General features: G+C 42.7%; 1 protein-coding gene across 2 annotated transcripts; it reads left to right on the plus strand.

Annotated features, from left to right (window-relative positions):
- The first annotated feature begins 9,205 nt into the window (after positions 1–9,205).
- Positions 9,206–108,810, plus strand: MYOCD (myocardin). Of its 2 annotated transcripts, XM_021928181.2 has the most exons (15): positions 9,207–9,703; positions 47,438–47,503; positions 52,813–52,856; positions 57,931–57,986; positions 60,044–60,119; positions 63,685–63,846; positions 77,021–77,196; positions 80,072–80,197; positions 85,078–85,328; positions 86,475–86,628; positions 91,889–92,818; positions 96,188–96,331; positions 97,867–97,995; positions 100,447–100,504; positions 102,890–108,806. In XM_021928181.2, the coding sequence occupies exons 5-15, from the start codon at positions 60,104–60,106 to the stop codon at positions 103,459–103,461; spliced, it is 2,718 nt and encodes a 905-aa protein (XP_021783873.2). In that variant the 5' UTR covers positions 9,207–9,703; positions 47,438–47,503; positions 52,813–52,856; positions 57,931–57,986; positions 60,044–60,103; the 3' UTR covers positions 103,462–108,806. The 2 variants fall into 2 exon arrangements, with proteins under 2 accessions (XP_021783872.2, XP_021783873.2); XM_021928180.2 differs by lacking the exon at positions 52,813–52,856 and having other exon boundaries at positions 9,206–9,703; positions 102,890–108,810.
- Positions 108,811–126,704: the final 17,894 nt, after the last annotated feature.

A 126,704-nucleotide genomic window follows, 5' to 3' on the forward strand; every position in this document is an offset into this window, starting at 1 on the left:
AAAGCTCTTGAGGAATTTCTGTCCACTAAATAGTACTGCCGGACTTCCTCCGCCCCCTCCTCAGTCCCGTTGCATACAGGGTGGTGCTTCACCATTCCTTAGCCATAATAGGCATCCTGAGTTAATGAGATGAGGCATGCATGATTTGTAAGGTCACCTGAAGCAGGTCAGGGATTTATGGGCCTCCATTCTGTTTTCTGCAAAGCGGGGGAGATAGTAAGCAAACTGAGAGAAGGGAGGAGTTAGGAAACAGAATGCAACCAGTTGCAAAAAAAGAAAGAAAGAAAAGAAAAACATTTAGAAGAGAAAGTAAACTCCCAGATCACACTTTACGAACCAGAAGAGGTTTAAGTGTATAGCGTTGTATTAGGCCCTGAACAGAGTGAATCAGGACAAAACAGTTGCTACACCCGAGCATCACACAACAAACCCCTGTTGGGCAGCTGCTTTTTGAAAGCCTCAATATATCATGCCTTGGTAGAATCAAAGGATACAGGACCAGCCAAAGCTCTCAAGAAGTGTGTAATCTATTCGCGGAAGAAAAGACAAAAGACAACAAACACTATTCTGTATATAATAATTCAAATACAAATTATGTCAAAGGGCAGTTTATTATGGAAAGAATAATAGAAAATTAGCAAAATAGTAATAAAAGGAAAAATAGATAATGGGTTATAAACATAAAGGAAAACTATATTCCTATGCTCCAGGAGCCTTCAAACCAGTGGAGGAATTTTTATGCTAAAAAATAGTAGATGTCCCAGGCACGTGGCTCATGACTACAATCCCAACACTTTGGGAAGCTGAGGCACTCAGATTGCTTGAGCCCAAGAGTTTGAGACCAGCTTGGGCAACATGACAAAATCCCTTCTCTACAAAAAATACAAAAATTAGCAGGGTATGGGGATGAGGTGGGAGGATCCCTTGAGCCTAGGAGGCGGAAGCTGCAGTGAGCCAAGATCACACCATTGCACTCCAACCTGGGCAACAGAGTAAGAGCCTGTCTCAAATAAAATAAAATAATAAAATAAAATAAAAAGTAAAGTTAAAAATAAAAATAATTGATGATACTTTGAAAATGCAATAACAGGCCGGGCACGGTGGCTCACACCTGTAATCCCAGCACTTTGGGAGGCCAAGGCAGGTGGAGTTCAGGAGCTCACTTGAGTTCAGGAGTTCGAGACCAGCCTGGCCAACATGGTGAAAGCCCATCTCTACTAAAAATAAAAAACATTAGCTGGCATGCTGGCAGGTGCCTGTAATCCCTGCTGCTCAGGAGGCTAAGGCAGGAGCATCGCGGGAGATGGAGGTTCCAATGAGCTGAGATCGCACCACTGCACTGCAGCCTGGGTGACAAGAGCAAAACTTCATAGAACGAAGGAAGGAAGGAAGGAAGGAAGGAAGGAAGGAAGGAAGGAAGGAAGGAAGGAAGGAAGGAAGGAAGGGAGGGAGGGAGGGAGGGAGGGAGGGAAAGAACAAGGTTGGGAAGAAAGGGGAGGAAATAAAGTAGGAGAAATAGACAAGGGCCATAGTATGTGGAGCTTTCTATGTCACACTTAGGAGCATGGACATAATTCTTTGGCACAAGAGAGCCAAAAAGGAGTTTAGGCAGGAAGCAACATGATCCGCCTTATGATTTAGGATTATCCCTTTAGTGACAATGTGGAAGATGGACTGGAGCAGGGAAAGCCTAAGAGGAAGAAGACCACTCAAGAGACATATGTAATAAACCAGAGGAAAAAATCAACAAGAGCTTGAAATAAGGAAGAGGCATTAGCGATAAATAAAGGAGGTACATTCCATAGATATTTTGGGAGGAGAATGGATATGGCATGGTGATCGATTGAGGATAGAGAGAATGCAGAAACACAGATTGTGGCCATTGTCCCCAAACTAGTAATTATGTGGACACTTTTTCCGATTCATTGGAATGAGCAGGAAAGTTCAAGAAAGAAAGTGTGGGGAAAAGGATTAGGTCTGCAGGGAAGCTTGATGAGAAGAAGTGGTTAAACTTGGTTTTGCACCTGTTATTGTCAAAGAGCTTTTGGGAAATCAAGTGGAGAAAGCATTCGGATATATGGGTCTAGAGCAAAAGAGAAGAATTTCAGAAAGATATACAGCTTTGGAAGGAGTTCTAAGAGGAAGAAAAGAAGCAGCAATGATCAATTTTAATAGAACCTGGAAAAACAAAGATGGATAAGTGTCTACTGGAAGACTGGGTGGTCATTACTCACATTGACACTGTTAAAATAGAGGGAAAAAAAAAAACAAGTAAAGTTGAAGAATTTGCACCCTGAAAATTGCACCTACCCAGTAATGAATGACAACTATGAGTTCATCTCCATGCAACACACTTCTCCATTGTCCCTATTCTCTATGACAAACAAGTCACAGCAGTGAGACAGTCCTCTCAGATATAACTTGGAGCCCAAGGACACTATCATTACATGGGTCCAATGCAAACAAGCTGGGCAATATCTCTGTGTCATATAATCTAAAGGCAAGAACGGAGCTGGAATCACGAATGGTTTGCGTTTACACACTGCCAGAATGCTCACCGTTTCTATTCTACACTCCTCTTCAACCCTCTTAAAATGAGAGTAGCAAGGAACCAAGAAGACGAAGAAGAGGCCACACAGGGGTGAATGACTTTCAGCACGGTGACCCTGCTATCTAGTAAATGTGGCCCGACCCAGTGGCTCCAAATCGGGATGAGCAAATTGTATTCCCTTTTCTTGGGCAGCAACTAGGATGGAGAAGTGCAAAGAGAGAGAGGAAGGGTGAAAAGCATTGCTGACTGTCAGGCAGACTCAGAAGGGGCTGTGACCGATCCTGCAACAGAGACTGCTTTCTTTACGTTGTTTAAATCTTTGTTTAAATTAGGTAAAAATCCTTTTACATTCACTTTTATGAAAGAAAGCAAGTTATGTTAATAGTGTGGCTGACACGAGTTCCATCTGTGCTTTTGTGACATTAACTCATAGAATAATGACACCGGATTTCTAGTTTGTTGAGAGTTTGTGGATGACCCCTACCACGATATTCTTAGCCCCTAGAGGTTCCGGACCATATCTGCTTTATCTTTATATTCCTTAGAGTGCTAGAACACAGTCCGTGCTTAATAAATATTTCTGGAATGGAAAGAAATTGAAAGGCTGAGGCTGCATTTCTTAAATAGGTAATTCTTCAAGTAGGTAACTTGATGGTACATACTTCATTCTCCCTACTGCAGTCAAGCTCTTGGAAAGCAGAGGATAAATTTCAGAACAGAGTTCACCAAGAAGGTTCATAAGGGTCTGACTCAGTGTGCAGACCTGCTCTATTGGCTCCAGAGCTGGACTGACCCTTCCTCCCCACCGCCCCCCCCACACACACACAGACACACACTCTCTTGCATGGGCCTTGTGGGTGCTGGGAGTAACTGGGAGTTTTAGAGAGTTCAAGGTGGAAAGGAGAGAAAGCAGGATGCAATTAGAAAGCATCTCTACATTACCATTTCTGGTCAAATTGACTAAAGAATCTTAGAAATCAAAAAATACTAAATCTTCCATGCTACTGTTAGGTTGTGATTTCATTTCTTTTTCTATGTAAAAAGTCAACCTTGCACTTAAAATCACATTTATAATTTTGCATTCATTTTTTAAAGAACCCTCAAATTTTATGAGACTCCTGGCTGACCTATAGTGTTTTAATACATTTTTTAAAATTACAGATAGTTCTTTTTTTTTTTTTTTTTTTAGAGACAGAATCTGGCTTTGTCATCCAGGCTGGAGTGCAGTGGCATGATCTCGACTCACTGCAACCTCTACCTCCCAGGTTCAAGCAATTCTCCTGCCTCAGCCTCCCAAGTGATTTTTATATTTTTAGTAGAGACCGGATTTCACCATATTGGTCAGGCTGGTCTCGAACTCCTGACCTTGTGATCCACCCGCCTCAGCCTCCCAAAGTGCTGGTATTACAGGCATGAGCCACCGTGCCCGGCCTAGTTGTTCATATTTTTAAAAGCCAATACCTTTAACATTACCACCTGGATTTCCAGTGTCTTTGAACAGTAAAGGAGTATAGCACTGAGGGCCTGTGTTCCTTCCCTCATGGCTACCTAGAGCTAGATCATGGCTGCCCTCCTTGGATGAGCCATCTGCTGTCCAGTTGGTTTCAGGAAACCCCCTTCTGCCTACATTTTCTCTTACCTCTGGGTCACTCGACTCATTTGAGTTTGCAAACCTGTCTCTCTATGCATGCCTGCCAGGCACTTGCCACAGTGACTTGCTCACAACCCTAAATGCATTTCCTTTTCCTTTTTCTTTTTTTGAGACAAGGTCTCACTCTGTCACCCAGGCTGGAGTGCAGTGACACAATCATGGCTCACTGCAGCCTCAACTTCCTGGGCTCAGGTGATTCTGTGATTCTCCCACCTCAGCTTCCCATGTAGCTGGGACTACAGGCATGTGCCACCACGCCTGACTTTTGTGTGTGTGTGTGTGTGTGTGTGTGTGTGTGTTTAGTAGAGATGGGGTTTCATCATGTTTCCCAGGCTGCTCTCAAACTCCTGGGCTCAAGTGATCCACCTGCCTTGATCTCCCAAAGTGCTGGGATTACAGGTGTGAGCCACCATGCCTGGCCCCCTAAACGCATCTTAAATGAACTAATGAAAGATGAACAAATGCTTCCCTGAAGTTACTTATTCACCGATGTGTGAGAGAGAAAAAGAGAAAATAGACAAGAGGTGATACTGGAGAGAGGTCCTAAGAACTGTTCATGAGATCCATTCACACAATAATGACCTTGGTGGGGGAAGGGGATTTGCTAAGAGAGGACCACAGGGAGAATTCGAGGTCCTGAGGCCAACATAGGTGAGCTGTCCCTCTGCTCACCACACTGTCCCCTGTCTGTGACCCAGCCGCTGACCTCATGGTGCTCCTAGGAAAGGAGATGTGTAAGGGGTCAAGATTTAAGCTAATGACTCTGCACTGTACTTTGGACTCACACCAATGGACATAATCACTTCCATTGTGGCTGAAGGCTGAGGACGGCAGAATTGAAAGGTGACCTCTCAATGAGCTATCCCCTTGGATAATCTTCTCCTCTTCAATATGGGAGAGATCAGTGACTGTGATGGAGGCACTGTTATGATTAGTTACATTATTTGGCAAAGATGAAGAGGTTTTTCAGACATAGTTAAAGTTCCTAATTACTATGACTTTGAATTAAAAGAAAGATTATCCTGGGTGAGCCTGACCTAATCAGGTGAACCCTTTAAAAGAAGACATTCTCAGCCAGGCGTGGTGGCTAACACCTGTAATCCCAACACTCTGGGAGGCCAAGGAGGGCAGATCACCTGAGGTCGGGAGTTCGAGACCAGCCTGACCAACATGGAGAAACCCCTTCTCTACTAAAAATGCAAAAATTAGCCAGGGGTGGTGGCACATGCCTGTAATCTCAGCTACTCAGGAGGCTGAGGCAGGAGAATCGCTTGAGCTAGGGTGGCGGAGGTTGCAGTGAGCCGAGATTGCGCCATTACACTCCAGCCTGGGCAACAAGAGTGAAACTCCGGCTCAGAAAAGGAAAAAAAAAAAAAAAAAAAAAAAAAAAAAGACATTCTCCTGCTGGCCTTGGAAAAAAAGCCAGCCATTGTGAGTTCTAACACTGCAAAGACCTGAATTCTATCAACAACCAGTAAGCTCAGAAGGGGACACGGAGCTTCTCATGGGACTACCACCCCAGCCAGCGCCTTGAGTGCAGCATTGTTAGACCCTAAGCAGAGGTCCCAGATAATCCATGCCTGGACTCCTGACCATGAAAACTGTGAGACAGTAAATATGTACATTGCTTTAAGCTGCTGAATGTGTAGCAACTTATTACACAGGTAACTAACAGCAAAGGAGAAAAAGATAAAATGAAGGGGAAGGAGACAGAATTGCTTGGAATCTTCATGAGTGATCGGAGGTGGTTGGGGCAACGGAAGTAAAAAGAAGGGTCCAAAACACACCAGGTCCAGGCACGGTGCCTTATACCTGTAATCCCAGTGCTTTGGGAGGCCAAGGCAGGTGGATCACCTGAGCTCAGGAGTTCAAGACCAGCTTGGTTGGTCTTGATGGAGTGAAGTCCCATCTCTACTAAATATACAAAATTATCTGGGCTCAGTGGCACGCATCTGTAATCCCAGCTACTTGGGAGGCTGAGGCAGGGAGAATCTCTTGAACCCTGGAGGCAAGGTTGCAGTGAGCCCAGATCGCACCACTGTACTCCAGCCTGTGTAACAGAGCAAGACTCTGTCTCAAAATAATAAAAAAATAAAACACACCAAGAAGAATTGTTCTGGGCACCCCACATGTATTGTTTCATTTAAACATCCCAACTCTTCCCGGAAGTCAATATTTCTAACTCCATTTTATAGATAAGACGTTGAGCATCCCAGAGAACCCGAATACTTCACTCCGAAGTACAGGGTTATCCTGATTCAAAGATCTTTCTCACACTGGAGGCTCATGTCTTGCCTCTGCGTCACACCACGGGCTTACTCCAGGCCCCAGGAAAGAAGGCCATGGAGTAGCCTGGCAAGGGGAACACACTCCAAGGTGGTGACATTGCAGGACAGAGCCTGGCGGCATGCCACTGCTGCGTTAGCCCTGCTGCTTCTGAGCACAGCAGCTTAGGAGTTTCGTTTTCCTTGGGAACATCTTCTCCAGATTCCATCCCTCTCCATTTTTTTTTTTTTTTTTTTTTTTTAAGCCAAAAGTGCTTGGCTAGAGAGGAGAAATGATGAACTTCTATATGAGCATATTTATAACCATAGATGTTCCAAGCCATAGGGGGTGTAAATTTCAGGACCTATGTCAGTAACTCCACACTGTGGTGGGAAAATTGAGGGGGTCTGTGGTACTGGCATTTCCCAAACTCACTGAAAAAAAGAAACTGTGCTTCCCTACACACGCACATACACGTGCACACACACACACACTCCACACATACACACGCACACTCCCAGGCCTGCAGAGAGAAAAAACAACCTACTCCTGGCCAACTCATCTAGGTCATGCAGACCCTACATTCAATGCTGGCTTCAGCTAATTTCACCCCAACTTGCACTGAAAAAATAATTCTCTGCCAAGTTGCCATGTATCTCTTCTCAGCCCCAAAGCCTTCGGGATAAAAATCTGTTTGGCGTTTTCTTTTTTCTTTTTTTAATGTTGCTCAAAATAGTTTTCCCTGCTCAGATAATTTTGCAATATTCCTTATCCCACCAATCTCTTCCCCGCAGAGTACCTCCCTGCCACACACATCTCAAAGCCGGTTCGGAGCCCTTCCAGACTCCTGTGTGTACCCGTTCCCAAACCTCCCTCCACTTTTCTTCTTCTCATTGAAGACCAGGGGGCTGGGGGTTGACTGAACACCAGGAGAGGTAGAAGAGAAAGAAAGAGCTCAGGTGGAATCACGCCCTCTCCCCCCATGTTCATGTCTTAATCCCAGGAATCTGTGAATAGGTTACATTACACGGCAAAGGGAATCCAGGCGGTAGATGAGATTAGGAAGGATAATAAACTGACTTTATGATAGAGTTTATTTTTGCAGTAAGGTGAATGTAGAAGAGGGAAGCAGAAGGTGGGGAAGGGAGCGTTCAAGCGATAAGATGCATTAAGAACTTGACCCATGATTGCTGGCTTCAAAAATGGAGGAAGGGGCCACGAGCCAAGAATTTGGGCAGCCTCTAGAAGCTGGAAAAAGTGAGGAAATCGATTTTCCCCTAGAGCCTCCAGAAACGGATGCAGCCCTGCCGACACCTTGATTTTGACCCACTGAGACCCACTTTGGACTTCTGACCTCCATAACGGCGAGATAATAAATGTGTGTTGTTTTAAGCCACTAAATTCGTGGTAATTTGTTATAGCAGGAATGGGAAAATGACGTTACATAACCGCTGAGATGCTCCTGCACCCCAAATCAGCCTAGAGTCAGGCGCCTAGGCCAGGACTAGATCCCCAAAGGGAACATGGATGGATTGTTCTTCCTCGTCTCTGACACGTCAGCAAGAAGGTGTCTATCCCTGAAGACCTTATTTACGAAAACGACCCACTCAGATCCAGAGAGTAAGCTCAAGGGTTAACCCCTCTAATGTGTTTTCAGCAACAGGGCATGGGGCAGAGGCCGGGACTCAGGACATTAGAGGTTGTCCCCATGAGCTATTGTCACCTCGGGTCTCCATCTGTCACCGACTGATTTTTTAAGGACTCACAGTAGAGACATAGGCAGGCTTGTGTGTAATAGACGACGCCCGGGGCCCACGTGCATATGAAGTTGCAAATAAACCCTAATTATATACGTATATAGAGCGGTTTTTATGTTCTGAGCCACCAACTATTAAACCAGCTTCTTGAGAGATGGGTCTTTGTTTTATTTCATTGATCCATGTGCCTATAACACCCCGGCCAGATGCACAAGTAACTCTGGGTCGGTTACGGAATGGATTTTCCCCTAAAGACAGATTCATTCGTAGGCAGAGTTCTTGAGCCTTCCCAAGCTAAGCCCAATCCGAGGTCTGACTTGCCCCCTTCTCCGGAGCCCCTCCCTATTTAGAGCCCGGTAAGTTTTTCACTCCGACCCAGGTATCTTTTCCCATTCCCTCGGGGTTGTGAGGTGTGAGCGCTGTGTCGCAGCTGGATCTCCAGATGCACCGAGTCACATTTGTCTCCCAAAAAAGCATATCCTAGAAAAATGAAAGTCTTTCCATTTTCCCCGTGGAAAGTCATCTAAGTCCCGTATTGGAGCTGCGAGATACAGAATCGTCTCTGCCAGTGCCCTGAGCCTCCTCCAACCCAGGGGAATGCGTGGGCTCCGGTCCGTCGGAAGCTTTTCTTCTGACGGGTCCAGCTTATTTCCAAATTGCCCCGAGCGAGCCGTCCCGCGGGCGCGCACGCCCTTTCGCGCAGCCTTTGAAGCCGGCTGGCGGGAGATTCCGGCCGCTTCCCTTTCGCAGGCAGAAGCCCGGCCGGGGAAGCCCCGGCTGCGCACGCCCATCCCCAGGCCCTCGGAGCTCCCAGCGGCCGCCGCAGCCCCGCGCACCACCTGCAAGCCCCGCGGCGTCGCAGCCCTTCTGTCTTTCCTCTGGGCATCGCTCCTTAGCTCGCGCCCTTCTCCCAGATTCCCGACCCCCGGCCCTGCTCCCGCCCTCTGCGCCTCGGCGGCTGCTGGGCCCGCTGCAAAGAGTTAAGAGCCGGCTCCCGAGACGGCTCCGGCGGCTCCGGGTCCCCAGGCCCCGCTCGCCGCTCCTGATTGGCTGAGCGCCTGTCAGTAGTAAAGAGTATCAGATGGCAAAGTTGGGACCTTCATAAAGGCGTGGTGGCGGTTCTCCGCAATCGCCGGCAGCCTATGACATCAGCCAGGAACGCCTGGGATGCCGCTGCTCCTGGCCAACCTCCGAGGAGGAGGAGGGTCCCGCCGGCTAAGAGTTAATTAGCCCCGCACTGCGAGGGGGGAGGCGCCAGTTTTCTGGGGACACTGGCTGCCACTGTACTCCTACCCAGGGGAGCTCACGGAGAGTTGGATGAATTCTAGGTTGTTAGCTGCGGTCAGCTGGGCTCCCGGGAGCCTGTTGCTGGTGGAGAACAGGGGGCGCCTGGCCAAGGGACCAGCGGCTTGCTGAGACTCAACATGACACTCCTGGGGTCTGAGCATTCCTTGCTGATTAGGAGCAAGTTCAGATCAGGTAGGGCGAAGGCATTTAGCATTCCTTCTTAAACTTTCCTCTTCTGCAATTCTCAACTCTAGAACTGCTTTCCAATAAATGTTTCAAAGCCTGCCAGGTCTCCCGCAACTTTGTTCCCCAAAAGCACACTGTGGAAGCGAAGAATTTTATTTGACTTTGGGGGCCTTTCGTGTCTTCCGTTGTAAGTGCTTTGGGTGGTTGAGTGTGGTGGTTCATCTGTGAAAAGGCCAATCCTTTTATTTTATTTTATCTTATTTTCTCTGCATCTATGAATAGAAATTTTGGAGGGGTACATTCGGAGGGAGCAACTTTGGAAATGAACAAATAAGGGATTTCAAGTTTGGGAGCTGCGTAGTATCAGTTATAATCGCTGAGAAGATGAACCTGATGTTGTGTGTTAGGTACAGGGGTCACTTAAAATGTAGCTAATCCAAACAAATGTATTTCCCAAAAAAAGTCACTTGGGGGAAGTAAAAATAGCAAATTTGGAGCACACCAAGTATTTAAAATGACATCACTGTAGAAAAAAAAAGAAAGCCCAGTGCCACAAATATTTTTTCCCAAACCATCTGATATTTATAAATAGAGAATTTCCCCTAAAATTTCTGTGTTAGTGGCACATGGAGAAACTTCTCAAAGGACGCTGAGTGGAGGTGAGTGGAAGGGAGAGACGGGAGCTCTGACCGCTTCTCCAGAGGGCTGGTACACGCGCCCATGGAAGGTGTCTGTGTGGGTCTCCACGTTTGGACAAAGCAACACTTGACTTCTGAAGTTATTTTTCAGTAGCTCTGTGTATAGTGTTGATTTTAGAAAACTGGTTAACAACACACTCAATAATGTAGGACTTCTACTTAGATTGATTACTTTTATGAGAACTCCGATGTGAGCATTAGACATAACAGGTGTGAGAAAGATGCTGGCATAGTTTGCTAAGCTAAATTTTCCTTAGCCCTTCTACATTGGGGCCAACTCAATTGTTTCACTTGGGATGGATGGTTCAAAAAGGAAAAATGTAGATGCTGGAAGGTAAGGTTCATCTATGACTTTCTTAGATGCCCTTGGTTTTTAGACGCCCGTGGGGTCAGCTGGAGATTTTCTTAGGATCTTCACTGTTGACGCAAGTTGAAAACTCAAGAGCTTAGGCGGTCACAAGCCTCACTGCCCCTGAAGCTCTGGGATGAGTCTGCCAGCCACCAGGGTCGGCAGTGGATTAAGTCCTTCCTTTCCTTTTCATGGTGAGGTGAGGCAGTTGATCTGTTAATTAGCTAGAGACCTCACCACTGCTTTGTATTTGGTCAAAACTGTAAGGCAACACTGCCACCTTTCTGAAGAAGAGAGGATGTAGATTTGTTTTGTATGAAGCTGCATTCAAATGCTTACTGGCCAGTTTAAATGTGGAGGGTCTGGTGGTGCTGGCTTTTCTCTAACAGGATTTGGTGATATACTTGATAGTAGACTTGCGAAATGCTCATCAATCTCTCCTTCAGCTAAAGCGCAGTGGAGAGGGAAGACAATGTTTGCAGCACTCCTGACTTCCATCTCAGTGGATTTGTGGAGTCCTGGTGTCTCCTAAGTAGACCCTGAAGACCCTGATCCTAGAGCTTCAGAGAATTCCAGCCTCACTTTTTTTAAAGTTGTGCAGGCCTTTGTGTCATAAGGAAAGGTAGCTTCGGGAAAACATGATATCAAAGCAGACGCGGGCATCCTTAATCCTCCCGTCGTTGATAAACAGGGAATCTGGAGTCTGAGATGCAAGCATTGTTAGTCTCTTGACAGACAGGAGGAAAAAAAACAAGTGGAATGTAAAACTTAGAAAATGTAATGTTTGAATGGTGGTTATTCTTTCCGGAGGGAATTACCCCTACAGCTGTGCCAGCACTGAGGTGGAGGCATGCTAACGAGAGGGTCTCTCCTTAAAAAAACGCCTTTTATTTTGTCACCAACAATGAACAAGGGCCTTGACTTTATTTTGATTTCTCTCTCTCTTTTGCTGTTTTCCCTTCTCCTTCATCATCTTCTTCTCCTCCTCCTCTTTCAGAAACAGCTCAAACTGTAAACTCATAAAACTGTTCCTATCTCACTGTGAATATTTGCTCTGATAGTAGATCGTGGTATTATGTATTCCGTTAAACATATTTCAAAAAATAAATGCAACAGAATGGTTCTGTGATTACAGCAAGAGACTCGCTGTGACAGGGTTTGTTTATAAGTGAGGAGATAACTGCTTTTACTCTCAAATCATCATCGATATCAACCATGGCCGACCAACTTTCTATAAGCTGTATTTGAGTGACCCCGTGATTAAGGACAAAATTATGCTACAGCAGCAGGAAGCTCTGAAAGTTTACATGTATGAACATGTTTAGTGACATAAACTCATTTGAGAAGCCAAAGGGTGTCCTGGTTGAGTGGGTGGGTCTTGGGGACCAGACTAGCTGGGTTTTTAATAGTCGTCTCTACTTATTAGCTACATGATCCTGAACGTTAGGTAAATTACATAATTCTCTGTGCCTCAACTTGCCTCACCTGAATAATGAGGATGACTATAGGGTCATTGTGAGAATTAAATGTGAAGTAGAGAACTTCGAAAATGCCCAGCCCTCAGAAGGCTCCTACAAAATATTTTTCTATTATTAATATTGAAGTGCAGTTGGACCCCCAGTTGGTCACTTTCTCTAAGTCTCAGTTATCTAATAGGTAAATGCTGAGGTTGGATTAGGCAATGTCTTAGACCCCTTTGGTAACATTTTATCATTCTCTGAAAACATGTAAAAATTGGCTGGGAACAAGTGTAGCTGTGACTGCGCTGTATGGCAATTGTGCATGAAGGAGAGGCAGTTTACATGAATGGAGTCATTTGTGCTGATTTTAAACTAACTGCATTTTTACAGTTTTTAATCTTGTGTTGTTTATTCAATATCTAATCAGTGTCACTATCAGCAGTTCTCTTCAATATCAATCCTTGTGTCCTACAAAACACACAGGGAGGTACGTATGTGTGCCACACACAGACACACACAGCCCTCAGACACATGGAAGTGGAGAGAGAGGTCCGTGAATGGATGTTGCTTCTAAAGAATCGTTGTGTTTCTTTTGCTTCTCTCTCTCTCTCTTTCCCACTTCCCCATCTTAAACCGCCCAAACGGAGGCAAAGTCTGGCAACTGCCATGACCTTGACTCCCACAAATATAAACTTGTTCAGTTTAGCAAATAAAAATACAGAATGCCCAGTTCAGTGTGAATTTCCAAGCAATAATGATTAATTTTTACTATATAGCAGTACTTGGGACATACTTTTCTCTGAAATCCAAATTTCACTGGGCCCTCTGTATTCTTTTTGGCAACCCTACCTACAGTCTGAGTGGTCTTTGATAAACACTTTCTGCTACCCCATCCAATATCCTATCAAGCTCTTGAGATTCTCTGGATTCCCAAGGACTCCTCAAAATGCAAAACTTGTGTTTTAGGCATGAAAGGAGAAAACTCCAAGTGGGGAGGGGGTACCATGAGAATGAACCCTAGGTCCTCTGGAGTACAGCCAGCTTATGGGTGAGGAAGAACGTGGGAGCTTCACCTCCGGTCTCTGGTCGTCTGGGAAGGTGGAAGGTAAGCTCAGCAGGCAGGCCGGTGCACAGGCAGCAGAGTATCCAGGGGTTGTAACTGTAGTTAAAAGAAGGCAAGGAACACGCAAAGCAGGCACTCTTGAGGCTGTGGCTGAACTCAGGTAGTGCGACCCCCCCCACTGTGTTCTTCTACTCCAATAGACCCAGGATCAGGCCTCCGGTGCCTGTAACTGGTTGCTTGTCCTTTCAGAGAGGGACATCTCAGCAGGACCCTGCAGTCATCTCTCTCTGTTGTTTCTCTATTCTCCATCCTTCAGACAACCTAAAATGACGACTGATTCCTACTTTAAGCTAAATCCTCAATACCTCTGGCACTGAATTTTCTCTCTCGGGACTTGAAGTTAGCCTAAGAGGTCGGCCCCCGAGATTTTTATCATTATGGACACTATTGAAGACATTTTCACCATGAGCTTGAGAGAAGCCCAGACTATCTACCTTCATTAGCAATTAGTTTTCTAGTTTAGAACAAATAATTTAACCTACAAGAGTGCCTTTCCCATGATCTGTAATATTTATGTATGTATATATAATTTAATTCACCTTTTTAGATCTCATTTTCACCTTCTACAAAATGGAGGGTTTTGACTGGTTCATATTTCAAGTTGTTTTTAGCCGTAAGATTCAATACTTTTCGAAGGGAGTGGCCATAAATATTTTTGTAAATGCTTGATCAAAGCATTACATATGAGAATACATTTTAATGCACCTTTAAAAATGAACATATTTTAATTTCTACATGGAATTTAAAAGTTAAAGGAACATTTGGGGTCTGGCTCAAGCTACCTGCTTCAGACCATTCCTGGCTCCTCAAGTTCAGCTGTATTCAATTCACTCACAGCCCTCACGCCCTTCCCTCACCATCTTAATCACTATAGCAAGAACCGCAACCCCCACCTTCCCTGCCCTAGTTTTATTCATAGCTCTTATCACCATTGAACAGACTAAACTGTTTTACTTGCTTATTTGCTTATTATTTGTCCATAACGGCAGAAATTATTACTTGTTTGTTTGTGTTTGTTTTTTATTTTTTATTCTCTAGCACCTAACACTGCTGGGCACGGAGAAGGTACCCATTAAATATATGTTGAATAAATATGTTTTATTCTTCCTCCAAAGTCTATTCAAAAACATTAAAAGCAAACAATATAGGTTTACTGTTAGGTGTGTGTTTGTGTGTGCTGAAACTGGAACAAAAAGAGAGGAGTGAATATAAATACAAAAGTCAAAGTCATAGCACAGTGGAAGATGCTAAATGAGGAGGTGGGGTGTAGCCCAAAGGTAAGAACCAGGTTATCCCCATTGTTCTTAGGTTAGTCAGTAGTTGTGTCCATGGGTTGTTAAGCAAATTAATTAAACAAAGGCTCAATGACGATGGTGTGACAGTGTGTCATGAACCAAGGATTGTGATTAATTCAATTCTGTGTACTCAAGGTACTTTAAAAAAAAAAACATATAAATTATTTAAGACCAGGAAGCGTGGCATTTGTCTTTTATCTGCTACAGCATACGACAGAAACAGTTAGCAAGATTGTGTCAAGTTGACTTGAACCAGATTGAATGTGCTCTACTCTAATTGGATTAAATTGAAGAATAACAGAAGTGCAGGGCAGAAGCAAAATGCTCCACCCAGGGTTAGAATTTTACATGCTTCAAAAAAGCCAAACCTGAATAGGAGATGTTGGAACAGACTGTTTTTCGTTTCCTTTATTTTCATCTAATTAGCAAGGCTTCCAGAGCATCTAATGAATGGTGAACGGGTATCCCACATCTCTGTCCAGATCAAGGGGGAGGACCTAGCAGGTGCATTTCACAGGTCTCTGCTTTCCTGGTTCCATTCCTTCTGTCCTGTGGGCCGAGTCACAGTGGGAGCTCATCTGGGACTCTGTGATCTTGGGAACATGTTTATATTCCCAGGGCTCTCTGGGCCTCTGTTTCCATATTGGTAAGATGACTCATGGTCTTCACGTCCTCATACCTCTATGAGGGAAAGATCTTTGTAGAATTATTAAGAGCTTCTTTCTGAAAAGAAAGAAATTAGTGAACCTGTATTCACTATGTGGAAATGGATTACTACTGGATCTGGTGGCATGTGAGTTGCATGAGAGTTCTTGCTTGTGTGTGGAGTAGTTAAAAGTTTTCGATAAACACAAATAGGATTAATAACAACAACCACCACCATTAGCCCAATAATAGTTTGCAGCCTTATGATTTTAGCACTTTGAATTTCTATTTTATTAGGCCGATAATGCTTATATGTTTCAGAATAGCTAGTAAGTCAAGCTTTACTTAACGAGATTTGGATCATTATTCTTAGATAAAACAGAAAGAGGTGTCCAATTTTTGTTAAAATAAAATGTATCATTTATCCCCAGAAATTTAGGATAAATAAAACTGTTTTGTGACTTTTATTTTTCCAGAGCATAGCAAAAGGTTCTCTGGAACCAATGAAGGGAGAATAATGTCCTTCTTTTCTCCTGCTAGTGAGGGAAGATAAGTTCTTTCGTTTCATTATTGGAGTACTTCTCTTATGAGTACAATCCCTCTGACTGATTGATGTTTGCTGTATTCAGCTACCTTAGATCACTAGAGAAGAAGTTGAATTCAAAGTGAATTAAGCCACTGTAATATTGTAAAATGTATGTATTGGGTCCTCCTAGCTCTCAGTTTGTGCAGCAATAATTAATGGATACACGGACCCTCAAATACTTAGTATATGTCTTTATCAGCAATCCCTTCTGACACCTCCATTTGAACTACTGCATTGAGTATCCTCAACTTGTATCTCCTTCCCCGTGGCCTCTTAAGTGGTACAAAAGCATTAATCAATCAGTAGATTCTCATAAAATGTGGTCAAGTAACCCCAGGCAATATCCCCATTTCACAGATGATGTGAAATGACTGGAAAATACTCCATAAACTATTCTGCCTTTTGTATTTCCGGAGACACTCTCTTTAGGAAGCCAATCTTGTTTCCTCCTGACTGCTTGGGCTGGTTTTTCAGTCCTAGGTAAAGTTCCACAAGGAACTTTTTGTTATTTATTGGAGACTTATTGCTCTGTCTGGAGCTTCTAAAAAATGATTCCAAAAAAGTTAAATCCAGAAAATGCTGTTCAACATTAACTGAATGATAGTTCAATTGCTCTCCTCCATACATTTATTTTTATCACTTATGTTCTCTTTCCATCCTTGTCCAGGTGCATAAAGATTTTTACAACGTGATAATCAGAGTATATACATAAGTTTATACTCAGCCTTTTCATCAGTTAGTGTAATAGCATAAATATTTTTCAAGAGGCTACATAGCAGCATAATTTTTGTTTTAAAGACTGTGTAATATTCCCCCAAGTGAGTGTATAGTAATTTACTATACTATAGTGTATAGCAATATAAACCTTTTCCACTTGTATTAGAAAATTAAGCCAGTTATAATCTTTATATTATAAATAACATGACTATGAAAATCTGTATGCATAACACTACTGTGAAATCCTTCATGTAAAGATAGAAAATATTTTCCTTCCTTTGGATTTTTTTGGAAGCTACTCATTATTTAGAGTAAATGCCTAAGTATGGAAATAATGGATTTGAATATTTATAAGCTGTAATGATGGCTAGTGTTTTTGGAGCACTTACAATGTAACAAACTTAACTTTAGGTCTATTTCTATTTGGCGATGAATGCTTGTCCCTACTGTACAACTAACTCAGAGTAACCTTGGGTACTTACCCACTGTTGGCTGGTATCTGATGAGCCTTTCGTACCTTTTCAGTAGAGATTGAACAGGAAAATAAGTAACAGTTGCCTAATGGCTTTGGAAACTTCCATGTGGTCTGCTATTTAGGGACCACCTGTTACCAAATATGACTCATGCCTCATCAAAAGGGAAGAGAAGAGGACTAGGAGTTACTGAACCTATTATCTGTGGGCATGTTTATCATCTCATTTAATCCTTACAAAAATGTGATTATTCCTATCTTAGAGATGAAGAAGCTGAGGCTCAAAAATGTTAGACAACTTGGAGGCCAGGTATAAACATGTTTGTTCCACTGTCCCATGAAGATTATCTTTATTATAACCTACAGCTCCTTTCTTTCTTTCCCCGCCCCACCCCATAACCATACACATGTACTTGACCCAGTAGATTTCATATGCCTCTTTCTGGGCTACAACTCCAGGCATATACCCAATTACTGCTATCGTCTTTGATTTCCTAGTGATGTATCAAGCTAGTTGTTTCTAGTACTTAACCTATAAATTACTCATGCCATTCCTACAAAGTCCCAGGGGTTTTAATAAAACTTGACTTTTTAAACCTCAGTTTATTTGAGAAAAAAAATTAAGAAAATTTTGAAAGGCAACAGCAAGAAGAGATTTGCTCTAAGACATCAAACATAGTTATAAAAGAAATATCTAACAGTTAATACCAGAAGTAAAACAATTATTATCAGTGGATCAGAATTGTGTGTATGTGCATGCATATACATATATACATTTATGGATATATGCATAGATTTAACCTCTGATAACAGTGACTGTTCAAATCTACAACAAAATAGGTAATGGATTTGTTGAGAAAATTGACTATCTCTTTGGAAATAAATACTTTGAGATATTTTATAATATACCTTAAAATAAACTCCATATGGATTAAAGAGCTAAGGAAACCTATAAAATATCTGAAGAAAACAGAGGAGAATAATTTTATCATCTCAGAGCAGGACAAGCCTTCCCAAACTTGTGGCCACGGCCAGGTTAGAAATAAAAATGGACATATTTGGTCACTTAAACATTTATAAACTCCACAGTAAAATATCAAAATAAATTTTAAGTCAAACTGTAAATTGAAAAAAATACTTGAAAATATACATGAGACAAAATTATTAAAAAGGGCTTATATGAACAATAAGATTTAAAGCAAACAACCTAAGGCAACGGCAATTCAAGGGGAAAAATAATCAGTCAGCACATGAAATATACTCAACTCACTAGCATTCAAGAAAATGCAAAGTGAAAGATCTAGATACTTTTTTTTTCTTCTTTTTTTTTTTTTGAGACGGAGTCTCACTCTGTTGCCCAGGCAGTGGTGCAGTGGTGCGATCTGGGCTCACTGCAAGCTCCGCCTCCCGGGTTCACGCCATTCTCCTGCCTCAACCTCCCGAGTAGCTGGGACTACCGGCGCCCGCCAGCATGTCCGGCTAATTTTTTGTGTTTTTAGTAGAGACAGAGTCACTGTGTTAGCCAGATGGTCTCGATCTCCTGACCTCATGATCTGCTGGCCTCAGCCTCCCAAAGTGCTGGGATTACAGGCATCAGTCACCACGCCTGGACTACTATTTTTTAGAAACTTCAAATTAACAAAATTTTAAAATGTTTATAATATTGAGTATTGAATAAGCATGAAGACACAGATACACCTATCATGTTAGTGAGCAATCCATACTGTAAAGTCTTAACAGATACAATTTTATTACAGTTTATAATGCCTAACCTAAAAAAGATGGAAACAGCATAAACGTCATCTGTAAGGGAATGAGTCATTAAATTACAATATATTCACAGTGTAGAATACAATAAAACACAATGCAAAGCAAAAATAAATGATAAAATTCTATATGAACTGGTGTGAAAAGATCTCCAAAACATATACTTAATTTTTTAAAATTCAGGTTATCAAACAATCCGGCAACATATTTTCATTTATGTTTTTTTAAAAGTATTGGCTGGGCGTGGTGGCTCACACCTGTAATCGCAGCACTTTGGGAGGCCAAGGCAGGCGGATCATGAGGTCAGGGGATTGAGACCATCCTCGGTAACACGGTGAAACCCCATCTCTACTAAAAGTACAAAAAATTAGCCCGGCATTGGTGGTGCCAGCCTGTAGTCCCAGCTACTTGGAAGGCTGAGGCAGGAGAATTAGTTGAAACCAGGAGGCGGAGGTTGCAGTGAGCCGAGATCGCACCACTGCACTCCAGCCTGGGTGACAGAGCGAGACTCCATCTCAAAAAATAAATAAATAAATAAATAGTATTTATATATAAGTACACAGAAAAAAAGTTTCAAAGATATAAGTAGAACTGTTGATTATGGTATCCACAGATACAGAGAGCAAGACCTTATCTTTCCTTTGCCATTTGCATCTTTTAAAATAAAACTGTATTCGTGTCTACCTAATTTTTAAATATGCCTAAAACATAAGAAGAAATTGACATCCTAGTAGCGGTGGGGGGAAAAAAAGCATATCTGTAAGTCTTTAATAAAGTAGGCAAAGATTTAAGTGAAGATTTAGAGGATGTGAACACTAAATAATATTTGATGACATATTTTAATCCTCTTACTTGACATAGAATACAATTTTAGACTTAGCACCCTCCCCCTGCACATACACACATGCACACACAGAAAGAAGACCATAAGACAGTAAAAAAAGAAATTTCTTTTAAAAGTTAAAAAACTTTAATCCCAACAAGTTGCGAATTAAAATATACCGAAGGTGCTAAAGCACACGCATGGAAAAAAAAACCCTGGAAAGACTCATTCTCAAAATGATTAGCTCTGGGTGGTGAGATTATGAGTAATTTTTAAATTTTCTTACGTTCTTTCTTATACTCTCGATTATGATTATCCAGTATCTCCTATACTGAGTATTATTTGTTTTTTAAGATATGGAGTGATGGGGAGCGGGTTAAGGATACCATATTTGCGTAGCAGCTCAATCAGGAGTTGGCTGAGTCCCTGAGAGGTTTAAGTTGTTCTTGAATTCTCATTAATCCTGGATCATGCTCACAACTCAAACTATAACAAATGAAACTTGCTTCTCAACTAAGGAACTGAAAACCCACAACTTTGCTATTAATTTTTGTTGGAAAATCTTAATGTATATCTGTGGTATAGGTATGCCATCTGACTGACTTGGTTTCAAATCCTGGCCTCCATCCTTATTGGTCGTATGATATGAACTCGAGTGCATGCCTTCAAGCTCTCAACCATCTATTTTCTATGTGTAAATGTGGAAACAAGAATGCCTCCTTCATTGGAAACTTTGGAGGCTTTAGTGGAAAAGTATATAAAAAGTGCTTGACATAGTGCAGGGATGTGCTGATGTACTCGATAAATGGTAGCAATTTTATCCACACATGAATATTAATTATATTTTAATTCACACTATGCGGCTATAAAAAAGAACAAGATCATGTTCTTTGCAGAGACATGAATGGAGCTGGAGGCCATTATCCTTAGCAAACTAACGCAAGAACAGACAACCAGATACCACATGTTCTCACTTACAAGTGGGAGTTCAATGATGAGAACACACGGACCCACAGAGGGGAACGATACATACTGGGGCCTGTTGGAGGGTGGAGGGTGGGATGAGGGAGAGAATCAGAAAAAATAACTAATGGGTACTAGGCTCAATACCTTGGTGATGAAATAATCTGTACAACGAACCACCATGACACACGTTTACCTATGTAACAAACCTGCACATCCTGCACATGTGCCCCTAAACTTAAAAGTTAAAAAAAGTGTATATTATCATATCAATGTTTATATCAATATGCTATGATATGTTAATTTACAATGTTTTAAAGTGATCTGTTATAATAAGATATCATATTGATTCTAAATTAACAATGAATTTCTCATGAATTTCTCTTAAGATTCGCTGCCCAGTTATTATCATTTCTCTTTTTTTTTTTTTTTTTTTTTTGAGATGGAGTCTCACTCTGTCCCCAGGCTGGAGTACAGTGGCACTATCTCGGCTCACTGCAACCTCTGCCTCGCAGGTTCCAGCGATTCTCCTGCCTCAGCCTCCCGAGTAGCTGGGACTACAGGCGTGCACCACCATGTCCGGCTAATTTTTGTATTTTTAGTAGAGGCGGGGTTTCACCCTGTTGTCCAGGATGGTCTCGATCTCCTGACCTCGTGATTTGCCTGCCTCAGCCTCCCAAAGTGCTGATATTACAGGCGTGTGCCACCGTGCCCAGCCTATCATTTCTTTTTACCCCAGATTGTGCTTGAGAGTTATGAAGCTAATTATTGTCGTTATATAACTTATATTGTATTTTGCAGAGTGTTTTATATATCTATCATCATTTATTTTTTTCCTTTCAAAAAAAAACTGAAAAGGCATAATAATTATACTTATTCTCCAGTGAGGTGTGGTTTTATTCTGGATCTGGTCCTTTGATGCCTCTGAAGACAGTGCCAAGCCTTGTCTGGGTCTCAGCAAGATCACTACATGCTATGAGGACCAGCAAAGGCTCATGGCTGAGCCCAGATCCTCTTCTCTGATAATTGAGAATGCTGTTCTGTCTAAATATAAAACCAAAGAGAGAGAGCTGGAGAGAGCTCTAGAGAACAAAGTTTTGAGGATAGACAGCTGGGGGCAGGCTTCCAAATTATAGCACCTCATCTTTCTTTGATGTATTCAACTCTCTTCCCCACCAAAAAAGATCATATTCATTAATATTTTTATTTATTTATTTATTTTTATTATTATTATTATTATTATTATTATTTGAGACTGAGTCTCACTCTGTCGCCGAGGCTGGAGTGCACTGGCGCGATCTCGGCTCACTGCAAGCTCTGCCTCCCGAATTCACGCCATTCTCCTGCCTCAGGCTCCCGAGTAGCTGGGATTACAGGCATGCGTCGCCATGCCTAGCTAATGTTTGGTTTGTTGTTGTTGTTGTTTTTGTTGTTGTTTGAGATGGAGTCTCTCTCTGTTGCCCAAACTGGAGTGCAGTGGCGCCATCTCGGCTCACTGCAAGCTCCGCTTCCCGGGTTCACGCCATTCTCCTGCCTCAGCCTCCCGAGTAGCTGGGACTACAGGCGCCGCCACCACGCCCGGCTAATTTTTTGTATTTTTTTAGTAGAGACGGGGTTTCACCGTGTTAGCCAAGATGGTTTCGATCTCCTGACCTCGTGATATTTTTCTACCAATTCTGTAAGATGACAAGTTTGATTGTACACATGACGTTACTGAGTTTCCAGAGACATTAAGAAATTGGCCCAAGGTCACCCAGTAGATTCAGACCTAGAACTCTCATTTCAGGGCTTACAAAATCAAATTTACCACATGGTCCCCCAGAGGAATGGGCAGCCCAGGGGAACGCAGGTTTTTCAGATAGGCAGATACCTGGCGTTTAACCCATTTCCTCTCTCAACCTAACAGTCCGTCTGCTTAAAGCTTTTATTTTATTTTATTTTTTATTTTTTTTAAACATGGTAGCCATCTGCACTGGCTTCAAGGTTGAAAGAATGAGATGAGAAGGAGAGATGGAAAATTCAGCAAGTGTAACTCAGGGTTGGCTGGGACAGGAGGAGAGAATGAGGCATAGGGATAGCAAAGGAATCCTTGGCTTAGCAGAAATGCAGCCTTCACAAAGGATTGTGTTCTTAACACATAGATTAGAACCTGGCACTAGAGAACGTCCCAGAGACAGAAAGTATTCTCAAGCGTCATGTTTCGTTGTTTCAAAACCTTGTGTCTAACGGTAGAGCCAGGATTATTTTCTAACATTTAAAGAATGGTTCATAGACCTATATTTAGATATATGTATAAGCATATGTTTGTATATGATATATAACATATATATAGTATGAGAGAGTTAAGGATTTATCTTTGAAGATGCTCTTTGCAATGATATATATGCTACAGTAAAACTGAGGGAAACCTGGAGATGCTTAACAAAAAGAAAATATTTAAATACATCAAAAATGGGATTTACCATGCGCGTTAAATATGGTGTTTTCAAAGGATCATGAGATGCAAAGCTGTTTACAATGCAAGAAGGAGGTTTCAGAGTTGCATGTGATACAATCCCAATTCTTGAGAACTTGTAGGGTAGGTAGGTGCCTTTTTATATCCATGCTCAGGCATATGAATCAGAAGAAAAAAGGCAAAGTATTAGCAGATGCTGCTTATCACTGCAGACTTGAATTCCTATTAATTTTGCCTTTCATCTTGAAACTTTTATACATTTTTCAAATTTTCTATAATGAACATGCACTTGTTTTATAGTCAGAAAAGGTAATATATGCTTTAAACGCTATAATAGAATAGTATATATCACAAGCTTAACTTAGGCTCTCAAAAGAACTTAAACCTATATTCAAGAACCACAGCCCCATGGAATGAAGACTCTTTATTTTAGAAGAACTGCTTTGCCTCATAAAATACACCCTTTCTTCCAAACTCTAATTCCCCTAACTCTTATTCAGCTACTTAGTGGATACCCACGGTTAACCTCGTTAATCTTCATATGGTAATTTACTAGGGCTAAAGGGCTCTTAATTTGACCACTATAATTACCTTAGAGGTGAGTATAATGATGTCCCTCTTACAGGGATGGGAAACTAAGGTACAGAAAGGGGAATGACCTGCCCAAATTTACACGTACAGTATGGTGAAGCAGCACTTGAACTCAGATCTCCTGGCACTAAATCTTGTGGCCTCTCTCGATGAACGAGCGAACACCAGAAGGCATAAATCTGAGTCCCTTTGTCTCAGGCATCTCTGCAGCAATAGCTTTCAAGGAACACGGGTCAAATGGCAGGTCCTTTTCCCGGAGGCCCCTCCCGCCGGCCCCGGGCGTGTGTGCACGCTGTCTGCTTAATTCGCTCATGGCTCTGTGCCACAGAATACATAAACAAGTGGGGAAAGCCTCAGAGAGGAATCTTGGTGCCCAAATGGAGCAATTTGTCTTCTGCAATTATTGTTTGAAATTGTTTATGTCAGTTGCCGAGTTTCTGTTCTGTACTTTAGGGACCTGTTTGTGATGGAAGGAAAATTTCCCCACCGCGGAACAGCCATGCTAGCTGGACACTTGCAGTGACAGTGTTGTCAGCTCCTTCCCAGTCCTCCCTGACTTAGAGAGGGGTTTGATGAGGTTCCCTACACCCCAACAGAGCACCCCAGGAACTCTCTGATGCTCACATGCCTGCTGCATGTGCTAACTAATTTAATCCTTACAACAATCCTGTAAGGAGGTACCGTTGTTCCAGTCCTCCCATCCATGGAAGAAGAAACCAAGCCCCCAGCACTGAAGGAACTGTCACAAAATCCCATGCCTTGTAAATGGAAAAGCTGGGGCTTGGTCTCACGCACCTTTGGTTTGTAAGTCCATGCTTGTGACTGCTACCCTGTACTGCTTCTCACAAGCACCCAAACCAGTCAGAGCTGGCTTGAGCCATCTGACTTTGCCATCCCATCCTCCCGGTGAGCATGTGGACTGTGAATTCTGCCCTCTAAGTGACATCGTAAGCCCCGAGGCATTTCCACTTGAGGTTTTTGTTCCCTATTCCTCTAGTGTCTTATTTTAACATGAAAGCCTGAAGCTCACAAACCTGGCAGCTTTGTGAGTGAGAGAGAATTCCTTTTGAGGCATGAATTAGTCTTCTTCAAATGTTTTGACAAGCTGAGAGTGTGGTGCTTAGGGAAAGAATAGCTTCGCAGTGTTCGTGTGAACAGACACCTTGCTAAAACAACTTGAGCCCATGCATGAGGCTCAATCATTGAAATCACAAATCACTGCATGGTAATTCTGAGACCAAGCATTTTGGCTTTCAGTATTCTCTTGGTTTTGACTCGCCAAATGCCCAGCACTAGATGCTGGCCTGAATTCACGTCTCTTAATCTCCCTAAAGGAAGCAGAGCCAGGACATCCCTTAGGATGAAGAAAGAACAGTGTGTGCCTGGTCTCAGCCCCCCTGCTTGAGTGCTCTCCTGTAAGGGTCACTGAGGCCAGCCCAGCACCCGCCAGAGCACACCTTGTTCCTTGAGACCATCAAGGGCTACCTCAGTGACCTGATCATCATTTTCACCTCCTCCTCTCTGGGTACTCCCTGCAGTAGATGAGCAAACAGTCGGGCCTATGTTATTCTTGGTCAGTGAATACAACAAACAACAGCACGCAGGGCAACATTTGGCTAGGGAACAGTTATCATCGGTACCTGGAATCAGAAGGCAAGGAGCAGAGTGTACTCAGGCATTAGCACTCCACACAAAAATAATCCCTGGCTCTCAGCCTTGTTTGGGAAACGTGGCCAGAATTGGGGCAAGACCGATGCGGATAACCGGGTCTCTCATTTCACCTTCTCCCAGCATTCTGTCAGCCACCCTCTTCATTTTACCGGGAAATTTGATGCTTCTGTATGCCAAGGAGGAACATGTTGGACCCACAGGTGACACGGGCCACTGGTGAGGAAGAGTGGCTTTGTCCTAGAGTCAGATAATGCCAGGCAAAGAAAAGAATTTGGTGGTGAACCACACATAGGAAGAGAACAGGAGAGTTGTATCTATGATATGTGCCACACAGTATCAGCTTCCAGCTCTGGAGGAGACCAGAAGCCTCTGATGGTGGTCCTGCTTGTTACTTTCCAGGAAATCATTCATCAGCCAACAGCTTTCCCAAAGACCTATGCCTGGTAGTGTCCTTGAAGGCAATAATGTCAAGGTCAAAGATTACATATGAAGGTGCGTCCAACTAAACCTGGGGTAGGATTCAACAGAAAAGGGAAGGTAAAAGACTAAATTATAAACAGGTACCACTGTCCTTTTCGTAGAGAGAGTTTTCAGTGGGCTCATGCTCTGTTGTATCCAGGGTTTGTGATCTTGACCTGGCATCTTATGGAGAGGATGCAACATAAATAGCCATTCAAGCTGCTGTTCATCACCTGCTTAACCGAGATCCTAAGTATGATAACTGCCATGTGCATTCTGTCAGGAGTGTACATTCTGCTCACTTTTACAAACACCTGCATCCATATACCCAGAAGTCTTTGATTGGTAGAACAGGATTTATTTATTTATTTATTTATTTTTTTGAGACGGAGTCTCACTCTGTTGCCCAGGCTGGAGTGCAGTGGCCGGATCTCAGCTCACTGCAAGCTCTGCCTCCTGGGTTCACGCCATTCTCCTGCCTCAGCCTCCTGAGTAGCTGGGACTACAGGCGCCCGCCACCACGCCCAGCTAGTTTTTTGTATTTTTTAGTAGAGACGGGGTTTCACCGTGTTAGCCAGGATGGTCTCGATCTCCTGACCTCGTGATCCGCCTGTCTCGGCCTCCCAAAGTGCTGGGATTACAGGCTTGAGCCCCCGCGCCCGACCTGCAGAACAGGATTTAGAAGTAGATCTCAAAGCTTTACCTGGCTGTGCTGACAGCTTTCTGCCACCACAGGTTGCCCCTCTTCAACAATGATCATATGGAGCCTCTTGGTTTGCAAATAATAGAGAATCAAACACTAGAAACCCTGAACAAGCTTAAGCAAAAAGGAACACTTATTATAAACAAACTAGGGTGTCTCATCAAACTGAATGACAGAAATGTGTTTGCGACTTGGGTGGAAATAAGCTGCAATTGGGGATTTGAACACTTTCAGGCCACTTTCTTGGCTGTCTTCTATGCTCCGTCTTCTCCCGCAATATAGGCTGGCTTTGTTTCTCAATTCACGTGGGTGAAAATGGCCACCTCCGACTGCTGTTGAATTTTCTCTTTCAGTCCCATTTCCAAAATTCCTAGGGAGAAGCTCAGCCTGGCTGGGGGGATGCCCATCCTCAGAACAAAAACTGGAACTAGGAAGAGAGGCAAAACCTGTGTGGATGGCAGAGGAGAAAAGCATTTCCTATTAAACGCAGTGGAAAACCATTTCAGACGAGAATGAAAGAGACACTGGCTTCCCCTCCTTTCTTTCTTTCGTCACTGCCACCAACAACTTTACTGTCAGTGCCTGTCTCTCCTTGTCTTCCTCTGTCAGTTTCTCTCTCTCTCTCTCCCCCTCTCTCTCCCCCACCCCGCCCCGCTCCTTCTCTCTCTCTCTCTCTCATTCTTTCTCTCTTTCTTATCAGGCCTGTCAAGTCTTTTGGGAATGAAAATTACTCACACATACACAGACACACACACACATACACACACAAGCTGTTGTTAGGTAGAACTGGAAGGAGGCAAATTAAACGCGATGGGCCTGACGACTCCATTTATTTATTTGTTTAAGTTTTCTGAGAGGCCAGAAAAACCTTCCCTAATTCCCAAACTACACGAAGCTCCTGGCGTGACACTCCCCAAATTGTAATTATTTAACATCTTTCTACCTCCCTAGGCTGTAATCTCTCCATAGGCAAAACTTGTGACAGTTTTATTCATAGCTGGATCCCTCATGTCTAAGAGAGTGTTTGGACATACAGTACGTGATCAGTAAATATTGAATGAATGAAACGAATGAATGGAGAAATGAATGACATTAGCATGTTCACCTTACTGGCAAATTCCCAGATGAAGACATTACTTCAAAGGCTCCTGGCAGCCCTACCAATTTGGCTACCAATAATCATAGTAATAGTGCTTTTGGTTTTTTTCAAAAGTCTGATCAAAGAGTGTGTCATATAAGTGAGTTTAATTCGCATCTCTCTCTTTCTCTCATCCTCTCTCTCTCTCTCTCTCCATTTTTCATTAATTTATTATTAAGACATAGCAATTCTTTTTTCCCACTTGTTTCTCAAAGTTGCCCTCTTTGTTTTATTCCCAAGTGGACTTTCTTGCCTTATCCATGGATCATAATGAGAGTCTGTAAACCAACCCTGTCTCTTCCCATCATCCTTGCATCAGATGAGTCCTCCTAAAATGTCAACCTTACTGAATTACTCTGCTGCTCAAAAAAAAATGCCAGTGTAGCCCGCTTTCTACAGGATAAAGTACGAAGTAGCATCCATGGCTCTCTGTTTCTGAATTCCTAACTCCTGTTACAGTGTTATCTCTTAGCGCTCAGGAATAGAAACATTTTCCTTGAATCAGGCAATGTCTAGAGGAACACTACATATTTTATGGAGCGCTGTGCAAAATGACAGTGCAGGATCCCTTGTTCGAAAATGATTAAGAATTTCACAACGGTGACCGGGCGCGGTGGCTCACGCCTGTAATCCCAGCACTTTGGGAGGCCGAGGTGGGTGGAGGACGAGGTCAGGAATTCAAGACCAGCCTGGCCAACATAGTGAAACCCCGTCTCTACTAAAACATACAAAAATTATCCGGGCATGGTGGCACGTGCCGGTAGTCCCAGCTACTCGGGAGGCTGAGGCAGGAGAATCGCTTGAACTGGGGAGGTGGAGGTTGCAGTGAGCCTAGATGGCACCACTTCACTCCAGCGGGGGAAACAGAGTGAGAATTTGTCTCAAAAAAAAAAAAAAAGAATTTCACAATGATGATAGCACCTCATCAAACCAAACACAGGGTCCTTCTAAAAATGGGACTCAGTCACAGCACAAGTTATATGCTTATGAAGCCAGCCCCGGGTAGGAAGTGCCATGTTTATTTCAGATTTAAGATTTTATTCATTTTGGGCCAGGCATAGTGGCTCATGCCTGTAATCCCGGCACTTTGGGAGGCCGTCAGGTGGATAACTTGAGGTCAGGAGTTCGAGACTAGCCTGGCCAACATGGTGAAACCCCATCTCTACTAAAAATAGAAAAAATATTAGCCAGACATGGTAGCACACGCCTGTAATCCCAGCTACTTGGGAGGCCAAGGCACAAGAAATGCTTAAACCCAAGAGACAGAGGTTGGCAGTGAGCCAGGATCACACTACTGCACTCCAGTCTGGGTGACAGAGTAAGACCCTGTCTCAACAAAAAAAAAAAAAAGCAGGGGGTCTGGGCACGGTGGCTCACGCCTGTAATCCCAGCAATCTGGGAGGCCGAGGTCGGTGGATCACTTGAGGTCAGGAGTTCAAGACCAGCCTGGGCAACAGGGTGAAACCCGGTCTGTACTAAAAATACAAAAGATTAGCCAGGTGTGGTGGTGCATGCCTATAATACCAGCTACTCGGGAGGCTGAGGCAGGAGAATCACTTGAACCCAGGAGGCGGAGGTTGCGGTGAGCCGAGATCATGCCACTGCACTCCATCCTGGGAGACAGATTGAGACTGGCTTAAAAAAAAAAAAGAAAAAGAAGTTTTATTTATTTTATTTTGTTGGTCAAGAATACCCTTTTTGCATCTTACCCATAAATTTCTCACTTGAAGAGTTAAAGGTTCAGTTCTTCTGCCCTTGGTAGCCTTCTACATATATGGATTATTTAAGAACATGTTGCCTAACACTTGGTTTAGTTAACTCAAGCGTGTGTATCTTTTTCTTCATCAGAGTATTTATGACTTAAATTGCTTTGTATAATTCCTGGTGCTTAGAGGTACCTCAACAGTTAGCAAGGAATTATTCAATACTATTTGAGAACTTGAGTTGGAAGATACACACACGAATGCATGAGCACCAGGCTGGCCTTACCTTACCCAAAGCCTTCTGGAGTCACCATAGAAGTAATAGCTGTTCTAGTTGACATTTCCCTCTCAAGCATCACTTTGAGACCCTGCATTTCACCTTAACCTCTTAGACCCCGTGGTGAGATATGCTTTACAATCTTGCAGCCTTTTCCTGTCCTTTGAACATAACACTAAGAACTATTACAAGACATACTGTAATCTCATGGGAAAAACTTGAGATTAAGAGGAATCTCAGAACCGTGAATTTGGAGACTTACAAAAACAGACCTTAGTCAAAAATGAAGCCAAATGTCATGAAATGTTAGCCCTCCAAGGAGCCTTTGACATCATCAACTCATCTCTCTTGCTTTACAGAGGAGGAAACTGAAGCTGCAGAGGTGTCTCGGCCAAGGTCATATGGCTATTTAGTGGGTGGATCAAGGGCTCTTCTCCCAAGTTCTTGTGTGACTTGCAAGACAGCCTGCCGATATATCAGGGCAGATAGAACTTTGGGTCAACTTCTAGTGAACGCTTGTAGGTATTTCACCTCTGTGCAAGGCAGAAATTGAATGTAGGCCCAGTTTTCTTTTTAAGACACTTTAATTTTTCACAAAATTCTGGAATTTGGCATCTAACTGTACAACACTCAAGTTATAAAGAAGGTTTCCATTTAGACACAGGGCTTATCATATCTGCAGAACATGGACACAGTCTAGAGGCATGGGAGTACAAGCAGCATCATGGATCTGATGAAATGATAGCTCTTGTAGTTGCCAAGGGCACTGGTTGCTAGGCAGGGTACAGAAGAGTCTAACAGTAGCCAAGAGTCCATTGTAAGAAAAGGTGCTGCAGAAGTGGCAAAAGCCCACCACCATCTGCTGATGGAAAAGGAAGGCTTCCCTCTCTGCTGTTGCCAAGGGAGCTGGCTCTCTCCTGGATTTGAGAGCTTTCCAGTGCTCTGGAGCCTTCAGTAGCCTGCAAGGAAGCTTCGAAGGACCCAGATGGGTTGGGAGAAACAGCCATGTTGGTGTAATGGCACTGTAATCTACACCCGCTCTTTGCTCCTGAATAAAATCGTTCATCTATTCCCAAGTAATATCTCATAGGAGGTTTGAGATTTTTAGAACCAAATCGTAAAAATAACATACCGAAGTTGGAAGGCGTTTAGGGCACCATGCAAACCGATGATTTGAAAACTCTGCTTCATAGAGTTTTAACATTTTGGGAGAGGTTTTGCTTTTGTTGTTCACCTCCATGCTATTTTTTTTTTCTTTCCATGTAAGATTTTTAGTTAAAAAACACTCCACTTTCGGTAATATGTTTTTAAAAATTTGAAACCACCTAATTCTAACTAAGTCCTTCCCTTCGTGAGTAAAGAGTCTGGAGCCCAGAGAGATGAATTTCTTGCATTATTATTATTTTGATGTGTTGCTAGAAAAAGACACGTGGGTTTACTCAGTAAATTCTGGGGGGTTATTTTCACCTTCCCACATAGTCAAGGCAGAGCCATTCCTAGAGGGACTAGAATTCGTGGAACATTTAGAAGAAATAGAGGAAGATGACTTTGTGGGTGAGGGGTGTATGGCTGGAACAGTGAGTCCTCATCTTTTAATTTTTTTATTGGTCACGCTTTTGAAATAAATGTTTATTTTTTCTTTCCCCTAAAGGATAACTTATTAAGTATACAATAAACAGAAACCATTTTATCATTTCATTAAAAGTTTAAATATAAATTAACTTATGTTCAAAAAAAATATCTGGTCAAACCATGTATTCTGTGTTCTTTTAGAAAACACAACCATTCTTTGGGGCTGAAGAGGTCGTGGAAAGTAGGGGGCACAAGTAGGTCAAGCAAGGCTAGGGGGAATTTACTTAAGATAAATGGAGTAGTTGGGTAGGCAAAAACCAAATAGTCAGTGGAGAGGGGGTAGAAAGAAAATCAATCACATTTGAATAATACAATGGTGTTAAGGAAGCAGTGTATCCATGGTAACATAGGAGAAGAAATGGGTAAGGATGATGCTGTTAGCAAGGATGATTTCTTTGGGTGGATGAAACAGAAGATTAACGCACAGATTCCAGTAACTTCTCTGTGATTCTTTGGATAATAAAACTTCATGGGCCCATATTGTATACTGAATGGAAAATGGACAAGAACTAACAATTCCCAAAGAGTTGAGATGCACTAAGATACCTAGTGTTATTGGTTTGGGACAACAGTGTTGCTGAAAGCATTGGAAAGTCTCCTACACCCAATGGAGGATAAGGCAGCTGTTCTCCACCTTGAATGTCAACAGGAGGCTTCTGGGTTTCAGTTGACCCCCCAGCTTTGTCAGTACAACCTGAACTGAAGCAGGGATGGGCAATTACCCTGCTTATTAGAGCAGAACAGATCACTTATAGGAATGATCCTGGGCCCCGCTTTGCTGCTTCCAAATTATCTAAACAGTTGAGCAGATAGCCAGATTCATTCTGAAACTCTTACAGCAAATCATTTATGTAAAAAAATGTTTAGTTTCTTCCTTCCTTTCCTTCCTTCCATCTCATTCCTTCCTTCCATCTTCTTCCTTCCTTCCTTCCATCTTCTTCTTTCCTTCCTTCCACCTCCTTCCTTCCTTTCATCTCCTTCCTTCCTCCCATCTCCTTCCTTCCTCCCATCTCCTTCCTTCCTCCCATCTCCTTCCTTCCATCTCCTTCCTTCCTTCCATCTCCTTCCTTCTTTCCATCTCCTTCCTTCCTTCCTTCTCTCCTCCCTTCCTTATTTTCTTCCATCTGCTTCCTTTCTTTCTCTCCTTCAGTCCTTCGCTGCCTCCCTCCCTCCCTCCCTCTTTCTGTCTTTCCTTCTTTCCTTCCTTCCTTCCTTTCTTTCCCTTCCTTCCTTCCTTCCTTCCTTCCTTCCTTCCTTCTGGATCATTTCTGTCTTGGGCCCTGGGTGGCAATCCATGATGTGGGCAAAAGTATTGCCTTACAAATCAGAGTTCTGCTAGGACACTTGGCCTATTTCTTGTTTCCCTTCTGGAGCAAGGCCTAGTGTATCCCTGGTTTAACACATCTTTCATTTTCTATTAAATACATGTGAATTAATTAGTTGTTGTCAGTGGAATAGATATTCACACCCATGTACACACACACATGCATACCTTGTTCTTAAAATTATAGAATAAACTTGGTTTTCCTATTCCCATTATCTTTTTTTATTTCTTCTTCTTTCTACCCTTTCCCTTATCCTTGCTTTGTCCTCTTTTGTCTGCTCCTTTCTTCGCTAAAATCCTCAGTACATTTAGAATTGACTCACACTCAGATTTAATCAGATGAAACTTTTCCTACCTGCTGCACATGAACACTTACAGGAATACATAGCACTACTATCAGAATCTCATATATTACTTCTATTACTGGTATAGGTAAAATTTTTGGTCTCTTGAAATCTTGTAACTTCTTGGAAATAATCCTGAAGCCTTGATTTTGGAACTTAGACTCCCACACCCTATAAAGTATATATTTTGTCAGATATAAACCTAGTCTGACACCAAACAAAACAAAATATTTAGGTTGGGATATAAAGAAAAAGTAGAGACAGATTTGATGTTATATAAGCATATATTATATGACAAACAATATATCTAAAATCCATTGGATATAGAAGTGAATGATATTAGAACAACTAATTAACAAGTTGAGGCCAGGCACAGTGGGTCACACCTGTGATCCCAGCACTTTGGGAGTTTGAGGCAGGAGGATCACTTGAGGTCAGGAGGTCAAGACCAGCCTGGCCAACATGGTGAAACCCCATCTCTACCAAAAATACAAAAATTAGCCAGGCATGGTGGCAGGCAACTGTAATCCCAGCTACTCAGGAAGCTGAGGCAGGAGAATCGCTTGAACCCGGGAGGCAAATGTTGCAGTGGGCCGAGATCACACCACTGCACTCCAGCCTGAACAAGACTCAGTCTCAAAAAAAAATTTTTTTAAAAATAATTAGAGCCTTTTGTAACACTATACACTAAAATTAATTCCAGATGCACTGGAAAGTTAAATGCAAATGTAAAAACCAAAATATAAATATATAAGAACATTTCAGTGATACATAATCTGGAGATGGAGAAGGTCTAAGTATACATCAAAGATAGAACTCATAAAAGAATATTCTAAGGGATTGCATATAAAGATGTTAAATGCCAAAAATCATCACAAGATTGAAAGGCAAACTAAAAAAAACCAGTGGAAATTTACAACATCGATGACTGACTATGTTTAATGTACTTCAGATATAAATAGATATCCCAAGTCTATAAGGAAAAAAAAATCCCAGTGGAAAATCTGTCAAAGAATGTTATCAGACAGTTTGCAAAAGAAAAGATACTAATAGTAAAAAAATCTAAGAAAACATGTTTGACTCATTAAAAAGCATGATGAGATACCATTGTTACTTATCAGATTAGCAAAGCTTTTTTCTTCTTCTTCAGTAGCGTCAACTACTGTTAACAAGGTTGTAGTGAAGTTAAGGCACTCCGATAGTCCTGGTAAGAGTACAAAATGACTCATCTTTACTGAAGGAAAGAAAATTAAGTTTACAGTCAAAAGGGATTAACTGGATATTGAAGCATAATGAAATACTATGTGGCCATAAAAAATGAGAGTTCATGTATACATAACCACACAAAAAGTAAAAACATATTGAAAAAAATGGAAAAGCAAGGCACAAAATAGTATAAAAACATGGTCTCACTTTTGCATGTAGCGTATTTGCTTCTTTCTATTTCTCAAACGTACTTTTTTCTCAGAATTTCCTGGAATGTTTGTGAAAATGTATTCCCAGTCTACCCCAGAAGTACTAGGCAATAGTCTCCAGGAAGGGGACCAGGGGAATTTGTGGTTATCAAGTCTCCCCAGGTGGTTCTTATATCAGGTAAATTGGGGAAATCCTGATCAAATCTAAAGTAAACTCTTCAATTAATACTGAGACTGAGCTCCAGCAAGGCTCTGGGAGCTGTCAAAAGCAATAGCTATTTAGCTGCGGAATGGGATCTAGAATCACGTGTGTCCAATCCCAGATGAGCAATCCCTTTTTAAAGCCCCAAGCATATTCACTAATATTCTTAAATTTAACTCCCAACAACTTCCTAATCCCTTTGTAGACAGGTGGCAGGAGTTCTTAGCTCTATTGTTGCACATTCGGTAATGACCTTTCTTTGTTGATAGCAAATGGAAAGTTTTCCATTTTCACCGTTCCCTAGCAATGTGACATTTTCAAACAGTAGCTCAAAACTCTTTAAATAGAAAAGATCCATTTCTACTCTATCGTGACTCAGTAACAGCCACAGGATTCTTCTCAAACTTTCCTAAAAATGTCATCTTTGGGCTGGACTCAAGAGGAACATTTCAGCCAAGGAGACACATTTTCCACTCTGTCAAGAATGAGCGAGCATGGGGTTGGAACATAAAGTGTTTTGCAATCCTCAGAAAAGCAATACTTCTCACCAAAACCATGGCAACGACTCCACGTGATGCCATCAGAGTCTGGGATCATTCAGGAGCCTCATTCTAATTGGAGACTTGGTCGGGGCCATCACCTGTGTTGGTCAGAACAGTCACCTAGCTGCCTGTTGGCTTCAGAAAGAAAACGGTACCCTACCTGACTGTTGCCATGGAGACACTATGGGCAGTGATTCTGAGCTTAGCATCCCTTATGTTGAGTTACTAGGGGGCAGGTAGCATGAAACGTGCCTCATGTTCTAATGGCTTCTGATTCTTCATTGAAAAAGATATGCCCTTCACCGTTGCACCAAATGGAGGAAATACATTAAAACACAAGGTATAACATGGCTAAAGTTACTGTTTTCTCATCCAAATATTAATAGTTCCATTTGGAACTTACACTCGTGAGATAAAAGTTTAGAGTCCAAAATCATGGTTGGAAATTTGCCTGCCTAAGTTTATAACTTCCTGGCCTTGGATGAGCTTTTATATCTTAGGAGCTATGACCGGGGTTAATAATACACACTCCTCAAGGATTATTGGGAGATTTCAATAGATGATTTACGTAAAACACTTCTGTCCCCAAGACTGGCACTTTCCAATTCTGTTAGTAATAAGTCCCCTTCAACTTTCTTACTAGAAATTATCAACACGAGAGGGACAGGGAAAAGGAATAAAAGAAAGGAATAGGAAAGAGCTGATATGTAGTGAATTAATGACTCAACTTCTTCTATTCACCTCATTTTCTGCCTTTTCCATCTCACTCGATGTGATGTGTTACTCCTGTGCCGTCAGTTTTCCCTTCATGTACATGGCATAACTTCTTCTAAGGGACCATCACTCCTGGGCACAGCCAATGTTTAAGGCAGTAATGACTTTTTAAAAGGCAGACGCTTGCATTCCCATCACTCCCTTTTCTTCTTTAGATTCGGTATCCAGAAAATAGGTGGGCTTTCTTGTGAAGCAGCCATTAACAGTACAAAGCATAAAGGTCTTTGATAACCTTGCAGAGTTTAGAAAGTGGTAAACTCATTAATGCTGTCCCAATAATCCTGAAATTGTTAACTATTGTTTGTTGTTAATATTGAGATTACAGCTGTGTACAGATGCTATATATACAGAAGGCTAGGGCTCTTGGACTTTGAGGATTATGAAGCTTGGCAGACTCAAAGTTAAATCTATGTTTTCCATTCCCAATGTCCTTGCCCCATCCTGTTGCCTCTCTTTGGCATCAAGAAAGGCCTGCCTACCACCAGTGGGCATGTGGCAGAGGTGACTGTCTAAGTTATAAGCAAAATGTCACCATGTCCTTCAATCCTATTTCCCTCCTCTTCAACCTGAAACTCTAAGGAGACCTGTACAGCTGCACCTGGTTCTCCCTCTTCTGAGTGCCTCTGCTTTCTCTCCCAGACACGGGTAAGTGAACTCTACTAAGCTTCCTAACCCTCAGCGTCCAAGAGCCCTGGCCCACCTATCTGTACATAACAATAATCTCAATATTAACAACAAATAATAGTTAACAACTTCACAGGATTATTGGGAAGGCATTAGTGAGTTCATCACTTTCTAAACTCTACACTCTCTCTGGTCACAGCCCCCGTGTTGTGCAGGATAGTTTAGCTCCCATTCTTGAGCTGGAACCCAGTCCCAGCCCCGGGCTGCAAGCGTGGAATCTGGTCCCGGTTCTCCACTGTACTCAACCCACAAGTTTCTATGCATTTTAAAATAATTATTAAACAGTGGGCTGCTTCTCTGACTCAATAGGCTTCACACCTATTCTATGATTATAGAATACTAAGGAAACAAATTTTCCCATCTTTGGTAAGGTACGTGCTTGGGGTGGTGGTAGAACTTGCTACTTGTTCCTGAAGTTCATTTTGGAGAAAAATCACAGGGTGGAGCTGTCATGGAACATTTATGTTTTTTAAAAAAATAAAAATAAAAAATAGGCCAGGCGCGGTGGCTCATACCTGTAATCCCAGCACTTTGGGAGGCTGAGGTGGGCGGATCACCTGAGGTCAGGAGTTCCAAACCAGCCTGGCCAACATGGTGAAACCCCGTCTCTACTAAAAATACAAAAATTAGCTGGGCATGAGGGTGGGCGCCTGTAATCCCAGCTACTCAGGAGGCTGAGGCAGGAGATTCGCTTGAACCTGGTAGGCGGAGGTGGCAGTGAGCCAAGATTGTGCCATTGCACTCCAGCCTGGGAGTTGCAGAGAGACTCTGTCTCAAAAAAAATAAATAAATAAAATAAGGTGCTCCCTACCTACCAGACATGAAAATATATATCATTATATATCATTAGTCTAGAATAAAATAAATGGTGTAGCACTGGAACAGAATATTCAAATGAGGAAATCAGAATCCAAAGCCCAGACCTCTGAGTAAAGAGGTGACTTAAACACAAACATAAGACTCCCAATTCTGATACAATGGCCGAAAGAATGCAAGAATAGAAAAAATACTGCTTTGATTCTGGAAGCCTAGAAAGACTGACACCCAAATGTCAGAATCATAAGAGAGATTTCTGCTGTTGATAAAATATATTGGGATGACGCAGAAAAGACACCAAGAACTCACTTCCCGTGACCTTCCAAAGATAAGAATGAGGTCCCTAAAAAGATGAATGAAGAGAAAACTCCATGAATACCTGTCACTTAGAGGTGGGTAGATCTGGGAGTGGAAAGAAGGCATGGGCCAAAAAGTCACCTTCTGTTCAAACAGTATTTTTAGCTATGATGGATCAATGGAGGTTTGCCAAGAGCTCTGGGACACAAATGGGTGCAGCAAGCTGAAAGCAGGGAAGGGAAGGGAGGCTCTGCTCAGCAAAGCACAAAAAGGCATCCAGGAAGGGGCCAAGCAAAAGCTGCAGGTGGCTGTGCTCAGAGAGCAAAGCAGCTTCACCAAGCATAAGGCCACTGGAGCCAGGTTTCTGTCTGAAGTGTCAGGACTCTCCTATCTGCAGTGGGAAGCAGCCGCAGAGAGGGATGGGTTCATTCGAGCTCAACCTCTCGTATCAAAGCTCAGCAGAACCTGGAGAAGAAGACACCCCAGGAACGAATTCCACTGCTAAGATCATCCGGGACTTGGCTGTCTGCCCACTCCCTTTAGAGTTAGACCCTGACCGGGCAGCCAGGCCTCCAGCTTCAGAAGAGAGAAAGATTCTAGTAGCTTCCACGTGATAGGAGCAACAGGGCCAAGGGAAATGGGCAACCTGGTCATACTTTGTGGGCAGATCAGAACAACCTTTTAGGAGAGCTATTGTCATATGTACCAAATGCCTTGAAATTTGACATTTCCTGTGACCAAGTCATTCTACTTCTAGGAGTGTTTCTTAATGTCATATCAAAGACGTGGCCAAAAATCCACTGGAAAGAATGTCCACTGTGATTTTTAATGTTAAAACTTTAAAAAATCTAAACATTCAATAATAGCCAATGGTTCAATGACTTATGGAATAACCAAAAAAAAAAAAAAAAAAAAAAGAAAGAAAGGAAAGAAATACTCTACAGCTACTAAAATAGCATCATTTGATGGGTATTACATGGCATATGAATGTATCTTTGATATATTACTAATAAAAATCAGCTAATGAAGGAACCCTTATAATGTGATCCCACACAAACATATAGGAAAAGGGACCTAAACTTCATGAATGAAATATTAGCAAGAAGTATCCCTAGTTTAGAGATTATCTTAGTCTGTTCAGACTGCCATAACAAAATGCCATAAACTGGGTAATTTATAAGCCACAATAATTTATTTCTCACCATTCCAGAGGCTGGAAAGTTAAAGTTACCGGCGGGTTTGGTGTCTGATGAGGGCCCCTTTCCTAGTTCATAGAAGTCCCTCTCTCACTGCTTCCTCCCATAGTGGAAGGGGCCAGACAGCTCTCTGGGGCCTCCTTTACAAGGGCACCCATCCCAAATATGAGGACTCTGCCCCCATGACCTAGTGACCTCTCAAACTTCTTAACACCATCATCTTGAGGATTAAGATTGCAACGTATAACTTTTGGAGAGACACAAACATTAAGATCAGAGCAGATGAGTATGTTTTCTCCTAGAAGCTTTTCTATATTTTGCAATGTTTCTGCATTAAGCCCATATTGTTTTTGCTTCTTATCCCTTTATTCCTTTGTGCTACATTCTAAGAGGACAGTTTAGTTCAACCTTCTAGTTCACAAATTCATTTTTAGTTGAGTTTATTTTGATGAATGAATTTTTACTTTGCAATTAGTGTTAATAGGAAAGATATTATTTTTTGACTTTTAATTTTTTTAATTGTAGTACAATACACATAAAATATACCCTATTAACCATTTTAACTCTACAATTCAGTGGCATTAAGTACATTCACACTGTTGTGTAATCATCACTAAGATCTTGCAAAGCTGAAATTCTGGTTCCATTAAACTATAACTCCCCATTCTCTCTTCTTCCAGCCCCTAGAACCCCCCTTCTACTTTCTGTCTCTATGAGATTGACTACTCTAGGTACCTTATATAAGTGGATTTATACAGTGTTTCTACTTTTGTAATTGGCTTATCTCACTCAGTATAATGTCTTCAAGTTTCATCCAAGTCATAGCATGTCAGAATTTCCTTCCTTTTAAGGCTGAATAATATTCCTTTTTTGTTTTTGTTTTGTTTTGTTTTGTTTTTTTATGACAGAGTCTCACCCTGTCACCAGGCTGGAGTGCAGTGGTGCAATCTCGGCTCACCGCACTGCAACATCCACCTCCCGGATTCAAGCGATTCTCTTGCCTCAGCCTCCACAGTAGCTGCGACTACAGGTGCACGCCACCATGCCCAGCTAATTTTTGTATTTTTTTTTTAGTAGAGACAGGTTTTCACCATGTTGGCCAGGATGCTCTCGATCTCTTGACCTCGCGATCTGCCCGCCTCAGCCTCCCAAAGTGCTGGGATTACAAGTGTGAGCCACCGCACCCGGCCCCATTTTCTAAATATACCACATTGTGTTTATCCTTCGCCCATTGATGGATGCTTGTGTCACTTCCCCTTTTGGCTATTAAGAATAATGCTGCTATGAGGGTAGACGTTCAAGTATCTCTTCATGTCTCTGCCTTCGATTCTTTTGAGTATATAACCACAGGTGGAATTGACGGATCATACAGTAATACTGTGTTTAATATTTTGAGGAGCTGCCATACTCTTTTCCACAGTAGTTGCCCATTTTGCATTCCCATCAACAGCACACAAGGGTTTTTATCTCTCCATATCCATGTCAACACTTGTTTTCTGTTTTACGGACGGTAGCCATCCCTATGGGTGTGAAGTGATTAATGTATTATTTTTCTGTTGATGAATTCTCTTGCCTGTTTCTGAGAAAGGCCTGTTCCCTTTGTTCATATTGTTCCCTTAAGGGCATGTTCTTTCCTTTGGTTAAGTTTGGAGTCTGTGTTAGCCAGGATGGTCTCGATCTCCTGACCTTGTGATCTGCCCACCTTGGCCTCCCAAAGTGCTGGGATTACAGGCGTGAGCCACCGCGCCCGGCCTAGGTATACATTTTTAAAACTGTCATTTCTGTTATTTATAGGAATCAGGTGTTTGCTGAGTTTGCCATCTTGAAACAGAAAATATTTGGTATTTTTGCTACTAAAAAAATAGAATAGGAAGTATAAATTACTACAGATTAGCACCTAGAACAAGATTGTGACTTATGTTAGAATTTAAGTAAATGAAGAAGTTGACATTATACATCAGTAAGCAAAGGAAATGTTTTAATAAGTGGCAGTTATATATAGTTTCCCAACTATTTGGAATAAATTAGAGTTATAGCCTAGCCTCAAACCATATACCAAATTCCATATGCAGAGATATCATAATCAAAGACAAAGAACGTGAACACATAGGTTAGGCTCAGGAGGGGCAGGATGAACTGGAAAAGAGAGTTTGTGTGGGGAATAATGCGCATATAGGAAAAGACCTCAAAGGCTAGAATAAGCAGTCACCGCAAGATGCTATACCAAGTAATCTTATAAAAAAGGAGTTTGGGGAAATTGATCTGGTAACGCTGTGTAATGTGTATTGCGAGGAGAGCCCACTAATAAAAATAAGAAAAGAAAGACGTGAGATGGTTTAGTCCAGATCTGAACTGACGATTCTTAACTTTTGTAAGTCTCAGAGACTTCCGCAAATCTGATAAAAGTCATAAGCCAGTCCATAGAAATACGCATTGACACACATGCAAGCAACATTTTTGCATACAGAGTCAGAGATTTAACAGGGTCCCTGAAGACCAAGTTCTTGAGGTGGGAGGGAAAGGAATTTATTTTGTATTCAGGGAAAATTGAGTTTATCTCCCCAGCTAGCATGTTACGGTCGTGAGGATAGTAACTGTCCTATTCACCACTGTATGCCAACAGCAAGCAATGCTTTCGCTTAGTAGGCAGTCTAATATGTAATGAATGATTGAATGAATGTAATGAATTAATGCCTTCAATCTTTAGAACTGAAAAATCCGCAAACAATTAAACAAAAAAAAAAGTATGCGAATGGGTGATGTCAAGTAGTCCAGTGATTTCTCCATATCGAAGCAAAGAAATTTTGTCTCCTACCAGACCCTCTTTAGTGTCATTCTTTCACTATTTGTAATGGAATTTTTCTCTCTGTTTTCTTATCTCCCATCTCCTCTGATAATTTTTTTTTTTTTTTTTTTGAGACAGGGTCTCGCTTGTTACCCAGGCTGGAGTGCAGTGGCTCAATCTCGGCTCACTGCAACCTCCGCCTCCCAGGTTCAAGCGATTCTCATGCCTCAGCCTCCCGAGTGGCTGGGATTACAGATGTGCACCACCATGCCCAGCTAAGTTTTGTATTTTTAGTAGAGATGGGATTTTGCCATGTTAACCAGGCCGCTCTTGAGCTCTGACCTCAGGTGATACCCCCGGCCTCTCAAAGTGCTGGGATTACAGGCATGAGCCACCATGCCTAGCCTCCTTTAATAATATATCTCTCTCTTCCTTTAGAAATTCTGCTAAAAGGTTTTGTGGCCACTTGCTTAAAGATGATGCCCCATATCAGTGTTCCAGCCCTGACCTCTCAGCCTTTCTCCAGCCCTATATCTTAATTGTTTATCAGGCACCTTGTTTCTTATTTACCAGGACACCAAAAATTCAGATCATCTAAAACGAAGCTCATCATTTTTTCAGAGTTCTCTGTCAACTTTATTATAGCATAACTCTAACACATGTTTTCAGAACCCTAAATCTTTAAGCTTTAAATTAAAGGAGCTTAAATTTGGAAGCCGTGGCTTTCTTTGGGAATCTAATGTGTGCTATGGACCCATACCCAAGAAAAAAAATGCATATATGCAGATATAGTTGCATACATTAAGTAGCTGTATTTCTTGCAACATATCCAAAGATCCCACACTAACAGCCCCTTGAAAGATAGTAATATGTATTTGTTTCTTTTTTTTTTTGAGACGGAGTCTTGCTCTTGTCACCCGGGCTGGAGTGCAATGGCACAATCTCGGCTCACTGCAACCTCTGCCTCCCAGGTTCAAGCAATTCTCCTGCCGCAGCCTCCCGACTAGCTGGGACTACAGGCACATGCCACCACACTCTGCTAATTTTTTGTATTTTTAGTAGAGACGGGATTTCACCATGTTGGCCAGGCTGGTCTTGGACTCCTGACCTCGTGATCCACCCACCTCGGCCTCCCAAAGTGCTGGGATTATAAACGTGAGCCACCGCACCCAGCCAGTAAGCATATAATTCTATCCTCCTTCACGTCACCAAAATCTTCTAATTCTTTTTGTTCAAAGTGTTTTTAATATTTTCCCCTTTTGTTTCCATTTCCACTGCCTTTGTCCAGTTCAATCTAAGTCAGAATGACTTAATAGCTAGATAACTGAAAGAGTCTTCTAATTGGCTAACTCTAACAATGGGAGATCTTTATAAACTTTTGTCTTCATTTGATTAAGATCTATGATATTGAAAGACAAAATAATTGAGAATTCTTATTTATAATGGTTATAATGTATACAATGTGTTGTTTAATGGAAAACTTGGAAAACAACTTGTTCCTATCACATTTGGATAAAAATTCACCAGTAAAACTGCCTGGGCCTGAATATTTTTGTATGTGTGTGTGGGGGGGAGGGGCTATAATAATCAATAATGATTTAATAAACATATTGCTATTCAGATTTACTGTGTTTTTTTTGGTATCAATTTTGGCAAGCTTTAGTTTTCAAGAAATGTATCCACTTTAAGTGTTTAATTTATTAGCACATATGTGTTAATGATATTTTCTCATTATCTTTAATGTCTAGAATATATGGTTATAACACATTTTTTAGTCCCGTTATTGATAAATTTTATTCTCTACTTTTATAATCAGATACTTTGGGAGACCGAGGCAGGTGGATCACTTGAGGTTAGGAGTTCTAGACCAAACTCACCAACATGGTGAAACCCGTCTCTACTAAAAATACAAAAATTAGCCTGGCATGGTGGCACACGCTTGTAATCCCAGCTACTCAGGAGGCGTTGGCAGGAGAATTGCTTGAACCCGGGAGACAAAGGTTGCAGTGAGCCGAGATCGTACTACTGCACTCCAGCCTGGGTGACAGAGTGAGACTCTGTCTCAAAATAAATAAATAAAATAAAATAAAATAAAATAAAATAAAATAAAATAAAATAAAGTCAGTCTAGTTAGGAGTTTCTCAGTTTTGTTGATCTTTGCAAATAACCAGCTTTGGGCATTGTTAATATTTTCTACTACTTGTCTGTTTTCTATTATAAAGATTTCTGCTTTAATCTTTATTATTTCTTATTTCTACTTACTATGAGCATACTTCTTTTTTATCTTCTTATGGTAGAATCTTAGGTCATTGATTTCAAACCTTTCTCTTTTTCTAATATAAGTATTTAAAACTCTAAATTTCCCTCTAATCACTGCTTTAGCTGTATCTTATAAACTGTAATATGGGTTATGGGAAATTGTAACATGAAAGAGTCATAATATGTTGTATATTTTTTATTATTCAGTTTAAAATATTTTTTATTACTCTTGTGATTCTGTTTTAACTATGAATTATCTAGAAATGTATTACCAAACATTTGTGTTAATAGCATATTGCTTTTGAGTAATAATTAATTCCACTGTGGACAGAAAATGTACTCTACATGATATCAATTATTTCAAATTTATTAAAACGTATTCTATGGCCTAGTATATATTGGTAAATGTACCATGTACACTTGAAAAGAATGTTTATTCTGCAGTTGTTGGCTGTAGTGCTAAACAGCTATTAATTATATCAAGATGTTTGATATTATTGCTCAAATCCTCTCTGTCATTAGTATTTTTTTAAATCTAATTATGTCAGATGTTGACAGAGGAGTCTTAAAATCTCCTACTGTCATTTTGAAATTGTCTATCTAGTCCTTTAATTCTGTCCATTTTTGTTTCATGTATTTTGAGGTTCTGTTCTTAAATGCATATCCATTTATAATTGCTATGTCTTCCTGATGAATTCTCCCTCTTATAATTATAAAATTTCCATTATTTATCGCTAACAATACTCTGTGACTTGATGTCTATTTTATGTGACATTAATATAGTTATTCCAGCTTTCTTATGCTTGCTGTCTGTATGGTATATCTTTTTTCCATCTACTTACTTTCAACCAGTCTGACAGTCTATATATAAAGTGTGTCTCCTGCAGACAACATATAATTGAATATGGCTTTTATAAATTTTTTCTGATAAACTCTGTTTTATTTGAGCTTTTCAACGATTAAAATTTGATGTAATTATTGACATGGTTGGATTTGGATCTACCATTATATTACTTGTTTTTTGTTTGTCCCTATGCTTTCCGTTCCTATATTCCCCCTCTCTTGCCTTCTTTGGATTACTTGACACTTTTAGCATTCCATTTCAATTTATAGGGTGTTTTTAGTTATACCCTTTGTGTTCTTATTATTGGTTACAGTATAATCATTAATTACGACTGTCTATCTATAGTTAGTATTATACCACTGCATGTAAACTATAGAAATTTGGCAATCATAAGAAGTCCTTTACGTTATCACTGTAATCTGTATTACATCTATGTTCCTTAAGAGCATCGCAAGACAAAGGTATAATTTTTCCTTATAAAGTTGTATATGTTTAATTAAGAAGAAAAATAAATATCTTTAATATTTATTAATAGAGTTACCATTTCTGACATTCTTTATTCATTCCTGAATATCTGTGTTATCTTCTGGTATCATTTCCCTTGAGCCTGAAGAATTTACTTCAGCATTTCTTGTAAGAAATTATATTATTTTTTCTTTACCTGAAAATGTCTTTATTTTGCCTTCATTCCTAGAGGACATTTTCTATTCTGAGTTGGTAGATTGGGGGATGGGGTGTTTATTTGTTTCTCTTTTAGTTTTTTATTTTCTAGCTTTCATCGTTTCTGAAGAGAAGTCTGTGGCTATTTAAATCAACACTTTTCTTTATACAATGTGTTGTTTCTCCCCCACCTGTTTTTAAGATTTTTTCTCTTTATCTTTGGCTTCAGTCATTGGATTATTATGTATCCAAGTGTGGTTTTCTGTGTATACATTTGGTGTAGGGTTTATTGAGCCTTTTGAATCTGTACTTTTTTTTTCACCAATTTCAGGAAGCTTTTGTGATTTGGAAATTGTCTATTTATTCTTTTAATTCTGTCCATTTTTGCTTTATGTATTTTGAGGTTCTGTTCTTAAATGCCTATCCATTTATAATTGCTACGTCTTCCCTCTTATAATTATGAAATTTCCATTCTTGATCTCTGACGATACTCTGTGACTTGATGTCCATTTTATGTGACATTAATCTGCTCTACTTCAATTAAATTAAAACTTGCTCTATGGCTCTGCTGTACTTCTGGGACCTCAATTACCTAACATTAAACTTTTAGATATTGTCACACTGGTCCCTGAGGCTAACGTTAGACTTTTAGATATTGTCACATTAGTCCCTGAAGCTCTGCTCATTTTTTTTTTCATCTTTTTTCTCTCTCTTCTCCAGTTTGATCTATCTTCAAGTTTACTGACTCACTCTTTTGATATTCTTCTATTAAGTCCATTCAATAATTTTTTATTCCAGATACCGTATTAAGTTTTAATGTTCTACTTTGTTTCTTTATGTGTTCTGTTTTGCTGCTGAGATTTCCTATTTTTTGTCCATTTCTTTTACTTCATTGAACCTAGTTGGAAATAACTATTTTAAAGTATTTGTCTGATCATTTCAACATCTGACTCATCTCAAGGTTTGCATCTGTTCATCGTCTTTTCCATTTAGAATTGGTCACATTTTCCCAGTTTTTTGTGTTAGAGTATTTTAGATTGTATTCTGGACATTGTGAGCCTTACGTTATACAGACTCCGAGTTCTGTGGCAGTCCTCTGGAAAACATGGTTTTTATTTTAGCGATGATTAATCCAAGTGGATTCAAACTTTAAGATCTCTCGTCAATATATACAGAGAACATGGAATATCCATGAGGAGGAGTCTGAATTTGCAAAGATAGAATGTGTTTGGAGGAGAGGGGCAGTGGGAAGGAGAACACTGTAAATACTGCCCTCAGAAGTTAATAATTCAATATTATTTAACTTTTACCATTACATGTCTATGATACATACAATCTATTTGTGCTATAGATACATAATATTGGGAACATACTTATATTTATTTATAATATATAATTTTGACAATCTTACAGTGTTTTAATTTTTCTAAGAAAAGCACAACCCCAATAGGCCTTTGAATTCCCAGGAGAATTCCAGATTCTCATACTACTACCACTTATCAAAATGTCTTTACATGTGCCACACATTCTGCTAAGCAATGTGCATACACTGTTTTATCAAACTTTATAGCAACACCACCAGGTAGGCGTTGTTTTCATTTACAAATGAGGAAACTGAGCGTAAGAGATGTTAAGCAACTTGCTCAGGGATACACAGCTATTAAGGGGGTAGAGATGAGATTTGAACCTAGGTGGGACTCTGTCTCCCCTCTTGATATCATTGGTTGCCACCCAAGTGGAATTAGATGATATTTATCTTACAAATGACATATCTTACAAATGACAGAATGTGGAGAGAGAGAGTGTGGCACTGCGAAAATAACATGCGCTTCAAAGAGGAGACAAGTATTCTAATTCTAGTTTGGGACAGACTTACTGCAAAACCTTGTAACTTTCTCAGCTTCTCTCCTTCTTCTTCCACTGTGTCTACAACAGAAATTAAAATGTACTTCATAATAATTTTCAGAACCCTTTTAGAAATAAAATGAGATGAGCTATGAATGTATAATGAAAGTATAATGATTGTAATGATATTTAGCCCAACTCACAAACTAACACTTCCTTTTCTAAGTTTTACAGTTAAGACTTCAACAAAGAAGGACTCAGGAACAGCTGGCTAACCAAGGCTTAATACCACGTGAGTACCTGCATCTCTTAATTACTGATGTACGTAGGGCCACACCATTTGGGAGCTGGAAAGTGCCTCAGAGGTCATTTAGTTTAAGCCAATGCCATGGTCTCCCAAGATCTTCAAAGCATTGGTATCAGCAGAAATCCCAGACCTTGGATGCTTTGCCCCAGCTGCTAACTACTCACCTGCAAGGGGCTCCTTTTAATGATACTGGTTATGCCTAAAATTCCAATGTAGTGGATTTGTTCTCAGGGTAAACACAATTCAGTATGGGCACCCCTGACTCATCTACTTTTAAAATTGGATATAATTAATATTCATTCCAGAAGCATCAATTACATCGTCTTTTTCTCACCTCCTCAGTTTCAGTTCTGTTTGGGGTATTTGAGTCCACAAGTAATTGAATATTGGTCAAGTATTTCCTTTCTAGAAGGTGGAGTGGCAATACCATTTTAGCATAAATGATATAATGTTGACTTACTGGCCACGATCTGGGTAAAAGAAGAAGGATTATTGTATATTTTAGAAGATATATTTTAAATTTTCTACCAATTCAGCAATGAAAGCTAATTCCTGGTTATCTGTGGAAACAGAGAAAAGGGTACTGTGGATGAATAAGTCATGGGTGAAGCTGTTCTAGGCCACAGATTCTAACTTCCTCTCCAATAAAATTTAAAAATCAAGATCTATAATGACTTGTGCAGAAATTCAGGTGTCTGTAAAATGCTGTTGTGACTGTTACTTCAGAGTTCAGTACACAACAAGCAAAAGTCTGCCCTTGAAAAACTGTAGTGTAGTTAGTTATATGGAAGCCCTATGTGTAGGTCTGTATAGTGTAGTTAGTTATATTAGTTAGAAAAAATGTTGCGTAGTTAGTTATGTGGAAGCACTGTGACCCATGGCTGAACACTGAAAGTTTAGTCTTTGTTTCAGAGACAGAACAAAACTAAGAATTTTTCAAGCCTCTTGTTTTGTAATTCAAAAGTAATCCTTTGTTCGTGGCTGAGCTCTACAAATAGTAAACAGTATGTGACCTTAAACTGGGACAACTCTTTCAGAGGTTTGTGAAGTACAAAAGAAACAGCTCAGCCTGCTATTTCAAGGCTGTTTAAGCAACGTTGACAACTATGCTGAGAAAGCAAAGGAGCAAGTCCATGTGTGGCCTGTTTCATCTTAGCCTTTCCTTGGAGGTGCTAAAGACAGGGAGAAACCAAAGGTCTGCAGATGTCAGATCAGGTCAAGACAATTTCGCTCAAAGCTGATAATCTATCCCTTCACTGATGTTTCTTTCTCCTTAATTCTGGAAAGCCAAATGGAGCAGATGGACCCAGGACCTTTCCGTAAGCCCAAGTTGTGCACACCTGATTTAAAGTTTGACTCATATGCTTAAATACTCTGGGCCTGGGTCTTGCAGCTGGCATTTGGCTGAGAATAAATATTTTTTGAGGGATACGGGGTTAAATCTGAAAATTAGTAAAAACACCCAATGAAGATGGTAATTCACACTATCATACATTTTTAAATAACACCTGTCATGTAAGTTATATAAGTCAAATGTTCATTTGTATAGTAGAGTCCAATGAAGATATAGTATTTTGTTCTGCAGGAATTCCAGAATCAAATACTATCCATATTAACAAAATACCACTTAACTGAAATTTTGCATCTTTAGTCCATTGCATCATTAAGATAATTTCTAGAAAAAAAAAATCCTACAAACCATGAAATAATAAAGTATTTTAAAATCACACACTATGATGAAGGCTTTCCCCAATCTTCAGCTACCTCCTCTCAACCAGGCTTTCCAAGAGTGTAGATTCTGCTATGGAAAAGTGTCCAAGTCATGACAGGTGCACACCGCAGGCCCCGCCTGTACAGATCTTTTCTACTTAGCTCTTCTCAGGAAGCTAGAGATAGGATGCATCTCTTCACCTGCTGATGGTTAGCCTCTTCAGCCCAATCAGAGATTAAACATGCACTCTATCTACATGCATTTCAGCAGAGCAATGTGTTTCCTCTGGCACCTAAGGAAACATGTCTAAATGCAAACGATTGGGAGAAGGAAAGAGGAACCAAGGGCCTCAGGATGTTTTCAATTCAATTTAATTCAACAAATTTTATTATAAACCAGGCTATATACAGGGGACTGTGACAGGCACTTTAGGGATAACGATAACAAGCAAGATGGCCCCTCAGAGAGAGTCAAGATATTAGGGAGAAAGCTGATAAAAAGCACATAGAAGCAGGCCGTGCACGGTGGCTCAAGCCTGTAATCCCAGCACTTTGGGAGGCTGAGGCGGGCAGATCACGAGGTCAGGAGATCGAGACCATCCTGGCTAACGTGGTGAAACCCCGTCTCTACTAAAAATACACACACAAAAAAAATTAGCCGGGCCTGGTGGCGGGCGCCTGTAGTCCCAGCTACTTGGGAGGCTGAGGCAGGAGAATGGCGTGAACCCAGGAGGTGGAGCTTGCAGTGAGCCGAGATCGCACCACTGCACTCCAGCCTGGGCGACAGCACGAGACTCCGTCCAAAAACAAAACAAACAAACAAAAAAAACCATAATCCAGTGTGCAACTCATTACCTGACACAAGAAGACTTTATGTTTTCATTCTATTATTTACATTTTTTGAAATAGAAAGTGAAAGAAAAGGAGAAAGGAAAGGAGGAAAAAAAAAGTTAATATTCCTTAAAGCCTACCTAATTCTGTGATTTTCTAATTTTTTAATTGTTAAATCGTATGCACTATATATATGTGTGTGTGTGTGTGTGTACATATATACATATATATATGCACTGGCTGAGGCAGTGTCAAGGGTGTCTGCCCCATTTACTAGGCCCCTCCTCATCCCTTCCAGAAGCCCCCTGATCATTCTCTCTGTGGTGCTGGTTCTCCTCAGAATAGAGTTTGAAAACCCCTGACCCATCCCAATCCCTGTTTGTCTTTCTTGTTCATGAAACTGAGGTTGAAGAGGCCTAAGAGATTTTTCCAACGTCGCAAAGCCTAGATCTCATGTGGTCCCATTTTCTACAGTTTCATTTATGAGAATGTAAACCCATGCCAGATAAAATTATTCATAAAATCTCTCACTTTATTCATAAAATTTGAAATAGTTGCAATCTTTTTAAACATGTCGTAAATTGTCAAAACTCAAAGCTGATGGCTAAGTGAACTGTTAATTGTCCTTATAAAATAGCAATACTATTTTTTTTTTTTTTTTTTTGGGACAGAGTCTTGCTCTGTCGCCCAGGCTGGAGTACAATAGCGTGATTTCAACTCACTGCAACCTCCGCCTCCTGGGTTCACACTATTCTCCTGCCTCAGCCTCCCGAGTAGCTGGGACTACAGGCGCCTGCCACCACGCCTGGCTAATTTTTTGTATTTTTAGTAGAGATGGGTTTCACCATGTTAGCCAGGATGGTCTCTATCTCCTGACCTCGTGATCCACCCGCCTCGGCCTCCCAAACTGCTAGGATTACAGGCGTGAGCCACCGCACCTGGCCAGACTTACTATTTTTAACTCATCAACAGAAGCACCTGCCAAGAATTAGTTGTGAGTTTTACATTAGGTTAAATCTTCAGGGCTTATCCACTGGATAACATGCAACTCCCTCCTATTGGGGAGGAGCTGAGGCCAGAACCTGTATCTCCTGATCCCTGCCTAGGCTCCTTTTCTCAAACGTTCAAAATGAATTGCTTGGCCTTTAAAAACACTTACTTATATTGCTATCATAAGGCATTTTACTGCCAAAAAATTCAGTTAGAACTTGGAAAATTTAAAAAGTGTATCATGTGAAAATGCCAAAGATAAACCAATGATTTAAATGCAGTGGCTTCAAGTTCTACATCATAATGTATGCTTCGCTGTGATGAGCATCGAATGAAAGATTTCACTGACTTACCTGTATGGCAGGTCTCCCTTCAATGGCATTCCAAACTGATAATTAAATTATGAGGCTCCTCCCCCATTGACTCTAATGAGGTGAATCATGTGTAATTCTAGTGAAACTAATCCAAATGGAAATTTTCTTCCTTCCCTTTTCCTGGGCATGCATCCTGCAGGTTTGGAGCTTGCTGCAGAGTAATAAACAGTCATTAGCAACCAGCAACAAATTCTTTTTTATAATCCTTGTAAATCAATTCTCTTAAACATTCGCTTTATTCTTATGTGTGGGCATTATGAGTTTAGGCTAATTTCCCTCTTTATGTGCTTTGAATGAATTTAAAGGCACCATCTCTTGATTTTTAATCATGATGGGCAGGGTTCTGAGGCCAGGACAGAATCACCAGAACAACTTTAAATAGCAGGTAAAGGGTTCTCAGTCCAGGTGCATTTACAATGGCAGTTGTGAAATTCACATTTTCAAAATCGGCATGAAACCTTAATGAAATGTCCTCTCAAAGTTAACTTAGAAATATTACTTACAGGACTTATTGTTTAGATTTCTCTCCAAAATCTCACCTCTAAATCTCAATATGGAGATTTCAAATTGCCTACTTCGCCATCATCAACCAGGATTCATAGGAAATGGTTTCACTATCCCTCCCTTTTGGGCTCAAGGTTGCAAGAGGACATCAAGGTTCTCTACATTCTTGTGGCATTAGGACAGAGGCCACCTCCTTCCCTAGACCTGTTGGGCCTGTTCATTATTTCTTATGCAAATTTTCTCTCCTGCAACTCTTCTCCCTGGGTATCACTCTCCTGGGTAAAATTTTAAATAACACCATTTTATTCCAACCACTTCAGAAGACTTGATGTGGAAAGATGACCAGCCATGTAAATCAGACTCAATAAACTGGTCATAGAGCATTTCAATAAATATTTATTAATCCTTTGCTGTGAGAAAGGCTCTGGGGAACACACACAGAGAAGTCGGACTCAACTTCTGTTTCAAAGTGCTTCCAGTCTAGGAGGGGTCCCAAACCACCCCCATTTAATCATCTCATTGAATAATTTTGGACAACTTCACACCACTGCATAAGAATGGGTAGCCAGGAAAATTGAAGGAAAAATCGCTTTTTCCTCTCCCTCTCCCACTAAAGTGAATCTATGGTGTTTCACCCAGGGGAAAGATGTAAGAAGGTTTAATTTATTCTCCTGGAATACAGAAGATGAGATTAGGGAGCTAAAGTGGATTTGAGAGGACACGGGGCCCACAGAGGCTGCTACATGTCCACAGAGTCTCAGAGAAAGCCGCTGCTGGCCAGAATGAAATGTCTGGGCAGCCTAGTTCCATGATCTGATCGATGTAAATGAATTTAAAGATACAATGAGCTGTCTATGAATGGTGCTGCCTTTATTTTTTTTGCAGACTAATCCAAGCTACAGCAGCCACATACTTACTGCAAAACCTTGGTAAATCCCTGAATTTTGTGGTACTTCTGAATAGCAAGAAGAATGACCGGGGCAATTCCCGCACCCCTATCACATGCAGCTTCACGATAGTTTTGAGAAGTTGACCGGACAAAGCCTCTCTTCCTTTTCTCAGTGCATTCATTTGACTTGGCTTTTCCCTACAGCACCCTACCACACACTGTCGGCTGTTTGAGCAGTACACGGCGCAAGGGAATGAATCTGTCTGCCTCTTCCCTTCTTTCTAACATCTCAAATTCAGAGATAGAGAAAGGTGCCCTGGATTTTCATGTCGATCCCATTTGGGTCAAAAATCTTACCTTCCTTCTTTTCCCCCCATCTCTCCTTCAATTTTCCCATTTCCCTGTTCCTTAGAAACTAGAAAACCAGTCATTACAGGCACACTTTGAATTCGTCCTTGTACCCTCCTTCTGAGAAATTCCAAAGCGTTCACAGATGTTGCATCAAATTCTCCAAGTGCGCTAGCCAGGTCTTGAACATTACAAAGCTACACTAGGAAATGCACTGTTTTCAGACCGTTAAGACTATCATTGGGGTAACAGACCCTTAAGACTATCATTGGAGTACTGAACTGGCAATTTTTTTCCAAGCGTAAAAGAAAATATAATCTCCAAAGCATTATCATTATGCATAGTATGTATCCTGTTTGAAAAAAAAAAAAAAGTTCTTATGACCCGATTTGTCTTTAAAAGCAAGACGGAGAGAAGACAAGCATGAATAAGCCCATTTTTATAAGTGGGAAAGAGAGAGCACAGGAAAACTCTCAGGCCTACTCCAAGTTATACCAAAAGTAGATGGTAGAGCAAGAGCAGAGCTCAAATGGATGGTTCCCAAAATTTTAGCCACCCGGGACTTCTTCAATTCTACCCAACACCGCCATAAGTTTTACGTTTAAAATAGCGTTGTCTTCCCTGTCCCCCTAAAGAATCCTACATACATTAATTATTAATCCACGCATTTTTAAATAGTTAATGTTATGTTTTTAAGTTAATTTTCTAATTCATGGTATATAAATTTACCAGCTAGTGCTTGTTGATGAGAACTACCGTAACTAAACCAAGTCTCTATGATTCCGGGCCGGAGCAATGAAAAGTGACAGCTTTGTGAGTCTAAGCAGCCTTTCTCCGGGCAGACATACTCTTTCTGTTCAGCTTTTTGAAATGCTGAAAATCAGTCCTGGTCATTCATTGCTCCCGTTTGGAAGTCCTAGGTTCCCAACACCCCTAGATCTAGATCCACTGGACTTATAAAGCCCATCACAGCGGTTCTGAAGCTTTTGCATCAGACTCACCCAGAAGTCTTGTTAAAACACAGATTCCTGGGTCCTACTGGCAGAGTTTCTGATTCTGTGGGGCTGGGTTGGGGCCCAAGAATTGGGATTTCTTTTTTTCTTTTTTTCTTTTTTTTTTTTTGAGACAGAGTCTCACTCTGTCACCCAGGTTGAAGTGCAGTGGTGCGATTTTGGCTCCCTGCAACCTCTGCCTCCTGGATTCAAGCGATTCTCCTGCCTCACCCTCCCGAATAGCTGGAATTACAGGCTTCTGCCACCGTGCCCACCTAATTTTTGTATTTTTAGTAGAGACAGGGTTTCACCATCTTGGCCAGGCTGGTCTTGGACTCCTGACCTTGTGATCCACCTGCTTTGGCCTCCCAAAGTGCTGGGATTACAGGGGTGAGTCACCACACCCAGCCAAGAATTGGGATTTCTAACACGTTCCCAGTTGCTGAAGATGCTGGTCCGGAGGCTGCACTTTGAGAACGCTGCACTCATTGATGCCCTGAAGTCTCTGGCTCTTTAATTCTGCCTCTTGGTCCTGTTAGTAGCAATGGATCTGGGATTGCTCCAAGCCTGCGGCTGAATGGTCCCATTAAGAGAAGTCAGGGCCTGCACCAGGCACAGCCCAACACCAGGTACCGCCCTGCTTCTGCTGCCAGAGTTGCCCAACTCCAGGGACCCTACCCTGTGCTGAGGAGTGAGGCCCCTGCCTTCACTGAGTTCTCTGTGGCTCCACGGCCTGTTTTCTCCTTTTACTGGGATCCTGCTGGAGGCATGAGGTTACGGCGGAGAGCAGAGGACTGCAGGAAGACTGTTCTTATCTCGGAATCTTTTTTCTAAGTTCTAAGTAAGCAAATGTTTATATGCTCGGCTGACCCAAATTAGCGAGAGCTTTGGGGACAGAAATAGGAATAGCCTGCAACAAAACTCTGAGGCAAGAACACAAATTCCCTCGTGAGGAGCCATTAATCTTCCTCCAGGGGGAATGAGTTAGATGTGTGGCTGATTGAATTTACAACAGTATTTTAACTGAAAATCACATGGAGTTTTTTAAAAATGTAGAATCCAAATTCCTTTTCGATCTTAAATGTCAAAGTTCTTTAAATACAGAATGTTGCCATTTGATACTCCCCAGGCTGGCAGCAGAAGTGGTTTTTTATGTATTTTCCCAAAAGCCAACTGAGAGGTGGGGAGCTCCATTGCTTTTGTTGGCCTTCATGGGAGGTGGCTAAAACCCACGGTCTCTGCGGTCACTGAGAAGGCAAACCTCAAGCCCAGGTCCATGGCAGGATAGTTTTCCATGGTGTGACCTCAAGCCAGTGCCCCATAGAACACCCCTTAACCTCTGAGGAGAAGGGCATGTGGTAAAATACAGCATGTGGACCTCTCTGGCTTTCTTCCCAAGTCCTTGCTAAATGGAGATAGTTTCTTCCACCCTGTGGTAGAAGATTCCAGAAGACCTTTGTGCTCCTGGCATCAGAGAACTGGACCGTGTGAATCATCTCCCAGGGGAGTTATTAACACCAAGAAGTGATGAATTGTAGCTCTATGAAGCTGAGATACAGGAAATACAGTGTTTCTTAGAACAATTAATACGCTTTGCTAATAAGCATTGAACAGCCTCAGAGACATGAGAACCCGTTAAATTCCTCCTAAACCCCAAGCCCAGTTAAAACCAATTGTGTTTGGAATGTCAGAGATATCCCAAGATCTATTCATGCTATTCCCTTCGGGGAGTTTCTAGATGAAAAGGCTATGCTATTCTTTTTAACCACTTAATAAGACTACACGAAGATCGATTCCTTTTTTGGGTTATGTAAGTAATTAAACTACACCAATATGCAATACCTAACTAAATGATTACCAGGAGACAAGACAGAGGAAGGAGCTATTGATAGAGATTGTATAGATCCGCAATGGCCCACGGGACTTCAAGCAGACTTTGTATCATAATCTGGTTGCTTACGGGGAAAGGGAGTTGCTTTGCAGAACTCCCTCGACATAAATTCCACCTGCGATCAAACGCAGGCAAAGGCAAGCCTTGTTAAGGATGATGACCAGACCCAATCAAAGAAAATGCATGAGCAACACAGGACAACTGCATATAAATTTCTCAGAATCACTGAGTTGGGAGAAATGGGAGAAAAGGGTCATCTAAAAAGGGAGGTTTTGCAGAGAAGCTCATTTTAAGAGGACAAAGCAGAAAGCAAAGACAACTGTAAAACAGTTTCCAGATCAATGGTATTCAAGAAGCGTGTTCATTTTTTTTTTTTTCTATAAGAAGGGAAGTCTCTTAATCTTTGGTCAAAGTGAGAAGGATGCCTGTCAACTATTTTTGGCACAAGGAAGCCAGATGGGGTAGTTCTGCAACATTGTTAATGTTGGGGGTGAACAGGGAGATTTATAGAGAGTGTGACTTATTAACTCCCCAAGCAGCATCCTTAAAGAGGATACTATGGCCAACTACCATTATGGTAGCCACCGTGACTACAACTATGTCTGCTTGATCTCCAGCAAACCCTGCTGAGAACTATGTCCAGATTCAGCATGGTCTTAAGGGTTGAATGAGGCATGTGTGCACACACACGCACACGCACACGCACATACACACACTCACACACACACACACACCCTGATCTGGTCAGAAACCTAATTTTTGTGCTGGCCAAGATTTGGAAGAATATTGCATTGCCTGCAGCTTATGGTAAACCACTGTTCGAGTAATATTGGAACTCTGGATCATGTGATTCCTCAAGTTGTCCAGACATACAATTCAGGGGGAGAAAAATCAATGCAAGTCTGTAACTGCTAATCCACCTTATCACTTACCATGAAAAGTGATTATTTGTGGCTCCTGACTGAGATTGTTCTAGATTAGGAAAATCAAGGCAAAATGTAGAATTTTGCAAAATGATGTTCTACTTCTTTGCTCAAAGGAGTTTATTAAACCCCCATAAGAGGTGCTATGAAGTTGTGATGAGGAGGAGGTCATGGGAAGAGAGTGAAGCAGGTTGTTCACAGCTGCCGTGTGTTCTGTACGACTGACCAGTGCCTGTGTCTACTGGTTGTTCATATTTTACATATCACACCTTGAAAGAGGTTAGAGTTGTCACAGGACCTATGTTCCCAGCCCTAATTGATCCTGAGCAAGTCAGTCAATTTCTGTGGACCTCAGTTTCCCCATTCTGTTCACTGTTGGAGTTAACTTCCCTGTCTCCAAGGTTCCTTCCAGCCCTCAAAGTTTGATTCTCTGCTTCTCACTCAACACCCTCAGTTGCATGTTCCTGACCTACCAGCCACACACTTTATCCAGAGTACAGTCCCTTCCTCCAAAGCACCACCCCACCCCACCCCACAGACACAGACCACAGTCATCCCCTGAGCCTTTTGCACTCTAGGACAGAGCAAAGTCAAAGAGGGTGTTAGTTACCCAAGTCTACACCTCTCCCTCAAACCAGAGCATTCTTTCTGTTTTCAGCTATCCACCACCCCTTCTATTTCCTCCAGAACTTGGAATGCCCTGCCTCCATCACTTCTCTTCTTGTTGCACATCCTGCCTCTGCTAATCCCCCGTTTGAGGCTTCGATTCCACTTCCTCTGTCTCCTATGGCTTCAGGGCCGCTGGTGTCCTCCAGGCCTGTCCTCTCTCATTGCTTGTGGCCTAATAAAGGCAATCACCTCCCTACTGTGCATAACTCAGCAAGCACACCGGCAAACTCTGTGATACTGACCGATGCCCATAACCCAGTCTGCACTCATGGTTTTGTGTGTCTGTTTCAGCACTGAAACGTCCAGCTGAATTCCATGAGCAAAGAAAACATTTGGAGAGCGACAAGGTAATTTTTGCACATGTCTTTACCCAAGCTTAGGCTACAGGTTATGACTCTCTGAATGCTAACCCTTGGCGGATGCGTGTAGAATTCCTAAAACAAACTCAGTCAATTTGCCAGTCCCCTGCCCTCATATCATATGGAATTTGACTCCTATTAACCAGTAACTATAGAAATGGGATCAACTATGTTAGCTTTGAAACTCCTATTTTTTAGCTTTTTTTTAAAAAGTCCCCCATTTTTCTAATGTTGGAAGAAATTACAGTAAGGATGCACTAGAGTCAAAAACACTTTAGAGGCTGGGCGTGGTGGCTCAAGCCTGTAATCCCAGCACTTTGGGAGGCCGAGACGGGCAGATCACGAGGTCAGGAGATTGAGACCATCCTGGCTAACACGGTGAAACCCCGTCTCTACTAAAAAAAAAAACAAAAAACTAGCCGGGCGAGGTGGCAGGCGCTTGTAGTCCCAGCTACTTGGGAGGGTGAGGCAGGAGAATGGCGTGAACCCGGGAGGCGGAGCTTGCAGTGAGCTGAGATCCGGCCACTGCACTCCAGCCTGGGCAACAGAGTGAGACTCCGTCTCAAAAAAAAAAAAACAAAAAAAACACTTTAGAGAGGGAAGTGGAGTCGGCTTTCAAGCAGCCTTACCTTTTATTCCTGTCATTTTTTAACAACAACTAGATTTTTAAAAATCCAATTCAATGCTAAGGCATGGTTTATGCATACAGAACTTATCTGTGGCTACTGAAAGGCAAAAGGTTATTTGCTTTTTTCCCTTCTTTTTTTGTAGCATTCGAGGGTGAGATTCGGCATATATTCTGTACCTTCATAACAAATCTCTGCAACCTGAGTTTGTCAATAACATGTTAATGGATACTATTTAGCAAGTATCAACACTTAGAGTGAGAAGGAAAGGCAAAGAGAGTATCTGCCTGCCGATGTTTCCTTGCCTGAGAGCGCTAGCTTTGCAACTTGTCTGTGGGTAGAGAGGAAGAGGAGGGATCTGCTACTCTTCAAAGTAGCTCACAGGTGGCTGTGATTCCTATTACCTGGAGAATAGCAAAGAACAGCCGACTCTTATCAGAATGGGAGTGATTCTCAGACCCCTCTCAGGGGGCCACTGGGAGATCCACTACAGTGAGATTAAAAATCCAGAACTAGACATCAGAAACCTGGGGTCCAGTGTTGGCCCTCCCACAGCCTGCAACAGCCCTACCGACAGTCCCATCAAGAAGATCATGAGACTGGGTAAATAACCTATCTCTTCATGCCCGTCCATCTCCTGGTGGGCCTGAATCTGTAGGCTTTACATGTTCACATGTCCTAAAAGAGAAGTCAGGTGAATAATGGGAAAGAGGCATACGTCGTCCTGTTATTTTAGATTTAGGCAATGTTTTAGCTCTGATCTTGGTTAATTTTGTGACTGTTTTCAGAGGAAATGGAGGCTGGGTGCTGTGGCTCACGGCTGTCCCAGCACTTTGGGAGGCTGAGGCGGGCAGATTGCTTGAGTCCAGGAGTTCAAGACCAGCCTAGGAAACATGGTGAAATCCTGTCTCTACCAAAAATTAAAGATTAAAAAAAAAAATTAGCTGGGTTTGGTGATGCATGCCTGTAGTCCCAGCTACTCATGGGACTAAGGCAGGAGGATCACTTGTGCCCAGGAGGTCGAGGCTGCAGTGAGCTATGATCGTGCCACTGCATTCCAGCCTGGATGACAGAGACCCTGTCTCGAAGAAAAAGAAAAAAAAGGCAATAGAATAAGATTGGTTATAATACAAGCAGCCTAGTATCCTGTTATAATAACATTTTATTAACATGTACCAACCTGCCTGCCCCTGAAAGAGCTTTAGGTTTGTAGCCCTGACGCAGACCCAAGCTCTTTACCTTCTTATTTTCCCATCTAAAAATTACGGGAGGGGTCTTTGTAAATGTTCCTTCATCAAAATGTGAGACACCAAGAATATTTTCATGTTTCATTTATTATTTTAAAAGGTTATTTTCTCATGTGAGATAGAGTTTTTTAAAAGGTAAAACTAGGTGATTCTCTTTGTTTGGGTTCTACAGGCTAAAAATTCCCTGAAGCGCAAAGCCAGAAACAGGTGCAACAGTGCCAACTTGGTTAATATGCACATACTCCAAGGTAAGCCTGCAAGAAATCAGACACCAAGAGATGCTATAGAATGGTGGGCCATTTTCCCAGAGTTACTTGTGTCTGTACAGTTGCTGAGCCCTCTTAAAAATCTCCATTGTCATTACAAAGTGGTAGTTTCAAGCAATCATCTAAGCCTTCTAGGCCACGTAGATAACCAAGTTGGGAAGCTGTAAAATGGTTAAGCGGGTTAGAGACTCTGGCTCTGATCTCAGCTGTCCCATCTCCTAACTCTAAGGCCTCGGCAAATCATATAACTTCTAGGAGTGCAAGGAACATGTCCAACATGTGCTGACCATTATCACTAATCTGGATCATCACTCACTTTGGCAGGGGATCACGGTTCCCTTGCTGCCTTTGTATCCTCCAGGTAATTGATTGCGCTTTGCTGACGCCTTTACCTTCTGGTGTGCAGGGAATACAATCTGAGGAAATTAGTACTGATCAAAGCAGGCCTAGTGCTGCTTTAGGGTGCCACCTCTGTGCTGGGGCGTGTGAGACAAGGCAAACAAACAACTAATTGGTCCCCATATTCTGACATCCGGATGCAGGAGGAGAGGCTTCTACTCCTGCCTGGTAAGTTGCCTTAACTGAGACAGAATCCCCGAGACCATTGGTGCCCACCCTAAAAGAGGTCCAACCCCTAATTTGACGGTTACCTATGAGATATTTGTTCCTTGAACACACACCGTATTGGATGTCTGCTAGGAGTTGGCTGCTCTGCCAGGCCAGTGGGTTCAACGATGAATAAGCCACAGGTTTGTGCCCTCAGATGGTCTCACAGTATAACAGAGGACATGAGAATCACATTTACAATCCAGCACGGAAAGAAAGGAAATGCCTGGTGTGGTGGGTGTATGGAAGAGGATCAGAGAAAAGAGCCATCGGAATCAGAATGGACAGGGGAGGAGTGAGGAAATGGGCTGGAATGTGAGGACTGAGCCAGGTAGAAAAAGATGGAAGGGTGTCACAGTCTGAGGGAACAGCCTGCACAAAGCTGAACACTGTTTCTCTAGAATGTGGATTTCCTTCCAAGACTGAACACTAGCTTTAAAGCACACGAAAGGCTCTGAGATATCCTGGGAATTGTGAACCTTGGTTCTTTGATTGGCATCATTGGTTATTTTTTTCTGGCTTTCCAAGACTGACCCTTTTTCAACCTTAAAGTAGGTGGGACATTTTAAGACGGAGAACTGTTTTCAGGGTAGGGAAGAGAAAGAGGCCAACGCTGAAGGGAAGGCTGTGTGGGATGGAAGGCTCTGATCTGCATGAGGCAGCCAAAGGATGCCAGGTGTCTGGAAAACAGGGAGAAAAGGCCCTCAAAGGGAGGTGACAGAATTCTTACCTCCTTTGCAGTGGTGTCTACAAGCCTAGAGGCAGCGGCTGTGTCAGCACAAAAATCACAGCTGCACAAAAATCCAAGCGATGTCATTTTAAATGACATACAGACTTTTCAAGCCGGGTGCGGTGGCTCACACCTGTAATCCCAGCACTTTGGGAGGCCAGGGCGGGTGGATCGTGAGGTCAGGAGATCGAGACCATCCTGGCTAACACGGTGAAATCCCGTCTCTACTAAAAATACAAACAATTAGCTGGGCGCGGTGGCGGGCACCTGTAGTCCCGGTTACTCAGGAGGCTGAGGCAGGAGAATGGCATGAACCCGGGAGGCGAAGCTGGCAGTGAGCTGAGATCCAGCCACTGCACTGCAGCCTGGGCGACAGAGTGAGACTCTGTCTCAAACAAACAAAAAAAAAGTAGGTGACACTAAGTGGGGATTTTCCTGAAACCTTCCTTTTTTTGCACACTTTTTTAGCATTTTTCACATTTATGACAATGAGTACACAGTAATGTTATAATCAAAAAACATACGAAATGTTATTTCTTCCACCAATACGGTCTTGAATTAAAATATCAGGGTGTGAACTGCACCAACCCCCAGTTCAATTGCACGTCTCTGGTGCCTCCCGTGGGGTCCTCTTTTGTCAACAGAAATTGGGAATTAGCTTCTTGGAACATAAAAGATCTGCTAGATACAAAATGACTCCTGCTGCCCAGGAGTTTGTTGTCCAATTTCAGAAGCAACAAGGTGAAGGGTTTGTGCTTGTAACTGCTAGAGGCAGTCAAAGCGAAAGGGATCTGTAAGAACAGGAAGAGTTAGGAAAGCCTTATGCTGGGACCTAAAAGTACGATGTTGGTAGTGGGGAGTGGGGAAGAAGTTCAAGGTGGGGAAAGGAAATAAGCCAGGGTGCAAAGGTGAATGCAAGACATAGAAGACAGAAGGAGAAGGACCAGGCTCTCTGGAATGGTAGATTTGGGCTGGAGAGCCACAGGTCATGACAGGAGGTAGATGAAATTTGTAGCAGTCTTGAAAAACTGGGTTGAGAGACGTGGATGGTAGGAAGCATCTCGTACGGAGGCACCAGAAGAAAGGAGGGCTTTCTGAACATCAGTCCTGAGTTGGTACACAGGATGAGTCAGAAAGATGGCTGAGGCAGAGAGCCAGCAAGCTGCCCTTGCAAGGTACTGTAAGGGGTGCTTTGGAGAGGACATGGGCTTTGGTACGACCGTTCTTTTGTTTAGAGTATCCACATTCCCTCCATTGAATGTGAAATGCTTTGAAGGGGCAGCTTCCACAGCCAAGCCTGTGGCAACCGATGGGACATCCCTAGACCTCTTCTGTATGGAGAGTTCTAGATCAGTGCCAGACACAGGGTCTGGGGTTAGCAGGTGGTTACTAATAAAATAATGGGGCTAAGGGACTTGTCTGTAAATATCTCACTTTCTAGATTTACGAAGTTGAGAGTGAAGTTGCAAACTCTTATAGGATCTTAACTTACAGTTCTCCATGAGAACAAAGCTGGATTCTCCTCTGAGTTCTCCCACAGAAATAAGTCAGGGCCCAACCTAAAAAGGAAGTGTGGTGTCAGCTGTATCGAAGTGGATTTAAGGCTCTGTACGTGACCTTTCACACCCTCCAAATGAGGAGAAACTGCCTGTGGATGAATTCAACTTTTAAAAATCCCTCTGTTTCATTAGATAACTGTTTCAATGGAATTTTTTTTCTTTCGCAACTGACCTGGACGTTTGACTCAGTCGGTCACAGCCTTGACTAGTCCAAAATCCTTTAAAAGTCATACTAGTACTACTAATAATAACAACAGATAACATTTACTGCAGGCCTAGCCTATGCCGGTCACTATGCAGATGAAATGTGTATCCAAGTGCCATAGCTTAGGGTCAGGCAAGCAATACAGAGCCTGCAGACTGCTTGCTTACAAAATCTCCTAATTGCACATTTTTTTCACAAATCCTCGCAAAGCAAGCGTCTCTAACTTTTCCATGTGCCTCTCGATTTGCCTTTATTTGGAAGTGTCTAGGCCTTGGTGATAATCCCTGTAAAGTGATGATGATTGCATCAAAAAATTATTAGGATGGTAGAGCACAATGTGACACAATCTTTTGTGACCACAAGCCAAAAAACAAAAGAGACGGGGGGGAGAGAGAGAGAGAGAGACATCAAATTCTAGAACTGATCCTTTTCATTTCAACCCTTTAGCTTCCACTGCAGAGAGGTCCATTCCAACTGCTCAGATGAAGCTGAAAAGAGCCCGACTCGCCGATGATCTCAATGAAAAAATTGCTCTACGACCAGGGCCACTGGAGCTGGTGGAAAAAAACATTCTTCCTGTGGATTCTGCTGTGAAAGAGGCCATAAAAGGTAGTTAGAACACATGGCATGTCTGTCCTTGGTGCTCTTGAGATCTGAGGGCAGCCTGGAGCTCTGACATACTAGGACCTTTGGGGATGAGGGCCTCTCACCTGACAAGAGCCATACCATGGGTTGTTAGTCCAGTTAATTCTCCATAACCAGAGATCCTGGGCATTGGTTGCAACTCCCATTCTTGTACTCCCCAAGGCCAAGTCAACACAGGATAATTTTGCTCTAGTCAGGCAAGTTGAGAACCTGACCAGGTATAATCCTCAATACATCTCCCCTATAAGACGTCCTTTACTTAGGAGTCACAATCACGGTCCTCTTTAGCCTTCCTTGTTTAAAGAGAGGTAGACTATATCAGCAGAAAGAGCACTGGCCTAGAAAACCCGGACCTCAGGCCCAGTTGCCCCCGTCACTTCACCTCGAGATGGAGGTGACAGTACCCACCCTACCCAGCTCACAGGCTCCTGGGACTGAAGTTCATGGTAAACAATGCATGTAAAAACTCTGACAGCTCTCACTTGCTCCACGAAGTCAAAGGACAAATACTCAAAAAGGAGACACAAATATTGATTCTGTTATAAACTGTATAAAATCATTTTGTAGACTTTTTGAACAACTGATACTAGGTGAACCCAAACATCCTGCCAGTACTGAATTCACTCATAGAGGCTTTGGGCTGGAAACCAGGAAAACTATGGTAACAGGGAGAAAGGGAGCTTAATTCTCCTACAGACACACTTAACTTTCTCCAGCTATGCCCGCAATCCGCTCTGAAAACTATTGGTAGATGTTAATAAGCAGAGTACATTTAAATGTTTTGACACATTGTCAAAAAGTATGTATAAGCGCATTTTATCCAAAACTAAGTTTATTATAAAACTTGTCGTCCAGTTTATTCACATTCTAAAATCTTGCTCTCGCCCAGCGATTCAGAGGCCACATGAATTTTGCCTTTGGAACTGGTAAATATGAAAATATCAACTCCAGGAGAGGCAATGTACTCGTCTGTCAGTACCCACTTACATATCCCACTGTGATTTTCTCTCTCCTCTACTCTCTCCCTCCCCACTAAATATCTGGGGCCTTTGGACTTGGCCTTGAGTATTCAGGAGTGCACTGCCACCATCTTTACTCTGATAAGCTCATCGGGCAGGTAAAAATCTCCATCGGGCATCTCTTATTGTTTCTTAAAGCATTCTGCTCTGTGCCTGTACATGTATTTATTTATTTTTCTTTTGTTGGGTGCACGTACATTTGTGACTTATTTTTACACGATAGGCAAAAGGTTTCCTTTTAATTTGCATTCTTAGGTTTCTAGTAGATTATATTTTTCCTTGTGATTATGTATCATTGGCAATACTTGGCTTTTTATCTTCTTCCGTGCTGAGCATGTTCTCGCTTTACTGCTTTGTGTATGCTATTTATATAGGGAAAAAAATGCTAATCCTCCATCTGTCACAGGTATTTCGCATCCTTTTACCAGTTTGTCCTTCACTTTTGATTTTTTTTATATAGTTAATTTTACCTATAGCAGTTCCTAATTAATGTATAGTCAAATCCCCTCATCTTTTTCATTATATTTTCTGAATTCGTGTTTATTGAAAGTATTTCCTAAGTCAAAAATATAGAGTTTATGCACTTAGATTGCCTTATAATATCTATATACTTTTATTTTTACATTTAAATCCTTAGTGTTTCTGAAATTATTTAAGTAGTTGGTTTACGAGAAAGGTCTAATTTTTTTTGTTTATCACAGTTTTATGATCTGTTTTGCATTTTGTGTTAATATCTGTCTTCACAAGTTTCTTTACAATTGTCTGATTTTTCTAATGTTTCATGGCTACTCTTGCAAGTATATTTTAAGTGAAAATTAGAATCAATTTTTTGTGTCATCTTCAATTCTATTGTAATTTTGTTTAGGATTGCACTGAATTTATGTGTTAGTTTATAGTGAATTCATATGTTTAAAATACATAATTTTATAAATTCTTCCACAGTATCTATCTCCACTTATTCATGTCTTTTTTTATTTCCCTTTGCAAAGTTTGTTGTTTTTAAGTAAAGTCATGTTGATTATTGCTCATATATGGGAAACCTATTAATTTCACACATTTATTTTATAACTGGGCAGTGTCAAAGATCTTAATAGTTCCAATAGTTTCTCAGTTTATCTTAAGTTGTCCAGGTCTAAGGGAATGGAAATTTGTTTTCTGCTTCATTTTTATTTTCTGCCTTGGTACACTGGCTGGTACTTTTCCACAACAACATGATTAGCATATTATAGAATTAATATAGTTTCTAAAAGTCTATGTAGTACATTAATGAAATAAATTACATATAATGTTTATGTATTTTATTTATGAATATATTATTTATACATTATATACATTTTATACAAATTATATATTATAAAGTATAATATACTATATTATACAAACCAAATAATATATATCTTATATAAAATATCTATATCATATAGATGTTTATCTTATATATAAAACTATATGTATGAATTACATAAAGCACATGTTTATATTATACAATCAATAATGTGGTAATATATAATTTAATAGTTATTGTTAAATTATATATTACATAGCAGAATACTATTATTATTGGTACCTTGCCAGTGTCTCAAAAGTAATATTATATTATATTTTATATTATATTAGTGCTGCCTTATGTTTTATATTATGTTATAATGTGTTATATTGATGATTACATACATTTTTGTTTTGTTTCTCTCTTAAATGTGGATTTTTCTAGTCACTCACATCTGTATATGATGTAACCTTTGGTATAGGATAGATTTTCTAAGGAAGTATTTCTCTATTCCTGTCGCAATAAGAGTAGTTTGCAAGACAGATGTTGAGTTTTTTTAAATGCTTTCAAAGCATTTCAAAAGATGATGACGTGGCTTTTCTTCTTTGACCAAGTAATGTAGTATTGCTACCTTTCCTAATCTTCCTTGAATTTCTAGGGGAAAACAATCTCTCATAAATTTGGTTTTAGAAATTGCTAGTATCTTATTTGGGATTTTGCGTCTATTTCGTTATTAGTTGGGATAATGCTGGCTGGGGAGCAAACCACAAAACTTCAACAGTTTAACAAGAAAGATGTATTTCTTGCTTGGAAAGAGTTCAAAGAGGCTTTTCCTCCATGAAAAGCCTCCTTCAGTCTTGTTGTGCCACCATTCCCTACAGCGAGGGTGGCACTTTTTCTCAAGGGAGCAGATAATAAATACTTGAGACTGTCCCTGTCACTACTCAACTCTGATGTTGTAGCAGGAAGGTTGCCATGGGCAGTAAGTAAACAAATAGGCATGGCTATGTTCCAATTTACAAAAACAGGCAGCAGGCACACAGGCCTTAGTTTGCCAGTCTCTGCCCTGGAGCTTTGTCATTCTCTGAATGTATCCAGCAAAGGGGGAAGAAAAGATGAGAAGGTTCATCCACTTGTTAAAAAACTCTCAACCTGGAAATGACCACATCACCTGCACTCACATTCCATTGCGAGAACAGTACATATGGCTGAGAAAGGTATTCTCTGGCTGAACAGCCATTTCCGGCAGTGCCTTTATATTACGGAAGAGGGATCCTAGCTTTTGATAAGTAGCTAGTCCTGTCTGCCACAATATTCATAAATGATGCTGGTCTATGTTGTTGTTTTATATTTTTCAGATTTAAATTCAAACCTACACATACTTCACAAAATAGTTTATAATTACCTTTTCATATTTTTTCATGTTCTGGAAGCATTTAAATATGATCACAATGAGTGGTTGCTTTAAAACATTGCTTACTAAAATCGTAGGAAACCAAGGAAATTAAGAAACCAGTACCTTTTTCAAGAGTAGTTCTTTGAGTTTTTTTCAATGTTGTCCATAGTTATTTGTGCACTCAAATTTTCTCCTTAATTTGTACAACTTACCTATTACTAAAAAGTCTCACTCCCCTCCTGAATTTTAAAGTTATTGGCCTCAAGAAGTAGACAGTATTGGCTCCCAGTTGTTCTAAGTTTCTCTGAAGAATCATGAGCGCCCAGTGGAGGAAGGTAGTTGCGGGAAATGAGGATGTATAAAAAGAGAAGAGGGCTACAATGAGGCTCCCAAGCAGTAGTATTTAAGATAGAAGCAGGGAATCTGTGACTAATAAACAGAAGGAATGGCTAGAGAAAGAGGCAGAGGATACAGGGTGACTTAATCCAAGAAAAATCCAAAAGTGGACAACAGTAATGGGCAATTAAACACCTGTTACTCATCTACGCATCAGCCTCTTTAGCAGTCACCCTTTGAATGTGCCTAAGAGTTTTTATGGGCAAGGTGAACAGGAATATCATAAAGACAGAGGGACTTGCTTAGAGACAGCTAGAGAGAGCGGACTTAAAGACAGCTATAGCGACAGCTATAGTCCTTCCAATGGCAAAGGTGACCCAGCTCTCTCTTCTGTGTGTCATGTCTTGTGATCGTATCTTCTCCCTTGGTTGTGGTTGCACTGTGTATCATTCTTCCAGCCTCTGTGTATTTTCCCTCCCCTGTCCACGTGCCTTTCCAGATGTGTTTACATTTTCCGGCTCTCTCTGCAGCTGTGTTTCTGAGTTTCTGCCAAGCTCTGAGAGGATCATTCCATCATTGTCTCCCTCCCTCCAAACTTCATTAAGGACCAACAAGTCTCCAACCCTGCAATAGAAACTCTAGAATCTAGAGCCTCTCCCAACAACACAGGGAAGGACATTATTGACAGAGGACTGTCCCTACCCTGGGATTTTCCCTCTTACTCGCAGACATCATCTCTCTTGCAGTCAGCAGGATGAAAGCACCATGTCTGTTCCCCTCTCCTCTTGAGTACCAGTTTCTGATCCCACTCCCAGCCTGCAGGCTGACTTTCTGAATTCATAGAGTCTTACAGTTTCCAGATGGAGGGAAAAAAACAGGCTCATCACCCTAAAATGACATTCTGTGGGGGAATAGGGGACTTGGTCCTCCTTGGAGCGTGCACCTCATGGCCTATTTCTACCTTGTAGAAAACCGCTGATCAGGCCAGAACACTGAATACGAAAAGCACTATGTTACATGGAAGCAATGATTCATGAGAACAGATATTATATCCTGGAGTTTAGCATGGCCTTGCTCAGTTTATGAGTGGTCATTATTACTGAAATATCCCTCTGTGTTGAGACCCCTACAGGCTTACTTCTAGCTTGTTAATTCTCTCGCTGGTCATTAGAGCATTTTCTTCACTTAACGTGAACATCCCTTAGCTCCCGCGAAAGTCATATATTGTCCAGACGTCTGACTCCTAGCTTGAGTAAAACAGAACCCGGGCTGACCTTCCCAGCCTTCCCAACAGTAGAAGGGCCCAGGTTTTCAGCTCCAAAAGACAAGCATCTCCTCCTAAAGTGTTCTCACCTTTTCATGGGACTGGGCCAGTCTTCACCTGAGTCAGGTTTTTTTGTTGTTGTTGTTGTTTTCGAGACAGAGTTTCGCTCTTGTTGCCCAGGCTGGAGTGCAATGGTGTGATCTCAGCTCACCGCAACCTCCGCCTCCCGGGGTCCAGTGATTCTCCTGCCTCAGCCTCCCACGTAGCTGGGATTACAGGCATCCACCACCACGCCCAGCTAATTTTGTAATTAGAGACAGGGTTTCTCCACGTGGGTCAGGCTTGTCTCGAACTCCCCACCTCAGCCTCCCAGTGCTGGGATTACAGGTGTGAGCCACCGTGCCCAGCCAGGCTTTTTTTTAAAAAAGAACCCGTGATTTAGAATATATAGACCCATTGTCAAAGCTAAATTTGTTCTTTTTATCACCGTGACCCTTACATGTAGAAAGCAATAATTCTGATCCTCCAGGGCTGGCCCAGAAGCTACCCATTTCTATCACTTACATTTATAAAAGATCCAACACTAGTCACTGCTCACCAACGTGCCCCGCGCTTAGCCTTCATAACAAAACCTTCCTATTCACTAAGAATCTAGTCATTCTTCAGAGAAGCCGGAAGTCTGCACCCTCTCTGATCATTCATTTTGAAGGCAGCTAGATAATAACCGTGGCCCTGAGTGAGATGGTAGGGCTTTGGCATAAAAAAGGAAATTTTGCTTTGGCATAACTTTCTCATGAACAAAATCTGTCACTCCATCATGAGAAATAATTTCCAAAGAGCAAACGACCCTTGGGGTAAAGAAACACACTGTGGCATACATGACAAACACTTTGCTGAGGATGGTCCTGGGAAAGAGGAGGGCAAGAGAATCGGGGAGCTGGGAGCGCTGGGGCGTGTGGGAGTGGCGGGAAGGGAGTGTGGGAGAGGAAAGGGTGAGCGCAGAGAGAGAAAAGCAGTGCCTGGAGTCTGCCTCTGCTGCCCAGTGAAGTAACGGCTTTGCCTCCCTGGAAGTCATCTCAGGCATCATTGAGAGGTGGGCAGGGCATGCCCAAGGGGGAGCTGAGGTTGAGGAGATGCCTCTAGAAATCTGAGGGTAGCCTGAGGCTCTGGGAGGGGCTGAGGAGGATCCTATAAAAGAGAAAAGGGAGACAGGATAAAGCACTTTTTTTTGAGATGGAGTTTCGCTGTTGTCACCCAGGCTGGAGTGCAATGGCGCGATCTTGGCTCACTGCAACCTCCACCTCCCGGGTTCAAACGATTCTCCTGCCTCAGCCTCCCAAGTAGCTGGGATTACAGGCACGCAGCACCATACCCAGCTAATTTTTGTATTTTTAGTAGAGATGGGGTTTCACCATGTTGGCCAGGATGGTCTTGAACTCCTGACCTCGTGATCCCCCCGCCTTGCCTGATGCTATTTTTTGTCCCTAGAGGATTCATCTCAAGAGAAATGCAGGACGAGTATTTACACAGGTTAACTGCTTTTCCTGACCTGTGTGGCCCTAGGATCAGGTATATCAAAAGACACGAAGATCATCCTGGGCGGCATAGTGAGACTTCATCTTTACAAAAACTTTTAAAATTAGCCAGGCGTGATGGTGCATGCCTGTAGTCCTAGTTACTTGGGAGGCTGAGGCAGGAGGATCACTTGAACCCAGGAATTTGAGGCTGCAGTAAGCTATGATCAAACCACTGCACTCCAGCCTGGGTGACAGAGTGAGACCCTATCTCTCAAAAAAAGAAAAAAAAAGGCCAGGTGTGGTGGCTCATGCCTGCAATCCCAGCACTTTGGGAGGCTGAGGGCCGGGGGTGGGGGTGATCACCTGGGGTCAGGAGTTCGAGACCAACCTGACCAACATGGAGAAACCCCGTCTCTACTAAAAATACAAAATTAGCTGGGCGTGGTGACAGGCATCTGTAATCCTAGCTACTCGAGAGGCTGAGGCAGGAGAATCGTTTAAACCTGGGAGGTGGAGGGTGCGGTGAGCCAAGATCGCACCATTGCACTCCAGTTTGGGCGACAAAAGCGAAACTCCATCTCAAAAAAAAAAAGTACATAAGGCTAATTTCTAAAGTGCCAGGGATCTGAGTAAAAAAAATTATTCATTCAAACATCTACCTATTCTGCCATTTCCATAATAAAGGCATCTACTCCCCTTCAAGAGCAATGAGTTCTGACTTTGGTTAGATAGTCCAATCAGTCTGTAGACTATGACATGCTAAATCTATACAAATATCTTTAGGCAACAGCTAACACTGAAACAATAGCTACTTTTCTGTGTATGACTTTCTCCCTGAGGAAGCAAATTTTGCTTCAGTCTCTTGTGGGATGTTAGGAGGTAGTCTGTCCATGAGTTAAAAGAGCTCCCGTTGCAGTGGAGTGAACCAGCTCACAGGTTGATAAGGAAGGAGGTGCATTTTCACATTTCACTTCATGATTTCCTGCCCGCGGTGTGGGTCCTCACAGAAAGGTAACTAGGACTCCAATTATCTTGCTTTAATCTTGGCATTTTAAATGTTTATGCAAAGAAAGTACAACTGACTCATTCATCTGATCACTTCCAAGAGGGAGAGGGAAGGCTCCGAGTCACCGGCCCAAGATCCCCAAGGGGCCGGTGCCCAGAGCCAGCCCTGCGAGCATAGCCAGAGGATGATGTCAGGGCTTCCCAAAGCAGGTCCTTGTCATCACACCCCTGACGCGTCTGCAGGGACAATAGCCAGCACACCGCTCTCCGTCAGCTCCCAGCCAGTCTCATGCTGGGGGAGATTGGAGCGGAGGCCCAGGGTCACACCACGGAGCCAGTAGACTTGGTCGTTCCAGAGGCAGTCAGATAAGGTGACCTTTGTCCCTCTCTGCATGGGCTTGGCCTGAACAGGAAGGAGAGGGAGTGGCATGCCAGCCTTTCCACCCACACTCCTCCTACTCTGAGGAGGGTCCGCCTTTGCTTTCCCAGCATGAACCTCTGAGGACCAACCAGTTTTTCTGGTTCTGGAGTTGTGCTGACCTTTGCCAGGCTGACCAGAGGATAAACTGCCTCCCGGGTGGTCTGTTTATTTCTCGAGGATGTTACACTTGAGACAAACAGATGCTCCTACCAAAAAACAATAGCAACAATAACCGCAAGAAATTATTCATCACTTACACGTCAGGAACCGGGCCCCGTGCTTTCCATATGTTGTTACCCTGAGAGCTAGCTACTATGATGATGATTTCCATTTTATAGATGGGGACACTGAGGCTCAGAGAGGTCAAATAACTTGCCAACAGTCACGCTGTCCCTGAACTGGTAGAACCAAAAAGCAAACTCAAATGCGTCTGACTCCAGAACCCAGGGCCTTGTGGACCACACCGAACACCGTAGGTGGCGTTCATGCCAAACGGAAGCCACTGCTATGTACTTACAGGAACGCTTTCACTGTTAAGGTTTTTCCCATTGACAGCGACTGAGTCAAGTCTATAGCTGTGTGTGGGCTCCCTGCCCTTGCCCTCGTCTTCTGCCCTGGCAGTGGCAAATCTAAACCAGCCACTAGTAACCCTGAAGGAGTGGTGATTGACAGGGGCCCCCATGGTGGGGTCTTGTGGCCTGGACAGCGACCAGTGATCCTCAGTGCAGCTGTCAGAGGGTTCTAACCTGGCACATCGTGCTTTTTAGATACCGGAGAGGAGTCATATTTGGGCCGTGGCACTCATCCTGGTTGTTTACACAGGTGTAAAGCTGTCCTTGGGATGGAGTTCCAAGCGCTCATGGTTTCCTGATTTCATTGAGTTAAGCATGGGAATGTCCCTCCTGTGCTACCCCTGCCCTACGTACCCCCAATTGTCTCCTACAAGCAATGTCTCTCCAGGGGTTGGCTCCTAAAATAGCCCTCTCCCCCGGCTGAAAGCACTTCTTTGTCATCCTCCCCAACCCAACCCTGCTAATGGCCACTCTATCATTTCTCATCCACGCACCCCATCCTTTCATTGTCAGACGCACCCCCTCTCCCTTTCTGCTGTCCTGTCCACCGCTGACAGTCACTTCAGGCTCCATTCAATCCCACCTCCTCCGGGAGGCTTCTTGGACAACTTCGCATCGCTCTCTCCTCCCTGTAACCACCACTAGCACTCACCAGGCAGTCTGGCCCGTGACAGATTCTCTGATTGCGTCCCATCGAGATACAAGGATCTCCTTTCTCATGGTTTTCTGTCTCTTCTCTTAGCCATATCTTATCTGATCACACCTCAGCTTGTCTCTACTCCTCTTAAAATGGGAAGGCTGGAGTTAAACGCAATAGCTTAGGAATGCTCTGTCCAGCCCTGGGGAAGGGGGGATAGATCACCTGCACCTTTATTCCAGATACTCAACTTCTAGACTTTTGCACATCATTCTAGTGCTTCGACCTGAGGTCACCAAATGCCAGGTGTCAGAGTGGAAAGGGCTGATTCACTGGCGGTAACTTCAGGGCTCCAACAGTCTTTCCACCCCTTCACTAAGGCAAGTCCAAATAAAATTCATTGGGACTCTCCCTTCCCAGAATCCCTTGCTTTTCGTTCCTGAAAAGCAAGATGTCACAGTCAGTCCCTGAGATCTCAAAAATTCAGCTATTTTGTGGAATTCTGGAGACACCCTTAGTATATGACCTATGTATACAGAGTAGGCCGGGCGCGGTGGCTCAACCTGTAATCCTAGCACTTTGGGAGGCTGCGGCAGGTGGATCACAAGGTCAGGAGATCAAAACCATCCTGGCTAACACGGTGAAACGCTGTCTCTACTAAAAATACAAAAAATTAGCTGGATATGGTGGCACGTGCCTATAGTCCCAGCTACTTGAGAGGTTGAGACAGGAGAATCGCTTGAACCCAGGAGGAGGAGGTTGCAGTGAGTCGAGATTGTGCCACTGCACTCCAGTCTGGGCAACAGGGCGAGACTGCATCTCAGAAAAAAAAAAAAAAGTAGAGATGTTGGTCATTTTCTATGCTACCCCTGCCCCACCTACCCCCCCATCAACCGGGCAGGCTGATGATGTTCCGTAAACCACACAATGGCGTCACCTGCTGACTTCCAGGAAGGATGACTAATTCTGCCGCCCCCTCTGCCAGGTGAGTCTGAGATTCCAAAGGCTTGCACTGCTGTCCTAGTTCAGTCCCGAAATAACTGGGTGGACCAGACCTTACCTTACAATGTGTTCATTTATTAAAAAGAAACGAGAAGGCTGGGTGCAGTGGCTCACACCTGTAATCCCAGCACTTTAGGAGGCCGAGGTGGGTGGGTCACTTGAGGTCAGGACTTCAAGACCAGCCTGGCCAACATGGTGAAACCCTGTCTCCACTAAAAATACACAAATGAGCTGGGTGTGGTGGCACATGCCTGTAGTCCCAGCTACTTAGGAGGCTGAGGCCAGAGAATCACTTAAACCTGGGAGGCGGAGGTTTCAGTGAGTCGAGATCACGCCACTGCACTCCAGCCTGGGTGACAGAGCAAGACTCCGTCTCAAAAAAAAAAAAAAAAAAAGAAAGAAATGAGAAAACGTGCCCCTTTCCTGAACTATTAGGAAGTCTAACCAAGTTGGCTGTTTTTGCTATTGCTGCCACTGCTAGGTGAACTCCTCATCCAACTGCTATTGTTATTATTTGCTCTCTCTCCACTCAAAACAATGGAAGTTGGGTTTTCGGAGGATAAGAGGAGAAACCCCTCTCTCTTCCTTCTCTTAACGTCTCTACCCACATGTTAGAATATGTAGAAAATGTTGCAATTTGGTTAATTTCCTCTAATGTGTACACACCTGGGATATGATACCCTGTGTGGAGACAGGAGGGGTCTTTGTCACGAGAAGTATCAGATCAGAGAAGGTTCACATGGATTTAGACTGAAGGAAGTGGGCAGGGGAGGTAAGATGGCGAAGCTCTCAGACAGAGGGTCCCGCTGGGCAGAGAAGACTGGCTGCCCTGAGAGTCTAATGAAGTCACATGCAGGGTCTCTGACAATGTGAATGGCACTGGCCCAGCCAGGGCACGTGCCATGTGGATCCTAAGAAAATACAGTGACTTCTGGAATGTGGAACAGTTAACCCCCTAACCCCCACCCACCCACCTACCTACTGCCTGCCTACCTGACCCTCAGTAATACGCATCATCCCCCGTTTTGTTTTGTTTTGTTTTGTTTTGTTTTGTTTTGAGATAGGGTCTTGCTCTGTCACCCAGGCTGGAGTGCAGTGGCGTGATCTCGGCTCACTGCAAACTCTGCCTCCCGGGTTCAAGCGATTCTCCTGCCTCAGCCTCCCGAGTAGCTGGGATTACAGGCGCCTGTCACCGTGCCTGGCTATTTTTTTTTATTTTTAGTAGAGACGGGGTTTCACCACGTTGGCCAGGCTGGTCTCAAATTCCTGACCTCAGGATCCACCTGCCTTGGCCTCCCAAAGTGCTGGGATTACAGGCATGAGCCACTGTGTGCAGCCACATTAGGCATTTTTCTAAGGTATGAGTTTCTATGATGAACATGTGTGACTTTTATATTCATGGAAAAGCAGTAATGACTTTTATAAATAATCCATGGAGCAGAAATGCTCAGCCCCAAACCCTTCCCAGTTAGCAGGCCGCCCCGGGCCTGTGACTGGAGTTTCCCCCTGCCCTGTCCTTGCACGGCCTCCTTCCTGATGTGACACTTGAATGCCTGTGAGAGGGCCTGTGACAGATGCCAGCAGTGGTGGCGATGACAAGCCCAAAGCCACATTTGTTCCATTACTTCCAGCTCCTCGTTGCCTTTCCAATCCCTGCAGTGAGAGCTCCTTTCTCTTATCTGCACAAGACAAGAGTCAAAAGTTCTTGTCGGGGCGATTGCAGAATATCGGGCTGGAAAACTTCCTGATAATACCTAAATTCCTTTAGCAGAGCAGTCCCTGGAATGGGGTCAGGAGAGCTATGTGGCTTCAGTACATTGTGTACTGTGCAGCTGGATAATAAACCAGATGAAATGTGGCGAATAAAAACATAAGGGACATATAAGGATGTCATTCTAGTCCCATCTGGTGCGATAACCCCTCTCCCACACCAATTTTTCTGTTCCCTTTGCAAAACCATGCAGGCTGCTGAGGAAGAGTCCCTGCTTGTGTGAGCCATTGAGGAGTTCCAAAATAGACACAAAGATACGAGGAATACAAAGAAATTCCAAATAATGAAAAATAAGGATCAAGCTGAAGTTTCTGAGACACATTTATGGCTTTTGTAAACAGTCATGCACTCGTTGAATGGCTCTTCGGGACACGGTGGTGACATTAGCTAATTCTGACATTTAGGAATTTAAACTCAGTAGCTGTCCTCGCTTATCCTTATGAACAAAGTTTGCTAAACATTGTGTGCTGTGTGCCCCGCTTTATGTTTGAAGATGATGCAAACGGCAGGCTGTCATCTCGATTCCGTTTCTCATGGTAAAACCCAAGGGACATGGGCGCATGCTCCCACCACATTTTCCTCTGGCCTCATTCTGCACCCAGCATTCCCTGTTCTTTCCTTCTCCTTCCCCAGTTTAGTTTCAAAAACATATGGGTTCCCATAGAAAATGGGAAGATGTGCAGAAACCTGAGAATAAAGTTTAACGAATGATGACAGACCTTTGATAGAGCACTCTTTCCTACACGCCAAACAAACCACTTTTTTATAAACACAATAATTTAAAGTACAGCTTCACTCTTACCTAAACTTAAAACAAACTGGAGAGAGAGAGGGGTGTATTTTTAATAGAAGTGACACATTGAAGCGTTTCTAAAAAAGCTCTTTGACTCTCCTAAGCCATTCACTGAGTTCCTGGATTTCACCCCCTCAGGTAACCAGGTGAGTTTCTCCAAATCCACGGATGCTTTTGCTTTTGAAGAGGACAGTAGCAGTGATGGGCTTTCTCCGGATCAGACTCGAAGTGAAGACCCCCAAAACTCAGCGGGATCCCCGCCAGACGATAAAGCCTCAGAGACCCCTTCGACAGGTTCTCTGGGGACAAACCAGGTAAAAAACAACAACAAAAAAAAGTAAAACAGCATCTCGGTGTATTATCGTTTCACAGTCTTAAAATCTGTTACAGCTGGTTTTGCTTAGAGAACCCGGAGATGTCCCTGGCTGCCACGGCATTTTGATGCCCCTTCTCACTCTGTTCAGCACAGGCCTCTGTGTGGGGTGACAAAAGCTCCAGAAAACGCTGAAAGAGAACTTCCAGAACTACATCCTTTAACTTATCCATTAAAGCATCTGCTCTGCCAAGCAGATACTTTTTATCTCCATTTTTATGGACAAAGTAGCTAAGGCTCAGTGATATTGGATGACTGGCCAACAATCTCCCAGCTAGAAAGTGCCAGAGCCGGGACTGATTCAAAGTTCACCATCTCTCTGTGCACTGAGGACTCGCTACAGGGCTCTGGGGAGTGCAGAGAAGGAAACGCTGGCTCTCTCCAAGGCAGGGAGGCCCACGTTGCTTCTACTCTTAGCAGGTTTCTACCTAGCAAGCTGAGCAAAATTCAGCCCCAACCCAACCGTAGCATTCACCTCTTTCTGGACAAATCTACAAACCCTTGAGCATGAGGAACGTGTATTGAGAATACTCTTAAAGCACATTTATAAAGAATAATGATGATTATGGGCCGGGCGCGGTGGCTCACGCCTGTAACCTCAGCACTTTGGGAGGCCGAGGTGAGCGGATCACCTGAGGTCAGGAGATCGAGACCAGCCTGGCCAACAAGGTGAAACCCCATCTCTACTAAAAATACAAAAATTAGCCAGGCATGGGGGTGCACGCCTGTAATCCCAGCTACTCAGGAGGCTGAGGCAGGAGAATCATTTGAACCCGGGAGACGGAGGTTGCAGTGAGCCAAGCCACGGCACTCCAGCCTCGGCCACGAGAGAGAAACTCCGTCTCAAAGGAAAACAAAAAAGAATGATGATGATTATGAACAACAGCTCCAGCCACATATTAAGTGCTCATTCTGGGCCAGGGGCAGTGCCAAGTGCTTCGCAAAATTTCCTCATTTGAAATCAGAGACCTCTCCAAGTAGGTATCATCGAGGTTGATTCTGACAGAGGAGGAACTAAAACTCTGTGAGGCCGAGCAACTGGGTGGGCTCTAGAAATACAGCGGAGTGCCAGCCACGCTGGGGAAATCCAGCCAGAGGGTATTCATGGAGCCCCTAAGAGAAATGCCCGCGGGCGTCCACATATGAGGGGAAGGAGATGCGTAAGTGTGGAAGCCAGATGTGAGCTCTTCCAATTCTGCCTCTATCCGGAGAGTCCTTCAGACCCGCAGTCCCTTCTCTTTAGGAAGGATTTACCCCTCCTGGCCTCATGTAAATTGTGCAATGAACTGAAATTAGATATATTTGAAAGCTGGGGGTTTTTTTTCCCCTCCCCACTGAAAAGTACCATACAGATATTAGGGACAGTTAAAATAATTATCATTCAGTGCCTCGTTTCCCAAAACCATGCCAGTTACTGTTTATCGTCATGCCTATCTTCACCCCATCAGAGCAAACCTAACGCTGCCAAGGAGAAAAAGTGAAATGGGAGGAAAAAAGGGAGGCATGGAAAGCTGAGCTGAGTTATTCGTGTGTTTATTGTGCAAGAGTTTATAATCAAAGCATTTTTTCCTTCCCCTGCAAGCCACAGTTAGTCTTTGCAGCCAAATTTCTTTGATAACATCAAACGGTATATCAGATCATTTGTACACATTATTCTGACAGTAAATTCCTCAGCTTCTGATTTAAGAATGGTTTGAGGAAAAGGCAAGTTCTTTTCTGCTTCACCTTAGGAGAGGGAAAAAAGAGAACAAGCACCTAACAATGCCGGGCAAGATGCGAAAGTCGTTGTATGTCATTTCTCCCGGCATTCATGTTTGACAGATGAGGACCCTGAGGCTCCAAGAGAAAAGAATCCTTCAGGCCTTTGACAGGTGCGAGGCAGGGCTCAGGGAAGAACTGCAAAGCTCATTCCTAACCCCCGCATGGAGAGATCATGGGCAGCCCTGGCTCCATTTTGTCAGAGTTGAAACACAAGAATGTAGGAGAGAAAGAGAAAATAATTTTTCCCTTTACAGACTCTGCCTCTGATAAAGGTTTCTTATGTCTTTATACACATGCATACGTACACACACACACTCACATATGTATACACACAAAACCACATGTACATATACATGCCTGTGTGCACGCATGTATTCACATATGTGCATACACATACACGAGACATGTGCACATATATACACATGTATATACCTAACATATGCACACATATATGCACACACATGCACAGAAGCATGCATGCACATATACACACTCAGACACACACTTGGACATACACACACACACACTTGCACACACTTGCACACACTTGCACACACACACTTTCCCTTTCTCTGCTAACATTCTTTTCCTCTACCTTGTTCATTGTCCTACTTTCCCCCCACATTCCTACACCCACTCTTCCCTGCTGCTTTCTTTTTCAATTGCATTATCAAGACAGGTGGACCTTGTCACAGACAGGTGGAATGCTCACACAGCGAGACCAGATGTCCCAGTTTGCCTAGAACAGACCAGTTTTATACCTGTCTTTGGAATTGTTACTTAGAATGATTCCCTTTCTCTCTCAAAAGTGTTCTCAGCTGGATAACAAGCATATATATATACACACACACACATACATATACACACACACACACGTATACATATATACACACATATATGTATGTGACTCCTCCCCCTGGGAAGGTAGGCTGATGTTTACTCGGGTAAGAAGCTAGGATGAAAGCAGCAGAGGTGTATGTTCACGGACTCTGACATTTCTGTGTCACACAACTTATTCCTGTAGCTTCCTAATATCCGTAACATTTGGATTTCAGGATCTTGCTTCTGGCTCAGAAAACGACAGAAATGACTCAGCCTCCCAGCCCAGCCACCAGTCAGATGCGGGGAAGCAGGGGCTTGGCCCCCCCAGCACCCCCATAGCCGTGCATGCTGCTGTAAAGGTATGATCGCACCAGCCTCGGAGCCCCGCCTGAACGCGCGGCTCACGGAGCCAACTTGAAGCACAGCTTTCTGAGTTAGGTCTGACAACGCGAGGAGAGTTACACGGAGGACCCGTGCAGAGGTTCGGCTCACTGGGAGGGTCACAAAACAGGAGATGGGAAATGGGTCACCAGTGTATATGGACCAAGATTTCATTATCCGTGCAGCACAGCAGAGGCCACCTCTGCCGTGGAGAAAGCTGTGGATTTGCATTTCTTTGGGATCACAGCTTAGCCAGCATGTTTCCAAAGATTTCATAAGCTCACCCTTGAGGTAGCTACAACTGATTGTAAAGCAGGATTTGCAAGTTTCGTAAAACAGGTATACAGCCGTTGAATTTTATGCAAGGGAAGTATCCCTGAAAAGCTTGCATAAAGTAACATTTACATCATTCAGGAAATAAACACGGAATTTCATTCACAGTAGGCAGGTAGTTAGACTCATTATAGCAAATGTTTCGTTTTCTCAGCATTTTCTTTTTGTTAATTTTTATTTTTATTTCAATAGTTTTGGGGGTGCAGGTGATTTTTGGTTACATGGGTAAGTTCTTTAGTGGTGATTTCTCTTTTTTTTCTTTTCTTTTCCTTTTTTTTTTTGAGACAGAGTTTCTCTCTGTTGCCTAGGCTGGAATACAGTGGCACGATCTTAGCTCACTGCAAGCTCCGCCTCCCAGGTTCAAGTGATTCTCCTGCCTCAGTCTCCTGAGTATCTGGGACTACAGGCACCAGCCACCATGCCCAGCTAATTTTTTTGTGTTTTTAGTAGAGACGGGGTTTCACCATGTTAGCCAGGATGGTCTCCAACTCCTGACCTCGTGATCCGCCCGCCTCGGCCTCCCAAAGTGCGGGGATTACAGGCGTGAGCCACCACGCCTGGCCCTTTAGTGGTGATTTCTGAGATTTTAGTGCACCCATCACCTGAGCAGTGTACACTGTAGGCAATATGTAATCTTTTATCCCTCACCCCACTCCCAATCTTCTCCCAGTCCCCAGATTCCATTACATAATCTTATGCCTCTGCATCCTCATAGCTTAGCTCCCACTTATAAGTGAGAACACATGATATTTAGTTTTTCATTCCTGAGTTACTTCACTTAGAATAATGGCCTGCAGCTCCATCCAAATTGCTGCAAAAGACATTATTTCGTTCTTTCTTATGGCTGAGTAGCATTCCATGTTGTATATGTACTACATTTTCTTTATCCACTTGTTGATTGATGGGCACTTAAGTTGGGTCCATATCTTTGTACTTGCGAATTGTGCTTCTATAAACACCAGCGTCGTATCTCACAGTACACAGGCTGCTCTCTCTTCAGTTAACTGGATGCCTGGTAATCATGTGGCCTTCTTCATAATGTTTTATCCCAAATTCCCAAATCACTTTTTTTTTTTTTCTTTTGAGACGGAGTTTCACTCTTGTTGCCCAGGCTGGAGTGCAATGGTGCGATCTCAGCTCATCGCAACCTCCACCTCCCGGGTTCAAGTGATTCTCCTGCCTCAGCCTCCCCAGTAGCTGGGATTACAGGTGCTCACCACCATGCCTGGCTAATTTTGTATTTTTAGTAAAGACAGGGTTTCTCCATGTTGGTCAGGCTGGTCTTGAACTCCTGGCCTTAGGTGATCGGACTGCCTCGGCCTCCCAAAGTGCTGGGATTACAGGCGTAAGCCACTGTGCCTGGCCTCTCCCAAATAACTTCTGACTGATTTGGGAACACGTTTTCTCAGCTCGAGTGCCACCACTTAATGAATGTTAAAATGACTCTTATGGGATTTAAGAAAGATGGTAAATTGAAGTAAAAATCAACGATATAGTAATAGTTTTATGGTCTAATGGATGATAGACACTTCAGTTTCTCAGTAAGGCTCCCCCACCGAACCACAAGAGCTTAAACCCATCTGAAAATTCACTCAGCTCAACAGGTTTGTTATGTGACTATCAATGCATTTTGTTCATTGCAGGGGAAGGAGGAGGAGATGAGTCCCATTATTTCTAAAGCTGAGTATAAAGAGAAATGTTATTCATATTTCTATCGCAGTATTTAAATTTTGCATAATTCAAATTAGCAGCCGGGCCCGGTGGCTCACACCTGTAATCCCAGCACTTTGGGAGGCCGAGTTGGGCGGATCACCTGAGGTCATGAGTTCGAGACCAGCCTGGCCAACATGGTGAAACCTCGTCTCTACCAAAAAATGTAAAAATTAGCCAAACGTGGTGGTGCGTGCCTGTAGTCCCAGCTATTTGGGAGGCTGAGGCAGGAGAATCGAATGGCTTGAACCCGGGAGGCGGTAGTGGCAGTGACCCGAGATCGCAATCACTGCACTCTAGCCTGGTCGACAGAGCGAGACTCTGTCTCAAAACAAAACAAAACAAAACAATTCGCAAAGCCTTCAACCTCACTGTAGTAGAAAGTATGATAGAAGCCCAGGAGATGAACAGATCACTTTCAATGAAAAGGGCGATTCTTACAGACACCCAGCTGGTCCCGGCAGGCTGGCTATTTGTAGAAGAGCCATCATTTTTTTCTGCTTGGTCAACAAACACACACAACCTTAGTATGCCCTGGGCTCGAAAAGCGAATAGTAGTAGTAGCCTTTACCCCACACTATCCAGAGTAAATGATCCGATTTCAGTACCTTCTGGAATGTGCTAAGGCAACACAGAGAAAAAAAGCTCCTGGACCCCCGACTTAGCTGCAGGACCCTGCCAGGGCTGCAGCTCCCATCCTTCCCAGACAAGGCAAGCCCTAGAATGAGGTGACAACAGCAGCTGATCTGGAGCAAGCCAGGGCAGAGCTGGTTTCGGGAGCCCTGCAGAAACTCTCCAAGGACAGAAGACTGATTAATTAACTAGAATGCTAATCGATTAGTAAGCAGGGAGAAACGGAGCCACCAAACACACAGAAATACTTGTGCTCATTATTCATTAGTCGCCAGGAAGAAGTCTCTTTGGAAAACAAAAGAGCCTTTGGGGGTGCACTGCGCTGAGTCCAAGCGAGTTGTAAGCTCCTTTGGGTAAGGTCACATTCAGATGTGTAGTTTGTGGTTGAAGTGGAGAAGCTGCCAAGTCAGAATATCCCTGCCAGCTGTTCAGGAGCCCCCTCTTCTGGACACCGGTGGTAACACACTTTTCTTCCAATGTTCCCCCAAATCCTTGATCACTTGAGGTCATGACATCCATGTTCTTCATTTCAACCTTCTGTAATAAAGTCAGGGTTTGAAAATTCCGTTTTTTTTGTTTTTTTGTTTTTTTTGAGGGGGAGTCTCGCTCTGTCACCCAGACTGGAGCGTAGTGGCGCAGTCTTGGCTTACTGCAACCTCCGCCTCCTGGGTTCAAACTATTCTCCTGCCTCAGCCTCCCAAGTAGCTGAGACTACAGGCATCCACCACCATGCCCAGCTAATTGTTTCTATTTTTACCAGAGATAGGGTTTCACCATGTTGACCAGGCTGGTCTTGAACTCGTGACCTCAAGTGATCCGCCCACCTCCACCTCCCAAAGTGCTGGGATTACAGGCTTGAGCCACCGCGCCCGGCCTACTTTTTTTAAACCTGATAACAGGATGGACCCATTCCTTCCTAAATACAAAAGTCTTTTATTTCAGGAGCAGGTTATAGACACAATTACCTGCTCATTGACTACCTGTTATTATTTCAATATTATCTTTTATAGTCTTTATACCGATTCGTGAGAGAAAAAGTAAAGAATATTTTCTCCAACTTGCAGATGAGGAAACTGAGATGAATTAAAGTTAAGTGATTGTACCACTTTCAAATATGTGTCTTATCTTCCAAGACTATACCCTTAACTTCCTGATTCAGTGTGTCCGAATCATGCAATACATGCTTTGGGTTCCGACTCTGGGAAGTGTTCCAGTAGGTGGATAACCCTTCCCATAATAAGTAAAGTATCCTTATTTCAAAAGGTGTTGCTTCCTGATCTTTCATCGGTATTTGGCAGGCAGGCGAGAGGGTGTTAAGCAGGCAGATAGGCAGGGTTTATCTTACTTTCAGTCCAAAGCAACAAATAACCACATCCTAGACTTTCAAAGAAAATCTTAGTTTCATCTAAGTTTATGTCATTAATAAGTCAACTTATTAAGTGTTTAACTAAAGGTGACTGCCCATATGCATATGAACGTTCTTTTGTTGTTGTTGCTGTTGTTTTGTTTTGTTTTGAGATGGAGTTTCGCTCTTGTTGCCCAGGCTGGGGTGTAGTGGCGCGATCTCATCTCACTGCAACCTCTGCCTCTCGGGTTCAAGCAATTCTCCTGCCTCAGTTTCCTGAGTAGCTGGGATTACAGGCACCCGCCACCACGCCCAGCTAATTTTTGTATTTTTAGTAGAGGTGGGGTTTCACCATGTTGGTCAGGCTGGTCTTTAACTCATGACCTCAAGTGATCCACCCGCCTCGTCCTCCCAAAGTGTTGGCATTACCGGTGTGAGCCATCGCGCCCAGCCACGAAAGAACTTTCTACAAATAGTCTTAAGATCAGAAGGCAGCCTTTGTTAGGCCATCAGTTGGTTTTAGGTTAGGAGAATGCATTCATTGAAACACAGGATTACATTTTGCTGTACTCCAGAAAAGAAAAATTCTGGAGCTGCTTCTAAGATTCAACTTTCCTTGTCTAAGGAGTGTCCTTCCAGTGTGATACATTTGCAGTGAATTTGTTCATTAGCAACGTTAGTGTTCTAGGAGCTCTTTGTACATCATGCCTTTGCTATATTGTATTTCTGAGGTTCAAGAATGGCCATCAGACAAAACTGCCTCACAATGTGTCCATGATGCAAAGTCATTCTCAGTCACGGCCTAAAGCACATGCCATTTCCTCATCCTCTTTGCAGTCCAAATCCTTGGGTGACAGTAAGAACCGCCACAAAAAGCCCAAGGACCCCAAGCCAAAGGTGAAGAAGCTTAAATATCACCAGTACATTCCCCCAGACCAGAAGGCAGAGAAGTCCCCTCCACCTATGGACTCAGCCTACGCTCGGCTGCTACAGCAACAGCAGCTGTTCCTGCAGCTCCAGATCCTCAGCCAGCAGCAGCAGCAGCAACACCGATTCAGCTACCCAGGGATGCACCAAGCTCAGCTTAAGTAAGTCCAGCAAGCCTGGGAGGGTGGCTGTGGGCAGAGATGGAGAAGGGTGTCTGTTCATATTTATCTGAGGTACCTGGGGCCAGCACCGTGGGGCCTAGCAAGTCCTGTATTGCACCATTTCCTCATCCAGTATGTTTGGAAGGTGATTCAATTTAGAAACTATGCACACCTTTTCAGAGCCATAAGACTGGGAGGAAGCGAATACGGGGCCCTCTTTATCTGCAGATGTATTCCAAACCCTCAGTGGGTACCTAAAACCTCAGATAGTACTGAGCTCTACGTATAGTGTATTTTTCTTAGGCATACATATCTATGACAAGGTTTCATTTATAAATTAGGCACAGTGAGAGATTAACAATAATAGCTAGCAACAATATAGAACAATTATAGCAAGATACTACAATAAAACGTATGTGGATGTGGTGGTTTCTCTCTCAGAATAACTTACTGTACTGTACACATCTATTTTTGAACCACAGTTGACCTCAGGTAACTGAAATCTTGTAAAGTGAAACCGCCAATAACGGGTGGATGACTATAAATCAGTGCCCTTGGTAAGAGGCCCCTTTGGGAAAAAGAAAAGGATTAGCACTTTCAAATTGGACTGTGGAATGTCTAAGAATGTGATATTGGAATTATGAGCAATTCCGATACACTTCTGCTTTTGGAAAGAACATTGCTGAGCAGCGGAGAGACACCCTCAAAGATTGACTCCTGAGCCCAGGTTCAGGTTGTGTGACCACATTGCTACGTCACCTTTTAAATCGTCAATATCCCTACATGTAAAGTTGAGGTATGGACTCCTCCTGTCCTCCTCAGACTATGCTAGCAATTACGCCAAGCACTAAACACAACCAAGCTTCACCAGGTGGGTTTGGCCTCCCCAGGACAGAGCAGCAGCTGAATCACAGGTGGATGTGTGCCACAGTCCCCACCACTCCCTCTTATCTCCCTAAACAAAGTTCAGATGTCACACACCACTTGCCATCTAGCCGGCCCTGTTGGTTTTCCTCACCCTGCTGCCTTCTGCTGGTTTATTATGTGCCTGACCCTTGCAGGCCATCACTTTGGGATCCGATCTAAACGCAAGTTATACCACCAATATTTGATTGTACCTGAAGTGCCTCTTTGTTTGTCTTTTAGAGAACCAAATGAACAGATGGTCAGAAATCCAAGCTCTTCTTCAACGCCACTGAGCAATACCCCCTTGTCTCCTGTCAAGAACAGTTTTTCTGGACAAACTGGTGTCTCTTCTTTCAAACCCGGCCCACTCCCACCTAACCTGGATGATCTGAAGGTATAGGATTTTGCACGAGTTTCTTTCTTTTTTTAAACAAATACAACAGTATGTTGTTAACAGCACCACGACCAACTGGTATCTGGAGTAAGAGAGTGGGAGGGAAAGAAGACCATAGGAAACGCTGAAGGAGGTGGCAGAATTTATCCTGCTGTGGTTGAACACCCCAGTTGACTAGCCCATTTTACGCAGCCGTAACAGGATACCGGAAACTGGGAAATTTGTGAAGAAAAGAAATTTATTTCTCACAGTTCTAGGGCTGAGAAGTCCAAGGACATGGCACCAGTATCTGGTGAATGCCACCCCATGGTAAAAGGGCAGATGGTGGAAGGGCAAGAGCATTTGAGATAGAGGGAAAAGACAAACGTTATGTTTATTTCACCATAGTAAAAAAAAATAATTTTTAAGTAGGCTATTTCTAGATAAGAGTAAGACAGGAGACCAGTAAGACAGGAGATGCCTTAGTCACAGAGAAACATGATCCAGATATGAGAGTGCCATCTGTCAGACCCCTCAAAACCCACTTTTGGGAGGCTGAGGCAGGTGGATCCCTCTAGATACACATACTCAGAATCATTGGCTGGTGAGAGTTATGATAATTAGTATAGGTATAAAGAGATGATGATGATGATGACGATGGTGCCTATCAATTTTTCCTTTTGTTTTTTTTTTTTTTGAGGTGGAGTCTCGCTCTGTCATCCAAGCTGGAGTGCAGTGGCACAATCTCGGCTCACTGCAAGCTCTGCCTCTTGGGTTCAAGCAATTCTTCTGCCTCGGCTTCCCTAGTAGCTGGGACTACAGGCGCCTACCACCACACCTGGCTAATTTTTGTGTTTTTAGTAGGGACAGGGTTTCACCAAGTTGGCCAGGCTGGTCTTGAACTCCTGACCTCAGGTGATTCGCCGGCCTTGGCCTCATAAAGTCCTGGGATTACAGGCACGAGCCACCCTGCCCAGCCCCTACCAATTTGTATTTTTTAATATAAGCCATCCATCATTTATTCTGTGTAGATTTGCTTTAATTTTCACCCTGCAAGGTAAGTTTTGTCTCCCCAATTTAAAAAGTGAAAATAAAACCAGAATCATAGAGCCGGGTGCAGTGGCTCATGCCTGTAATCCCAGCACTTTGGGAGGCCGAGGCGGGCGGATCATGAGGTCAGGAGATCGAGACCAGCCTGACCAACATGGTGAAACCCCATCTCTACTAAAAATACAAAAATTAGCGGGGCGTGGTGGCGGGCGCCTGTAATCCCAGCTACTTGGGAGGTTGAGGCAGGAGAATGGCGTGAACCCGGGAGGCGGAGGTTGCAGTGAGCCAAGATCGCGCCACTGCACTCCAGCCTGGCGACAGAGCGAGACTCCATCTCAAAAAAAAAAATTGGAGAGAGAGAGAGCATACCAGAGAGACAGAGAGAGAGAGAGAGACTGAAAGTTTAAAAAACTGGGAGAATATCTTATTGATATTAAGAAATAATGATTCATATTTTAAGGTGTGATAATGTTATTGTATCTATGGTTTTTTAAGAGTATTTATCTTTTAGAGCTAGAGATCAAATTATTTGGATGAAATTATATGATTTGCTTCAAAATAATTCAGGAAAGGTAGGAGAAGTGGGTTGGAGTATAAAATAAACAAGATTGGACATGAGTGAAAATTGTTGAAGTTTGTTGATAAGTAGATAGGGTTCATTAGACTTTTCTATCTACTTTTGTGTATGTTTCATTTTTTTTGTAATAGTTTTAAAAGTTATTAATGATTAAGACACCAGTGAATGGAGGAAAAAGGTGTATACAAACCTTTGTCCTAAACAAGCCCATACAGTGTAATATTCTGAAGTTTAAGGTAAATTAAACTCAACCGTATTCATTTTATTTTAGAATATGAGCCACATTATTTAATAATGTAGTTAAATTATTCAGTGCCAAGACAGATTCTAAAAATAAATGTAGAACTCATCAATTTTAATTAATTCAAGATTAAAACAATAATGAGATGCCATTTTGTACTTTTTCAAACCAGCAAATCTAAAAGATAATGATAAAACAATTCCAGCAAGACTGTAGGGTGAATAACTAAATAATCGCTAATGTAAGTTAATTCAATCCTTTCTGATAACTTTTAGGTGATTATAAAGTAACATATATTGACTGTCGAAATATGATAGTATGTAGAAAAGTCAACAGTATTTTTAAAAATAATTAAGACTCACAGAAAGCAGATTATATTTCCTTCTAGGTTTAAAATGCATATAAACATTTTGTTTTAAAATAATTGTCTTGAAAAAATGACGTGTACATAAATTACTAGCATACTTCTTTTCTTAACACATCACGAACATTTTTCATAACTGTTAATATTCAATAAATTTTTTATTTTTAACAGCAGCATATCACTTCACCACCTAGTTAACATTCCACTACTGGCCACTTAACTAGCTACCAGATTTTGGCTATTCAAACTGTGATTTTAGTCCAGGCGCAGTGGCTCATGCCTGTAATCCTAGCAGTTTGGGAGGCCAAGGTGGGCAGATCACTTGAGGTCAGGTGTTCAAAACCAGCTTGGCCAACATGGTGAAACCCCATCTCTACTAAAAATACAAACAATTAGCCGGGTGTGGTAGTGCACACCTGTAATCCCAGCTACTCAGGAGGCTGAGGCAGGGGAATTGCTTGAACCCGGGAGGTGGAGGTTGCAGGGAGCTGAGATCGTGCCACTGTACTCCAGCCTGGGTGACAGAGCGAGACTCTGTCTCAAAACCTATATATACACATACATGTGAATTAATATAATAATATTAGTAAAACTCTATATTGCACAAATATTTGCCAGGCACTATTCCAAGTGCCATATATATATATATATATATATATATATGAATGATTTCAGTGACCTTTGTGCCTACATTTATTAGTTTCTCTGATTATTTCCTCAGGCTAGAATAAAATTCCTGAATGAAATATATTAATATTGTTTAAAGTTTTTGATATATATTGTAAAATTTCTGCCCTGAACGTTTGTGTCAGTCTGTTCCCAGAAGCAGCCCTTCTCAAGCAATCGTGTGTGAACTGAATCACCCGGGCTCTTGGTAGCAATGCAGATTCTGATTCAGGTTTGCGGAGGGGCCCAATATTCTGCATTTCCAACTAGCTCCCAGGCGATGCTGATGCTGTTTGTCTAAGGGCCATACTTTGAATAGCAATGTAGTAAAGAGCTTTTCAAAAATGTTGTAATTTGGGGTGGGGCGCTGTGGCTCACGCCTGTAATCCCAGCACTTTGGGAGGCTGAGGTGAGTGGATCATCTAAGGTCAGGAGTTCCAGATCAGCCTGGCCAACATGGTGAAACCCCGTCTCTACTTAAAATGCAAAAATTAGCCCGGTGTGGTGGTGCGCGCCTGTAATCCCAGCTACTTGGGAGGCTGAGAAGGGAGAATTGCTTGAACTCAGGAGGTGGAGGTTGGAGTGAGCTGAGATTGTGCCAGTGCACTCCAGCCTGACCAACAGAGCAAGACTCTGCCTCAAAAAAAAATTAGTTTTGTTTAATTTTTGCTGCTACTTAACTAACACAAAGTCTTCTTATTCCTTTGCCAATTTAATAAATACAAATATATATATATTCTTTTGATTTGCGTTTCTTGGATTACTAATGATGATATGCATATGTTATTGTCCATACTTTAAATTTTATTTTTGTTTCTGAAAAGCTGGATCATATATCCCTTACCCATTTTTATACTGGGTATCAATCTTCTTTTTAATCAATTAACACACTTGATACATTGAGCTTTTTAACACTTTATTATTTGTGTTGCAATTAGTTTTTCCCAAGGTAGCTATTCGTATTTGCGCTTTGTAGTTTCTTGACTTACAGAAGTTTTAAATTTTGTTTTCAATATTTTTCTCAAGCAACCTTTTCCTACAGATATCAGAATTTCCTATAATATCAGAATATTTGCCTATAGTCTTCTGTTTTATGAAACTATTGAAATTTAGGTGTTTAATATGTTTCCTGTTTCAATTACAAAAGTAATACATTTATGTGAATTATTTGGAACTTACAGATAAGGAGAACCATTGTTAACATTTTAGCATATTTTTATCCGGACAATTTCATATGCAAACATAGCTTTAAATATATATATGTATATATATCCATACCTTGTTTATATAATTTTTAGAAAAATATAATCAATTCAAACTTTGTTCACTTATTACTATACCACAAGCAATTAATCATCCAATGTCAGCAAATATTTATAGCATCAGCTTTAATGGATCTGTAGTGTCCCATCATTTGCATACACCATCATTTACCTAACCAGTTCTCATATTTGTAGATATTTAGAGTTTACAATTTAAGAACTTTATACAAAATACAGGGATAAGATAATTACATGTGAATTAACATAATAATATTAGTAAAACTTTATTTTGCACAACCATCTGCCAGGCACTATTCCAAGTGCTTTATGCATTTTAAGCCATTTTAACCCTCACAAAAATGCATAAAGTATTATTCCTTCCATTTCCCAGAAGGGAAACTGAGGCACGGAGTGATTGATCACTGAGTTAGTAACAGGCAGGGCCAGGATTTGAACCGATGGCCTTATCACCGCCTACTCTCTCAGTAGACGACTATTATCCAGCTGGTCTTTAAAATTAGGGTATAAATGTTCATAAGGAGCCGTGGTTCTCAAAGTCAGGTCTGGGCATCACCTGGGGACTTGTTAGAAATACATATCAACTGAGCCAGAAACCCCACAGTGGGGCCCTGCCGTCTGCTTTGTAACACACCCTCCGGTGGTTCTGGTGCACGCTCGGGTTTGAGGAAGAGAACGTGGTAGGAAGAGCCCTCACCAAGGAAGCCAGAAAAGCTGCCGACCTCGCTGTACTTCAAGACTATTGTTGGAGGGTTTGTGTCTAAACCCAGGCGGATATGTTTTCTCATCTAGAAAATGGGGACACGGATCGCCATGAGGGATGACGGGCAGTAGATTAGATGACTTCTACCATTCATTCAAGCTGTACATTTGTATGACTCTAAGGCCGTGAAAACATCATATATGATAAAGTTAAAAGTAATTGTTAAAATTGTGCAAAACTGGTTTATATCAGGGGTAGGAGAGGAAATTGGAAAGAAGTATAAAAAAGAGTGGGTATTGTAGAATTCCATTTGTGATGTTTTGAAGCTAATTTTATAATGAATACACTTTTAAAAATATTGTCGTTAAACAGCACACTAACCACATTCTGATTTCTTTAGGTCTCTGAATTAAGACAACAGCTTCGAATTCGGGGCCTGCCTGTGTCAGGCACCAAAACGGCCCTCATGGACCGGCTTCGACCCTTCCAGGACTGCTCTGGCAACCCAGGGCCGAACTTTGGGGATATAACGACTGTCACTTTTCCTGTCACACCCAACACGCTGCCCAATTACCAGACTTCTTCCACCAGCGCCCTCTCCAATGGTTTCTACCACTTTGGCAGCACCAGCTCCAGCCCCCCGATCTCCCCAGCCTCCTCTGACCTGTCGGTCGCCGGGTCCCTGCCGGACACCTTCAATGATGCCTCCCCCTCCTTCGGCCTGCACCCGTCCCCGGTCCACGTGTGCACAGAGGAAAGTCTCATGAGCAGCCTGAATGGGGGCTCTGTTCCTTCTGAGCTGGATGGGCTGGACTCCGAGAAGGACAAGATGCTGGTGGAGAAGCAGAAGGTGATCAATGAACTCACCTGGAAACTCCAGCAAGAGCAGAGGCAGGTGGAGGAGCTGAGGATGCAGCTTCAGAAGCAGAAAAGGAATAACTGTTCAGAGAAGAAGCCGCTGCCTTTCCTGGCTGCCTCCATCAAGCAGGAAGAGGCCGTCTCCAGCTGTCCTTTTGCATCCCAAGTACCTGTGAAAAGACAAAGCGGCAGCTCAGAGTGTCACGCGCCAGCCTGTGAAGCGGCTCAACTCCAGCCTCTTGGAAATGCTCATTGTGTGGAGTCCTCAGATCAAACCAATGTACTTTCTTCCACATTTCTCAGCCCCCAGTGTTCCCCTCAGCATTCACCGCTTGGGGTTGTGAAAAGCCCACAGCACATCAGTTTGCCCCCATCACCCAACAACCCGCACTTTCTGCCCTCATCCTCCGGGGCCCAGGGAGAAGGACACAGGGTCTCCTCGCCCATCAGCAGCCAGGTGTGCACTGCACAGGTAAGAGCACCTTGCACCATGCCTGGTGCACACCTCTTTCTGGAAGTGGGTTACAAATTTTCTTTTTTTTTTTTTTGAGGCGGAATCTCGCTTTGTCACCCAGGCTGGAGTGCAGTGGCGCAATCTTGGCTCACTGCAAGCTCCGCTTCCCGGGTTTACGCCATTCTCCTGCCTCAGCCTCCCAAGTAGCTGGGACTACAGGTGCCCGCCACATCACCCGGCTAATTTTTTTTGTATTTTTAGTAGAGACGGGGTTTCACCATGTTAGCCAGGATGGTCTCGATTTCCTGACCTTGTGATCCGCCCGCCTCGGCCTCCCAAAGTGCTAGGATTACAGGCGTGAGCTACCGCGCCCGGCCGGGTTACACATTTTCAACTGCTAAAGAGCTAATGTCAGAACTTTAAATGTGAAGGGTTTACCAAAAGCATAGCAGCATCTCCCAGACACTACAATCCTTGAATCTCCATGGTAGACCAAACTCACTCATCCTCTAAGGCAGGGGTTGGCAAACTTGCTCTGTAAAGGGCCAGATGATAAATATTTTTTGCTTTGCAGGTCACACTGTCTGTGTCATCCCTACCCAATTTTGCCTTTGTATCACAAAAGCAGCCACAGACATCATGTAAGCAAATGCACATGGCTATGTCCCAATGAAACTTTATTTTAAAAAATAGTCAGTGAGCAAGACTTGGCTTGTGGGCTGCAGTTTGCTGACCACTGCTCTCAGGATTCCCAGGATTCCTTAGTATCCAACCTTATCATAGGCCAAACCAGTGCCTCAAACGTTTAATGGGGAAATCATCAGATCTTACTCTTCATGTAATGGTCTGCATAGTGCAAACATTTACTGAGCACCTACTATGTGCCAGGCCCTGTTCTCATCTCTGGGAATTAGTGCCGAGCTAGTCAAACAAAAATTTCTGTTCTCATGGGAACAGAGACAGTTTAAAAGCAAATGAAACAATTTCAAAGTAAATTATGTACTATATTAGAAGATGATACATCTTATGGAGAAAAAGCAAAAGGGTGTGTGTGTGTGTAATTTGGAAGTTTGCTACTTTTTTCTTGAGATGGAGTCTCGCTCTATCATCCAGGCTGGAGTGCAGTGGCACGATCTTGGCTCACTGCAACCTCTGCCTCCCGGGTTCAAGCGATTCTTCTGCCTCAGCCTCCCAAGTAGCTGGGACTACAGGCACACGCCACCACGCCTGGCTAATTTTTGTATTTTTAGTAGAGACAGAGTTTCACCATATTGGCCAGGCTGGTCTCGATCTCCTGACCTCGTGATCTGCCCGCCTTGGCCTCCCAAAGTGCTGGGATTACAGGCGTGAGCCACCACGCCCAGCTGGAAATTTGCAACTTTAATTAGAAGGGCCAGGGACATTTAGCAAAACCTTGAAGGCAGTAAAAAGAAAATGTTGTGGATATTTGGGGTGAAGGCATTGAAGGCAAAGGAGAAATAGCACATGCAGAGGCCCTGAGGTTGGAGCTTGTAGGGACTGTTCAAGGATCAGAAAGAGGGCCAGTGGCTGGACTAGAATGGGAGTGGTCATAGGAGATGGCTTAGGAGACTCACTAATTCAAAGACTAGGCAAAAGTGACTGACAAAGACTTTTATGCTCATGAGCTGAGGAATTACTAGGAAAGCCTATATAAGTCAAGTTGAGAAAGGTTACGTTATCAGAAGGTTCTGAAATCAACATTATTAGAAAAGGAATCGGAAGAAAACTCACATTAATTGAATACCTGCTAAGTGCCAACCATTAAGAGACACGTCTATGAGTAATCTCAGTTATTGTCACAAGAAACGTATGAGCTCCAATGTATTCTTCTTTATTTGTCATTGAAGAAAATGAGGCTCAGAGAGCTTAAATTAGTTACCTAGGATCACAGGAACCCAAGATCTGTTAATTCTAAGTGCATGCCTTATTCAAGTGGAATATCTCTACCCCAAGAGTGTGAAGGGTAGCAAAAGCTAATGGGAATTAATTTTTACAAACCTACAGGAACCATGCATTCCAATGAATGATGTCTACCCCTGAGGGGCGCTCTGGGAGAAATTAGGACCTAAATAAATTATTGTCATAATTAACAAACATGTATTGAGTGTGTAGTGTCCTGGGAAACAAAGGTAAAAATAGCTCTTGAGACGTAGCTCTGGACCAAACTTTTCAGTACTGATGATATTGCTGCTAACATTGTACAGTGATTTATGGTTCACAAAGACTCTTTAAAGACATTAAAAATTTCATGATAAAACAATAAAGAACAGGCCGGGTGCAGTGGCTCACACCTGTAACCCTAGCACTTTGGGAGGCCAAGGTGGGCGGATCACAAGGTCAAGAGTTCAAGACCAGCCTGGCCAACACAGTGACATCCCATCTCTACTAAAAATACAAAAATTAGGCCAGGCGCAGTTGCTCATGCCTGTAATCCCAGCACTTTGGGAGGCTGAGCAGGTGGATCACAAGGTCAGGAGTTCAAGGCCAGCCTGGCCAATATGGTGAAACCTCATCTCTACTAAAAATACAAAAATTAGGTTAGGCGCGGTGGTTCATGCCTGCAATCCCAGCACTTTGGGAGGCTGAGGCGGGTGGATCATGAGGTCAGGAGATAGAGACCAACCTGGCCAATATGACCGATATCGTGAAACCCCATCTCTACTAAAAGTACAAAAATTAGCCAGGCGTGGTGGCACGCGCCTGTAGTCCCAGCTACTCAGGAGGCTGAGGCAGGAGAATATCTTGAACCCGGGAGGCAGAGGTTGCAGTGAGCTGAGATCGCACCACTGCACTCCAGCCCAGGCAACAGAGCGAGACTCCATCTAAAAAAAAAGAATAAAATTTAAAAATAAAGAACAATATAGGTTAACAATGACTGATCTATGCTTACAACATTAAATGCTTGTGGGAGGGAGGGACAGATTGATTATAAAGGGCTGGAAAGGTCCAGGAAGCTTTTGTGAAGGGCTTGGACTTGACAGGAAGTGTCATGTTAAAAAGTAGAGGGCCAGGAAAGGGACAAGGTAGGGAGATGGAATGTACGGGGCATGCTGCTCGAGGTCCATGGTGGGAATAGTAGAACTTAAGCTTGCAGAAGTAAATAGCACCAAACTGTAGAGTCTTGAACACCCATCTGGGTTGAAAGTGGAAATCCTACAATGTGGATATCTGGAGCCACTGAAAGTTTTTGAGCAGTAGGTGACGTCTAAAAAGCCAGATTTTAGGCAAGTTCATCTGGTAATGGAATTTAGGAAGGTTTGTAAAAATGACACCAGTGGACACAGGGCAGGAACCAGAATTGTCAGCCAAGGTCACACTCAAGTAAGCTGCTGCTGGCCATGTAATTTGTCACTTCTTCCTTTACAGAACTCAGGAGCTCACGATGGCCATCCTCCAAGCTTCTCTCCCCGTTCTTCCAGCCTCCACCCACCCTTCTCTGGAGCCCAAGCAGACAGCAGTCACGGTGCTGGGGGCAACCCTTGTCCCAAAAGCCCATGTGTACAGCAAAAGGTAAGCACCTGAAAAAAGGCTTCAACATGGGATTCACTTTGCCTCTTCTCTCTTCTGTAACCCGGGAGGCAGAGGTTGCAATGAGCCGAGATCGCACCACTGCACTCCAGCCCGGGCGACAGAGCGAGACTCCGTCTCAAAAAATAAATAAATAAAATAAATAAATAAAGAACAATATAGGTTAATAATGACTGATCTATGCTTACAACATTAAATGCTGGTGGGAGGGAGGGACAGATTGATTATAAAGGGCTGGAAAGGTCCTCCAACGTGAGCAATAATGAAGTTCCCTTTAAAGGCAGAAGTAAATTTCATTTTAGAGAGAAACAAATCCACTCCAAGTGTGTGTAAAAGGATGTACAAATATGAGTTAGAAGTTTTCCCAGGGAGTCATTTCCTGGGGTCATCCCAGCAATCGTGGTGACTAAAATGGCCGTAATCTGTTTGCAAAACAACGTGAACAATTAACCAGTTTCTGTGAAGTTAAAGATTGGGATCAGGGTGTGTGGGAAACAATGTTGGAGGAAGAGAGAGGGACACAGATCCCTGGACAGGATTGGAGAGATGTGCAAAGCAGGGGTCACAGTGCAATATCTTTATGGAAAAGGAAGAGACGTCACCTTTCAGCTGGTGGAAGAAGTCAAGGGTATGAAGGATTCAGGGTATGGAGAGTCTCAAGGGGCAAAGAAGAGGTGGCAGAAAGGAGACAAACAACATAAGCATGACATAAAAGTGCCACATACCACAAGTCAGGGAAGGGACAGAGACCCTGACGTGGGCCAGGCACTCCACAGGAGAACACACTCACAATAAACAAAGCTGGTTCATAAAGAGACCTCAGCAATGCCTCCAGCTCTCTGCAAAATAACCCATTTGGAATAAATGACCTGTAGGATAGATTACTCTGAAAATTCCTGGGTTGATTTGTTTTTTTGTTTGTTTGTTTGTTTGTTTGTTTTTTTGAGACATGGTCTCACTCTGTCACCCAGACTGGAATGCAGTGGTGCAATCTCGGCTCACTGCAACCTCCACCTCCCAGGTTCAAGCGATTCTCCTGCCTCAGCATCCCGAGTAGCTGGGACTACAGGTGCGCCACTATGCCTGGCTGATTTTTTTTTTTATTTTTAGTGAGACAGGGTTTCACCATGTTGGCCAGGCTGGTCTCGAACTCCTGACCTCAGGTGATCTGCCCACCTCGGCCTCCCAAAGTGCTAGGATTACAGCCATGAGCCACCGCACCCGGCCTGATCTTTTTTGTATTGAACTGGACTCTTACTTATTTTCCCCTAAAAGAAGAGGGTGCACCTTAAGGGGGAAAATAGATCTGCAAGGTTCCCATTCTAAGATGCCACCACCAATAAACCCACGGTAGCATTCACTATTGTTAATATATGGGAGTTGTTTTCTAAGCCCTGGACCTTTTCTTTTCCTCTTAGATCATTTTTTCCAAAATTTAGCCTGTTGTTTCTAGAACAGAAACAGTATCATGTCAGACCCATGAATTCAATGCCTTTCTCCGTATTTTACCCATGCAGATGGCTGGTTTACACTCTTCTGATAAGGTGGGGCCAAAGTTTTCAATTCCATCCCCAACTTTTTCTAAGTCAAGTTCAGCAATTTCAGAGGTAACACAGCCTCCATCCTATGAAGATGCCGTAAAGCAGGTAACCATGTGATTTGTTCTTTATAGAAGAATAAATAGACTGACTCAATGAACAGACATTGTTTTATACGATTAAACTTCATGCAGTTTGTAAATTCTGATACTGAGTGTGTCATGTGCCACGCCACCAGAATGAGCAAATTATGTGGACAATAATTGGAAAACAGTGTTGGCGTGTGTAGCTGTGTGAGGCAGGGAGAGAAGAGAGGATCACCTGTCTGGCTTTGGTACCAGCTCTGCCATCTGCCAGCTGCCACTGTCGCTCAGATGAACACTTCAGCTCTCTTACACAAAATAGTGATATTTACTTGGTAAGGATTCTAGATAACCTAACACTTACCACTTTGTTCAGGTACATAATAGCTTCTCAAATAGATGACAGTGATTGTCAGGGTAATAATACTTCCTAAGGTCCTCCCTGGCTTTAAAATTCAATGACCCTGCCAAAACATTGATGGGTGTTGAAGCTGGATAATAAACTCAAGGACGTTCACTATATCCTCTGCTTTCGTTTGTATTTGGAAAGCCTCAAAATTAAAAAGTAGGAAACAGAAAAAACAAGGCTGGGTCTGGTGGTTCACACCTGTAATCCCAGCACTTTGGGAGGCCAAGGCGGGTGGATCACCTGAGGCCAGGAGTTTGAGACCAGCCTGACCAATATGGTGAGACCCCGTCTCTACTAAAAATACAAAAATTAGCTGGGTGTGGTGGCGCGTGCCTGTAATCCCAGCTACTCGGGAGGCTGAGGCAGAGGAATTGCTTGAACCGGGGAGGCGGAGGTTGCAGTGAGCTGAGTTCGCAGCACTGTACTCCAGCCCAGGTGACAAGAGCAAAACCCTGTCTCAAAAAAAAAAAAAGAAAGAAAAGAAAAACAGAAAACAATTAATGATCCCCTATTTCAAATAGTCTGAGCTTGGATAAGGTATTTGATAGCCCTTCATATGTGTTTAACCCAGAGAAGAGCATTTACGTCAGTTGCTGTATACGGATATCCCACAGATCAAAGTCAGCCTGCGGTTAAGTTTTGTTTGGCTTAAAGAATATTTTAAATAACAGGAGATGGTATGCAAAGTGGGCTTTCTCATTTCTAAAAAGTTAGAGGATCTGGCAACCCAGGAGCCACATTGCTGCGAGACAATTGCCGAAAGCAAGGTTCTCCTGCTACTTTGAGCCACAGCTGTGCTCTGCTCTCTGCCTCTTTTTCTTATTCTATATTCAGTTCATTTCAATTACTTGCCAGACACTTAGGCTTCTGGTACCTTCTGAACTGATAAATGACTCATTTTTTGGTCAGTGCTCCCATCCATATTGATTACTGATACCTGCGTTTATTGAGTCTGGGCTCTCCGAGTAGTGAGATGGATATATGCCTTTGTTCTCCCCACTCCTCTCCCCTGGTTTCTGTAAACATCAGCTGATTCTTCAGTTTCAAAAGAAGAGAGCCAGGCAAAGTGGACGTCCAGATATAAGACTCTACTGAGATGAGCCAGAGAGGAGGGGACATACCCTACAAGTGTCTACAGCTTCCTCAAGCTACTGCAATGAGGAACCAACAAAATATGAGCTAAGTTCTTGGACCACATTGCAGAAACCAAACAAGAGGTAGATTCAGGTCACTTCAAAGTAAGAGCCTAAAAAGACATTTTCTATATGCTAAGATGTCCTGCTCCTGGGATGAAAACCTCTCAAACAATAGAACTGACTCTAAAGTACTCTGTGCTGGGAAGCATTGTGCCTTCTTTTTCCTTTCTCCTGTTGTAGTAGACTGTTTCATTCAGCAGTTTATCTGCCTAAAATTAATACTGAAACTTAATCAAACGTGGTTAAAAAACCATTAAGCAATACACCCATGTTCATAGCAGCATGATACATCGTAGCCCAAAGGTACACGCAACCCACATGTCCATTGACAAATGAATGGATAAACAACACGCGTTATATCTATACAATGGAATTTTATTCAGTCTTTAAAAAACAGAAATTCTGACACATGTCACAACATAGATCAACCTTGAGGACATTACGCTTAGGGAAATAAGCTAGTTGCAAAAGAACAAATGCTGTCTGGTTCACTCACAGGAGGGACTTAGAATAGTCAAATTTGTAAAGGCAGAAAGGAAAATGGTGGTCGCCAGGGGCTAAAGGATGGGGTGTGGGAAATTCTGGTTTAATGGGTACACAGTTTTAATCTTGCAGGATGAAAAGAATTCTGAAGACAGATGGTGGTGATGGTCACACAACACTGTGAATGTACCTAATGCCCCTTAACTGTACACTTAAAAATGGTTGATAGTAAATTTAAAGTTATGTGTATTTTACCACAATTAGGGAAAGAAAAAAAAAAAACCTTAACCAAACCTAGTTCAAAATCCTGCAGTGCTGCTTCTAATGATTTCCTACGGAGATAACCACCTTCTAAATTATCTGTCCTCCTTTGGTTAATCTGTAATAGCAAATGACCCGGAGTCAGCAGATGGATGAACTCCTGGACGTGCTTATTGAAAGTGGAGGTAAGACTGCCTGTGTCCTGTCCATTAGGACACTCTGAGCCCGCGTGAACTCTTAAGGAATGAACTCTTGGTAGCAAGATCAGACGCACACTGTGAGTCGGATGTACCAGGCAGTCCTCAGGGAGAGTCATTTCCTTTGAGCTTCTCGCACATTTTTAGAGCTGATAAAAGAAAGCATAGTGGATGATTCCTCACTGCCTTTGTCCTAGGAGCATTTTTCAGAATCATTTTAATAGTTTTCATGTTTCGGCTTAATCCTTGTTTCCTTAAGTGTTTTCTCTTGCTGCACTACTTCTTTCTATGGTCTAATCTCAATGTGCCTGCCTTCTCAATTATGAGAAAAGAAAAAAGCAGATAATGAACGTTTTGTGCCACCTACTCAAAGTGAAATTCAATTAGTAACCTTCCACTGGATGGTTCATTCAGGCTTACATGTTATTCATGCTAGCAATAAAACATAATCAACATGTGCTTTTTGTCATCTTTTAATTTGTTCATTTATTTACTTAAAAAATTACAGAGTGTGTACCTAGAATTTCAAACCACACAAATAAATAAGATGACCTGAGGAGGATGTGTAGAAAAAAAGAAAAGAACTCAGGGAGGAATCTTTGTGCCAAAAACATTTAAAATTTCAGAGACGGAGGTAGCAAAGGACTCAGAGAAGGGGTAGCCCGGCATTGTGCTAGTCTCAGTGCCGCATCAGACGAAGTCCTGATTTCTATGGAGTTTATAGTCTGGTAAGGGAGACAGACAACAAGCAAGTGAACAGACCATTTCTCCACTGTAACAAGAGGGAAGAAGAAAGAGATGGGTACAAACATATGTGTGTATATGAGTTCTGTGATGGAAAAATGAGAAGAGTTCATATCAGATGCCTGTATTTTTATATATATATATATATATACACACACACACACACACACATATATCTATATATATATATATATTTTTTGAGACGGAGTCTCACTATGTCACCAGGCTGAAGTGCAGTGGCACAATCTCGGCTCACTGCGACCTCCGCCTCCCGGGATCAAGCAATTCTCCTGCCTCAGCCTCCCAAGTACCTGGGACTACAGGCGTGCGCCACCACGCCCAGCTAATTTTTTGTATATTTATTAGAGACGGGGTTTCACCATGTTGGCCAGGATGGTCTCGATCCCCTGACCTCATGATCCGCCCACCTCAGCCTCCCAAAGTGCTGGGATTACAGGCGTGAGCCACCGCACCCGGCCTGCCCTTGTATATCTTTAATGAAATATGTGGCAAGGCCAGAAACGCATGAGGATGCAGAAGGGGAGTGTGGAAGATTCAGAGGAAGAAGAGCAGTTATGACTTAATCATGAATGAATTGAGTTTTCTGGAGAAACCCAGCAGGGTTGTTTTGCCGTCTTAAATGCCAGCGGTAGGTCTGACATCAGAAATCTAAAGTGAAACCAAGTCAGCTTAGTTGTTTAATTTTTCTCTTGCAACGTTCTGCTGATCCAGAGCATGCTCAGCGAAGGCAGACGATCAGGTTCTTCCAGGGGTGGGGTTCTGCCAAAACTACAGGCTGGACAGGGAAAGAAGTGAAGACCAGAGGGACTGGTGGACAGTGATAACGTAGTAGAGTCTATGGATTGGCGTGACTGTAAATGGTTGGGAAATTATTGTTATGAGGTACTTAATAAGTGGCTTGGAGGGTTGGGAGAGGATGGACAGAGAGTAGAAAATATAGCTTGAAAGTGAGCTTTCAGAGGGATGCAGTATTTGGAGATGACACAATCCAAGGTGTGTCTGACAGGGTGGGAAAGAGGGAATCACTGGAGTTGAGGAGCAAGTCGGGAGCTGAGAGGCCACCATGAATGCTGTGATTTCCAAGGATGCTCAGGTTACAGAATGAGAAGGGCTGAAGTGGGGAAAAGGCAATGGAGTAGGAAGTAGAGTTTTCAGTGAATGAGGAGGAGTGACCAGGAGGCGGGGGTGAGGCATTGGTGTCACCCTCAAAACCCAAAACTGCTGAGTTGTCATCAGAAGGAAGTGGAGTAGCAATCAGAAAGTGGCAATGGCGTGGCACCTGGTCCCTCATCTTCAGGCCCTCACTGAGGGTGTCGGGATGGACTCAGTGTCCTCAAGGGACTACCAGGGGTCAGAGAAGTAGGCACAGGAACCTTCGGGGAAGAGAGTTTCAGAATCACAGAGTGGAATTCCCAAGAGGAAAGGGTTTGGGAAAAACCAGAGGGATGATGAATTGGAGATTGACAGAGCAGCTTAGAGATGAGATTGGGTGGTGAGCGGTGACCAGGGAAGCGTGGCTGTCTTCTGTATCTAAGTGTAACTCACTCATATTGCGTGGCATGCTCAATTTGAAGTGATTTAACAAGTCACATCGTGTATTGCCCACAGAAATGCCAGCAGACGCTAGAGAGGATCACTCATGTCTTCAAAAAGTCCCAAAGATACCCAGATCTTCCCGAAGTCCAACTGCTGTCCTCCCCAAGCCCGCGGCTTCCTTTGAACAAGCCTCTTCAGGCAGCCAGATCCCCTTTGATCCCTATGTCACTGACAGTGATGAGCATCTTGAAGTCTTATTAAATTCCCAGAGCCCCCTAGGAAAGGTGAGTGATGTCACCCTTCTAAAAATTGGGAGCGAAGAACCTCATTTTGATGGGATAATGGATGGATTCTCTGGGAAGGCTGCAGAAGACCTCTTCAATGCACATGAGATCTTGCCAGGCCCCCTCTCTCCGATGCAGACACAGTTTTCACCCTCTTCTGTAGACAGCAGTGGGCTGCAGTTAAGCTTCACTGAATCTCCCTGGGAAACCATGGAGTGGCTGGACCTCACTCCGCCAAGTTCCACACCAGGCTTTAGCGCCCTCACCACCAGCAGTCCCAGCATCTTCAACATCGATTTCCTGGATGTCACTGATCTCAATTTGAGTTCTTCCATGGACCTTCACTTACAGCAGTGGTAGAATGCTCGATGCACCAGCGCTACGGAAGACCAATAGGAGTACCATGGGGGAAAGCACACAGCCATACGTACTTTACTGTCCAAAAATAGAAGAAGAAGAAGAGAATTAAAGAGAAGCAATGGAGACTTCTGTGCCAGTCAACAAGAACAAATAGGAGACATTTTTAGAAATACAAATACTGTAATATTTACCAACATTCAGTACCTGTTCATGATTTCAACAGTGTGTTCAAAAATGGGCTTTCTCAGATTAAGGATGCCAAAAAAGATATTTCACTGCCTTTTCAAAGACCAGTATATTTTCTAGCCCATTATTTTTCTCAGGCAAAAGCTCACACTGTAAGCTTTTCTTACGAATTCACTAGCGATAACATGGAAAGGAAACACAGTCTTTTGGGAGCACAGGGAAGCCAGCCCTCCAAGGTTATGGAAGACATACCTACGATGGAAGCTGTTGCCCAATGTCTCCATTACTATCTTTCAAAAGAGAAGCCAGACCCGGCTTCAAATCAAAAGTTCTTGAGACAGAGGGCCAAAACCAATCTTTTTCGAGGAAAGCTAAATCAACTCAATGTCCCTCTACCACAAAACTGCCCCACTGGAGTGGTTCTGAACCTGTACCCAGGACTCTGTGTGGTCACTAATAACAGTTAACCTGAACTGAGTCCACAGAACGCCACCCAGAACTTTCTTCTTTTTCAACCAGTGACCCAATCATTCCCGCCATATCTCTGCTGATAAGTACGTGTCCTAGATGAGAACCCTGAAGGATGCAGACCTTCTTCCCCCGAAGGAGATGCCACAAGCTCCCCAACACCACCAGCCCCCTTTAGTTCCAAAGACTAGAGATGACCACATTGGTAGAAACGTATCTCGAGGCACAGGAAGGAAGCCGTACCAGGGATACTTCAGACAGGACTAGAGAATAACATCATTTCACATACCCTGGAATAAACACCCTGGGTTCCTATAACAGGACCGTTACTTATGGGAGTCCAACTTCTCCTTTTGTTTTGCTATTATCAGTTTATCTTTCTCTCACTCCACTTTTCCCTCAAGGTACCAATCCTTTCCTGTTCCTCATTTGGCCATCTTTCTTTTTCTGCCCCAACATTGGGAGGGGAGGACTTCTCAGCTCTAACAAGCTGCCATACTCCTAAGAAAGCCATTTTTGACAAATGTAATAATCCAGGTTCTTCTGGAGAACTCATTCTCCACACGCACAGTTTGCAGCAAAAGGAAGTCGCAAGAATTTCTTGAGGAAGAAACTGGTGACTTGGTCCATCAGTCACCACGTTCCTTCTATTCTCATTTAGTTTTCAAGAAATTATTGGTTTGTGTTGCTCTGGGGAAATTGGAAATCGTTACATTGTAAAGACAAATACGGATGATATTTACAGGAGAGAATTTCAGATCTGGGTTTTTGAAAGAAAACAGAATTGCACATTGAAAACAATGGAAGGAAAAAGACAATGGTCGAGTGTGCATTCCTCGTTACCTCTCGTGGCTTTGGCTGGGAGTTGGAAAAAACTGAAATTTCGGGACAGTCTCTGTAAGGCTCACTGTGGCTCCAGTTCACCATTTTATATTGTTGCATGCTGTAGAAAGGAGCTATTGCTGTTGTTTTGTTTTTTTATTTAAATCACTAAGGCACTGTTTTTATCTTTTGTAAAAAAAAATGTTGTTCACTGTGCACTTATAGAAAAAATAATCAAAAATGTTGTGATTTTAGAAGCTCTCTTTTTGATAAACCAAAGATTTAGAAGTCATTCCATTGTTAACTTGTAAAAAATGTGTGAACACAGAGAGGTTTTGGTGATTGCTACTCTGAAAGCTGCCAGATCTTATTCTGGGGGTGGGATGTGGGCGAATACACATACACACACAAATACACATGTATGTATGATAGATATATACATACACGTATATTATATGTGTGTGTGCGTGTATCTTCAAAAGCAGCACTACTGAGTTCTACACCAAAAGCCTTTAACCCTTAATCTGATGTGAATGATACCTGGCCTTTCTCACTATGAATTTCTGATTAATCAACCAGACTACACGTTGTCTCTCTGTGTATGACTAACGACTCCAACCCGATGACTCACAGCTACTTGCTTATCGTGAACAAGCTCATCTTGGCAGTGAATATGGATGTGAAAAGACAGAACGGCTTCACCATTAGTAGCTGGAAATGGCATCACAGTCTCTTATAGAGGAATATGAAAGGAACATGAAAATCATTTTACATTCCTTTATCTGCATTGTGTTTTAAAAGATCCACATGGTAAATTTTTTATTTTGCTTTTATGTCAGTCATCAGAACCAACACAATCCAGAAGAAAAAATTGCCAGTGTTTCCTTCGAAGATGAAGCTACTGGGGAAGAAAACCTTATTAATACACTCCACACATTTGTTCATTCCTCAGCTGTTGATGTTTTCTTGGGGTCTTGACAAAGCTTGCTGGTCAGTGCACTTTTCAGGTGTCACGTTTTGCTGTTTGTACGTTCTTTTTCTTCCCCTTACTTCCTTTGGAAAACAAATTCACACAGTGCCCCTATTCTGAGACCTGGGACTGAGTGTTAATTATATTTTTCCTTTGGGTATTTCTATCTGAGAGACTAGACCTAGTTAGGAGGCCTCTGTACTTCTCCAGATTGTGCTTTTTTATGGGGATCTTTTGGGCTATGACCCAGGACTGATAGATACGCCTGACGGTAGACAAAAGATAAAATGGTTCCTATATCCCAATGCAAACCAACACAGTTAAAAGAGCAGATCTCTGGATAACTGCTCTCAACCTCCTTCCACAGTCTCCACAAACCACATTCACCCTCTCTCTGCATAGCTCAGACATGAAATTTGAGGGAGAAAACTGGAGATAATTGGGAGAAAATTGATGAAGTTGGCTGCTTCCAGTACATCAGATAATCCATGAATTTGTCTCCCATTGAGAATTTTATTTTAAATTCTTTTAAACTCTTAGTTGTGTCTTTTGTGATGACAATTCAGGCACGACTAAAAGATGTACAGAGACTTACAAAGATGGTCACATTCAAGTTTCCTAATGCTCTTAGAACCTGAAGATGACCATGTGCAGTTTTCCTAGGACCTCTGAACCCCCGTGGTGATGAAGACTTGAAGACATTTGCAGCTATCTCCTGCAGCCTAGTAGATTCATACTTACCTAAAGAAGTCAAAAAATTTATTCGTGCAAGTGCTTGCGGCAAGCCAGTGCTTATTAGTCGTGACCCTGCTTCTAACAACGTTAATGAGACAACACATATTCTATTGTAAGGGAGAAAGAGGGAGGAAGAGAGGGACGGAGGGAGGAAGAGAGGGACGGAGGGAGGAAGGAGAGGGAGGGAGAAAGGAAGGGAAGACAGGAGATGGGAAGGGAGGCAAAGAGAGAAGGAAGGAGAAGGGAAGGAAGGAAAGAAGAGAGGAAAGAAGGAAGGGAAGGAAAAAAGGGCCAAACTTTCTGATCTATGAACTTCTCAGTTCAGCTAAGATGTAACACTATGAGAAGTAAATCAGAATTTTTTTAAGGAGAAGTCATTCTTAGCACTACAATAATTGTACCAGTAATTGAGGAAACCAAGACAACATTCACCTGAACAATCAAGGATCTGAGAACTGTCAGCCTTTTGCCATTCAAAAACATTTACATCCAACCTGAAAAAAAAAAAAAAAAAAGAATCAGTAAAACCTATCCGAAGCATTCAAAATGGTTCTTTCCAAATATTATTTATTTTAAAGTCAGTCGGCTCTTCTAGAAACAGATTCTGGTCTGGCTGAAAACTCCCACATCAGATTTACTCATCCAGTGGCTAATATTTGATACCCACCATGGGCAAAGCACACAAATCTTCAGATAAACAATACTGAATTGATTCAGCACAGATTGTTCAGATTTGAATGACCAGGGAGTTGTATTTGCTACATGTAAGAACACTGAGAATCTGCCAGTTCTCAAACTAGAAACCTTTTAGCTATGATAAAAAAAAAAAAGGGGGGGGGGGGTCTTCATTTTTCCAAAAGGGAGGGTAGAGGTGGGGATCACTTTTTAGCCAAAAGCTATCTCTCACTCCAAAATTCTTGCACTATTCTTGGTGGACAAACACCAGTAGTCTATCACTTGGAGATCTTTTAATATTTCCTATCATTTAAAACATCCATGAGAGTTTGAAGATTTGTTTTGATTGCCAGATACAGAAGCCCCTTGAAAGTAAGGAAAGGGTGGAGGAAGCTTTTTTTTGTGTCCTATCCCTATGTATCATAGCAGCTTTATAGACAAAAGGGACACTTACTGGTGAGCCTCTTGCCCTTAAAAGAAAATCATCTAAGAATACGAAGGCAATTTGATTTCCCCCTACAGCCCTCAGCTGCCTTCCTCACAGAAGGAAGTTCCTAATTGCTGGTACACAGTTTGCTATCAAATATCAGATATGAGAAAACTTGTAGTGAAAAGAGTCTGGGTTCTTGGTTTTCTCATAAATCCAATATAAACTGGTAGGTTGGTTCAGGGTCGAAATTGCCAATGGTTTATTAGACAGATGATACTGACAGACGCACAAAGCCCAGGTCCTGGAACAAGACAATCCTATAGTGCCAAGATCTGGTCAGTTGCGTTAAGGAGCTGAGTTTGATTCTAGAGTCCAGGTTTACAGAGAAACCATGGTTAGATTGAGATTACCCATGGGGAGACGATTGCAAGACAGGATGAGATCTGGGAAGAATTTTGTTGTCATCTGCCAGGGAAATTGTCATAGGACCCACTGAATGCAATAACATGTGAGTAAGTTCCCTTTTGATTCTGGGACTCAGCGATTTTCCCTGTGGATTAAGACAAACCAACGCCTGAAGGTCTCCTGTGCTTATTTTAACCATCTGCTCCCGCCATGAACACTGGAGCATGCATTTCCTCGAAGTGGTTTCATAGCTCCTGTGTGTTAGTGGAAAAGGGGAGTATAACGATGGGGGATCCTGGAAGTTATTTTAATGTTTTCCAAAGGAAAGGAACCCACACTGCTCCCCAGAGTTCCTCTCCAATGGCCCTGCAGTGGGAACGGAGGACAATGTATTGCTGGGTGCTTAAAATCCTCCCTCAGCGAAGCATAAAGAGACACTTTGTAAAGAAAAAAAGAGCAAGCATAGGTTCTCTGTGGGACCTTGTGGAGTGGTGTTTTCACGTTGGTCTCTTTGGCTCCATTATGCATAATCAGAAAGAAATGTGGGTTACTGGGAAGAGACAAAAAGCAGTGGCTAAAATACCAAAGTTGGCATATGTTCTTTTTTTTAAAAGAAAATGCATATATTTTTAAATAAAATGTTTATTTTAAAAAGAAATGTAAAGCTTTTTTTTTTTTCTCGTGGCTGTGTGATGTACCCAGGCCTTGTGGAATGTGCTATTTATTGTTATTTATTTATTTATTTATTATTATTATTATACTTTAAGTTCTAGGGTACATGTGCATAACGTGCAGGTTTGTCACATATGTATACTTGTGCCATGTTGGTGTGCTGCACCCATCAACTCGTCATTTACATCAGGTATAACTCCCCATGCAATCCCTCCCCCCTCCCCCCTCCCCATGATAGGCCCCGGTGTGTGATGTTCCCCTTCCTGAGTCCAAGTGATCTCATTGTTCAGTTCCCACCTATGAGTGAGAACATGCGGTGTTTGGTTTTCTGTTCTATTTATATGTGTTGTTTCCTTTTATTCCCACAATGACCCCATGAAGTAGTATCATTATCATCCTCGTTTTTGCAAATAAAGACACCAGGCTCAGAGGATACATAAATTGCCTAAAGTTACACGACTGAGAAATGGCAGAGCCAAGAGTCAGACTGCAATTTGCTCACCTCCAAAGCCCAGATCTTGAGCACCTGCACACACTGCCTGAGCTGATACTTACTGTGGATCATACTAATACAATCAGAACCTTTACAAAACAGATTCTCAAGCTATGCATATGCCCATTAAGATACACACGTACATATACAACTTAGCCAATTCAATGTTTTCATCAGTTTAGTAACTGAGCACGTTGAATAACAACACAGGATAAATTGGGTATCAAGAGGCCTGTATATATAGACACCCTAAATAAGACCTAGTTTTTAATCTACCTTTTCCTCTTAAGTTTATTCCTGCCTATTATTTTGTCATTGGTGAACATATGAACCACATAGGGGGAAAATGTCAGACTGTGAAAAGAGCCCTGGAGTGGACAAACATCCCAAGCCCTGGTTTAGCTAAGAACTGGTCTTTCTCCCTACCACAGCTCTCTCTGCCCCTATGTCAGCCTTACTTTCTGGTAGGCTCTCTCATGTAGAATCAACAAGGTCATGGGTTACCGGCAGCCCCACGTGTAGCAATTCCAGCAACAAGAGAGTTTCTCAGTCCTGGGAGTCCTGGCAGAAATCTCAGAGCTTGCTCTCAGTGGTCCCAGCAGGTAATGGTCATCCCTGAATCCATCTCTATGGCCATGAGAAGCGGATATAAATACACGCACAGGGTCTGGATTCCCTGCTCAGCCCTGAGCTGTGGAGTGGGATCATTTGAATCTTATGGACCGGCAGTAGGGAAGGTGAGTTCTTCTAAGAGAAAACTGGGGTGCTAGTACCAGAGGGTGCTGAAAAGGCAGAAATAGTAGATTTCTACGACATAATTCCTACTTTCAGGAAGTTTGCCATCTAGCGAGGAGACAAGAAAATAGGGAATAATGCGTAATCTGATTAATTGCATGCTATGTGCTACCCAGCAGGGCATTTAATAAAGTCTTGTGGGTGGAGGTGGAGGAAGGATGGATGGCCAGGAAGAACTCTTCCAGAGGAGGAAGCCACTAAGCCAAGACATGAAATGACACAGGAGTTAGGCAGGCAAACTACTAAGGAAAGGGGCATTCAGGCTGAGGAAATAGCCCGTGCAAAGGCCTGAAGATTTAAGAGAATTGACCGTCTTCGGGGGATGTAGAGAGTAGAACAAGGGGGCAGGGGTACTGCTGGTAGAAGCGTAGGAAAGAAAAGAGGGCCAGGGCTATCAGAAGAAAGTACCACAGTGGCCGGGCGCGGCGGCTCCCACCTGTAATCCCAGTACTTTGGGAGGCCGAGGTAGGTGGATCGTGAGGTCAGGAGTTTGAGACCAGCCTGACCAACATGGTGAAACCCTGTCTCTACTAAAAATACAAAAATTAGCCCGGCGTGATGGTGGGCTCGGAAGGCTGAGGCAGGAGAGTCACTTGAACCCGGGAGGCAGAGGTTGGAGTGAACCAAGATCGCACCACTGCACTCCAGCGAAACTCCATTTCAAAGAAAAACAAAAAGAACAACCAACAGGGTGGCTGAAGCAACAGAAATGGGTTGCCTCACAATTCTGGAGGCCAGATGCTTGGAATCAAGGTGTCAGCGGGGTTGGTTCCCTCTGAGGCTGTGAGGAAAGGGGCTGCTCCTGTCCTTTCTCCTTGGCTTACAGATGGCCACGTTCATGTCCACATGGCATTCTCCCTGTATCTCCGCATCATTTTCCTTCTGTATGTGTCTGTCTCTGTGTCCAAATTTCTCATTTTTATAAGGACTCCAGCTGTCTAGGATTAGAGCCCATCCTAATGACTTCATTTTATTTTATTTATTTATTTATTTGAGACGGAGTTTCACTCTCGTTGCCCAGGCTGGAGTGCAATGGCACAATCTCAGCTCACTCCAACCTCTGCCTCCCAGGTTCAAGCAATTCCCCTGCCTCGGCCTCCGAAGTAGCTGGGATTACAGGCACCTGCCACCGTATTTCCAGCTAATTTTGTATTTTTAGTAGAGATGGGGCTTCTCCATATTGGTCAGGCTGGTCTTGAACTCCCGACCTCAGGTGATCCACCCACCTCGGCCTCCCAAAGTGTTGGGATTACAGGTGTGAGCCACCGTGCCCTGCCTAATGACCTCACTTTAACTTGATTACCTCTGTAAAGGCCCTAGCTCCAAGTAAGCTCACATTCTGAGGTGCTGAGGGTTAGGACTTCAATGTAGGAATTTTAAGGGAACACAATTCAATCCATAACAGGGGGCAAGATGGGGGCCAGATCATGAAGGGACTCATAAGACACATTGAGGAGTCTAGACTTGTTTTGAAGACAGCGGGGCATCACTGAAGAGTTTTTTTTTTTTTTAATATCTTTTTTTTTTATTATTATACTTTGAGTTCTAGGGTACATGTGCATAACGTGCAGGTTTGTTACATATGTATACTTGTGCCGTGTTGGTGTGCTGCAGCCATCAACTCGTCAGCACCCATCAACTCGTCATTTACATCAGGTATAACTCCCAGTGCAATCCCTCCCCCCTCCCCCCTCCCCATGGTAGGCCCCGGTGTGTGATGTTCCCCTTCCCAAGTCCAAGTGATCTCATTGTTCAGTTCCCACCTATGAGTGAGAACATGCGGTGTTTGGTTTTCTGTTCTTGTGATAGTTTGCTGAGAATGATGGTTTCCAGCTGCATCCATGTCCCTACAAAGGACACAAATTCATCCTTTTTTATGGCTGCATAGTATTCCATGGTGTATATGTGCCACATTTTCTTAATCCAGTCTGTCACTGATGGACATTTGGGTTGATTCCAAGTCTTTGCTATTGTGAATAGTGCCACAATAGAAGAGTTTTAAGCAAGACAGTGCTGCTATAACCCTTTCACCTTAGAAAGATGATTCCAGCTATAGGGTGGATTGGAGTGTCAAGGACATGGGAAGGGTAGCACAGTACATCTGTGTGAATTCATCTGATAAATTGCTGTGCCCTCCTTATTCTACAGACATGAGAAATGATGAGTAACCCAACACATCGAATTTAGGACACAAAGAATGATGGGGTGGCCAAGTGCGGTGGCTCATGCCTGTAATCCCAACACTTTGGGAGGTCGAGGTGGGTGGATCACCTAGGTCAGGAGTTCAAGACCAGCCTGGCTAACATGGCAAACTCCCATCTCTACTAAAAATACAAAAATTAGCCAGGCGTGGTGGCACGCACCTGTAGTCCCAGATACTTGGGAGGCTGAAGCAGGAGAATCTCTTGAACCTGGGAATCGGAGGTTGCTGTGAGTCGAGATCGTGCCACTGCACTCCAGCCTGGGTGACAGAGTAAGACTCTGTCTCAAAAAAAAAAAAAAAAAAAAGAATGATGGGGTTTGGGAGGCAGGCAAAAGAAAAGGTAACAACTTAGCTCATGGCAATAACCCAGCCAAAGGGCAGATGGTGGTGGAAATGGAGAGATGAAGGTAGGTTTGAAACATGTTAATAGAATGCAAAATACGGAACTTATTATTGGATGTGGATGGGCAAGGAGAGAGAGGTTCTGGATTTGGAGGAGGAAGAGCTCAATTTGGAGCATATGTTAGTGCCATTCACAGAAGTAAAGACCAGGATGAGGAAGAGTTACTTGATAGGAAAAATAATGAATTTGATTTTTGATCATCTGGTGTCTGAGGGACACTCAAGCCAAAATTCTTCACTAGAGAGGTCTGGAGCTCAGAGTGCCTTCAGTGGAGATATAGATATGAAAGGGGTCAGCATTCAGATGTTAACTGAGATCATGAGAATAGCTATGACCTATACAGTATGTGGAGTGAGAATAAAAGAGGATCCTGAGGAATGCCAACATTTAAGGTATTGGCAAAGGAGAATGAGAGGGAGTGGCTAGAAAACCAAGAGGGGATGGTATTTCTATCACTAAGCCTGGAGAAATTTTCAGAAAAGAGGGGCGTCTTTAATTCCTTCTAATGCTACTGTGTTCCACTAAGATATGGAATGAAAAGTGTTCATTTGATTTAATAATAAGAAGGTGTTTTATAATCAAGGTGAGAGCAATTTGGATGTAGTGGTGAGGCCAGGTGGGTACAAACTGAGGAATTAAAAGGAGGTCAGTAAGTGGAGACAGTGAATTCAGGTGTTTCTCTCAAGAAGTGTGGCAATGTAAGAGGAAGACACACAAGATCATAGCAGACAGTCAGACATTTAAAGGATTGATTTTCAAGAGGAGCGAGAGATGAGCTGATTTCAAAGCTAATGAGAATTAGGTAGTATAAGATAGAGAAAAGGAGGCAGAGAATGAGATCCAGGTTAGGTTGCCTTTGGGATGTTGAGGCAGGAGAGAAAGAGGAGGATGGGTGGAGATGCAGGTCTGTATGTGGGTCATACAGGTGTGGTGGGAGGGCACTGAGGAAATTTTCAGAGGGTGGCTTCCATTTGATACTCGAAACGAGATGGAGAGGTAACACTCACCTATGCGGCAGAAGATGAGTGAAGTGGGAGTTTTAATAACAGTGGATAATGTCTGAATTAAGAGCTGTGGAGAATGGGAGAGAGAACTGATTGGCAGACATAGAAGGATGCCTGGGAAGAGTTGGAAAACTTGACTGGAGATCATGCCTTCTGCACAATGGTAGGACTTTTCATCAACAGCATCAACAGCCCAAAAGTGGAAGCAGAGAAGGCAGAGAGGCAAGTTGAGCCAGGTTGACGGTGCTTTAGAAATGGGTATGAAAACAAGAAAACAGAACTGGGGGCTCAGGATAGGACTATAGAGGAAGTAAAATAGCGAACCATGGAATACGCAAAGTATTATGCTAAAAGTGAAGATAGGAGTCAGAAAGTGGTAGGATAAAAAAATTAGAAGCGGACTAAGTATTGATGCAATACTACTAATCATGTAATTATATTGCCATCATTGTGATCATAATGTAAATGGGTACCCATGTTCACAGTTTAGTAGGAAAGATAAGGACTGAAAAGTGTTCATTTGATTTAATAAGAAGATTGCAGGTAACCAAAGTGAGAGTAACTTGGGTACAGTCTTGAGGCTAGGTGGGTGGAGACTTGGGAATGGCTCAAAATGGAAGCCTTAGTACCCACATGCCTAGACTGACAAGAAGTCCATGTTATCACACCAAAACCCATATCACACCCAAATGTTAAGGCATGTCCTTGTGTCCAGTAATGGGAAGAGGGATCCACTGCTCCTATCTTTTGTAATGGAACAGAAACACATATTCTTCGAGACTAGAGATCCTACAATAATCAACTAAGATGGGTTGTTTTGAGATGGGCCTGGGTGCCTCCTGGCCTCTAGGTGAAGGATTTGGTATCACAGCTGCCAAGAGGGAAGTCCAGGGATTTTCCATTTACTCCTGCTACCAGCCTAGGAGGCTCATCGAAAGGTGTGGTGTTACTCCCTTGGTGTCATGCTTAGACAAGACATTCCCCTGCCCAAGTAAGCTTGGACTTCCACCAGGGGCTGGCAGAGAACTCTGAGTGGTATGACCCTCTAGAACAGGGTGTTAAATCCTGTGCTCTTGTTACGCTTTTCCCAGGGCAAGATTTGAGCCCTGTGTGCCTCTGCTGTGTATCAAATTGGTAAAGCTTCACACAGTTACTTCCCCAGGGTCTGGCAAGGACAAGACCCCGTGAGGGTGACCATATAATTTATCATCTAGAGCACAACACTTCTGTTCAGGACAAATGTGAAATCCTAAAGGAGGCCAAGACAATAGGCATATTCTGGACTATCTCAGGCAAAATAAGGGCCATGGTCACCCTAAATACAAGCCACTTGAAGGACCTAGAACCCTCATACACTTTCATGCACCATAGTTGTTCAGCTGACACAGTGCAGGGGCCAGGCTACTCGGTCTTACCTCTTTCTAGCTTCAAGATAATTTGAGTGGCAACCTTGCCCCTTGCCTAACACCAGGTTTTCCTTCCTTCCTTCCTTCCTTCCTTCCTTCCTTCCTCCTTCCTTCCTTCCTTCCTTCCTTCCTTCCTTCCTTCCTTCCTTCCTTCCTTCTTTCCTCTCTTTCTTTCTCTCCTTCTCCTTCTTCTTTTGAGACAGAGTTCTTGTCGCCCAAGCTGGAGTGCAATGGCGCGGTCTCAGCTCACTGCAACCTCCACCTCCCAGGCTCTAGTGATTCTCCTGCCTCAGCCACCCAAGTAGCTGGGATTACAGACACCTGCCACCACACCTAGGTAATTTTTAAATAGTTTTTTAGTAGAGATGGGGTTTCACCATGTTGGCCAGGCCGGTCTCAAACTCCTGATCTCAGGTGATCCACTCGCCTCAGCCTCCCAAAGTGCTGGGATTACAGACGTGAGCTACTGCACCCAGCCCAGGTTTTCTTTAGAAGTGGATTTCCAACCCACTTCTCCCTGCAAGGTCTCTCTAACTTTAAATTTGAAGCTAAAACCTTCACCTCTTGGTCTCTGCCCTCCTCAAAACCTCTGGGATTGACATACAAACCAATCCAACCTTCTTCAGCACTACCTGTGACAAGAGGCATCTGGAGAAACAGCCTATATTGATCTGAAGGGTTGGGATGTCTGTCCCCAGAACAATAAGGACCTACCTACCTTACCTCTACACCATCAAGAGAGGTCACTAAAGTGAGAACTCCCCATAATAAAAACAATCTCCTCCAAAACAGAACACTGCAGCCCAGAGGGCGTGCCATGAGGCACCGTCTTGCATTAGCTAATATTAATTTAATGTGTCCTGTGTCACTTGCCTGGTATGAAATAAGTCAATTCTACATACACTTTCTCATTTACCTCTTTAAATTCTGAGAGTTGGATTCTACTATCATCTCCATTTTTAAGACAGGGAAAAGTAAATGATTTGCCCAAGAGTGCACAGTAGACGGTAGAGTCAGGATTTGAACCCCAGTGTGGTTGATTCTGGCACAGGTGCTATATTGTCTCCCCCAAGTTCTCATGGTGCGATATGAGGTGAGCAAGAATATTTTCAGACCAGGAGGCTGTCTCAGAGGAGCATGTCTGAATTGATGATTCTGCAGAAGAGGAGCTCCCCATGAAGACCACAGGATGCCTTGGGGATATGTAACTGAAATGAAGCAGATGTGAAAGTTATTGGGATGGACAAGGTAAAAGGGCTGGAAATCCGCAGCCATGTAGACATCAATATAATCCAAAATGACAGCAGGACGTGGAGTGCAGGAGTAGGTCAATCCAAGCTTAAACGTTGTCAGTGAGGCCGGGCATGGTGGCTCACAGCCTGTAATCCCAGCATTTTGGGAGGCTGAGGTGGGCGGATCACTTGAGGCCAGGAGTTCGAGACCAGCCTGACCAACATGGTGAAACTCCATCTCTACTAAAAATACAAAAAAAAAAAAAAAAAAAAAAAAAAAAATTAGCCAGGTGTGGTGGTACACACCTGTAATCCCAGCTTTTTGGGAGGCTGAGGCAGGAGAATCGCTTGAACTCAGGAGACAGAGGTTTCAGTGAGCTGAGATAGCGCCACTGCACTTCAGCCTGGGTGACAGAGCACGACTCTGTCTTAAAAAAAAAAAATTGTCAATGAGTGAGGAGAAATAACTGAGAAGTATGAAGATGACAACAGGAAGGAAGGAGGGGGAGTGGTAAAGCCCCAGAACTCCACAGCATATGCTTCTGATAAGCAGGAGCTCTTGCATGAAGGTGGATTAATAAGAGTCTAGAAGCAGGGGTGAGGATGTGGAGGATTTCAACCTCGCTGCCAAATCCCAAGGTATATGGGAATGGGGAGATAGGGAAGCCCCCACCTCAGAGTGTTGAGAAGTGATGAGATCCAGCCACAGATGTTGTAGATGCGGGGACACTGACTTACCATAGGACAGAGAGGAAGTTTGGAGGAAAAGAAGCAGTTTGAGTGTGGACCAGTGGCTAGGGCAGTATGGAGATGAAAGTACAGGGCCAGGCTCGGTGGCTTAGGCTGTAATCTCAGCACTTTGGGAGGCTGAGGTGGGCAGATCACAAGGTCAGGAGTTCGAGATGGGCCTGGCCAACATGGTGAAAACCCACCTCTACTAAAGACACAAAAAGTCAGCCGGGTGTGGTGGTGTGCGCCTGTAACCCCAGCTACTTGGGAGGCTGAGGCAGGAGAATCACTTGAACCCGGGAGGTGGAGGTTGCAGTGAGCGGAGATGGTGCCATTGTGCTCCAGCCTGGGCGATAGGGTGAGACTCTGTCTCAAAAAAAAAAAAAAAAAAAAGTACAGGAGATTATGTGTGATCTGCTGGAGCTTACATCATAGGCAGGGATGAAGAATATCAGAGATGGGAGCCATGGTGTGTTTACCTAGCCACAGGGCTGCTGAAAGAATTCATTCAGCAATCTCTCAGACAGAGAGGTCTGGAGTTCAGAGTGCCTTCAACAGAGATACAGATATGGAAGGGGTCAGCATTCAGATGTTAACTGAGATCAAGAGAATAGCTATGACCTATACAATATGTGGAGTGAGAATAAAAGAGGATCTTGAGGAATGCCAACATTTAAGGTATTGGCAAAGGAGAATGAGAGGGAGTGGGTAGAAAACCAAGAAAGGATGGTATGCCTATCAGCAAGGCTGGAGAAAATTTCAGGAATGAGGGGGGTCTTTAAGTCCTTCTAATGCTACTGTGTTCTATTATCTCCCAGATAGATTGCTGACAGAGGAGGTGACTTCTCAGAGGGAATTAACCACAGCCTGGATTTACTGTGTGTTTGAGGAAGTCCTAGTGCCGTGAGCAGTCCATGAATGTGGGAGACAGCAGGTAAGCTTGGGGATGAGTAAGACCTGGGTTTGAATCCTATGACTACCACTTGTACAATTCAAAACAAATTTTAAACATTCTTCTGAACCTCAATTTCCCCACTGGAGAAATGGAGTAAATCATAGTACCTATCTCTCAAGGCTGTGTGATGCAGATTAAATGGATAATATTTTCAAAGGACTTTGCCCAGTTCCTGGCAAACAGTAAACACTGGATAATGTTACCTCTTATTATACGTATTGGCAATGAAACGGGATAAGGGCTATGGTAGAAGAAACGTTAGGTGATCTTAGAGTATATAGTTGGGTTAATAACATAGTTGGGGAAGTGGGGTAGGGAAAGTTTTCTAGACATCAAGTTTGGGTCATCAAAGAGAAGGAGTTCACATTGAGATACCATCTCACACCAGTCAGAACGGCTATTACTAAAAGGTCTGGCCAGGTGCGGTGTCTCACGCCTGTAATCCCAGCACTTTCAGAGGCTGAGGTGGGTAGATCATGAGGTCAAGAAATCGAGACCATCCTGGCCAACATGGTGAAACCCCTCTCTACTAAAAATACAAAAAAATTAGCTGGGTGCAGTGGCGCACGCCTATAGTCCCAGCTACTCGGGAGGCTGAGGCACAAGAATCCCTTGAACCCGGGAGGTGGAGGTTGCAGTGAGCCGAGATTGTGACACTGCACTCTGGCCTGGCAACAGAGAGAGATTTCATCTCAAAAAACAAAACAAAACAAAACCAAAAAAAACCAAGATCTAAAAACAACAGAACAACAGATGCTGGTGAGGCTGCAGAGAAAAGGGAACACATACGGTGTTAGTGGGAATGTACATTAGTTCAGCCACTGTGGGAAATGGTTTGGATATTTCTCAAAGAACTTAAAATAGAACTATCATTCGATCCAGCAATCCCATTGCTGTGTATCTATCCAAGGCAAAATAAATTGTTCTACCAAAATGACATGCACTCGTATGTTCATTGCAGCATGAATAATAGCAAAGACATGCAATCAGCCTTGGTGCCCATCAACAATGGATTGGATAAAGCAAGTGTGGTACATATGTACCATGGAATACTACACAGGCATAAAAAAGAATGAAATCATGTTCTTTGCAGCAACACGGATGCAGCTGGAGGCCATTATCCTAAGTGAATTAAGGCAGAAACAGAAAACCAGATACTGCATGCTTTCACTTATAAGCGGGAGCTAAACATTGAGTACTCACAGCTGTAAAGATGACAACAGTAGACGATGGGGACTATGAAAAGAGGGAGGGAGGGAGCTTTTCAAGGTTTGAAAAACTACCTATTGGGTACTATGCTCAGTACCTGGGTGATGGGATCAATTGTACCCCAAACCTCAGCATTACACGATAGACCCATGTAGCAAACCTGCACATGTATTCCTTGAATCTAAAATAAAAGATGAAATGACAGAAAAAAAAAAAAAAAGCCACAGAGGAGTCAAAAGTACTCCCACCAGAGGAATTCACATGTGTGAGGACTTACAGGCAAAATAAATAAGTTGCATTGCAGAAAGCTGGGTGAATTGCAGAACAGTTGGAACAGAGGACAGTCGCACAGCTAGGGTGGAGGGAGGGGAAGACCGGGAAGAATTGCTGGAAATATCCAGACAGAAGGCCAGAGTGAGGGTCACAAAAGTGGAGGAAGCTGGTTGGGCACGGTGGCTCATGCCTGTAATCACAGCACTTTGGGAGGCTGAGGTGGGTGGATCACCTGAGGTTGGGAGTGATCAACCTCAACCTGACCAACATGGAGAAACCCCATCTCTACTAAAAATACAAAATTAGCCAGGTGTGGTGGCACATGCCTGTAATCCCAGTTACTGGAGAGGCTGAGGCAAGAGAATCGCTTGAACCCAATGGCGGAGGTTGCAGTGAGCTGAGATCGCACCATTGCACTCCAGCCTGGACAACACGAGCGAAACTCCGTCTCAAAAAAAAAAAAAAAAAAAAAAAAAAGTAGAGGAAGCTGGGCAGATCCAGCAAATATTTATAAGTAGTAGTAGAAATACAAAGACTTTGAAATTGATAGAATAGAAAAGGTGGGATAGGAAGAGAGGAGAGAAAGGGAAGATCCAAGAGTCATTCTTGTCTATCATTACTTCTATAGCCCTGCCTTTACCACAGTGCCTTCCCAACTGTGAATGCTCAATCAAGATTAAACAAAATACATAATATTCTCTTAAAATTATTTTTCTGGCCTCTACATCTGCATGTTGTCACATGAGATTCTGATGATCCACCAACAGATGTATCCCCTTGCTCCTCTACTAGGTATTTTTAATTTTTGCACCTGGCACCCACCCTACCTCTACCATCAAAATCCCCACAGAGAAGAAAGATATCTAAGGTTAACATGCGAGCAGTGCATGGACCGTTACAATGGAAAGGGCTCTGCTAGGTCCAGGCAGGCAGACAGACAGACAGACAGACCTGACCTACCTTGGAGGTTTGCTCCACTGCCATAGGGGGTTTTCTGGGAACCCAAGCATCTTGGAGAGGTGCAAATGAGTTGCTTATCATCTAGAGCGGCATGGAAGCTGTAGAATTTTCTCCTAGCACTTATAAGAAGCGGGCATTGCAGTTAGGTGGAAGAGAGATAGACTGATGAAAAAGCCTTGTGGTCTGTAACGAGGATATACTCAACAGTGACCTAAACTGACATCCGGAAATTGGATGCATACGGACTTCTGAGCAGATGATGGCAAGTAAGTGTAATAACCCAGGCTGAAGCTCAACAACCTCTCCTCCACCCTCCAGTCATGGTACTACATATGGCATACCCTCTGCCCCTGAGAAAAATGAGTGCCAATGCAGGAAAAACGAGATAACTCTTGAATGCCTAACATTGTTTCTGTCACTTCATAAAATGGGTCTGAAGACGCAAAGTCCAGTCATGGAAAATACACCTGAGTTTGTGAATTGGAATCCGAACCTACTACTCTTTTCTCCTTCCTAATGTTGCGTATCTCTGTTTTCTCTCTTGGACTCGCCACCTATTTCTTTTATTGTTTTATCATAACAGTAATTTTTATATTTATTAATCAATTTTTGTTTTTATCCATATTCTTCTACCTTTACAAATGTATTCCTCCATGTTGCTAGATATTGATTTTCTTTTCTTTTCTTTTCTTTTCTTTTTTTTCTTTCTTTTTTTTTTTTTTTTTTTTTTGAGACGGAGTTTGGCTCTTGTTGCCCAGGCTGGAGTGCAATAGGACTATCTCGGCTCACTGCAACCTCCGCCTCCTGGGTTCAAGCGATTCTCCCGCCTCAGCCTCCCGAGTAGCTGGGATTACAGGCATGTGCCACCACACCCGGCTAATTTTTGTATTTTTAGTAAAGATGGGGTTTCTCCATGTTGGTCAGGCTGGTCTCAAACTCCCGATCTCAGGTGATCCAACTGCCTCAGCCTCCCAAAGTGCTGGGATTACAGGTGTGAAAAACAGCGCCTGGTTGATAATGATTTTCTATTTTTCCTCTTTTGGGGCTTTTTGAGATAAAAGCATAACTTGTTTCTTTCTTTCTGATAACATTAAAAATATCTCTCTGAATTTGAGTGCAGTTTTGAGGTGAAACTATGGGTTTTTATGCAATATTTACATACTAGTATGTTTCTATATATTCTGTAATTACATTCTTGATTTCCTTTTTGATCTAAGAGGTAGCTTAGAAGACTGACTTATAATTTCCAAGTGTTTAAGCTTCTATTTGTTAATTTATATGTAAATATTAATTTTTAAAATATGATACAGAGAAGTGCACCAACATAAGTGTAGAGCTTGATAAATTTTTATAAAATGAGTATTCTCAATGTAACCACCAATTAAATCAAGAAATTGGACATTTCTGTTACCAGAACTGTAGACGCCCTCTGTGTGCCACCTCCCAGGTACTACAGCACCCATTCCCAGCTCCCCCAAGATAAATTCCATACTGACTTCTATTACCATTGATTCACTTTGCTTGTTTTTAAACTGGATGTAAATGAAATCATACAGTATATACTGTTCTGTATCTGGCTTTTCTTGCTCAGCCTCCATTGTGAGATTCATCCACATTTTCATCCATTGTTAGGTGAAGCGTGATTACATTCCTTTTTCTTTCCATGTATATGCCACCTTTGTATGATAATGAATTCATACGATTCGTTGTATTGTATGAATACACCACCTTTTTATTTCTCCACTGTGTTGTCAATGGAGACTTCAAGTGGTTTTAATTTTTGACTATTACAAATGCTGCCAATACAAACATTCTAGCACGTGCCTTTTGTGGTAAATATGTCCACATTTCTGTTGAACAAGTGAAATTGCTGGGTCATGAAGGGTGCATACTGCTTAGCCTTAGCGCATACTGCAAGCACAGCACTCTAATTTCCCTCCCACCAAAATGCATTATATGACAGTCCCACTTGGTCTGCATCCTCACCAACACTGGTTTAGCCAGTCTCTTTCCATTTTAGCTCTTCCATGGGTGTGTGGTGGAATTTCATTCTCATATCAATGGCATATATTGGATGATTAACAAGGTTGAGCAACTTTTTGTGTTCTTGGGCCAGTTGGATAGTGACTGTGGAAAAGTGACCATTCAAATCTCTTGATCTCTTGTCAATTTATCCTGAAGGCTTCTTCCTTTTTCCCATTGATTTGTAGGATTCTTCTCTTTCTTTTTTTTTTTTTTTTCTTTTTTGTGATGGAGTCTTGCTCTGTCACCTGGACTGGAGTGCAGTGGCACGATCTTGGCTCATGGCAACCTCATCTCCCGGGTTCAAGCGATTCTCCTGCCTCAACCTCCCAAGTAGCTGGGATTACAGGCACCCACCACCATGCCCGGCTAAATTTTTTTGTATTTTTAGTAGAGACGGGGGTTTTACCATGTTGGCCAGGCTGTTCTTGAACTCCTGACCTCAGGTGATCCACCAGCCTCGGCCTCCCAAAGGGCTGGGATTACAGGCGTGAGCCACCACTCCCAGCCCTGGAGTCTCTCTCTCTCTCTATACACACACACACACACACACATATACACGCACACATGTATACACATATATATATACACACACATCTATCTATCTATCTATCTATCTATCTATCTATCTATCTATCTATCTATTGATCAATCAATCATCTATTTTTCTTTGAGACAGGGTCTTGCACTGTTGCTCTGTTGCCCAGGTTGGAGTGTAGCGGCCTGATCTCGGCTTACTGCAGCTTTGACTCCCTGGGCTCAGGTGATTCTCCTACCTCAGCCTCCCGGGTAGCTGGGACTACAGGCATGCGCCACCAGGCCTGGCTAATTTTTGTGTTTTTTTAGTAGAGATGTTGCCTAGACTGGTCTTGAACCCCTGGGCTCAAGTGATCTGTCCACCGCGGCTTCCCAAAGTGCCAAGATTACAGGCGTGAGCCACCATACCCATCCGGATTCTTTATATATTTTGGAGTTTAGTTCTCTCTCTCTCTGTTTTATGAAGGTCGAATGTATTGCAAATAATTCGTCCCACTCTGATGATTTCTTTTTCATTCTGTTTTTTATTTTTTGAGACAGGGCCTCACTGTATTCCCAAGGCTGGAATTCAGTGGCACAGTCTCACTCAATTCAGCCTCCACCCTCCCAGGCTCAAGTGATCCTCCCACCTCAGTCTTCAGAGTAGCTGAGACTACAGGCCCTGCCACCAGGTCTGGGAAACTGTTGATTTTTTTTTTTTTCCTGTAGAAATGGAGTTTTGGAGTTGCCCAGGCTAGTCTCGAACTCTTGAGCTCGAGTGATCTTCCCGTCTCAGCCTTTCTAAAGTGCTGGGATGACAGACATGTGCCATGGAGCTTGGCCTTTTTAGTTCTCTTAATGGTATCATCAGATGAACCATTAAGAACTAAAGTTCTTAACTGTTAAGTAGTCCAATTTGCCAATATTTCCTTTAAGATTAGAATATTTGGTGTCATGTTTAAGAAATCATTGTCTACCACAAGATCATGAAGAACTTTTTCTCCTGTTTTATATTTTGATTTTTATTTCTTTTGAAAAACAATAATTTTTGAGGTTTGTTTTCCAGAAAAAATGGGTAGTTGATAAACCGTTTCAGTCATTACATGTCGACTTCCTTTTGCCCTTGTTTGTGAATGTTAGGCCAGATGTAGACTTTTGAGTTGCATTTGAGTTATGACCTATTTTCATGGGTGCCCTGTAATCTTGCTCTGAATTTTATTGGCATTGAGCATTGCAGATGTCAGCATGAGGCAAACCAGCTTCTCTTTTTGAAGACAAACTTCTTTTTTTCTGGTGTGTGTGTGTGTGTGTGTGTGTGTGTGTGTGTCTTCGAAATTCAGAAATTTAACCAAGATATGTCTAGGATTTTGTTTTTCTTGTGCAGTAATATTTTCTAGCCCTTCGTGAATTATTTTAATTTTGACTTGGGCCTTTCTTCAGCTCTGCAAAATGTTTTTTTGTTTGTTTCTTTGTTTTGTTTTTTGAGACGGAGTTTCGCTGTTATTGCCTAGGCTGTAGTACAACAGCCCGATCTTGGCTCTCCATGACTTCCGCCTGCCAAGTAGCTGGGATTACAGGCCTGCACCACCATGCCCAGATAATTTTGTATTTTTAGTAGAGACAGGGGTTTCTCCATGTTGGTCAGGCTGGTTTCGAACTTCCAACCTCAGGTGATCCGCCCACCTCGGCCTCCCAAAGTGCTGGGATTCCAGGCATGAGCTACCGCGCCTGGCCTTTTTTAGTATTTTTTATGCTTATTTCTTCTTCATCATCTGCTCTGCAAATTCTATTACATATTTGTTTGAATATTTTGAAAAAAGATTCCACGTCTAGTTTCTTTTTCCTCACCATTTCATTGCATTACCTACTTTTTCCCGCTGAATTTTGGGATCATTCTTCCAGCCCATCTTCTAATGCAGTAATTCCATTTTGGGCAGTGCCAGATCTGCTATTTCCTGCCTCTGTGGAGTTTCATTAGTTTGGAAGTCATGCGTTTCTTATCCAAGAACTCTTTCTTGTTTAATGTGGCTCTTCTTCATGGCAACCAGCTCTTGTTATATTAAAGCAGCTTTCTCTCAGTTCTCACCAAGAATACAAATTAGAGTGAAAAAATATATTTCCCTTACTTCTTGCATAACTTTCACTAGCAGCTATTTTCTCTGGATTCTCAGATTAGTCTCCCTGTTTTATGGAGGTCATAGCCTATAATAAAAGCACAGGCATTTGAACTAGAAAAACTTGGGTTTGAATCCTAGTTCTGAACCTTGAATGGCAGTTAACCTAAACCCTCTGAGCTTGGTTTATTTGATAGGTAGAGTCAAACCCTCATTCTAGAGTTCTTCTAAGGATTAAATAAGATAATGTATGTTATAGCACTTACAGTAGTACTTGGCTATATAGTTTATTATTATTACCTTCTTCATTCTCATTACTATTATATTGAAATACTAAGTCTTTTTTCTGCTTGTCAGTCTCACATAGAGAGGTCTGGTTACTTAAGACTTGGTAGCTGAGTTGGACAGAAAGGCATCAGGTCAGAAATGGTGCAGATCTCAGTTTAATTTTCCCCAAGTTACTACACATAGTAAATCTATCTGGCCAGGACTCCCTCACTCAGAAATCACCTGTACCATTTTTTGACAAGATTGTGAAAGGGACCTTTCTCTAATTTCCATGAGTGACACAGAATTGCTCTATTACGTTTGATGAGTTATTTCAAACGGATATTGGAGGGAGAAATGAGTCAAAACTACTGGCTTTTGTTAACATTTTGTTACCAGAAGTTGAATGTAAAATTTACTAAAAATAAAGAAAATTAACACATAAATGTTTTAGATAAAAATGTAGTCAAATATTTCTATCCTTTGGGGATAAGGGAGACTTTCTAAGCATTAAACCAAAGGCATAAAACATAAAGGAAAAGATTGATAGATCTGACCACATCAAAAATGTAGAATTCTTGCTGGGTGCAGCGGCTCACGCCTGTAATCCCAGCACTTCAGGAGGCTGAGGCAGGTGGATCACCTGAGGTCAGCAGTTCAAAAGCAGCCTGACCAACAGGTTGAAACCCTGTCTTTACTAAAAATACAAAATTGGCCAGGTGTGGTGGCTCATGCCTGTAATCCCAACTACTTGGGAGGCTGAGGTAGGAGAATCACTTGAGCCCGGGAGATGCAGGTTGCAGTGAGCCAAGATTGTGCTATTGCACTCCAACCTGGGCAACAAGGGTGAAACTCCATCTCAGAAAAAAAAAAAAAAAAAAAAAAAAAAAGTAGAATTCCTGGAAGATAAAAACCAACATTAGAGATGTTGAAAAGGAAAGGCCAAACTAGAGAAAACATTTGCCATAAGATACAATAGCATTAGTGTAATTAATATGACTACAAAGCTTTTAAAAATTGATAAGAAAATGTAGACCTACAACAGAAAAATGGGTTAAGGACATGGAGAATTAATTAACCAAAGAAGAAATACTAACGGCCATGAAACATGTGGGAAAATGTTTAATGTGGTAAAAACAAGTGCAAATTAAAATGGCATAATAATGCTATTTTTCATCTATTCATCTCGCAGGATTATTAAGAGCGGTGATACTCAGCACAGATTAGAGTATGGGGAAAATGGTGTATTTACACGCTGTAGTTGGGATGGTGAAAATTTCCATTTTTTATCTACAGGAT

The sequence above is a fragment of the Papio anubis genome, chromosome 17 (assembly GCF_008728515.1).
Source record: "Papio anubis isolate 15944 chromosome 17, Panubis1.0, whole genome shotgun sequence".
Classification (NCBI taxonomy): Eukaryota; Metazoa; Chordata; class Mammalia; order Primates; family Cercopithecidae; genus Papio; species Papio anubis.

What these genes read in the sequence shown, in the direction of transcription:
- MYOCD (XM_021928180.2), top strand. Translation starts at nt 9,649, where the DNA reads ATGACACTCCTGGGGTCTGAGCATTCCTTGCTGATTAGGAGCAAGTTC. An exon ending in GTTCTCTGGGGACAAACCAG is followed by an intron (nt 77,197 to 80,071) that starts GTAAAAAACAAC and finishes TTTGGATTTCAG; the next exon opens with GATCTTGCTTCTGGCTCAGA. An exon ending in GCCAGGTGTGCACTGCACAG is followed by an intron (nt 92,819 to 96,187) that starts GTAAGAGCACCT and finishes CTTCCTTTACAG; the next exon opens with AACTCAGGAGCTCACGATGG.